The sequence below is a fragment of the Mobula hypostoma genome, chromosome 8 (genome assembly GCF_963921235.1).
Source record: "Mobula hypostoma chromosome 8, sMobHyp1.1, whole genome shotgun sequence".
Classification (NCBI taxonomy): Eukaryota; Metazoa; Chordata; class Chondrichthyes; order Myliobatiformes; family Myliobatidae; genus Mobula; species Mobula hypostoma.
This window is the reverse complement of record NC_086104.1, coordinates 82,068,157-82,212,335: the sequence shown is the minus strand read 5'-3', so window position 1 is coordinate 82,212,335 and position 144,179 is coordinate 82,068,157. Positions and strand designations below refer to the sequence as shown.

Below are 144,179 nucleotides of genomic sequence, written 5' to 3'. Positions count from 1 at the left end.
AGTGTTCTCCTATACAAACTTCTGTCATCTGCTTTGCTTATTCCCTAATAGGAGATCAAATATTGCACAATCTCTCACTGGGGCTTCTTTGACAAACTCTATCCCAATTAGTTCTTTAAACAGTATGGGAGTCCCAGTAAATATGTGGAAAGTTAAAGTCATCTACTATAACAACCTTATGTTTCTTGCAACAGTCTGCTATCTCTCTACAAATTTGTTCCTCTGAATCCTGTGGACTGTTGGGTGCTCTATGATATAGCCTCATTAACATTGTCATACCTTTTTTATTCTTCAATTCCACCCATAAAGCCTCACTAGATGAGTTCTCTAGTCTACCCCGACTGAGCACTGCGGTGACATTTTCCATGACTAATAAAACCACCCCTCTTCCTTTAATCCCTCCCACACTGTTACATCTAAAACAACAGAACCACGGAATATTGAGCAGCCAGTCCTGTCCCTCCTGCAACCAAGTCTCACCAGTGGCTACAATATGATAACTCCATGTGTTGATCAATGCTTTGAGCTCATCTGCATTTCCCACAATACTTCTTGCATGGAAATATACGCTGCTCAGAAGATTTTTTTTGCACCCTGCTCTATCTTTTGAATCCTATCTTTGTCTGAGGTCTTAACATCTGTCTCCACACTCTCTCCATAATCTGTTCTGGCACTCTGGTTCCTACTCCCCTACAACTCTTTGTTTAAACCCTAGGATATTAGTTCTCCTATGCTCCAGGGAATAAAGTGTTAACTGAATCAACCATTCTCTGGAACCCAGGTCCTTAATTTCTGGAGTTTATGGAGGTAATTTTAAGCTGGTATCCAGACACAAGTTTAATATGGCTTAGCTACAGTTTGTAGCTTGGGCTAGTTTGAGCCTGTTATAGACTTTCACTGCCTGGTACCAACCCTGTGGAGTCATCCTTCACCTCTCCGCTACATGATCATTCCCCTTATCTCCACTACACTTCAGAGCCATGAATCACTGGAATTCACTACTCCCCTATATCCCTCCCTTTTATTCCAGGTTATTAATTGTATTTAACTTCCCCAGCTGTCCTGAGTGGGAGTTGAACTAAGCTCGAGATTGTTAATGCCATCTCCTTAGAAACCACATCATATGATGCCATCAATCCACCAGTATACTTCAGCTGGATTTACTGTGATTCCTTTTGCTACCATTCCTAACCAGCAACCAGTTCACCACACCCTGCCTATACCTGGAGCTTTTCTCTGAGTGTATAGTTGTACGGGGAGCATTAAATGTTCAAGCCACTTCGAAGAGCCTTTGCATAAAAAGTATGTTGATTGCTTAAATGTAGCATTTTCTTGCTGTCATTTGAGAATAAAGAAAGATTTTGAGAGCTTTATACTTCATTTTCAACAACAACCTTGTATTCAGCCGACGTTCTTGTTATGAGTAATAACCTGAAAGGAGCCTTATCAAACTGAGGTGGTCTCTAAGCCACATGAGATATTATTGTGAATGAAAGAGATAGAATTTCTGTCGGGAGCAAAGCAAGGCAGACAGGTTTAAGGTTGTTGTGAATGGTAGCATTTACTCTCGAGAGCTTTTTCATTCAGGACTGGGGTAGATATTTAGACTACTGGAGAATTATGTGTTGTGAGGATCAGGTAGGAAAGTGAGATTGAGGCCTGCAATTAGATTAACCATGATTTTATTGAATTGGAGGGGTAGGCTGGAAGAGTTGTGCAGCCTGCACCAGCTCCTGTTCCTAGTCATCTTATCTCAGAGTTTAGCACTTTAGCAATGGATACTGCAATAGTTAACATTATAGGGCACTCAAGTGGCCAGAATTGGTAAGCCGTTCAAAGATTTTGTATAGTTGGGCAGCAGATTACAAAGGTAAAAAGAGGGGGCAAGGCAATGGAGGAAAATGAACACAAGGATAGAAACATTGTAACGCCATAGCTAAGGGGTCCAATGACAGATAATGACTACAGAACAGCAAGGTCATTTATCTCAGAAAAATAACCAGTTACTTAACCTGTCAGCAGAATTTCCATGATTCCCTATTTCCTTGCAACATTAATAATGGCTATTTTGGCATATCAAATGTACGCCAACCCACTGAGCAATTTTATTTTGTCTGTAAACTATTCTTCCATCATATTCCTTGCAACTCCTTCACAATTTTGCCCGTCTTTCTTCATAGTAAGGATAGAGGGGGATAAGACAAGGACTAGACAAGAGGAGGGGGATGACAGGAGGAAGGCAGTGGGCAATATCCAAAAATCCTTGGGCTAGTACCCCAACGCTAAAGACTCTGCCTGCAAAGGATACGTGCAGAATAGTTATCCATCTCTTGTTGCTTATCTCCACTTGTGCCATTATCCCCAAAATCTAATTGGCTACGAGAGTGTTCCTGTTTTCTCCTGTCAGATTCAAGATTTAAGATTATTTAATATCATTTCAAGCAGACAAAAGGAAAGTGAAATGACTGTTACTTCAGATCCAATGCAGCACAAAAAAACACAATAAGATAAAGAACACAATAACAAAAATAGACAATAAATATTGATAGTTTATGTACATAGATTGATTTTCCATAAAGTGATTCAAGGCATGGGAGTGTCTGTACATATGATTGACAGGAAATGATAAAGTAGTGGTGGTAGGGGGTGTGGAGGGGTGTGTTAGTAGGTGGAGGAGTTAATCAGCCTTACTGCTTGAGGAAAGTAACTGTTTTTGAGTTTGGTTGTCCTGGCACAGATGTTACGTAGCCTTCTCCCTGATGGGAGTGGGACAATAAGGCCACCATTTTGGTAACCAACATATGCCTCCACCAAATCACCTCTGTCCCATCAGTGGGCTGGACAATTGAGCCTGTTGACTCTGTTTCTCTCTCCATAAACACTGTTAGATCTACTAAGAATTTCTGGCATTTTCTGTTTTTATTCTCGCTGCCCTGTCAGGTCAGAGATGACATGCCCCTGATCATGTTAATTTGACTGTTCACTTCTCCTTTAGACATGCTTTTTTTCCAGTGGAAATGAATTACTGGTGGACTGTTATCATCTTGATAAGCAGAGATGAAAGTGAAAGGACTAATGTTGAAAGGACTAGATAGGGTGGACATGGAGAGAATGTTTTCTATATTGAGGGTATCCACTACTAGAGAGCACAGCCTCAAAATTGAGGGACTACCTTTAAGAATGGAGATAAGGAGGAATTTTTTTAGCCAGAGAGTGGTGAATCTATGGAATCCTCTGCTACAGATTGTAATGGAGGCCAAGTCTGTGGGCATATTTCAGGTGGAAGTTGATCGTTTCCTGATCGGTCAGGGCATCAAGGGATATGGCGAGAAGGCAGGTGTATGGGGTTGAGTGGGATCCAAGATCAACCATGATGGAATGGCAGAGCAGACTGGATGGGCTGAATGACCTAATTCTGCTCCTATGTCTTATGGTCTTATGGTGAAAATAAAAGACTTTTAAGATTATAATGTGTAGGTTTTGTGCAAGTTATCACACAAGCACACAATGAATGATTAGGGAAAAAAAATGAAATGGTGTGTTTCAGTTCTTGAAGAATATACTTATAGATTCAGTAAAATTAATATATAATGAAATTTTGCCCATGCAAAATTATTGTACATATGCTTAATGAATTTGAACAAAACATATTGTTTGAAAAGATATGTAATTCAGCTTGATTGCTAATACAGAGTATTATAGTTTGGAAACAGACCATGTGGCCCAATTCCTCCATGCCAACCATGTTTCCTAGCAACAAATACAAAATGCTGCAGGAACTCAGCAGGTCAGGCAGCATCCACGGAGAGAATAAACAGTTGACGTTTTGGACCTAATCATGAGTCTCAAATAAGTAAAAAAATAATTCTGAAAATTTACTGCCTTTGATGTTATTATTCATCTTGAATAAATATCTTGTGTTGAACTATTAATTCTAGAACATTTTTTACCATTATCTGCTCAAATTTGTGAACAGCTTACGAAATTTTCAAAAAAACCTCTTGATAAAGAATAAATAAATGCTTATGTTAACTTTTTAACAGTATTATAGAAATGTTTCACTGTTTAACATTCTACCGTATTTAATGTTAATGCCTTTCTTACGCTTCCCTCTCAGAAAAAAATTCTTTATACAATGAGACACATATCTATAAATACTTAAAAACTAAGTTTGATATGTTAGATATTTTGTAACTTCAATGTTTCTGAAATGAAAGATTTTGCAGTTGAGATTAAATTTTCATTCCAAAGTACTAGACTGTTGATAAATATTTAAAATTTTTTTTAATAAAACTTCTGTATCTCTGAAAGTATGAATAAAAAATTCTATTTCCTCAAAAAAATTCCAAAAAGTCTTTGAAGGCAGAAGAATTTTCACAAATTATTGGCTTAATGCATGAGATTTTGAGATATCACTGGAGGTCTTGTACTTTGTCAAGTTTCCCACTGACTACCAGCAAACTCCTCCGGTCTCCCCCCACAGTCCAAAAACGTACCGGGGAGATTAACTGGTCATTGTAAATTGTCCTGTGTTTAGGGTAGGGTTAATCAGGTTTGTTGGGGATTGCCTGGCAAAGTGGATCGAAGGGCCAGATAAATAATAAAAAATAAAATCTGATGATTATTGTGTGTTCCAAATACTTCCTTCCAAATTTAATTAATATGAATACATTTTGGAAGTGGAACTTGATGAAATACTTGAGCAAGAGTTTGTTTTGGTTTTATGCCATCTCGCTAGCCAGCTCCGTAATCCCTTGTGACCCCAGTATGGAAACTGAAAATAAACTTGTAAAGGGCAGTGGAGTATCGTAGTTAGACATGGAGTGGACAGAGTACATACAACAGGACAGCTCAGGAAGAGGCCCCTCATCCCACAACACTGGTCCAGACCATGGTGTCAATTTAAACTGTACATCAGCCTGTACGTATTTTATAGCCCGTTCCGTTCATGTGCCTGCCCAAATGCTTCTAAAATACTGCTGTTGTATCGCTTCTAACACCTCCCCAGGCAGTGTGTTTCAGCCACCCATCACTCTCGAAGTAAAACACTTGCCTCATACTGTAAACTTTCATTAAACTTTCCCTCTCTCATCCTGAAGCTATCATTGTTCCTCTCCATGCCCACCAGCACACCAGGCAGCAACCTTGCTGCCTCTTTAGCATTTGTCTGCTGAATTGCTGCTGGACACGCAACCTAGCATGGATGGAAAGCACACGAGGAGCTGGCTGGATTTGAACCCAGAACCACTGGTGCCCGGTGCCGTTGCCACTACACCAGCTGGCTATCCAAAAGCTATGCCTTCTATCATTTGATAATTCAATCCTGGGAAAAAGAATCTGACATCTACCCTGCCAATGACTCTTATATACTACTGTCAGTCTGTCCCTCCAGAGAAAACGACCTGAGTTCGTCCTACCTCCCCTTCTAGTTAATACTCTCTAACCCAGGCAACATTCTGGTGAACCTCGTCTGCACCCTCTCCAAAGCTTCCATATCCTCCTGTAATCGCACGAACAGAATGGCACGCAATATTTCAAATGTGGCCTACTTAAAGTTTTATATGGTTGCAACATGACTTCCTGCCTTGGCTGTGTACTGTGTACTGTATACTGTGTACCCCCTTAATCACCCTATCTACTTGTGTTGTCACTTTCAGTGAGCTATGGGGTTGTACCCCATGATCCCTCTGTACATCAATACTCCTAAGGACCTTGCTTGTTTTTATTTATTGAAAAAAACTATGAATCAGGTTGAATGGCCTCATTATGTTCCAGCATCTTACAATAAAAAAGCCTGTCTTGCTTTGGACCAGCATGGACTTGATGGGCTGAATGGCCTCCTTCAATGTAATTAGACTCTTCATGATACTGCATCTGTGGTAGGATGCTGATCAAATGGTGGTTAGAAACATAGAAACATAGAAAATAGGTGCAGGAGTAGGCCATTTGGCCCTTCGAGCCTGCACCGCCATTTATTATGATCATGGCTGATCATCCAACTCAGAACCCCGCCCCAGCCTTCCCTCCATACCCCCTGACCCCCGTAGCCACAAGGGCCATATCTAACTCCCTCTTAAATATAGTCAATGAACTGGCCTCAACAGTTTCCTGTGGCAGAGAATTCCACAGATTCACCACTCTCTGTGTGAAGAAGTTTTTCCTAATCTCGGTCCTAAAAGGCTTCCCCTCTATCCTCAAACTGTGACCCCTCGTTCTGGACTTCCCCAACATCGGGAACAATCTTCCTGCATCTAGCCTGTCCAATCCCTTTAGGATCTTATACGTTTCAATCAGATCCCCCCTCAATCTTCTAAATTCCAACGAGTACAAGCCCAATTAATCCAGTCTTTCTTCATATGAAAGTCCTGCCATCCCAGGAATCAATCTGGTGAACCTTCTTTGTACTTCCTCTATGGCAAAGATGTCTTTCCTCAGATTAGGGGACCAAAACTGCACACAATACTCCAGGTGTGGTCTCACCAAGGCCTTGTACAACTGCAGTAGTACCTCCCTGCTCCTGTACTCGAATCCTCTCGCTATAAATGCCAGCATACCATTCGCCTTTTTCACCGCCTGCTGTACCTGCATGCCCACTTTCAATGACTGGTGTATAATGACACCCAGGTCTCGTTGCACCTCCCCTTTTCCTAATCGGCCACCATTCAGATAATAATCTGTTTTCCTATTTTTGCCACCAAAGTGGATAACTTCACATTTATCCACATTAAATTGCATCTGCATGAATTTGCCCACTCACCCAACCTATCCAAGTCACCCTGCATCCTCTTAGCATCCTCCTCACTGCTAACACTGCCACCCAGCTTCGTGTCATCCGCAAACTTGGAGATGCTGCATTTAATTCCCTCATCCAAGTCATTAATATATATTGTAAACAACTGGGGTCCAGCACTGAGCCTTGCGGTACCCCACTAGTCACCGCCTGCCATTCTGAAAAGGTCTCGTTTATTCCCACTCTTTGCTTCCTGTCTGCTAACCAATTCTCCACTCACACCAATACCTTACCCCCAATACCGTGTGCTTTAAGTTTGCACACTAATCTCCTGTGTGGGACCTTGTCAAAAGCCTTTTGAAAATCCAAATATACCACATCCACTGGTTCTCCCCTATCCACTCTACTAGTTACATCCTCAAAAAATTCTATGAGATTCGTCAGACATGATTTTCCTTTCACAAATCCATGCTGACTTTGTCCGATCATTTCACCGCTTTCCAAATGTGCTGTTATCACATCCTTGATAACTGACTCCAGCAGTTTCCCCACCACTGACGTTAGGCTAACTGGTCTATAATTCCCCGGTTTATCTCTCCCTCCTTTTTTAAAAAGTGGGGTTACATTAGCCACCCTCCAATCCTCAGGAACTAGTCCAGAATCTAACGAGTTTTGAAAAATTATCACTAATGCATCCACTATTTCTTGGGCTACTTCTTTAAGCACTCTAGGATGCAGACCATCTGGCCCTGGGGATTAATCTGCCTTCAATCCCTTCAATTTACCTAACACCACTTCCCTACTAACATGTATTTCGCTCAGTTCCTCCATCTCACTGGACCCTCTGTCCCTTACTATTTCTGGAAGATTATTTATGTCCTCCTTAGTGAAGACAGAACCAAAGTAATTATTCAATTGGTCTGCCATGTCCTTGCTCCCCATAATCAATTCACCTGTTTCTGTCTGCAGGGGACCTACATTTGTCTTTACCAGTCTTTTCCTTTTTACATATCTATAAAAGCTTTTACAGTCCGTTTTTATGTTCCCTGCCAGTTTCCTCTCATAATCTTTTTTCCCCTTCCTAATTAAGCCCTTTGTCCTCCTCTGCTGAACTCTGAATTTCTCCCAGTCCTCAGGTGAGCCACTTTCTCTGGCTAATTTGTATGCTACTTCTTTGGAATTGATACTATCCCTAATTTCTCTAGTCAGCCACGGGTGCACTACCTTCCTTGATTTATTCTTTTGCCAAACTGGGACGAACAATTGTTGTAGTTCATCCATGCAACCTTTAAATGCTTGGTCTCAATGGGCCAAAGACCTAATTTTGCTCTTATGTTTTATGGTTTATATTCAGACTTCCAGATTGGTTAGGGACTTGTGGAACAGATTTAAGTTGGCTGCTGCTTAGAACATCCCACAGATGCAAAAGCCATCTCTGCGAATATTACATCAAGCATCCTCTTCATTTATTAGCATCTTCTTCCTGAGGTTTAACATTGAGATAAAGCCTGATGGAACAATCTGCCTTGCTATTGTGCTTTCTAATGATATACAGAATATTCTACGCTGATAATAAGAATTCAAAACTTTCCTAGCAATGAGGAAACCATCTCTTGGCCTTACTTTGAGAATCCTCAGTGACCAGTATAGTTCAGCAAATAAAAACAAGATGAACAAATTATTTGCAAAGGACTCTTCAGGCCAACATACTCAATCAAATGAATCCTTTTTTTTAGGGGTGGCGGTGTCTAATGGAAACTCTATCCCCTTTTATTACTAATAGAATTAATTCTCATATCACCACTAGCAAATATTTTGAATAGGAAACTCAAGATGCTTAGGGTTTGAAGTGTACATCACTGCTGTGTTCCACAAAAATGTTCTCAAATGTACTTTCATTCTTGTTAGGAGATTAGTGAAAAGTTTCTTAAATTCTCTACTTCTGATAAACCCAGGGAGTTGTGGACAACCGTGAGTTTGGAATGCAATTTAAATGTAGATAACTATAAACAACACATAGATAAAGTTCCTCTAGGTATTTCCAGCAATTGATATTCCTTGTGAGCAGAGCAGGACTGTTTCTTCAATGTACAGTTAAAGATTTTCAGATCCCTAATCAGGATTAATAGGCCATGAAATTTGTTAACTTTGCGGCAGCAGTACAATGCAATACTTGATTAATGGAGGGAAAATGAATTATAGTAAGTATATATATGTATTTTAAATAGTAACGTTAAATAAGTAGTGCAAAAACAGAAAAAAGTAAAAAAAAAGTAATGAGGTAGTGTTCATGGGTTCAGTGCCCATTTAGAAATCAGACGGCAGACGGGAGGAAGCTATTCCTGAATCACCGGGTGTGTGCCTTCAGGCTTCTGTACCCCTTTCCCGAAGGTAGCAATGAGAAGGGGGCACGTCCTGGGTGATGGGTGTCCTTAATAATGGATGCCACCTTCCTGAAACACCACTCTATGAAGATGTCTTGTACACTACGGAGGCTGGTACCCATGATGAAGCTGACTAACTTTACAAGTTTCTGCAATTTACTTTGAATTTTTGCAGTAGCCACCGCCCCCCCGCCCCCCGCCCCCCGCCTCCCCCCCTCACCCCATACCAGTCAGTGATGCAGCCAGTCAGAATGCTCTTCACGGTACATTTGTAGAGGTTTTCGAGTATTATAGTAGACAAACCAAACCTATTCAAACTCCTAATGAAATATAGCCTCCGTCTTGCCTTCTTTATAGCTGCATCAATATGTTGTGACCAGGTTAGGTCCTCAGAGATCTTGACACCCAGGAACTTGAAATTGCTCACTCTCTCCACTTCTGATCCCTCTTTGAGGATTGGTTTGTGTTCCCTCATTCTATCCTTTCTGAATTTGCAATGTTTGATTTCATAGGCAGAACTGTCTCTTAAACCATTCCCATTCACATCTTGCTTTGTGCTTGAAAACATATGTTGACTCCTAGTTCAACATATGCGCAAATTCAACAAACAGCTGAGACACAGGCCCGTCAGGCCATTGTGTCCATATTAACCATCAAAAACCTGTTAATGACAATCCTACCAAATGGAAAAAAAATCATTCTTCAGAAAAGCACTGTGCTTTCATCTGTTTACATTCTAAATCCATAAACCTTGCCACCATTCTATGTCTCACCTTATTTCCATAAAATCTAGCTCTTTGACCAAACTTCTGATCAATCTCTTAATAGTTCCTTCTATAACTTGTTCCCAAATTATGCTTGATTACATTTCACTGAGGTGCTTTTGAATACTAGATTGCATGAAGGAGGATGAATGAAATGCAGGTTGTTTATATAATCCCCTCTGGTGTGGGTTGAGAAACTGGCAGCTATAAAAACAACTTACACCTGAATGCAACCTCACGGGCTTCTTGGGTTTTCATGTCAATACCTTGAGATTCTCCTTTGAACCAATTTTCTTTTTGGTGGTTCTTCCTGAGTACGTATGTAAAACACAAGATTTTCTGATGTCCTGAGCACAAGATTTTCTAATGTCCCTGCAGCTCTTTGTAATTTTGTTGTTAAAATATGGAATGCAAGTCTGTGCATTGCACTTTGGAATTCTAATAATGTCATTAGAATCACAATCAGGTTAAGTAACGTTGACATATGTCATGACATCTGATGCTTTGCAGCAGCAATACAGTGCAAAACAAAAAAAAACTATGTTATAAAATAACTAAAAAGTGCAAAAGATGCATAAGGAGTGTTCATGGATTCATGGACCATTCATAAATCTGATGGCAAAGGGAAGAAGTGATGAGATAAATAAATAGCCAGAGACTGTGGCCACTAGAGAGAGCACTGATTTAAGATAATGGCAAAACCAATTAGTGGTGGTTTGGGAAACTAAATTAAACTTTACACAAAAGGATAGAGGAATCTTAAAGCTGCATCCAGAACTCAGTTGTTAAATCATAGAGGCATAGAACAAACAGCTCAGAAAATCTCTTTGGCCCATTGTGTCTATGTTAACTCACAAATACCTATCTATAGTACTCTCACTGAATGATTTACTTTAAAAAATAACGAGTGCTTGGAAAAGGAGAAATATAAGTTATGGTGAGCAGGAGGACATGAAAAAATTTGAAGGATTGTGACAAAAAAGATGCTTTATGGAATCATAAAACATGTATCTGTGCTGTGACAGTTCTTCAACTATTGATGGTTCCAGGACTTTTTTGTTCCTTGCCAGAGTAAATCAGATTAAAATTTAAATCTCTTTCAACTGACGCTGCTCAGTATGCTTCAGAACTTCTCCAGTCTCTGTGTGGTTTGCCTTGGTAATCTTGTTAGCTTTACAAATGTCAGGCCCGAAAAAGTCTTTACTCCACAGTGCTGTTGGTTTTAATATTTGATAAACATAAATGTTTGCAGATGCAAACTTTGCTTGAGGGCTGCTGTGAGAACACTGCAATAATGCATGGTAATAAAAGTGGGTTTATAAGATACTGAACAAACTCATACACAAAAATCATTAGCAGTCTTTGAAGACTTACTTAGTTGATTTTGCCATGTAATAAATGAAGTGGGATCTGTTGTTTCACATTGATAAAAATGGACTAAATGTGTCCCTTAGCTGTGCACATTTTACAATATGAACTCTTATATAAGATTGCATTGTGCTTGTTTATTCAGCACTATGCAAGGAACTTGCTATTAGTGAATATTACAGTACCTGATCATATAGGCTGTGAAATTAGATTGGGCATGTGCATTCAGAATCCATCCTTCCATATCTGTCAAGAGTCGACCAAAATGATGTTCAACTGGCAAAATTTTCACAACTCTTAAGTGGTCCCTTCATTTATCTAATATGTAATCAACCTTTTCAGTTGATTGGGATTTCCCTATTAACATTCTGTTCAAAGCCCCACATCACTTTATGAATCCATTAAGAATAACTGGCATATATATTTTTATTCAGCCACTTAAGCCCTTTCCTATTAATTATACTGATTTTCTTTTATTTCTGTACAGCTCTGGAATGCAACTGCATTGGAGTGTCAGACTGCTGAGTTTGAGTTAGAGTGTCATCTGACACATTGACATGTTGAGAGAACGCCCTGTGAAGACATTGCAGGTAACTTTGACAAACTCTCTAATTCAGCACAGAAAGAAAACCAATGATGCTATTGACCCAAAATGAAAAATGTACATGAAGTGACAATTCTCCTTCACTGATGCTGGTGATAAGCAAAAGCTAGTTGGCAGGGACTACAAGGATATTACTCACTTATTCAAATACAGTTGTTAGTGCATATGACAGGGAAATACTCAACGGAATATGGTATGTGTTATGATGCATAGAAATAAAGCAAATCAAAAGAAATTCAGAGTGTTGCAGGTAGAGTGTTTTTGGTTAAGGTTTGTACCTGAAACAGTCAGAATCAGAATCAGAATTGAGTTTAATATCACTGACGTGTGTCATGAAATGTGTTGCCTTGTGGCAGCAGAATAGCGCAATTCATTAAAAAAACTATAAATTACAACACTAATCTATATTTACAAATTGAATTGAATAAGTAGTGTAAAACAGAGTAAAAATAGTGAGTTAGTGTTTATGGGTTGAGTCATTGTATGCTCAGAAATATGATGGCAGAGGGGAAGAAGCTGTTCATAAAACATTGAGTGTGTGTCTTCAGGCTCCTGTACCTCCTCTCTGATGCTAGTAATAAGAAGAGGGCATGTCCTGGGTGACAGAGGTCCTTAGTGATGGATGCCACCTTTTTGAGGTATCGCCATTTGAAGATGTCCTCGATGCTGGGGAGGCGTGTGCTCATGATGGAGCTGATGTGCTTGCAACCCTCTGCAGCTTTTTCCGATCCTGTGCATAGGCTCCTCCATGCCAGACAGTCATGCAACCTGTCAGAATGCTCTCCACATTTGTAGAAATTTGCTAGAGTCTTTGGTGGCATGTTGCATTATTCACAAGTTTGTGAGAATATGAAAGCATACTTTGAAATACTGCAGTGATGGTTGCTGTGGCCCCTTTTGATTGAATTGGTTCTTCTGAAGCTTTCATGGCTTTAATTACAAAATCTAAGCACGTACGAGGGTGGGGTTAAGAGCTGCAAATGAACAGAGGCATATCGTCAGTAAAACTGCAGTTATGCTTCTCTATAGCAGGTCTCCTATTAAAGGTCACTGTAGGGTGAATTTCAACTGCATTTCTGCCGATTGTCAAACGTACTTCCATGGCTATTGGACTGAAGGAATATGGAGAAAAGGGGTTAGCTCTCCAGCTGTAAACCAGTTTTTTCAGTGAATTAAAATCAAAGATCAAAGTTCAAAATGAATTTATTATCAAAGTGTACCTTTGTCACCATATTCTACCTGGAGATTTGTTTACTTGCAGAAAATAAAGAAATACAAGAGAATTTATGAAAAAATTTAAGTAACAAATAAGACCATAAGACATAGGAGCAGAATTAGGCAACTTGGCCCGTCGAGTCTGCTCCACCATTCAATCATGGCTGATCCTTTTTTCTATCTCCTCCTCAACCCCAGTTCCCGGCCTTCTCCCCGTAACCTTTGATGCCATGTCCAATCAAGAACCTATCAATCTCTGCCTTAAATGCACCCAACGACCTGGCCTCCACAGCTGCATGTGGCAACAAATTCTACAAATTCACCACCCTTTGGCAATAGAAATTTATCCACATCCCTGCTTTGAAAGGGTGCCCTTCTATCCTAAGGTTATGCTTTGTCCTAGACTCTCCTACATGGGAAATATCCTTACCACATCTACTCTGTCTAGGCCTTTCAACATTCAAAGGGTTTCAATGAGATACTGACAAAAAACCATTGAGCAAAAGAAGGCAAATCATGCAAATAAAAAAATAATACTGAGTTGAGAGTCCTTACTCATGAGTCTATAGGATATGGAGTCATTTCAGCGGAGGTGAGTGAAGTTATCCACGCTGGTTCAGGAGCTTGATGTTTGTAATGTAATATCTGTTTCTAAAGGTGCCTAAGAAGAATATTGTAACTGGCCACAATGACTAATCATCCAGTTGCACTGTGACGAAGTGCTTTGAGAGGTTAGTGATGAAACATATCACCTGTTGCCTGAAAAATGACTTGGATCTACTTCAATTACCTACCAGCCCAACAGGTCCACAGCAGATGCCATTTCATCGGCTCTTCACTCAATCCTGGAACATCTGGACAGCAAAGATGCATAAATTACAGTTGCAGATGTTAGATAACTATATTTTCATAGAACTAGGTTAAGTAAAATGACCTGCTCTTATTGGCTATTCCAGTTTGGCTTTTGATTAATCAAGATTTTTAAATTTGTGAATGGACTTAGAGGGACATAATGAGACAATAATGTAACCTGATGCGGAATGTGGGAAGAGTTCCTGTTTCTCTTTCCCAATTAGTGCTACTAAAAAGGCAGTTACCTACCCCCAAACCTCTCTTCAGCTTGGAAACCCACACGCCCACAGTAAAGCCTGCAAAGCAAGCTAAAGCAATGTAGGGTTTGATTTCAATATTTAAGAGATGTTAAGGTAAGTGCATGGATGGGAGGAGTATGTAGGGCTATAGCCCAGTTGCAGGGCAATGGGTCTCGGCAAAATAATCTTTTAGATGGGCCAAATAGCCTGTTTCTGTGCTTTAGTGCTCTATGACTCTACGGAGCTAACTAACAGTCTTGTTCAACTTAAGCTACCTTAGCTGGTGAGTGTTTCAATAATTTTCAGTTTTTATTAATGTAGTTGTTGTTTTTCTCATATTCAGATTCCCAGCTGTCTCCTCCAAAGAAATTGGCTGCACAACTCCTGTCCCACATCCCTCGGAAGTATACAACAGGAACTCTGCAGATGCTGGAAATTCAAGCAACACACATAAAAGTTGCTGGTGAACGCAGCAGGCCAGGTAGCATCTCTAGGAAGAGGTGCAGTCGACGTTTCAGGCCGAGACCCTTCGTCAGGACTAACTGAAGGAAGAGTGAGTAAAGGATTTGAAAGTTGGAGGGGGAGGGGTAGATCCAAAATGATAGGAAAAGACAGGAGGGAGAGGGATAGAGCCGAGAGCTGGACAGGTGATAGGCAAAAGGGATACGAGAGGATCATGGGACAGGAGGTCCGGGAAGAAAGACAAGGGGGGGGGGACCCAGAGGATGGGCAAGGGGTATATTCAGAGGGACAGAGGGAGACAAAGGAGAGTGAGAGAAAGAATGTGTGTATAAAAATAAGTAACAGATGGGGTACAAGGGGGAGGTGGGGCATTAGCGGAAGTTAGAGAAGTCAATGTTCATGCCATCAGGTTGGAGGCTACCCAGACGGAATATAAGGTGTTGTTCCTCCAACCTGAGTGTGGCTTCATCTTTACAGTAGAGGAGGCCGTGGATAGACATGTCAGAATGGGAATAGGATGTGGAATTAAAATGTGTGGCCACTGGGAGATCCTGCTTTCTCTGACGGACAGTGCGTAGGTGTTCAACAAAGCGATCTCCCAGTCTGCGTCGGGTCTCGCCAATATATAAAAGGCCACATCGGGAGCACCGGACGCAGTATATCACCCCAGACGACTCACAGGTGAAGTGTCGCCTCATCTGGAAGGACTGTTTGGGGCCCTGAATGGTGGTAAGGGAGGAAGTGTAAGGGCATGTGTAGCACTTGTTCCGCTTACACGGATAAGTGCCAGGAGGGAGATCAATGGGGAGGGATGGGGGGGACGAATGGACAAGGGAGTCGCATAGGGAGCGATCCCTGCGGAATGCAGAGAGAAGCAGGGAGGGAAAGATGTGCTTAGTGGTGGGATCCCGTTGGAGGTGGCGGAAGTTACGGAGCATAATATGTTGGACCCGGAGGCTGGTGGGGTGGTAGGTGAGGACCAGGGGAACCCTATTCCTAGTGGGGTGGCGGGAGGACGGAGTGAGAGCAGATGTATGTGAAATGGGGGAGATGCGTTTAAGAGCAGAGTTGATAGTGGAGGAAGGGAAGCCCCTTTCTTTAAAAAAGGAAGACATCTCCCTTGTCCTAGAATGAAAAGCCTCATCCTGAGAACAGATGCGGCAGAGACGGAGGAATTGCGAGAAGAGGATGACGTTTTTGCAAGAGACAGGGTGAGAAGAGGAATAGTCCAGATAGCTGTGAGAGTCAGTAGGCTTATAGTAGACATCAGTGGATAAGCAGTCTCCAGAGACGGAGACAGAAAGATCTAGAAAGGGGAGGAAGGTGTCGGAAATGGACCAGGTAAACTTGAGGGCAGGGTGAAAGTTGGAGGCAAAGTTAATAAAGTCAATGAGCTCTGCATGCGTGCAGGAAGCAGCGCCAATGCAGTCGTCGATGTAGCGAAGGAAAAGTGGGGGACAGATACCAGAATGGGCACGGAACATAGATTGTTCCACAAAGCCAACAAAAAGGCAGGCATAGCTAGGACCCACACGGGTGCCCATAGCTACACCTTTAGTTTGGAGGAAGTGGGAGGAGCCAAAGGAGAAATTATTAAGAGTAAGGACTAATTCCGCTAGACGGAGCGGAGTGGTGGTAGAGGGGAAATGATTAGGTCTGGAATCCAAAAAGAAGCGTAGAGCTATGAGACCTTCCTGATGGGGGATGGAAGTATATAGGGACTGGACATCCATGGTGAAAATAAAGCGGTGGGGGCCAGGGAACTTAAAATCATCGAAAAGTTTAAGAGTGTGAGAAGTGTCAGGAACATAGGTAGGAAGGGATTGAACAAGGGGGGATAAAACTGTGTTGAGGTATGCAGAAATGAGTTCGGTGGGGCAGGAGCAAGCTGAGACAATAGGTCGGCCAGGACAGGCAGGTTTGTGGATCTTGGGTAGGAGGTAGAAATGGGAAGTGCGAGGTGTGTGAACTATAAGGTTGGTAGCAGTGGATGGGAGATCCCCTGAGCGGATAAAGTCAGTGATGGTGTGGGAGACAATGGCCTGGTGCTCCTTAGTGGGGTCACAATCGAGGGGTAAATAAGAGGAGGTATCCGCGAGTTGTCGCTGTGCCTCGGCAAGGTAGAGGTCAGTAGGCCACACTTCACCTGTGAGTCGGCTGGGGTGATATACTGCGTCCGGTGCTCCCAATGTGGCCTTTTATATATTGGCGAGACCCGACGCAGACTGGGAGACCGCTTTGCTGAACACCTACACTCTGTCCGCCAGAGAAAGCAGGATCTCCCAGTGGCCACACATTTTAATTCCACATCACATTCCCATTCTGACATGTCTATCTACGGCCTCCTCTACTGTAGAGATGAAGCCACACTCAGGTTGGAGGAACAACATCTTATATTCCGTCTGGGTAGCCTCCAACCTGATGGCATGAACATCGACTTTTCTAACTTCCGCTAATGCCCCACCTCCCCCTCGTACCCCATCTGTTACTTATTTTTATACACACATTCTTTCTCTCACTCTCCTTTCTCTCCCTCTGTCCCTCTGACTATACTCCTTGCCCATCCTCTGGGTTCCCCCCCCTTGTCTTTCTCCCCGGACCTCCTGTCCCATGATCCTCTCGTATCCCCTTTGCCAATCACCTGTCCAGCTCTCGGCTCTATCCCTCCCCCTCCTGTCTTCTCCTATCATTTTGGATCTCCCCCTCCCCCTCCCACTTTCAAATCCTTCAGTTAGTCCTGACGAAGGGTCTCGGCCTGAAACGTCGACTGCACCTCTTCCTAGAGATGCTGCCTGGCCTGCTGCGTTCACCAGCAACTTTTATGTGCGTTCCTCGGAAGTATAGGTGGATTTGAGCTTCTTCCCAGCAAGGATATTTTACCATCCTCATTCCTCCATTACGTACTGCTGCAAGTGCTCACCAATGTTGGACTTCTTCCCAGTTCATCAGCTTGTGGGCAAGACCAAAACCACCTGGAATAACAAATGAATGTCATTCGTAAATTGCAAAGTCAGGAGAACATCTTTTTCCCAAAATGTGTTAAAACATGGAATTCACCAACAGAAAAAAATTAGCTGAGGTGAATAGCATCATTGTGGGATGTTAAATAAATACACGGCAAAGAAAAGAATAGAAGAATATGTTCATAGAACTAGATGAAGTCAAATGGAAACACCTTGTGTGAGCTATAATTACAGACATAGATTATGGGATCAAATTCCTTATTTCAGTGCTGCAATGAGAACATAACAAATAGAAACAGGAATCGGCTATTCAGTCCCCCAAGAGTGCACCCCCATTCAATAAACCACGGCTGATCTCTATTTCAGTGCTTCTTTCCTGAACCTACCTCATAATCTTTGATTTAAAAAATCCGAGGAAGGGGGTTAATTATAACTTGCAAAGGCAGAGGTTAATTAGGGAGAACCAGCATGGCTTTGTCAAGAGCAGTTATTGTCAGATGAATTCTTAGAAGAGGTAACGACATGAATCGGCGTGGGCAGTGCAACAGATGGGTGGCATAGTGGCGTGGTGGTTAGTCGACTTCTTCACAGTGCCAGCGATTGTGGACTGGGGTTCAATTCCTGCTGCTGCCTTTAAGGAGTTCTCCCTATGGCCACATGGATTCCATCCAAGTGTGCCAGTTTCCTCCCACTTTCCAAAGTTATACAGAGTTGTGGGCATGTCAGAATCATGGTGATACCTGTGGGTTACCCATCACAACCCACACTCTTTTGATTTGATGCAAATGATGAATTTTACTATATGTTTTGATGTACATGTGACAAATAAATAAAGCTAAGGCTCACAAACAAGAGGAAAATCTGCAGATGCTGGAAATCCAAGCAGCAGACACAAAATGCTGGAGGAACTCAGCAGGCCAGGCAGAATCTATGGAAAAGAGTACAGTCGACGTTTCGGGCAGAGACCCTTCAGCAGGACTAAGGCTACATGGATTTTAGTAAAACCTTTGACAAGGTCTCACTTGGGAGGCTGGTTCAAAAATTATAGGATCCAGGCAAACTGGATCCCAAGATGGCTTGACAGCAGGGATGAAAAATGCTGGTCGAGGGTTGTTTTTGCAAATGGATGCCTTTTACTAATGGTATCCAACAATGATTGGTGGTGGAACCATTGTTGTTTGTAATATACATGTATGACATGGATATCGATGTGGGAGACAAGATCTGCAATTTGGTACAGTGGTAGACACAAAGGTCGATGGAGTTGTTGAGAGTGTGGAAGGCAGTCTTCAGCTGCAGAGAGATATTGATGTTTAAGTGAAATGGATTGAACACAAGCAGAGTTTCTTCCAGACACGTGAGATGGTGCAACTTGTGATCATTAATGAGACAAAGACATACACCATGAATGGTAAAGCTTTAGTGAATATTGAGAAACAAAGGGATCTTGAAGTACGTCCATGGATCCTTGAAAGTGGCAATGCAAGTATACAACATTGTTAGCAAAGCCTACTGGACTTCATCAGTTGGGACACTGGATAGGGAAGTTACTCTCAATAAAACTTCCGTCACACTTCAGCTGTGTGCAGTTCTGTTCCCTACTCACCAAGGTATAGGAATCAGATCAGAAATAGATTTATTATAACTGACTTATAGGTCAATGAAATTTGTGATTTTGCTGCAACAGTGAAGTGCAAATATATATAAAATTTTTTAAAGTACAAAAAAAAATAATCAGGTCATGTTCATGGGTTCGTACACCATTCAGAAATCTAATGAGGGGGAGGAAAAGCTAATACCCATGGAAATTCTTATGAAGCATGGCTGCACAGAATTGGACCAGCCGCCTCACAGCGTCAGAGATCAGAGTTTGATCCTGACCTTAGACGTCGTCGACATGGGGTTTGTGTGTTCTTCCTGCCACCCTAAGTGGGCTCATCTCCTCTTGCCATATAATTACATGTCCCTTCCCCCATATAAGTGGGTGGCCAGAAGAATCAAGGTAAGTTAATCAGCATGTGTAAGAGAATAGGTTATAGGAAATAGTGGAGGAAAGAGTCTGATGGGAGTGTGCTGAGAGCCAGCAGAGACTCAGTGAGCCTTCTTCTCTGGTATAGGAAATAGAAGGAAAATACAAAGCCACCATTTTGTTTTTAAAGACACAGCTTATTAACAGGCATCCCTTTGGAAATAAAATCCACCTTCCAACTGATGTGCTTAAATCTGAACCTCTCCTGCAAGCTCTCCATTGCAGGTAAAATCTTCCAGTAGTTCACAATGAAAGCACACAACTTCCTTCTCATGGATGCTTGGGATGGATAATGAATGCTCACGGTTCAAAAATAAAATTGAAAATGCTCGCTCCTGATTATAATGGGGCTTTGGATGACACCATAGGGGTGAAAAGAAGTGCTGTAATTGGAAATCTTATAAGCATCTATGAAGTTGTGTGTATTAAAATTACTTTCTCGAAACACCTGGGGTGTTCTGATTTACTGCTCTCATTGTCCATGAGATTAAATCAGGACCAAATACTGAAAGCTTTGTGTTGTCTAACAGGAGTACTAATATAATCACATTACAGTAAGTTACATGAATTGTTTAATATCATTCATATATCTGGGTCTTATTAAGTTCCATCTCTTTGTAATCAGCACTTTTAACCAGACAATGGTCCTGAAAGTCTTCTGTAACTTGTTGTTATTGATTTGGATAGACTGGTTTGTGAAAGAAACCATTCCTCCCTGAAAGTGTGGCAGACAGCTACATACCCTGCAGTGAAAGCAATTGAATTCTGTGCTGTGAAGGGAATCTTCTTAGGCATCAATGAAATGAGCCTGATATGAATCTTAATGACACTTACTTTGCGTTACAGGGGAGACAACTAAATATATAATTTAATTTGCTGCCACATAAGCCTGAAGGTTAAATGATTTATTACATAAATTGAGGAAAAGATTGGCTTTAACTTCATTACACTGTACCCTGAATCTAGGATGACCTGAGATGAGCAGACTAATCTGGAATTAAGAAACAGATTTTGCATTTTCAGAGAATATAGTCAGATTTATTAAATTCACTAATCAAGTCAGGACTGGCTGAAGCCAATTAATAAAATCCCTCTCATTAGACAACTTGAAACATTTTGTTTTTACTTCACTTGGTGCTCAGCATGAACACTGGGTTCAATCAATATGTCAAAAGGGCAAAACCAATAGAAAAACAACAGAGTAAATTAAAAATAATGATCTGGATGTGCCTGTAGAGATTAATCAGCATCTGGGAAAGGGGAAAATGGCCAGTGCTGAATCTTGGACCTTTGCCTTGCCAGGTATGGTCACTTCTGAAACTTTATTTTCCCCTCTTTCCAAATAGAAATGACCAGCGCTTCTTCAATCTGTTTCTTTTTTCAGTTTTTTATGGTTTACAAGGGCTGTTTCCTTAAGTTTTTTGCTTTGAACTGTGGAAGTACGTCATTACTCCCATCATTCCTGACATTTTGTGTATTGACATGACACAAACAGTTCTAATTAGTTTGGGCAGGCAGCATAATTCCTGGCCAATGTTCTTATTTATTCTTATAGTGATAACAGTAGTAGCCAGTTTTTTAAAATTCTTATTTAGTCTTGAATGAACCTCTGGTTGGTATTGTTTGTTATTTGTGAATGCTTGATTGTATGCAAATTAGCCACTGTGTTTCCTATATTCAAAGTATGTATACACAGTACAACTCTGAGGTTCATCCTCACACAGGCAGCTGTGGAACAAAGACACAATGAAACTCATTCAAGAAAACATCAATGGCTAACAGTGACTTCTATGGAATGATCTGAAAATTTGAAAGATAGTGTAAATTCAGGCCTTATTCCTTTCCTTATGCACTATTTTTGTGTGCCTCCAGCTATTTTGGAACATCTTCATACTCCACCATTTGCATGGATTGATTGCATTGGAGGAAGGCATTTTCAGTCACAAAGATAAATTCAGCTGGTTGAGTGATATACAAGGTATGGCACTCTCTGTAGGATTATATAGTATTTATTAATTTGTTACATATATATTATATAGTATGGCTCTCTGTAGGATTATATAGTATGTATTAATTTGTTACATATATATATATGGTATGGCTCTCTGTAGGATTATACAGTATATATAAATTTGGCAGGCCATAAATTTTCATCCTGAAGCACATCTGCATTAATGTTACATAAAGAGGAGCCTGTCATAGCCGATTGTCTTTTAGGATGTTAAGTTATAGAGGAATTGAAGCATTTATAAAAATTGTGCCTTTTTCCGTTATGTAAGACACCATTAAGGGGACTAGAAGTTAGATCAATAACCCTCTTGGCTGGTAGTCTTTCTGTTGTCAAGAGACACCAGAGAAGAATTTAGATTTTACAAAATAAAGTGCAAAGCTGTTTGAAAAAATCTGTACTTCTTAAAACAGAAGTGGAAATCTCTCAACAATTCATTCTATAATAACTAATCCTGCACGACACTGTAAAGTTTTTTTCTAACTAACTGATTTTCTGCATTCTCAAATTCATAGAAAATTTCAAAACTAGGATAGATTTTTGTAAACTTAAGATTCGAAGGGTTTTAGAGCAAATGTCATTGATGAATCAGCTAAGGCATAATTGACTGGTGGAAAAGGTCCTGTTCTTCTGTTTATATATTGCTACGTAAAGTTATCATAGTTGCAGCAAAATGTCATTTGCAGGATGAAATTAATGAACATTCAAAGACCATTTTACCTGTTTAATGCAGCAGCAAAATTCACCTTCTTCAAACTTTCTCCTCTCCCAAGAACATTCTCCAAATGCATGTAAGATAATTTACACAAATATGAAAAGATTGCATTGTAATACTGGAATGGGAGTCAACCATTCAGCCAATGGCCTTGAATATATTCCAACCTCCCAAATTCAGGCCCCTCTTATTTACAGATCCTTGATTGAATCCCTCTGATCAGCTTTCTGCCTTTATGTTGATACCCTGACAACTCTAACCGAAGTTTCTAAAAAGCTTCTGTGAAGTTGTGATAAAGTTAATTTATTTCCCCTCAAATTCCTGTATATGGACTTTGATGTGGATATACACACTATCCTCATCTGGATGAGATTACACTCAGCTGCTATTCTGTTGACCATTTCAAATCAACACTAACTTTTCAAATAAACTCTTCTTGGGCTTCCAACCAGGTACAGGCATGAATTTTAACCAATGTTTTGATGATAAACTCCGCCATCTTCTTCAGGGATGATGCCTAGGCACATCTAGTCCAGTGGTGTATAGTTCCCTGTCATCTGTCCTACCTGACTTATTAGTCCTCAACCAATTAGGTTTCGGCTGTCCCACCTTGTTTACAATTGTATTCTAGTTCTTACTTAGAGTGAGACTATCATCTTATTTCAATGGCTTCCTTCACAAGGCAGCCCCAAAAGCCACTTGCACAGCGCAGTAGTTTTGTGCCAATGAAGTCAATCCTGTGACCATTGCATATGCAATGTTCTGCAACCACTGATCTCGCTGGGTAACCCAAATGGATACACCTCTTATGCTTCTTGATGCAGCTTTCCACCATGCACCCCATCTGGCTAATACATGCTGCTCTGCATTCACAGGAAACCCTGTAAATGCTAGTCATCTTTGAGCCACGTAGTGGGGATTTGAGCTTGCTTATGGGTTTGTGGATAGTGTTAATCTGGTATTTCTTCAGGATCCTGGCAATCCTCCCAGAAACTGTGGAAAAATTGGGAAGACATGCAGTAATAGCAGGTTCTTCCTTGTTGTTAGGGTTCCTGGTTTTTCCATCTGCCCATTTAAAGGCCTAATTAATTTTTTTTTTTTGCCTTGTAGCCATTCTGAAGCCATTTTTCTTCTACATTAACTTTCGTTCTGCCCTGCATTTTCTTGAGCCACGCCGCCCTTAATTTCCTGGTTTTGTAATGGCAGAGCACTTCTGTTACTTATTTCTGAAATACATCTTCCTAAACGCATTTTAATTACCACACATTTAAAAGGTCATGTCTTTTTTAATCTTGAAAGGATGTTGTCAGGACTTGAGAAACTGAGTTACAGAGAAAGGTTGAATAAGTTATGACTTTATTCCCTGGAGCATAGAAGAATGAGGGGAGATTTGATAGAACACAAGAACATAAGAAATAGGAACAGGAGTAGGCCATCCAGCCCATCGAGCCTGCCCCGCCATTCATTAAGATCATGGCTGATCTGTCCTTAAACCTCCATTTACCTGCCTTTTTCCCATAACCCTTAATTCCCCTACTATGTAAAAATCTAACTGAATCTTAAATATATTTAATGAAGCCTCAACTGCTTCCCTGGGCAGAGAGGTCCACAGATTCACTACTCTCTGGGAAAAACAGTTTCTCCTCATCTCTGTCCTAAATCTTCTCTGCTGAATCTTGAGGCAATGTCCCCTAGTTCTAGTCTCACCTACCAATGGAAACAACTTTCCTACTTCTATCTTATCTACCCCTTTCAAAATTTTGTGTGTTTCTATAAGATGCCCTCTCATTCTTCTGAATCACAGAGAGTAGTCCCAGGCAACTCAAAGGTATACAAAATTATCATGGGTATAGGTAGAGTGAATGCAAATAGGCTTTTTCAACTGAGGATAGAGGACGAAAAAAAACCAGAGGACATGGGTTAAGGGTGAAGGGGGAAAAGTTTAAAGGGAACATTAGGTGGGGGCTTCTTCACACAGAGTGGTGGGAGCGTGGAATGAGCTGCCAGATGAAGTGGTATATGTGGGCTCACTTTTAAGATTTAAGAAAAAGTTGGACAGGTACATGGATGAGAGATGTATGGAGGGATATGGTCCAGGCAGAAAAATGGTTCAGCACAGCAAGGGCCAAAAGGCCTGTTTCTGTGCTGTAATGTCCTTGTCACATGAGAGGTGCTGGAAACAGAGCCAAATGCAAGACACAGACACTGCAGTACAAGGAACAGGACTTGACTGGAGTAGGGATGTGACAGGATTCAGACCAGGAGCAGGGACAAGAATGCAGACTAGGGCTAGGGAAAGTGGGACCAGGAGTAGAAACCATGGACTAGGAGACAAGGCTTGGACTCCGAGCCAGAGACTGGACAAGGACCCAGAACGTGGGTCTTGCCTCAGGCTCGGACCCCAGAAGCAGGCAAGGACATGACTTGGCTGCCGGCTGGGGTCTTGGTTCTTGGGACTTGGCTGTGGGATCCTCCAGGCTTGGGTTCTTGGGGCTTGGCTGCGGGATCCTCCAGGCTTGGGTTCTTGGGGCTTGGCTGCGGAATCCTCCAGGCTTGGGTTCTTGGGGCTTGGCTGAGGGATCCTCCAGGCTTGGGTTCTTGGGGCTTGGCTGCGGGATCCTCCAGGCTTAGGTTCTTGGGGCTTGGCTACAGGATCATCATCTTGAAATACGGAGGCTGGAGCCCATGGAGGCGAGGGCAAGACTAGACTTGACCCGCCCCGCCCACAGGGCAACAGCAAAATAGCCTGACTTACCCCACAGAGGCAAGGACAAGACAAGACATGACCCCCCACAGGGCAACAGCAAGACAGCCTGACTTACCCCACAGAGGCAAGGACAAGACAAGACATGACCCCCCACAGGGCAACAGCAAGACAGCCTGACTTACCCTACAGAGGCAAGGGCAAGAAGAGACAAACACCAAAGAACAACAGACAGTTCCATCTCTGCTCCAGGGTAGCTCCAAGCAACCTCAGCTAGCCTGGGAAACAGTCAGATCCATACCACAAAGACTACTCCAACAGTGGCAACAAGGCTTCATGAAGCAGTGGTCCTCCAACCAGGCCTAGAGATCACAAATGGTTTCATCAGCAGCTTGCTCCAGGGGGGACTGACAAGACAAACCAGCAGCCCACACTCAATCCCAAGGCTACTTATATTGCAAGCCCAAAGATGGGAATCAGGCGCCTTTGATTTAGTCAAACAAGGGACAGCTGGAAGAGCCGAAGTACTGAGTCCATGGACCACACTGTGAACCGGAATGCGGACTTCACGGACCAGACCATGACAGTCCTATGGTTCTATGGTTCTATAGAGTCAAACGGAACAGAAACGGCCCCTTCATCTAACCAAGTCAATGCTGTCCATCAAGCACCAGATACACTATTCTCATTGCCGACCTACGCTGTAGGGACAATTTACAATGGCTATTTAGTCCACCAACATGCATGTATTTGGGATGTGGGAGGAAACTAGAGCACCTGGAGAAAACCCAGGAAGAATATACAAACTCCACACAGATAGCACTAGGGGTCAGTGTTGAACTAGGCCACAGAAGCTGTGAGGTAGCACCTATAGTAATATGACACTTACTTAAGGATCTCCAATTTTTAAATTATTTTTTAAAATTAATTCCAAAGCATGGATGTCACTTACAGGAATGACATTTATTCATCACCTTTATGTGCTCCAGGTGATTTTTACCCGTCTATTTAAGAGTCCGTTTGAAGTCACATGACAGAAACATGACATGGAGAAGATGTCTTCCACAGAAGAATCAGTAGTTTCAAGATCATCATGACAGAAAAGAGCTTCATCAAACTTCTGGATATACTTTATCATTTAAAGGCAAATTCCCAAGCTGCCATGGTTGGTTATAATGGCCCGATCTCTGTCACATTGAGCATCAGGATCTTCCTTGCCTCACAGTAGGTAATTCAGACATTATTTTGTTGAATATCAGTCAAACCGTATGACACTTAATCCTGTGCTAAGAATGTTTTGATCCAGACCTCAAGTGCTGGCTGTGTAGTGCTTACAAATTTTCCCTGCAACTGTGTGGATTTTCTTTGGGTCCTCTTTTCCCTCCTATTGTCCAAAACGTGCAAGCTGATAGGCTAAAACTGATAATAGTTGGATATGCCATGTGTTGTGGTATGCAAGAACCTAGGAGGTTTTGGAACTGTGTGGAGCATAAAGTGGGTTAGGGTATGCTTTGTGTGAAAATGTGTGTTTGATAGGAAGTCATTCCTGCCTGTGGACATCAAACTTTACAACTCCTCCCCTGGAGGGTCAGACACCCTGAGCCAATAGGCTGGTCGTGGACTTATTTCCTGGCATAATTTACATATTACTATTTAATTATTTATGGTTTTATTACTATTTAGTTATTTATGGTGCAACTGTAACAAAAACCAATTTCCCCCAGGATCAATAAAGTATGACTATGACTATGACTATTGATGGACATGACAAATGTAGTGAGCCAAAGGACTTGTTTCTGTGCTTTGTCACTATCACTGTATTTCTAGGGCCTACACATTACCACAAGGCATGCACAACATACCATCAATTTGATACGTTCAACTTAGTGGCCACTTTATTAGCTACACCTGTACACCTACTCATTAATACAAATACCTAACCAACCAATCATCTGACAGCAACTCAATGCATAAAGGCAGACATGGTCATGAGGTTCACTTGTTGTTCAAACTTAACATTAGAATGGGGGAAGAAATGAGATCTAAATGACTTTGACTGTGGAATGATCATTAGTGCCAGATGGAGTGGTTTGAGTATCTCAGAAACTGCTGATCCCCTGGAATTTTCATGCACAACAGTCTCTAGCGTTTATAGGGAATGGTGCAAAAAACAAAAAAAAACATCTACTGAGCAGCAGTTCTGTGGGTGGAAGATGGCCAGATTGGTTCAAGCTGACAGGAAGGCAGTAGTAACTAAAATAACCATATGATAATGGCAGTGATGTACAGAACAGTATCTCTGAATGCACAACATGTTGTGTCCTGAAGTGGATCAGCTATAGCAGCAGAAGATGATGAACATACTGTCCACTCAGTGGCCACTTTATTAAGTACAAGGGGTACTTAATAAAGTGGTCAGTGAGTGTATTTGTCATACCTATATACATAATTAAGATGAATGCAGAAGAGATAAACTAGGGTGTTGCCAAGAATTTGAGGATGATAGTTATAAGCAAAATTGCAAACTGGGTTTATTCTCACTGGAACATAGAAGACTAATGAATTGAATTGAATTTAATTGAATTTATTTCGTACATCCTTCACATACATGAGGAGTAAAAATCTTTACATTATGTCTCTGTAATAAGTTATAATAAATAGAGGAGTCAATGTAACACAAATCAGCGTGAGTTAATCAGTCCAATGGCCTGGCGGAAGAAGCTGTCCTGGAGCCTTTTGGTCCTGGCTTTTATGCTGTGGTACTGTTGCCCGGATGGTAGCAGCTGGAATATACTCGGGTCCCCAGTGATCCCACGGGACCTTTTTCACACCTGTCTTTAAATATGTCCTGAATCATGGGAAGTTCATAACTACAGATGCTCTGGGCTGTCCGCACCACTCCCTGCAGAATCCTACGATTAAGGGAGGTGCAGTTCCCATACCAGGCAGTGATGCAGCCAGTCCGGATGCTCTCAATTGTGCCCCTATGGAAAGTCCTTAGAATTTGGGGGCCTATACCAAACTTCCTCAACCGTCTGAGGTGAAAGAGGAGCTGTTGTGCCTTTTTCACCACACAGCTGGTATGTACAGACCACATGAGGTCCTTGCTGATGTGGATGCCGAGGAACTTAAAGCTGTTTACCCTCTCAACTCCAGATCCATTGATGTCAATAGGGGTTAGCCTGTCTCCATTCCTCCTGGAATCCACAACGTTGAGGGAGAGATTGTTTTCTTGGCACCACTGTGTCAGAGAGACGACTTCTTCTCTGTAGGTCACCTTGTTATTGTTTGAGATTAGGCCAATCAATGTAGTGTCATCAGAAAATTTAATTAGCAAATTAGAGCTATGGGTGGCAATACAGTCATGGGTATACAGGGAGTAAAGGACAGGACTTAGTACACAGCCCTGAGGGGCTCCTGTGTTGAGAGTCAGAGGTGTGGAGGTATGGGAGCCCAAATGAATGCTTTTATAGAAGTTTATAAGATTATTTGGGCTATAGATCTGATAAATAGTAAGAATCTTTTTTCCCGAAGACAGAGAAGGCTACAGTAGAATGAATGGGTACAGGTTGAACGTCAGAGGGAAGAAATTTGAAGGAAATATGAGGGTAATAAATATCTGGAATAAGCTGCCAGAAATGTGGTGAAGGCAGATACAGTGAAAATATTTAAAAGGTAAATCTTGACAAATATTTTGATAGGAAAAACAGAGACAGATATTGGCCTAATGCAAGCAAATTGGATTAGCCTAGAAATGCATCATGGTATCATCAGAATGGGAAAGAAATGTAATGTAAGTGACTTTGGCCATGGAATGATTGTTGGTAGTTGACTTGAGTATCTTAGAAACTGCTGATCTCCTGGGATTTTCACACACAACAGTCTCTAGAGTTTACAGAGAGTGGTGTGAGAAACAAAAAGACATCCAGTGTGTGGCAGATCTTTTGCTGAAAATGCCTTGTTAATGAAATTGGTTAGAGGAGAATGTCCAGATTGGTTCAAGCTGACAGGAAGGCAATAGTAGCTCAAATAACCATGCATTACAACAGTGGTATGCTGAGGAACGTCTCTGAACTCACAACATATCAAACCTTGAAGTGGATGGGCTACAGCAGCAGAAGACCACACTGGGTTCCACTGCTCCTGTACCTAATAAAGTGCCCACTGAGTGTGTTGTATCAAACATCAAATTGCAACTTCTGAGTCTATTGACATTTAATAAAAACTCTTCCTTCTGAAATGTACCACTTTCTCCACAGATTTATTAATTCTATGTTCCCTTTGGTCACATTTTACAGACAAGATAAAATGAATTTGAATTCTGATCCTCCAATGTTCTAATCCTCTAATGGCTGAGAAGAAAGTGTTTTTAAATCTCGGTTCAAATAAAGTAAACAACAGTACTGGAATAACACACACAAAATGATGGAACTCAGCAGGTCAGGCAGCATCTATGGAAATGAATAAACAATCAATGTTTTGGGTCAAGACTCTTCATCAGGATGGGAAGGAAAGGGGGAAGAAGTCAGCATAAGAAGGTGCGGGAAGGGAAGGAATGCAACCTAGAAGGTGATAAGTGAGAGCAGGTGGGTGGGGTGCGAAGTAAGAAGCTGGGAGGTGATAGATGGAAAAGGTAAGGATACGGAGAACAAGGAATCTGATAGGAGAGGAGAGTAGACAATGGGAGAAAGGGAAGGAGGAGGCAGCAGGGGAAGATGCTAGGCAGGTGAGGAGAAGAGGTAAGAAGGTCAGAATGGGGAACTGAAGAAGAGGAAAGGGAGTGCGGCAAATTACAGCAAGTTGAAGAAATTGATATTCATACCATCAGGTTGGAGGCTATCCAGATGGAATATCATACAACAGCGTACTCCAACAGTCCTGCAAGACTTATTTTGTGACTAAGGACAATGATGTTGGCTGCAGCTCTTAATTCAAGTGTATTGTATTTGAAAAATCTTCAGTCACTGTTTATAGTTTTCCATAATTAACCACAAATGTTCCTTCTAGAGTTGGATTCCATTTAAATATTACATGATCTCAATTGTATGTATGAATTGAAACATAGCTTAAATTAAGGAAACTTTTAGGCTATTCTCATTAAAAATAAATTGGTAGACTAACTTCTCTTTCATCCTCAGTTCAATTGCATCTGACCAACATAAAGAAACTGACAACATACAAATATAAAAACATAGCGTTAAGCAGATAAAAAAGGCATTTAGTGTCCATCATTAACTTCAACACAGGTCAAAAAGTCGAAGTACTTCCGAGGCTAAACCTTCAAGCAATTCTTGTAAAGGAAACTGGAATTTTTTTAAAAAAATCCAAGAACCAGTTATTTTTTTTTGCTAAGGTCTGATACTTAGGGAAAGTCAATTAATTATATTTCAAAAGTTCAAACTTTGCAGTCAGATTGTTTCTCGGCTTGCTATCTTCTCTTAAAGAATATCTTTTGCTGAAGGGCTTTGATTGCCTGAAGAATTATACCACAACGAGAAATAAACGGGAGAAGATTGGCCTAAGATGGTAACAGAAGGTGTAATATAATTTTTTCAATATGTTCTGGGGCTGATATCGTCGCCCAGTAACTGAAAAGCTGCTACAAAGAATTTATAAATCGAGAACGCCAAGGTGTGATTGAGCTAAACAAACGAGATAAAGCTTCACTCATCCAGTCTACCTACATAATAAAAAAACTAAATAATAAATGGAAGTGAACAATTACGCAGAAATATTTTTCACTGAAGCTTTTATGGAGCTTTGATGATGATAATTCTCGGGTGTGGAGTCTGCCTCCGCCTCCAAAACCAACACAGCGATACATGCGCTGTGCGGTCGCTTTAAATTTGGATCGCTGTTGCTCGTCTCCATCCAGAGACTGCAGAGAAGGGGTCGAAAGCACCCTCATCCAACAAACTCCTCAGCGCGCACGGCTTCGACAAGACTATGCGTTTTTTTCTTCTCCTAGCCTTGATTTTTCTGACTACCGTAGCAGGTAATGTTTGCTTTTGTTTATTTATAACAATTCGCAGTCTTAATCCAGTTTCTCGATTTCAGCACCTTGGATAGCGAATAGGTCCTGGTTGCTAATCCCGTTAGCCTAGCGAGCCTTGCCCCAGTCGGATTGGGCAGGCAGTTAGGTGACATTTTTCCCCCATAGTCTTGATGACATAACAAAAACAACTAGATTTGTGATATCCAAACTAAATACAGCGATATAGACAGTGGAAATGAAAGCAATATGTTAGAATACATTCAGGACAAGTTTCCGTGGGGCTTGTGGTTCTAATGGCATGTTAATTATATTTCACTCTACAAGATTTCCCACACCCTCTTAGTACTTCCATAATTTCTTTCCCTCGGTCGTTTTCTCTCTTCTCAGTTTTGAAGGGATTTCGAAACGAACCGTTATTTCTGCTTCTCTTTCTACGAACGCTGTCCAACCTGTTGAGTACTTCCAATATTTTATGTTTTTATTCCTATCGTTTCTTCCTTATTTTGTTAAAAGTACGTATTGACAACCGCTGTCCAGAGTACCAGTCATTTATTGTCAAGATCAATTCCCGGTATCATGAAAGGAGAGTTGCAACCAGTTCCATTGGCAGGCTACTCTGGACATTAGGTCATGGGACTAGGCATATTGTAAAGATATCGTCAAGAACTCACGCGGATACCCCAATATTTTTTCGTCAGTAACCTCATTATAAAATCAATAATACGCAAAATGTCAAGCAAACCAATAAGGCTCTTTCTAATATTAAATTGAAACCTTTCACTGAAATTGTGCTCCACCAGAGAATGCGGGATGAGTTTTTTTCTCCCAGCATTTCTGTTTTAATTAAGGGTTTTGGGTGAGCTGGTACGGAAGAGGAGATGCGACCAGTATGGATCAAGCATGATCATATCGACTAATGGGACAGGCCCGAGGGCCGAGTGGCCTAGTCTAGCTCCTGTTTTCTTGTGTTCTTGTATTGTGTTCTATCGACCCCGTCCAGACTGTCACCGTTTTATAGACTTCTTATGAAACATCCCTCGCCCTTTTCTTGAAGTAAACAGTCCCAACCTCTTCAACCTTCACAATTTCTTCATCCTAGGAAGTGTTTATGGCATGTTTCTTTGGCGTCCATACCTTTATAAATTGAAAACAAGGTCAGAATCTCACCTGCAATGTAGATGAAAGAAAACTCGATTGTTTCTGGGTTTCCAGTCTGTTTTCCCGCGTGACACCTTTTTTTTTGTTCCAGGATCAGTCATTGTGTTTATTTTTGTTTGTTTTTGGCAGTGGTCAGAGCGCTGCCAGCGGAAAGGGCCGTACAGAAAGATGAGCTGGTAAGGTGCATGAATGTGTCTCCAAAACAGAATCTTAATTATCTCTTTCCGACACTCGGGCAAAGAACGAGTGCTGACCATGTCCGACATTTCTCGTTTAGGTAACGCGGTGTATAATCGAAGCAATTTCCAGCGCTCTTTCGAAGCAAAACGCTTCTCCAGTGACCTCAGAATGCAAGGAAATCCTAAGAAGTAAGAGAATATATTTTTTAAGTCAATACTATCAACCGCCCCGATATCTTGACGGTGATGCAATAGAATCAAAATCAGAATCAGAATTCGGTTTAATATCACCAGCAAATGTCGTGAACTATGTTGTTTTGCGTCAGCAGTACATTGCAGTGCATCATTTTAAAGAACGATAATTAGAATAAGAAATATGTGTGTGTATATATGTACATATATAAAGTAAATTAAATAAGTAGTGCAATAAGAGAGCAAAAGTAATGAAGTTGTCAACATAGGTTCACTGCCTATTCGAGAAATCTGAGGGCAGAGGGGAAGAAGCTGTTCCTGAAACGTTGAGTGTGTGTTTTCAGGTTTCTGTACCTCCTTCATGACGGTAGCAATGAGAAGTGGGCATGTCCTGGGTGATGGAGGTCTATCATAATGGATGTCAGATTTGAGGCATCGCCTTTGAAAGTGTCCTCGATGCTGGGGAGGCTTGTGCTCATGATGGACCTGTCAGAGTTTACAGCTGCTTGCAGCTTTCCCCGGTCCTGTGCAGTGAACCCTCCATACTTGCCCGTGATGCTACCAGCTCTTCACAGTACTCCTGCAGAAATTTGCACCAGTCTTTGGTGACATACGAAATCTCCTCAAACTCCGACTGAAATAGAGCTGCCGATGAGTCTTTATAATTAATTCAATATGCTGAAGCCGGGATAGCTCGTCAGAACCCACCCCTTCCACTGCTGCTCCCTCGATGAAGACTGGTGTGTGTTCCATAGACTTCCCTTTCTTGAAGTCCACATCAGTTCCTTGGTCTTACTGCCGTTGAGTGTAAGGTTGTTGTTGCGGTATCAGTCAACCAGCTGACCTATCCCGCTCCAGTTGCTTGACTGGGGTTCCCGAGAAGGGCTGTGCTGAAACCCTTGTGGAGGTAGAAGCCTGGATTTTGAGCTCCAGGTCTTTCAAACACTTTCTTTAAGTGTTCACCAGGGTAGTTTTGTTTTATGGGGATTCTCTCCCCACCCCTCCCCCGCATCACCCTCTCCCACCCCTGCCCGTCCCATGTACCCGTATTACAAAGTTCAAAGTGAAAACGCTGTCTTTCTTTCTCGCATTTAGACCGGGTAAGAGTAAGAGCCGTGTAAATGTACTGATTTTTTTTTTGCACCCGGGCTTTCCGAAGCCACCAGAACTGGCGTTGAAGCGAAGTCACTGTTGCAATATGGAATGTACAGGGTTCGAGTTACCACATCTAGATCTTAAAGCAGCAACGCAATAATAAGCAAACGATGTTAGTTAAGGAATCAGTGACAAGGAAATCAAGCACAATACAGAAACCCGAAGAAAAGTAACATAAGATGACTTCAACTCTTCCGCACTGAAAAATATAATGGAGCGCCCAGTCTCAGGTCTTGCGTTCATTTCTGGTCGCCACGTTATAGGGAACATGAGTGCATTGGAGAGGGTCCAGATAGAATTAACCAGAATAGTTCCTCAGATTAGGAACTACACCCAGAGGCCACTTTATTCAGTAACACTCTACACCTGCTTGTTAATGCAAATACCTAATCAGCAAATCATCTGGCAACAAATCAATACATAAAGGTATGCAGACATAGTCAAGAGATTCAATTGTTAATCAAACCAAACATCGGAATTGGGAGGAAATTTGATCTAAATGACTTTGACCATGGAATGATTGTTGGTGTCAGATGGGGTGGTTTGAGTATCTCAGAAACTGCTGACCTCCTGGGATTTTCACAGGCAACATTCTCTGGAGTTTACAGAGAATGATGCAAATAAACAAAAATGCATCCAGAGAGTGGCTGTTCTATTGGCAAAAATGCCTTGTTAATGAGAGAGGTCAGGGGAGAATGGCCAGACTGGTTCAAGCTGACAGAAAGGCGACAGTGACTCAAATAACCATATGTTACAATAGTGGTGTGCAGAAGAGCATCTCTGAATGGTCAACACAGTGAACCTTGAAGTGGGTAGACTACAGCATCAGATGACAACGAACACATGCTCAGTAATCACTTTATTAGGTATAGAAGGTACCTAATAACGTGATCACTGAGTTTATTATAAAAAAGGGTTGGAGAGGTTCAGACTGCTTCTGCCCAATGAAGAAAAGGCTGAGGGGCCATTTGGTAGAAGTCTATGAAAAGATGAGGGTCTATCAATGGGGAGATGACAACACAGAACACTAGAAAATAGGAGTAGGTGTAGCCCACCAGGCCCACAAGCCTGCCCATGATTCAAAAAGATCCTGGACAATCTATGCAGGCCTCAACTCCCTCGTTCCCCGAACTCTCAGTTACTTTCAGATATTCATCAATCTCCTCTTTAAATGTATCTAATGCTCTGGCTAGACCACCTGCTGTAACAGAGAATTCCACAGGTTCAACACGCTCTGAGAGAGGATATATTTACACATCTAAATTTTAAAGGACTTGCCCCTTATTTTACAGCTATATTCTCTTCTTCATTGCTGTCCCGCCAGTGTGGGAGATTGGGGCTTTCAGTGGAAGATGATAAAACACACAGCAGAGGAAAAGGCTGTTGTTAATGAATGCTGGCATTAACCACAATTCCAATCTAACTATTCAATTCTTTCTTCATATGGTCCTTATCCCTCTTTTCCCTGCCTGTTTATATACCTGTCTTTAAGCTTCTTAAATGATGGTGTTGTTCCTATTTCTACCTCCTCCCCTGGTAACATGTAACAGGCATCTACCACACTGTGTGCAAAACTTATCTTGCATGTCTCCTTTAAACTTACCCACGCTCAATTTAAACTTGTTCCTGGTATTGTAAACTTGTATTGGACATCTCCATCCTGGGGGCTGGGGGGTAGTGAGGGATGGTAAAGGAAGACTCTGAATTTCTACCTATCTATGCCTCTCATAACCTGAAAATACTTCTATCAAATCACTTCTTAGTCTTTGGCATTCCAGAGAGAATAATCCAAGTTTGTCCAGCATCTTCTTAAAGTTAATGGTCTTCAATCTATTCAATATCCTGCTGAACCTTTTCTGTACTGAAGAGTGGAGGCTGAGGTATAACATAAAGGAGAAGAGAACTAAGAATAATGTGAGGAAAAAAACATGTTTGTAACTATGCAGTTGGAACCAGCAGCTTTCACTATGCCCTTGAAGAAGGAACTGGATAAATGTACGATGAAGAAAATTTTGCAAGCCTGCAAAGAAAGGGACAGTGAATGGAACTAGAGATTTGCTCTGACAGAGAGGTAGTACACACTAAATGGACTGAACCTGAATCATTTCACTCTGTGTTGTAATATTTGGCTCAATTATCTGTTCCATCATTGTGACTCACCTTATCTCTAATATTTGATACAACAAACCTTTCTCCTACCTGCTCATCCACAAAATCATCAGTAAGTGTTACACTAACAATGCTAAACATAAAATACTCTGCAGACGCTGGGGTCAAAGCAACACTGACAACACGCTGGAGGAACTCAGCAGGTCGGGCAGCATCCGTGGAAACAATCAGTCAATGTTTCGGGCCAGAACACTTCGTCAGGACGAAGGGTTCCAGCCCGAAACGTTGACTGATCATTTCTACGGATGCCGCCTGACCTGCTGAGTTCCTCCAGTGTGTTGTGAGTGTTACACTAACAATACTGTTTTCTTCTGTTAGTATCCAATTGTCTGTGATTATTTATATGATGCTGCCCATTAATCTGTTGCATATATGGAGTCTGATGTGGCTAAATCAAGCCTGCAATGGATAATAATTGGTATCACCACTGCAAAGCCAGCTTTACATGCATGGAATCACATGGTCAAAATATCGCTGATATTCTATGCATGTCTGTAATGCACTGATTGTCTTTAACAGAATCAGAATTAGTCTTATTATCACTGTACTAAATAATGTAAAATTTATTGTTTGTTGTATTAGTTGTAGTACTATTACACTTTGTTCTCAAGACACAAGAATAAATGTTCAGTTTGCCTTCTTCTAATAACGGTTATTTAAAGCTTTTTTTGTTGCATCCTGTTCCAGGTGAGAAGCCTGAAACAACAGAAAAGAACTTTGAAGGAAGAAATAATTATTATGAAGATGACAAACACACTGAGGACTCTGGAAATCCTCATAATGAAGACAAAGGAAACCAGAGGGCTGTTGAGGAGTACCAGAGGACACGTTATGAGGAAGATAAACAAAGTGAAGATGAGAGAGAGGAAAAGCGACATTACAAGCAAGACCATAGCGAAGAAAATATTGAAGTGAATAACAGTGAGGAAGATAGTAGAAGTATAGAAGATTTCTATCCAGTAAAAAACATGTATCATGTCGGAAGCCGTGAAGATCATCATTCTACTCAACAACATGAAGAAAGAAGACATGTAGATAACAGAAATGAGCAAGATAGTGAAAGAAGATACAGGAAACACAGCGAGGAAGATACTACTCATGAGAAAAAAGGCCCAGAAAAAGCGCACAGTACTGAGAGTACAATCAATATGTCTCATCATAAGCGACATGACTTTAGAAGTGAAGAAGTGTCTTCTAAGGAGGATAAGCAATTTGGCATTCATGGACATTCAAATGAAAGAAGATTTGGACATATTGACACAGGTGCAAAGGGATTCAATGAAGATCTCAATAATGAAGATAACAGGGATGGTCAATACGAGCACAAGAAATATGACTCTGAGGATTTGGAAGAGAAAAATAGTGAAGAAGGTGAGAAATTACATAATGATCCCATACACTACCAAGTGGGAAAGAACTATGGCCATTCAGATGAGGATAGGAATGTCCACAATAATAAGGAGGACTTAGATATGTCTGATGAATCTAGTGAAGATCTAGAACCTATCAAAAATATTCATAATTACCTTAAGAGAAATAAAAACCAGGTGGAGTTTGAGGATAAAACTAACAGGCACTTGATGAGTAGCTCAGAGGAATCAAAGGAGGAAAAACATCTCAACAAAAAGACAAAGAGTGAAGAAAAAAAGTATAGTGAAGAAGAAGAAAAGAGACATCATACTGACTACAAGAGACACCACAGTGGAGAGGAAGAACAGAAGTATGAGAAGAGATATTACAGTGAGGAAAAACCACACAACAGTGAAGAAAAAATAAATAATCCTAATGATAATAAGCAAGGAGAAGAAAGCACAGAAGAAAGATACCCAAGCAATGGAAAAGATAAAGAGGAAGAAGGAAATACAGTCCAACAGTTTTGGTGGAAGAAAAGGCATAGTTTGGTTGATAGAAATTCTGGTAGTGAAGAGGAAATCGAGCACAGTGAGCATAGTCACTTATATTCGGAATACGAAGGACATGATGACAAGAAGCAGAGAACAATTTATGATAAAAGACACAAGGAGGGAGACCAAGGCCAGAATGAGGAAAGTATTGAAGAACACCACATAAAGCAAAACCTTGACAATGATTTCGAAAACAAAAGGTTGTCTGACAGAATGGACATGCTGGCACACTATCTGAAATCTAGGAAGTCATCCATGGAAAACCCAAAACACTATGATTCTGAGAATGAGAAGGGAAAGCAACATCATAATGAGGGAAAGAAGAAAATGAACCACAGAGTACTAACTGAAGAAGAGGTAGGCCTAATAATATTTTAAATGAACCTTAATAAAGGTATTACCTCAGTTACATTTCTTGGTTTTAGGAACACATACCTAACGTTTGAGGAAATAACTGATAGGCAAAATGACCAGTTTTCCATTGTTATTCTAAGACAATCTGATGAACTCTAAAATGATACATCATTACATAAATAAAGCAATGGTCATTTATAAAACATCATAATCCACAGTTATGTCATAACCTTTTTTATCCATTTAGTAAAACAAAAACAAAACCTTATTTATCCATTTAGTAAAATAGGTAGAAGCCCCAGAAGGTCAATGACGGTTAGCAAGAGGAGGGTATGATTGAGAATAGGGTTGAGGAGGGCCAGAAATGATTGCTTGGTGCATGTGGCTAGGAAGTAAATCTAGTTCCATAGTCACGAAAGGCATTTTCAAGCATGTCTTTCTGGTATCCACTTCCAGTGGTCCCTCTGAAGATCACTGGTTGGTCTAAATCTATGTTGTCTATCACAAATGAAGCCAGCTCTGTTTTCAGAAAGTATCTTGGAGCTAGTCTTAAGTATCACATTTGCATACTTAACAACTCCTTCATCCATGGGTCCTGGATGCTTATTCTTTCTATTTTTCTGACAACTTGCCAAGGCCAAGAGTAGTTTGCTTCCTCTCCAGTTTTGTATATTCTGACATGCACAATGAAGCCAATGTGGGAAGACTCTGCCACAAGTGGGACAGGAGATGTTTAATGGGACAAGTGGCTGGGCAGTATGGCCAGTGGTACTCTTTTAACATTAATGTCATTGGGTTTCCACGTGGCTCCTAATGAAGAAACAGCAGCTTCTCAATGCTTTCTCCATTTCTGAGTGGTCATAGCCAGCCATTCCCAAGGGCCAATGTGGATATCACATTTTTCATAGAAGCTTCAAGAAAATCTTTGAATCATTTCCTCTAACCTGCTGTTAAGTCAAGCTGAGTTTATTATTATGTGGACAGGTATGGTGAGGTCTGGATAAAATGAAAAACTTCTTCCCATCAGCATACGGGTACGTACAGTAAATTCAGACAGCATACAGAATACAACTTGTAAATAAGTCATACATCAATTGTGGAGATTGGACTGAAATTGAATTGATCATTGAATTGACTTCTTTTGTCACATCCTTCACATACATGAGGAGTAAAACTCTTCATGTTACATCTCCATTTAAATATGCAATATGCAATTACAGTAATTTATAATAATTTACTACAAATAGACAGTCAATGTAACATAGAAATACACTCAAATCAGCGTGAGTTAATCTGTCTGATGGCCTGGTGGAAGAAGCTGTCCCAGAGCCTGTTGGTCCTGGCTTTTATGCTGCAGTACCTTTTCCTGGATTGTAGCATCTGGAATAGATTGTGGTTGGGGTGCTCTCAATTGTGCCCCTATAGAAAGTCCTTAGGATTTGGGGGCCCATACCAAACTTCTTCAATCGTCTGAGGTGAAAGAGGCACTGTTGTGGCTTTTTCACCACACAGCTGTTAAGTACAGACCACATGAGGTCCTCGGTGATGTGATGCTGAGGAACATGAAGCTGTTTATCCTCTTAACCGCAGATCCATTGATGTCAATAGGGGTTAGCCTGTCTCCATTCCTCCTGTAATTCACAACCAGCTCCTTTGTTTTTGCGACATTGAGGGAGAGGTTGTTTTCTTGATACCACTGTATCAGAGAGATGACTTCTTCCTTGTAGGCCACCTCATTATTGTTTGAGATTAGGCCAATCAATGTGGTGTCGTTGACAAATTTAATTAGCAGATTAGAGCTGTGGGTGGTGACACAGTCGTGAGTCTACAATGAGTAAAAGAGGGGACTTAGTACACAGCCCTAAGGGGCTTACCTTACCACTCTTACCACCCGCTGACGATCTGACAGGAAGTCCAGGATCCAGCTGCGCAAGGCAGGGTCAGGACCGGGGTCTCTGAGCTTCCTGTCAAGCCTGGATGGAATTATGGTGTTGAATGCTGAACTGTAGTCCAAGAACAGCATTCTCACATAAGCATCTTTCTTCTCTAGATGTGTAGGGATGGCTATTGTGTTGCCTGTCGATCGGTTGGCAAATTGTGGGGGGTTCAGTTTGGGTGGCAGCATGCTGCAGATGTAATCCTTGACCAGCCTCTCAAAGCATTTGCTTATTATTGAGGTGAGTGCAGCAGGATGCCAGTTGTTCAGACATGTTACCTTGGTCTTTTTTGGTACAGGGACAATGGTGGATAATTTGAAGTAGGAGGGCACTCTACACTGGGAGAGAGAGAGATTGAAAATGTCTGTAAACACACCTGCCAGTTGTGCTGTGCACATCCTGAGTACTCGCCCTGGGATGCCATAAGGCCCCGCAGCCTTGCGACTGTCCATTCATTGGAAACATCTGCGTACCTCAGACTCAGAGATGACCAGGTTGCAGGTTGTAGCGGTGGCTTTCCTCAGAGGCTCAGAGTTAGCAACATCGAACTAAGCAGTAAAGGAATTGAGTTCATCTGAGAGAGAGTACGCAATGTTGGCAGCACAACAATGTTTGGCTTTGAAGTCTGCAATGGTATGTAACCCTTGCCACAAGTCACGTGTGCTATTCGTTGTGAATCTTGACTCAGTCTTGTCCCTGTATTGTTTCGCAGCCTTGATAGCTTTGCGTAGATCATAGTTGTTTTTCTTGAGCTCCTGCTGATTGTCGGCAGCATAAGCTCTGTGTCACACGGTAAGTTATGCTCGCATGGAACTACTGATCCAGGGGTTCTGGTACTGGTTCATTAATCGTGGAGCTTGGACTAAAATGTCTTTGAAGGGTCTAATGTTGGACATGTCCATTAGACAGCTTGCTGAACAGAGCTGACTTAATGCAATTGGATCATCTGTAGTTGGGAAAATGCTTGAAGCTATCATTAAAGAAGAAATAGCGAGGCATCTGGAAAGAAATGGATCCATCAGGCAGACACAGCATAGATTCAGCAAAGTTAGGTCCGGTTTGACAAGCTTACTGGAGATCCTTGAGGATATACCAAGCGCAGTGGATAAAAGGGAACAGATGAACATTATTTACTTGGATTTCCAGAAGGCGTTTGATAAGGTGCCACATGAAAGACTTCTCCATAAGATAAGGATGCATAGAGTTGGGGGTGATGTATTAGCATGGACAGAGGATTGGTTAGCCAATAGAAAGCAGAGAATTGGTGTTTCTCTGGTTGGCAATCAGTGTTGAGTGGTGTGCCGCTGGTGTCGGTGCTGGGCCCACAACTGTTCACGATATACATTAACGACCTGGAAGAGGTGACCGAGTCTAATGTATCTAAGCTTACTGATGACTCTAAATTGAGTAGAAAAGCAAGTTGTGCAGAGGAAAAGGAGAGTCTGCAAAGGGATATAGATAGGTTAATTGAGTGGGCTATGGTCTGGCAGATGGAGTACAATGTTGGTAAATATGAGGTCATCCACTTTGGAAGGAAAAATGGGAGATCAGATTATTATTTAAATGTTAAAAGATAGCATGCTACTGTGTAGAAGGATTTGGGAGTGTTTGTGCATGAATCGCAGAAGATTTTGGTTTGCATGAGCAGCAGGGAATCAAGAATCAAAGGTGGCCTTCATTGCTAGAGGGATTGAATGTAAGAGCAGGGAGATTATGCTGCAATTACTGGGTACTGGTGGGGACACACCTGGAGTACCACGTGCAGTTCTGGTCTCCATACTTGAGGAAGGATATACTGGCTTTGGAGCCGGTGCAGAGGAGGTTCACCAGGTTGATTCCAGAGATAAGGGGGTTAGACTATGAGGAGAGATTAAGTTGCCTGAGACTGTACTCACTGGAATTCAGAAGAATGAGAAATCTTACAGAAATATATAAATTTATGAAAGGGATAGATAAGATAGAGGCAGGAAAGTTGTTTCTACTGGTAGGTGAGACTAGAACTCGGGGACATAGCCTCAAGATTCAGGGGAGTAAATTTAGGACAGAGCTGAGGAGGAACTTCCTTTCCCAAAGAGTGGTGAATCTGGGGAATCCTCTGCCCAATGAAACAATGGAGGCTATCTCAACAAATATGTTTAAGACAAGGTTGGATAGATTTTTGTATAGTAGGGGAATTAAGGGTTATGGGGAAAAGGCAGGTAGGTAGAGATGAGCCCATGGTCAGATCAACCATGATCTTTTGAATGGTGGCGCAGGCTCAATGGGCCAGATGGCCTATTCATGCTCCTATTTCTTATGTTCTTATGTTCAATGCTGGAGATATTGACCTGGGAGAGGATGCTCATATTTATTTGCTTATCCTACTAATTAAGTAGTTTGAATGTGCAGAGACAGCATTGGTGGCATTTCACCAGTACTTTGAGATATGTCCTCAGAAGCATACAGGTGCGGCTAGTAGCACATAGCACTGGTGCTGGATTTGAGGTCTTGATCTTTGAACACTGTTTTCTCAGACTGCCAAAGACTGTGCTGGCATATTGGAGCAGTGTTGAATTTCATCATCTATGTCTAGGTGGAGAGGTGGACATCAAGAAATGGAATATGATCTTTTTCCTAGGATCAATTGTGGACCTTTATTGTTGTGGGCTCATACTGAACCTACTTCTTATGGATATGTTGGATTGTACTTTCGGGTGAAGAAGGAGCACACTTGCTTTGTCATCATATGAGACCATTTGGCATCTAGTTTCTGGCTGTAAGATGCTGGAGCACCTGATAATGACTGCAGTGGCATTATTTAATAGGACGAACCAAGCAAAGTATAGTTAGTGGAAATCCCTTGGGTGGAAAAGGTCTGGAAGATGGAAGTCAACTTCATCAACGTCTAGGAAGCCTGAAAAACAAATTGGCAGCAGTTGGCTACCCTCCATCTATTCCACCATGATGCAAACTATGAACCACTACAGACCCAACCCCAATGCAGAGAGGTATCACAGAAGTTTGTGTTATTGGAATCTGCTTCAACCCCTTCCTCAATTTTTGTATAAGTTGCTTCACTTAATTTATAGGATGAGTATAAAAACTATTTTTTCTGTTTCCTGAACCAAGATCATTAAGTTATAGTATTCAGATGAAGCTTGCTCTAAACCGCTAAGCTCTAAATCATTGTGGATTTCTTCACAGAGCTGTTTGAGAGGGTAAGTGTTATACTAAACAGCTGGGAGAACAAAGGCTCTTTACAAATCCTATTCCTTCAGACAATGACTGTGGTCAAGGTGACTCATTTCCCTACTTTTGTGAGCCACCTTTCAGCAAAGGCAGCCTTTGATGTTGGATTTCAAAGACAAAATTCAAAGTTCAATGTAAATTCTATTATCAAAGTACATATATGTCACCATAAACAATGCTGAGATTCATTTTCTTATGGGCATACTCAACAAATCTATAGATTGGTAATTATAACAGGATCAGTACAAGATCGACCAGAGTGCAGAAGACAACAAACTGTGTAAATGCAAATATAAATAAATAAGCAATAAATATCAAGAACATAAGATGAAGAGTGCTTGAAAGTGAATCCATTGGTTGTGGGAACTTTCAATGTGGGGCAAGTGACTTTGCATGAAGTTATCCCCTGTTGTTCAAGAGCTTGATGGTTAAGGGGTAGTAACTGTTCCTGAACCTGATGGGGTGAGTCCTGAGGCTCTTCTACCTTGTTCCTGATGGCAGCACCAAAAGGAGAGAATGTCCTGGGTGGTAAGAATCTGATGATGGATCCTGCTTTCCTACAACGTTTCATGTAGATGTGCCCAATGGTTGGGAGGACTTTACCCCTGATTGCCTGGGCTGAATCCATACTTTTCATAGGATTTTCTGTTCAAGGGCATTGGTGCTTCCATACTAGGCTGTGATGCAGCCATTCAATATACTCTCCATTACACATCTATAGAAGTTTGTTGAAGTTTTGATTCCTTTCATCAATTCATGAGAAACCATGGCATAAGATTGCTGGAGAAGCAGAAAGGAAATATCCAGGATGTATCCGAAGACCACGCACAAATAGTGGAGAGAGGGCACAATATCTCAAACCCAGCCATCGACCTCAGCACACTCAGTTTACTCCCTCTGTGGCAGAGTTTCCAGATTCTGCAGAGATCTCCTTTGTCACTTTGAAAGTCACAGAACTGGAGTGGAAGCAAACACAGGAACATTACAACCCCTGTATGTACTTGAGTGGAGATCCATTGTGCCATCTTGTAAGGCTCCAAGTTCATCAGCTATTTCTTAATATGCACCTTAGTATATTTATTTAAATATTTAAAAATACTTACAAGTGTAAGTCAGCTTTTGATGAGGATTAGCAGATAAATTCAAATGGAGCAAATACCCTTCTTACTGCCTGTTATACTGCTGACGTTTAGGGCAGCAATAAAGGTCCCCCATCTCTGTCGGTGTTCACAGCTTCCTTTATTGTGTCAGTTGCTCAGTTTTCACTACTGTCAGTCATACAAGTTCTGGGTGCAGACTCAGAACTTGATTCCTGAATCCTGATTCCAGCCAACTTAGCTCTCAATAAGGTTATCCTCTTGGACTTACAGATAAAATCTCTCTTGATAGAAACTAGAATGGGATTTTTGTGCAATTGTTGCCAGTTCTCATTGTTTTGTTGCACAGATATGATTATTCATTAATTTTAGGAATGGACTAAATTTATTTTGTCATACCTGGATCATTCCAAACAAGAGATTAAAAATATTTGAGATATTTGTGGTGCTAGTAAATAGAATGCTTATTAGTTCAGAAATGTAAGGTTTTTTTTGTTCTTGTTAATCCATATCAGCGTTACTGCCCATTCCAGTCCCTTGATATGGTGATACTGGTGCTTCACCTTCTTAAACCATTAAAGTCCCAGTGATACAGGTACATCGATAGTAAGCAAGTAGTTAGTAAACTTTTCCAGTTGGGAGACTTAGATTCCTGTTCCATGCTGCCATCTTGTGCCCAAGACATGAAATGATATTGTGAAATTTTAAAAAGCAATAGAGCATTTGAAAATATGTTGATGCAGCAAACATTAAATATAATATTGAAAAGATTGAAAATGAAGAAAATTCATAATACATAGGAAACATGCTGGAGCTTTAGTAAGATAGTGTTTTGTAAGATTACAAGTAATGCAGTAATTTAAACACATAAAATGAAATATACATTCAGTTCATTTATTTTATTGCTGATGCTTATAATCCTCTCCATTATCTCCATCTGAACAAATATTAATATCTTTACTTCCACTGTCCAAGGATTTCTTGAAGGTTTTCTCAGAATTGCAACTGAAAGAAATAAAAGGTTACTTTGCTTTTAAGAGACTTTTGGATAGGCACATGGAGCTTAGAAAAATAGAGGGCTATGGGGGTAAGTCTAGTAATTTCTAAGGTAGGGACATGTTCGGAACAACTTTGTGGGCTGAAGGGCCTGTATTGTGCTGTAGGTTTTCTATGTTTCTATACTGAGCTGAAATAGTAAGATATCTGTTTTCAAGTTGTCCTTGATCCACCAGTTGCTGCTGAAACTGTGGAACATAGAGGGGAAGATGACAGCAAAATCTGATCTAATCCAGATCAATCGTTCTCAAATTACTGACCATAAACTGCTGATTTATGATGGGGGAATGGTTAGGTTTTTTTCACTAATATTCCAGAGATGTTAACATAGAAACATAGAAAATAGGTGCAGGAGTAGGCCATTCGGCCCTTCGAGCCTGCACCGCCATTTATTATGATCATGGCTGATCATGCAACTCAGAACCCTGCACCAGCCTTTCCTCCATACCCCCGATCCCCGTAGCCACAAAGGCCACATCTAACTCCCTCTTAAATATAGCCAATGAACTGGCCTCAACTGTTTCCTGTGGCAGAGAATTCCACAGATTCACCACTCTCTGTGTGAAGAAGTTTTTCCTAATTTCGGTCCTAAAAGGCTTCCCCTTTATCCTCAAACTGTGACCCCTCGTTCTGGACTTCCCCAACATCGGGAACAATCTTCCTGCATCTAGCCTGTCCAATCCCTTTAGGATTTTATACGTTTCAATCAGATCCCCCCTCAATCTTCTAAATTCCAACGAGTACAAGCCCAGTTCATCCAGTCTTTCTTCATATGAAAGTCCTGCCATCCCAGGAATCAATCTGGTGAACCTTCTTTGTACTCCCTCTATGACAAGGATGTCTTTCCTCAGATTAGGGGACCAAAACTGCACACAATACTCCAGGTGTTGTCTCACCAAGGCCTTGTACAACTGCAGTAGTACCTCCCTGCTCCTGTACTCGAATCCTCTCGCTATAAATGCCAGCATACCATTCGCCTTTTTCACCGCCTGCTGTACCTGCATGCCCACTTTCAATGACTGGTGTATAATGACACCCAGGTCTCATTGCACCTCCCCTTTTCCTAATCGGCCACCATTCAGATAATAATCTGTTTTCCTATTTTTGCCACCAAAGTGGATAACTTCACATTTATCCACATTAAATTGCACCTGCCATGAACTTGCCCACTCACCTAACCTATCCAAGTCACCCTGCATCCTCTTAGCATCCTCCTCACAGATAACACTGCCGCCCAGCTTCGTGTCATCCGCAAACTTGGAGATGCTGCATTTAATTCCCTCATCCAAGTCATTAATATATATTGTAAACAACTGGGGTCCCAGCACTGAGCCTTGCGGTACCCCACTAGTCACCGCCTGCCATTCTGAAAAGGTCCCGTTTATTCCCACTCTTTGCTTCCTGTCTGCTAACCAATTCTCCACCCACACCAATACCTTACCCCCAATACCATGTGCTTTAAGTTTGCAAACTAATCTCCTGTGTGGGACCTTGTCAAAAGCCTTTTGAAAATCCAAATATACCACATCCACTGGTTCTCCCCTATCCACTCTACTAGTTACATCCTCAAAAAATTCTATGAGATTCGTCAGACATGATTTTCCTTTCACAAATCCATGCTGACTTTGTCCGATCATTTCACCGCTTTCCAAATGTGCTGTTATCACATCTTTGATAACTGACTCCAGCAGTTTCCCCACCACCGACGTTAGGCTAACTGGTCTATAATTCCCCGGTTTCTCTCTCCCTCCTTTTTTAAAAAGTGGGGTTACATTAGCCACCCTCCAATCCTCAGGAACTAGTCCAGAATCTAACAAGTTTTGAAAAATTATCACTAATGCATCCACTATTTCTTGGGCTACTTCCTTAAGCACTCTGGGATGCAGACCATCTGGCCCTGGGGATTTATCTGCCTTTAATCCCTTCAATTTACCCAACACCACTTCCCTACTAACATGTATTTCGCTCAGTTCCTCCATCTCACTGGACCCTCTGTCCCCTACTATTTCTGGAAGATTATTTATGTCCTCCTTAGTGAAGACAGAACCAAAGTAATGATTCAATTGGTCTGCCATGTCCTTGCTCCCCATAATCAATTCACCTGTTTCTGTCTATAGGGGACCTACATTTGTCTTTACCAGTCTTTTCCTTTTTACATATCTATAAAAGCTTTTACAGTCAGTTTTTATGTTCCTGGCCAGTTTTCTCTCATAATCTTTTTTCCCCTTCCTAATTAAGCCCTTTGTCCTCCTCTGCTGAACTCTGAATTTCTCCCAGTCCTCAGGTGAGCCACTTTTTCTGGCTAATTTGTATGCTTCTTCTTTGGAATTGATACTATCCCTAATTTCTCTCGTCAGCCACGGGTGCACTACCTTCCTTGATTTATTCTTTTGCCAAACTGGGATGAACAATTGTTGTAGTTCATCCATTGTATATCCACCGTCAATCCTTTAAGTGTCATTTGCCAGTCTATCTTAGCTAATTCACGTCTCATACCTTCAAAGTTACCCCTCTTTAAGTTCAGAACCTTTGTTTCTGAATTAACTATGTCACTCTCCATCTTAATGAAGAATTCCACCACATTATGGTCACTCTTACCCAAGGGGCCTCTCACTACAAGATTGCTAATTAACCCTTCCTCATTGCTCAAAACCCAGTCTAGAATAGCCTGCTCTCTAGTTGGTTCCTCGACATGTTGGTTCAAAAAACCATCCCGCATACATTCCAAGAAATCCTCTTCCTCAGCACCTTTACCAATTTGGTTAAGTAATAAGTTAAAAGAAAGTGATATAATTTCAAGAATAACTATATTTTTTATGTAAGCTGGTAATAAAGTGCTGCCACTAGAAAACTAGCATTAGGCATTTGGGGATTATATGGTGCCTTGCAGAAGTATTCAGCCCCCACAATTATTTTCACATTTTAACGTCTCATAGTCTAAATATAAAATATATTGAAGTAGGATTTTTTTTCAGCTCATGAACTAAACATTGCGCATCATGTCAAATCAAAAGAACAATTTGAAAACCTGTCAACAATTCATTAAAAATTAAAAACCAAAATTGAGGCTGAAAAAGTTTTCACCCTCTTTGTAATTACTTTCCTCAGGTGCAATACTGTATATTACTTTACAACTCAACCCAATTTGTTGTAGAAAATTTGAGGATCTCCTGTTTTCAATGAATTAATAACAATAAATACCACCCCTCTCTGTGAGGTCCAATAGTATGGTAAATTTTCAACAGAGCAAACCAAACTGAAGACAAAAGGACATTCAAATCAAATCAGGGAAATGATAATGGAGAAGCACATACCTAGAGAAGGGCATAAGACCTTCTCAAAGGCACTGAATATACCTCTATTGTGAAAAAGTGGAAAAAATATGAAACCAGTGCTACTCTGCTTAGGTCAGACTACCCTTCTAAACTTAGTCTCCAGAGAAGAATGGCACTTGTAAGAGAAAGCTACTATGACACAGTCACCCTGAGTGAGCTGCAGAAGTCAGTGTCTGCAACTGGAGATGAAGTTCAAGGCTCCATGCAACACACATAAAAATTGCTGGTGAACGCAGCAGGCCAGGCAGCACCTACAGGAAGAGGTGCAGTCGACGTTTCGGGCCAAGACCCTTCGTCAGGATTGCTCCATGATCTCTGAGGCCTTTCACAAGAAGGGTATTCATGGAAGAGTGGTAAGGAAGAAGTTCTGCCTAAAAAAAAGCATATCCTTGCCTGTAAAGGCTTTGCAAAGCGTCACTTAGAAGATGTGGAAGAAGGCCTTGTGGTCAATGAGACTGAAGTCAAACTTTTCGGCGTCAACACTAATCAGAATGTGTGGCGTTATTCTAAACCTGCACTGCAGCCAGGAAACACCATCCCTACTGTAAAGTGTGATGGAGGTAGCATCAGGCTATGGAGATGTTTTTTTAGCAGCAGGGACTGGAAATCTGCTCAAGATTGATGGGAAGATGAATGCTGCTAAATATAGAGACATCCTGGATAAATACCTGCTTGCTTCTGCCAGAAAGCTTAAACTAGGGAAGAAGTTTGTCCTTCAGCAGGACAGTGACCCAAAGCACACCACCACAGCAACCATGTAGTAGGTTCAAAGGGAAAAAAGAACTGATGTACCCGAGTGGCCCAGTCAGAGTCCTGACCTTAACGCTCCGGCAAGACCTTGAGATTGCTGTCTGCCACTGACCCCCAACTAGCCAGGTGCAGCTTGAGCAATTCTGCAAGTCTTGCTCCATCATATTGCACAAAGCTAACGGAGATTTATTCAAAAAGAATACTAGCTGTAATAGCTGCAAGAGAGGGTTTAACCAAGTACACATCAAAGGGGGATGAATACTTTTGAACTGCTGACATTTCAGTTTTTAAATTTTTTGTTTTTCATGCTTTACAATTTTACTTTTACTATGCTTTACTGTGAAAAAAAGGAGCATGTGATTCTCAAACAAAAATTCTCTGTTAAATTGATCAAAATCCCTGGTTGTAATACTCAATTATGTGAACAAAGGGTTGGGGGCTGAATTCTTTTGCAAGGCACTGTATTCAACATAACTTCGTATTTTTGAATTCCTGCAGAATAAATGTTTTAAAACCATCCTTATTTTCCTAATCCAAACACCAGATTTTCAGTAGATTGTTGGCATTTTAGCCACATCCTTTATTGATACATGTATTTTGTTAAATATTATTAAATATATATCCAGTACTGTGCAAAAGTCTTAGGTACATATATATAGCTAGGGTGCCTGAGACTTTTGCACAATACTGTATTTGTCAATGTGGAGTGGAAAATGAGTTTGTAAATCTGGTGGGAGCAAAGGATGTTGGGAATGGCGAGGATGGAGCTCTGCGGGACAGTGTGCGGCAGGTGGCAGAGAAGGAGTGGCAGGGATGGGGTTGGGGGCGGGGGGCTGTTGCAGACACACCCAGTCCTGAGATACCAGGCAAGGTCATTTGATTTCAAACAATTGATTCATTGATCATTGCAGAATGTCTCTCTGGTGCCTCCTGCTCCCTCTCCTCTCCCTTCCCCTTTTCCCAACCATGACTCCCCTGTCCTTGCCCCCTTCCCACTCTCAGTCCACAATAGAGACCCATATCAGAATCAGGTTTATCATTACTCACATACTATCTGTCATAAAATTAGTTTTTTTTGGGCGGCAGTACAGTGCAATACATAAAACTACTACAAAATTGTGCAAAGGTCTTAAGCAGCCTTGCTATTATATATGTGTGCCTAAGACTTCTGCACCGTAATGTATATAATTATATGTGCCCACCTTTACATACCGAGTTTGGTCATACTATATCTGATCGACCCATTTTCAAACCCCACCTGAAGCATTGTAAAAAGGTCTGGGCATTTCATGCCTGAGAAAGCACATCAATACCTTAGTGAGGTGAGAGTCTTGGAACAGACTCAGATTGAACTGAGAAACTGGATTTCATCTCCTTAAACCAAGAAAAACAGTTTGATAAAAGTGTTCAAAGCTATGATGATTTTCTGAATGCAAGTAGAAACATAGGTAATAACAGAAACAATGGTGGAGCAGTGGATGTGGTGTATATAGTTTTAGTAAGGTCTATGGCATGCTAAGGTTCCCCATGGTAGGCTCATTCAAAAGGTTAGGAGGCATGGGATCTGAGAAAACCTGGCTGTGTGGATTCAGAATTGGTTTGCCCATGAGGATAGTTGTAGATAGAGGGTATTCTGTAGGCATTTGTTCTGGAAACTCCACTCTTTGTGATTTTTTTTATAAATGATTTGTATGAAGAAGTGCAAAGGTGGGTTCGTAAGTTTGCAGATGACATAAAGGTTGGTGGAGTTGTGGAGAATGTAAGAAGTTGTCGTAAGTTCCAATAGGAAATTGACAGGATGCAGAGGTGGGCTGAGAAGTGGTAGCAGGAGTTCAGCCCGGAAAAGTGTGAAGTGATTCACCTTGGAAGGTTGAATTTGAAGGCAGAATACAATGTTAATAGTAGGATTTTTAGCCATGTGGAGGAAGAGAGGGAGCTTGGGGTCCACATCCACAGATCCCTCAAAGTTGCTGCAACTGTTGATAGAATTGTTTAAAATGTGTACGTTGTGTTAGCCTTCATTAGTTGGGGGATTGAGTTCAAGAGCTATAAAGTTATGCTGCAGCTCTATAAAGCCTTGGTTAGACCATGCTTGGACTATTGCATTCAGTCCTGTCTCCTGTTATAGGATGAATATGGATGTTTTAGAGTGTGCAGAGATTTACCAGGATGCTGCCTGGATTGGAGACCATGTCGTATGAAGATAGGTTGAGCAAGCTGGAGCTTTTCTCTTGGGAGCAAAGGACGATGAGAGGTGAATTAACAGAGGTGTACAAGATGATAAGAGACGTATTGTATATCAGGTGGACAGCCAGAAACTTTTTTTCAGGAAAGAAGCACTAGTATGAGGTGTCATAATTTTAAGGTGATTGGAGGAAAGTATAGAGGAATGTCAGAGGTAAATGTTTTACACAGTGAGTGGTGGGTGCATAGTATGTTCTATCAGGATTGGTGGTAGAAGCAGATACGTTAGGGACATTTAAGAGACTCTGAGATAGGCACATGGATAATAGAAAAAATGGGGTTATAAGTCATGTGGGAGGGCAGGGCTAGATTGATTTTAGAGTAGGTTAAAAGGCTGACATAATATTTTGGGCCGAAGGACCTGTACTGTGCTATAATGTTCTTTGTTCTATAAATGAGACCTGGAGTATACTATCTGACTGGGCAGTGGAAGTACACTCAAGAAGAACTTCAAGAATGAAATGGGTAAGTGACTGAAAGTGGAAAACACTGGGTGGAATGTGATTCATAAGGTAGTTTATTTTCAGGGAGTTGGCAAAGCCACAATGGCCCAAACGGCATCCATACGAACTGTTGCTTGACAATTCCACAGGTACCGAAATAAGATGGAATGTTTCTCACATTCAATCAATTAACTAGGACATGAATGAATTCATTATCTGAAATTATAATTAAATTATAATGAAATCAGGGTTTTGCCTGTACCCATTTAAGTTATAAAAAATAATGTATATTAGCTTTTTTTAAATCTTTTCTCTATTGATCTTACACAGGCTTTTGTTCACACTGAGCATATTGGTAATTGAACAACCTGTCTCAAAAGTACACTGATGAAGTTAGAATGTCATACTACTTGTACCACAGTGGGTAAACTTTTTGTTAAATAAGTCAGGAAGAGGCTAATCATACTAATTACTAAATGCTTTCCATTGTCTCCAAAGCAGAAGGAACTTGAAAATCTGGCAGCAATGGACTTGGAATTGGAGAAAATAGCAGAGAAGATGAATGGCCATCAAAGAAATTAATAGAATGTTGCTAGCAGTGTCAATTACTTATCAAGACACCTCATGCTATATTGAACTTGTTTTTCAAAAAAAACTAAAAAAAAATTAATTCTATATAATACGTACAAAAAAATCAGCGAAGAGGCTACTTGTAAAGTATTGATCATCTTTTGCTGTCCATTTGTGTCATATGTTAAACTGTCGGATATATATTTCTATTGTGTATTCCTATATTTCTAATCACACAGATATAAAGGCATGAAAAACTGGATAACAACATTTTGGTCATGTTGGAATTACTTTCTCATAATAGTCATGAGAAAATTATAATTTAATTTTCATATTCTGATTTCATGTTTTATTGTACTAGTTCAGCTTGCAATTTGGATGAAATAAAAATCACGGCGTGTTCAGACCAAATCCCTGTGTCCCCTCTACTTTAAACAGTTATGTAAGTAAAAATGGAGTATTTATAACTGGTCAACTCAGCATCAAAGTTACTTGATCTTCAAAGCCCATGCAGCATGTGTGAGATGATATACAATATTTGTGCAGACATATACAAAAGATAGGGAAACAGTAGGCTAGATATTTTATCTAATTTATGGTCACTTCAAAGGAGAAAATAATAATAGTGCAAAAAATAAAGTTCTAGAGAAACACAGCAGGTCAAGCAGCACTGTAGAAGAAAAAGGATGGCTGATATTTTGGAATTGACATCAGAAATATCATGTAAGGCCCCTTACTAATTCATTAATCTCAGAGAATTGACTACTACTGACCAGAATTGGAAGTGAAAGCTTTTTGCCAATTTCTTTCAAGGATTCATTTTCTTTACTTGGTCAAGTTATACCATAGTTTTCATGCCCACAGATTATTTTCATGCACAAATATTTAAAGCAGCCCCGATCATTGCCAAAACTTGCACCAGACTTTCTTTGATCTGGGTGAAAGAATATTTCTTAAAATGTCTCCATTGTTCTTGATGGTATCTCCTTACACTGAATTTTATAAAAACATTTTGTAGGATTTTTAGAGCATAAGACATAGGAACAGAAATAGGCCACTCAGCCCATCAAGTCTGCTCCACCATCATGGCCGATTTATTATCCCTCTCAATCCCATTCTCCTGCTTCTCCCTGTAACCACTGATGTCCTGACTATAATCAAGAACCTATCAACCTTCACTTTAAGTATACCCAAAGACTTGGCCTCCACAGCCATCCACCGCAATGAATTCCACAGATTCACCACCCTCTGGCTGAAGAAATTCTATCTCATCTCTGTTCTAAATGGCCATCCCTCTGTTCTGAGGCTGTGTCCTCTGGTGTAGACTCATCCACTATAGGAAACATCCTCTCCACGTCCACTCTGTCGAAGCCTTTCAATATTCGATAGGTTTCAATGAGATATCCCCTTATTCTTTTAAACTCCAGCTAGCATAGGCCCACAGCCAACAAACACTTCTCATACTTTCATTTCCAGAAGCATTCTCATAAACCTCCTCTGGGCCCTCTTCAATGCCAGCATATCTTTTCTAAGTTAAGGGGCCCAAAACAGCACACAATACTCCAATACTCTAAGTGCAGTCTGACCAATGCCTCATCCTTGCTCTTATGAATGCTCTTATCCTCTCCAAATGAATGCTATCTTTACATTTGCCTTTCCTACCACCGACTCAAGTTAACCTTTAGGAAATCCTGCTGAAGGTCTCCCAAATCCCTTTGCACCTCTGATTGTGGAATTTTATTCCCATTTAGAACTTCTATCAAAGTGCATGACCATAAATTTCCCTATACTTTATTACATCTGCCACTTCTTTGCCCATTCTCTCAATCTGTCCAAGTCCTGCAGAGTCCCTGCTTCTTTTGTATCATCTGCAGTCTTGGTCAAAAAGCCATCAATTATGTCATCCAAACCATCAGCATGCAGCATTATGCGAAAAGAAGTGGTCTCAACACTGACACCTATGACAAACAACAGGAATTCTGCAGATGCTGGAAATTCAAGCAACACACATAAAAGTTGGTGGTGAACGCAGCAGGCCAGGCAGCGTCTCTAGGAAGAGGTGCAGTCGACGTTTCAGGCCGAAGCCCTTCGTCAGGACTAACTGAAGGAAGAGTGAGTAAGGGATTTGAAAGTTGGAGGGGGAGGGGGAGATCCAAAATGATAGGAGAAGACAGGAGAGGGAGGGATGGAGCCAAGAGCTGGACAGGTGATAGGCAAAAGGGATATGAGAGGATCATGAGACAGGAGGTCCGGGAAGAAAGACAAAGCGGGGGGGGGAACCCAGAGGATGGGCAAGGGGTATATTCAGAAGGACAGAGGGAGAAAAAGGAGAGTGAGAGAAAGAATGTGTGTATAAAAATAAGTCCCCACCTCCCCCTCGTACCCCATCTGTTACTTATTTTTATACACACATTCTTTCTCTCACTCTCCTTTTTCTCCCTCTGTCCCTCTGAATATACCCCTTGCCCATCCTCTGGGTCCCCCCCACCTCCTTGTCTTTCTTCCCGGACCTCCTGACCCATGATCCTCTTGTATCCCTTTTGCCTATCACCTGTCCAGCTCTTGGCTCCATCCCTCCCCCTCCTGTCTTCTCCTATCATTTTGGATCTCCCCATCCCCCTCCAACTTTCAAATCCCTTACTCACTCTTCCTTCAGTTAGTCCTGACGAAGGGTCTCGGCCTGAAACGTCGACTGCACCTCTTCCTACAGATGCTGCCTGGCCTGCTGCGTTCACCAGCAACTTTTATGTGTGTTACTGACACCTATGAATTACTATTAATCTCCAACAGTCTCTTTGCCTCCTGCTAGTCAATCTTCTATCCATGCTAGTATCTTTCCTGTAATACCATGGGCTCCTATCTTGTTAAGCAGCCTCACGTACAGCACGTCAAAGACCTTCTGAAAATCCAAGCAAACATCAGCTGATTCTCCTTTGAGAATTCTTTGAGGAAATAACAGGCAGATTTGTCAGCCAGGATTTCCCGTCAATGACACAATATTGACTTTGGCCTATTTTACCATGTGCCTCCAAGTTCCTCAAAACCTCACTCTTAATAATGGACACTAACATCTTCCAAACCATTAAAGTCAGGCTATCTGGCCTATAATTTCCTTTCTTCTGCCTTGCTCCCTTCTTAAAGAATGGTATGACTTATGCATTTTCCAGCCTTCCTGAACCTACTAATGCTTCCACAATCTCTTCAACTACCTCTTTCAGAGCCATAGAGTGTAGTCGACCTGGCCCAGATGACACACCTATTTTCAGACCTTTCAACTTCCCAAGCACCTTCTCCATATTAATAGTAACAACACTCACTTAACCATATAAACATATAACAATTACAGCACAGAAACAGGCCATCTCGGCCGTTCTAGTCCATGCTGAACTCTTACTCTCACCTAGTCCCACTGACCCACACTCAGCCCATAATGCTCCATTCCTTTCCTGTCCATATAGCTATCCAATTTAACTTTAAATGACAACATCGAACCTGCCTCAACCACTTTTGCTGTAAGCTCATTCCACACAGCTACCACTCTCTGAGTAAATAAGTTCCCCCTCATGTTACCCCTAAACTTTTGCCCTTTAACTCTCAAATCATGTCCTCTTGTTTGAATCTCCCCTACTCTCAATGGAAAGAGCCTATCCACGTCAACTCTATCTATCCCCCTCATAATTTTAAATACCTCTATCAAATCCCCCCTCAACCTTCTACACTCCAAAGAATAAACACCCAACTTGTCAACCTTTCTCTGTAACTTAGGTGATGAAACCCAGGTAACATTCTAGTAAATGTTCTCTGTACTCTCTCTATTTTTTTGACATCTTTCCTATAATTCGGTGACCAGAACTGTACTCAATACTCCAAATTTGGCCTTACCAATGCCTTGTACAAGTTCAACATTACCTCCCAACTCTTGTACTCAATGCTCTGATTTATAAAGGCCAGCATACCAAAAGCTTTCTTCACCACCCTATCCACATGAGATTCCACCTACAGGGAACTATGCACCATTATTCCTAGATCCCTCTGTTCTACTGAATTCTTCAATGCCCTACCATTTACCACTTATGTCCTATTTTGATTAATCCTACCAAAGTATAGCACCTCACATTTATCAGCATTAAACTCCATCTGCCATCTTTCAGCCCACTCTTCTAACTGGCCTAAGTCCCTCTGAAAGCTTTGAAAACCTACTTCATTATCCACAACTCCACCTATCTTAGTATCTTCTGCATACTTACTAATCCAATTTACCACCCCATCATCCAGATCATTAATGTATATGACAAACAACATTGGACCCAGTACAGATCCCTGAGGCACACCACTAGACACTGGCCTCCAATCCGATAAACAGTTATCCACCACTACTCTCTGGTGTCTCCCATCCAGCCACTGCTGAATCCATTTTACTACTTCTATGTTAATACCTACCGATTGAACCTTTCTAACCTTCCGTGTGGAACCTTGTCAAAGGCCTTACTGAAGTCCATATAGACAAAATCCAGCACTTTACTTTCGTCAACTTTCCTAGTAACCTCTTCAAAAAATTCAATAATTTTTGTCAAACATGACCTTCCACGCACAAATCCATGTTGACTGTTCCTAATCATATCCTGTCTATCCAGATAATTATATATACCATCTCTAAGTATACTTTCCATCAATTTACCCACTACTGACGACAAACTCACAGGCTGATAATTGCTAGGTTTACTCTTAGAACCCTTTTTTAAAACAGTGCAACAACACAAGCAATACACCAACCCTCTGGCACCATCCTCGCTTTCTTTAATATAATTTTTATTGAGTTTTCAAAGTAATTACATAAAAAGATAATGTCTACCCTCCCCCCTCCCCTTAACCCTTCCCCCCGATATATACCCCTACCTGAAAAAAAAAGAAAGAAATAAAAAGAGAAAGAAAGAAGAACTGCCTGGATATTGGAAGGTTTCCACATGCTCCATGGGATTCAAAATAAATTTAGTATATTTATTTATTACTTTCCCCAAGGGACCAACATCTTTATCATCAGAGCAACTAAATATGCCATCCTATCTTTTGTAAATAAGAGTGCCAAATATTCAAAAATGTATCATATTTATCTGTTAAATTATAAGTAATTTTTCAAGTGGAATACAACTAGACATTTCATTGTTGCAACGATTCATACTTAAATACGAATCCCATTTCCAAGTAACTGCTATAGCCTTCTTGGCTACTGCCAATGCAATTTTTATGAATTCCTTCTGATATTTATTCAGTTTAAGTTTCGGTTTTATCCCTTCAATATCACCTAATAGGAATAATACAGGGTTATGTGGAAGTTGAGTTCCAGTAATTTGTTCCAATAAGACTCTTAAATTTATCCAAAAAGGTTGAATTTTAGAACAAGACCAAGTAAAATGTAAGAAAGTACCAATTTCTTGATTGCACCTAAAGCATTGATCAGATAAGTTTGAATTTAATCTATTTATTTTTTGTGGTGTAATATATAATTGGTGTAAATAATTATATTGTACTAATCTAAGTTGAACATTTATTATATTTGTCATACTGTCAAGACACAGTCTTGACCAATTTGTTTCATCAATATTAATATTCAGAGCCGTTTCCCATTTTTGTTTCGACTTGAGGATTCCTTGTTTAATTGTCTGTTTTTGAATCAAATTATAAATACAAGAAATAAATTTTTTAATTTTTCCTTTTTGAATTCAAATTTCAATTTCATTGGGTTTTGGCAAAAACATTGTTTGTCCCAGTTTGCCTTTAAAGTAAGCCCTTAATTGAAGGTTAACAAAAGAAAGTGTTATTTGATATTTTATATTTATTCTTTAATTGTTCAAATGACATCAATATACCTCATTCATAACAGTCTCCTATAGATCTAATCCCTTCTTGGTACCAATTATATAGAAGTTGATTATCCATTGTAAAAGGAATAAGTCTGTTTTGGAACAAAAGTCTCCTTGCTAACAAAGATTTCTTTATTTCATTATCAACATTTATCTTATTCCATAGATCAATCAAATGTTTTAATATAGGAGATTCTTTCTTTTCCCGTATCCATTTAGATTCCCATTTATATATAAAATCTTCAGGTCTATTTTCTCCTATCTTACCTAATTCTATTTTAATCCATGCTGGTTTTTGATCATCAAAGAAAGATGCTATAAATCTAAGTTGATTTGCTTTATAATAATTCTTAAAGTTTGGAAGTTGTAACCCTCTTAACTCAAATTTACACGTCAATTTTTCCAATGATATTCTTGACAGCTTACCTCTCCAAAGAAATTTTCTCACACATTTATTTAACTCTTGAAAAAATTTCTGTGGCAATTGCATTGGTGATGTTTGAAACAAATACTGTATTCTAGGAAATATATTCATTTTTACAACATTGACTCTACCCACTAATGTTATTGGTAGTATCATCCATTTGTCAAAATCTTCTTGAATTTTTTTCAATAGTGACAAATAATTAAATTTATATAAATTTTTTACATCATTATCAAGTCTTATACCTAAATACTTTATACCATTTACCGGCCATCTAAATTGGGTTGCTAATCGACATTGGCTATAGTCTCCTTTAGTAAGAGGTAAAATTTCACTTTTATCCCAATTTATTTTATACCCTGATACTTTCCCATATTCATCCAATCTAGAAGATAATTTATGTAACAAATGCTGTGGGTTTGTTAAATAAATCAAAACATCATCAGCAAATAGGTTAATTTTATATTCCTCCTGATTAACTCTAAAACCCTTAATATCTGGATCAATGCTAATTAGTTCTGCTAATGGCTCTATCGCCAGTACAAGTGAAGCAGGTGATAATGGACAACCTTGTCTAGTTGACTTTTTTAACTGGAATGGTGTTGAAATTTGACTATTAGTCACTACTTTAGCATTAGGGTTAGTATTTAAAGTTTTAATCCAGTTTATAAAAGGTGATCCTAACCCATATTTTTCTAATACTTTAAATAAGAAATCCGATTCCAATCTATCAAGTGCTTTTTCTGCATCCAAGGCTACTACTATACTCATCTCCTCCCTTTTTTGTGCCAAATGAATTATACTGAGTAGCCGAGGTACATTATCTGCCAATTGTCTATTTTTAATAAATCCTGTTTGATCCATATGTATTAATTTTGGTAAATATTTAGATAATCTATTCGATAAAATTTTTGCTATTATTTTATAATCCATGTTCAACAAAGAAATAGGCCTATATGATGCTGGTTTTAAAGGATCTCTATCTTTTTTTGGCAATACTATTACAATCGCTGTTGAAAAAGATTCTGGGAGTTTATGTATTTTTTCCGCTTGGCGTATTAACTCCATAAAAGGAGGAAATAGTAAATCTTTAAACTTTTTATAAAATTCAGGTGGAAAACCATCCTCTCCTGGAGATTTATTACTTTGGAGTGATCCTAAAGCTTCTTCAACCTCTTGTAATTTAAAAGGCGTATCTAATCCCTTCTGTTCTTTCAAATTCAATTTTGGAAGAGTTACTTGTGATAAAAACCTTTCTATCTCATTAACATCATTGTGTGATTCAGATTGATATAATTCAGAATAGAAACTTTTGAAGGTTTCATTAATTTCTAAAGGTTTATAAGTAATTTTATTTGCACTTGTTCTAATTGCATTTATCGTTTTGGAAGCTTGTTCTGTTTTCAACTGCTAAGCAAGAATTTTGTGTGTTCTCTCACCTAACTGATAATACCTTTGCTTAGTTCTCATGATTGCTTTTTCCATTCTATATGTCTGAAGCGTACTATATTGTAACTTCTTATTGACAAGTTGTCTTCATTTTTCTTCTGTCATATGTCTTTGAGATTCTTTTTAATTTTGTAATCTCTTTTTCCAATTGATCTAGTTCTGCCATATATTCTTTCTTAATTTTAGTCATATAACTTATTATCTGACCCCTCAAATATGCTTTCATCGCATCCCATAGTATAAATTTATCATCCACTGAATGAGAGTTTGTATCCAAAAAAAATTGGATCTGTTTTTTCATAAAATCACAAAAATCTTTATGTTTTAATAATGTTGAATTAAATCTCCATCTATAAGTCACTTCTTCCTTATCAGTCATTATTATTGTCATTAATAAAGGAGAATGATCTGACAATATTCTTGCTTTATATTCCATATTTTTCACTGTGTTGAATATTGATTGATAATAGGAAAAAATCTATCCTTAAGTAAGTTTTGTGTCTATTAGAATATTCTTCTCCATATATCAATCAAATTTAAATCTTTCATCAATGATAAAGTTAGTTTTACTACCTTCGATTTTGTGACAGCCTTAGTTCATCTGTCTAAGACTGGGTCTAGGCAAAAATTAAAATCTCCTCCTATTAATATTTTTTCATGTGCATCAGCCAAATTCAAAAAAGCTTCTTGTATGAATTTTGCATCATTTTCGTTTGGTGCATAAATATTCATGAGAGTCCATAATTCAGAAAAAAGTTGACAGTGTATAATCACATATCTCCCCGCAGAATCGGTTATTACATTTTGTATTCTAATTGGTAATGTTTTATTAATCAAAATTGCTACTCCCCTCACTTTTGAATTAAATGAAGCTGCAACAACACTACCCACCCAATCTCTCTTCAATTTCTGATGTTCTGTTTCTGTTAAATGTGTTTCCTGTAAGAAGGCTAAATCTACCTTCATTTTCTTAATATGTGTCAAGATTCTTTTTCTTTTCACCGGTCCATTAACCTCATTAACATTAAAACTCAAAAAATTCAATAAATTAATCATTATTCTTAACAAAGTTACTCCAATCTAAAACATTACTTAACATCTCAACTCTCATAGTTCCTTGGGGAATCTCTTTAAACTTCACCATGTTGCTATGTGTTTCCCTCCCAATCATCCAGGCAAAAAGAAAGAAATAAAAGATAGATACAATACAAAAAGAAAAACAACAAAATACCCCCATACTAATGTTGTGAATGAAAAAAAGCACAACACTACCCCCATCCATTTTGCGGGTCGTGGCTATAGCCACGCTTGCACACATGAATTCCGTAGCGATTGGTCAGTATTTCTTCCAGCTCCCCAGTAACAAAAAAATTGTATATATATAGAAAAGTTAATGTCACTATTCCCAATTAATATTCTTCAAACTTTAACCTTCCTTCCCCTCTGTCATATAATTAATAATATATTTATATATTCTTTCACCTTTAAAAATCCACCAAGTCTATTCCTTGACAAAATCTTCATCTTTAATCCATCTCGCTTCCCTGGGTTTGTTCTTGTATCTTCAAAGAATCTCGCACAAGCTCCTCCACTTTCTGGTAGTCATCAAAAAAAATCTTTTTTCTCCAGCAGCCAAAAAAATCTTCAAGGTTGCAGGATAGCACAGTATAAATTGATAACCGTGATCCCAAAGGACTTTTTTCACTGGATTAAATTTCTTCCTTCTCTTCAAAAGTTCATAACTTATGTCAGAGTAGAAAAAATTTTCTTCCCTTCTATCATCAATGGTCCTTTTCTATTCTTGGCACCTTGAGCAGCCATCCGTAGAATCCCTTCTTTGTCTTGAAATCTTAAATACTTTATTAAAATTGATCGTGGATATTGGTCATCTTGTGGTTTTGGTCTTAGAGCTCTATGTGCCTGTTCAATTTCAATTGATCGGTCTTCCTCTTTCATTTGCAAAGTTTCCAGGATCCATCTTTGAAAAAATTCTATTGGATTGTCTCCCTCTATATCTTCTTTAAGACCAACAATTTTAATATTATTTTGTCTACGAAAATTTTCCAGCACCTCCACTTTTTCCAACAGTCGATTTCTTTCCATTTTCCAGACAAGCATATCATTTTCTGTTTTTTCCACTCTGTTGTTAATATGTTCCATTGTTCTTTCCAACTTTTGAAGTTTCTTATCCATTTTTCCTGTCTTCTCATAGCTTTATCATAGCTCAGCTTCATGTTTCTAATCTTTATTTTTACTCCTTTTAATTCAGTCATTACTTGCAATAAAGCCTTTTTTATGTCTCCATCATATCCTTTACTTTTAGTCTCTTCCAGTTCTTCCTCCTCTTCTTCATCTGTGTTCTCTGCGGAATCTGATTCTGACTCTGAGTCACTTTCGCTTGTAGTGGCCGTCGGTTCTTGTAGTTTAAGTAGTATCGCTTTGCGCATGCCAACTTCTTTACACATGCGCAATTCCAGCATCTTCTTCCCAGGGACCACTACCACCGCCATTGCTCCCTGTTCTTCTACGCCAGAGATAAAATGCATCTCCTCCGAAGGAGATCCAACCTGAGTCTGAGGATCCATCGGTGCAGTAGGCCTTTTTTCCTTCCCGTCTCGCGGCGACTTCGCAACGGCAGACTTCTTCTGTTGCGATTTACGAGGCATATCATAAAATAGTCTTGAGGACTTTATAAGTAGTTTTCGGAAAGTATTTATTAACTTTGCTTTGTTTAAACTGTACTTTGCTGATTTTTTACGGGAGAGCTGGATTCATACGTCTCAATCCCACGTCATCACGTGACGTCCCCCTACCATCCCCGTTTCTAATGACATTTGAAATATTTCTGTCAGAGCCCCTGCTATTTCCACACTAACTTTCCTCAAGATCCTAGGGAATATCTTGTCAGGACCCGGAGACTTATCCACTTTTATATTCCTTAAAAGCCCCAGTACTTTACTTCCTCTTCTTTAATCATCATAGTTTCCATAACTACCCTACTTGTTTCCCTTACCTTACACAATTCAATATCCTTCTCTTTACTGAATACCGAAGAAAAGAAATTGTTTAAAATCTCCCCCATCTCTTTTGGCTCCGCACATAGCCCTCCACTCTGATTCTCTACGGGACCAATTTTATCCCTCACTATCCTTTTGCTATTAATATAACTGTAGAAATCCTTTGGGTTTATTTTCACCTTATTTGCCAAAGCAAACTCGTATCTTCTTTTAGCTTTTCTGATTTCTTTCTTAAGATTCTTTTTACATTCTTTATATTCCTCAAGCACCTCATTTACTCCAAGCCCTCATTTATTTCTGCCCCCAACACACTCCAATTGATGCAATATTGTGAAGACTGGTGCAAAATACTTATTAGGTTAGTCTGCCATTTCTTTATCCCCTATTGCTACCTTTCCAGCGGTCCAATGTCCACTCATGCTTTTCCTTTACCCTTTATATATCTGAAAAAGACTTTTGGTATCCTGTTTGACATTTTTGGATAGCTTACCTTCATGTCATCTTTTTTAGTTGCCTTGTTATTTTTTAAAGCTTCTCAATTCACTAATTTTTGCTATATTATATGCCCTCTCATTTACTTTTATGCTGTCTTTGACTTCCCTTGCCAGCCATGGTGGCCTCATCCTCCCTTTAGAATACATCATCTTTGGATGTATCTATCCTCTGCCTTCCAAATTGACCACAGAAACTCCAGCCATTATTGGTCTGCTGTCATCCCTGTTAAGTGTCCCTTACTAATCAACTTTAGCCAGCTCCTCTCTCATGCGCCTCTGTAATTTCCTTTACTCCACTGTAATGTTGATACATCTGACTTTAATCTTCTCCCTCTCAAACTGCAGAGTGAATCTGTCATATTATATTCACAACCTCCTAAGGGTTCCCTTTGGCAGTCTGCTTGGCTCTTTTCTGAAAGCAGGGACAAATTATAATTATTTAGCATTTTAGCAACAAATAGTTTACAATAAAGGCATGCCAAGATCATTTGGCAGTGCCTAGAAGATATGCAAAACTGCTTTAGTTTGCTTTGAATCACTAGTTTAGAACTTTGCCAGTTGCAGCAACGACACCCCCAACGTAGGAATGGCACAAGGACTGGAAAAGAAAAACACCATCCTCCTCCAATGTTATGTATATTTGCTACTTGGGTACAGATCTAATCACAAAGCTATTGAAAAGGCAAGAGAGGTCTGGAGAATCAACACTTAATTTACGTCCACCCATAGCTTTAGGAAGTACTGCAATGTAGTATTGTTGATATTCGTGACCATGACCAAATTAAAATCTCAAAGTTCTGAAAGATGTGTCGCACTTTGACCATAAATTCTGTTTTATATACATGTGTGTATCATCTTTTAACTTTTACATTGCCCCTTGCCCACTCTATAACTCCAAAAATTTGTTTAACTTTCTATAAATGCACCCTGGGAATTGTGTGCTTTTCTGCCACTCAGGCAACCCTCCTCATAACACTACTAAGTTAACAACAGCAATCATAAATATGAGTTCACAGCTATTCAACCATCTTGTTTATGCTTTGTGCTCAAAAAGGATTTCTCTTCCTGACACACGTACTTTCACTGTTACTAGATAAGCAAAACATGACAAACATTACATAACATTACACAACAATACAAGGAATATGGCAGAAATGGTTTAATCATTTTAAATATTATAAGAATGTACATGCAAACAGAATGTTGGGAGTGAAAACTGTGAAGGCTCATCTAACACTGTGAATTATGATCTTAAGATAGTTAGAATCATCTAGATGAAATGAAAGAGTCAAAACCAAAAGGAACATTAAACAGGAACATTAACATTTGCACGATAACAAAAAGTCACAATTTTAAAATAGATCAAAACATTCTCAAAGACTTTCAAATGTATATAAATGATTTTTTGTAGCAAATTAAATGACAATTTATTGCGATTTAAAATGAGTACATTTAAATATGGAAGTACTTCTATTACAATTTGGGAACTTGGTTTATAACCCAGAAAGCAAAATAATAAGTCTTCCATGCATGCTAACTTTTATAATACAAGTTGCTTTCTGAACACACATGCAGCTGTTGATTTTAAAGCATTTAAAAAAGGATTAAAGAATAAAATAGTTTTCAAAGTAACAAGATTTGCAAAGAGGAAGCATTATATGAGTTTTTTTATCCTTGTATTTTGTCAAAGCAATTGGACATATCAGAAAGACACATAGAATAACTTTTAAAATGCAGCCAAATTTGATTAAATCTGAAGTAATTCCATTTGTTGATTAAAAGGATGGGACCATGTGGTTAAATTACTCTTGAAAACATTTATAAAATGTATAAATAAATCCACTAAAAAAAATACTGAGTAAAAAAACATTTAGTGCAGTAAATTAGCTTCCACAACTTGATTTACAGATATATTAAAATCCACAGTACCAGAGGTTTGGGTTCAATCATGACCTCAATATTGACTGCAGAGTTATTAACACATTCTTCGTGTGACTCCATGCACTCCAATTTCATCTTACATCCCAAAGCTGCACATCAATTGGCTGCTGAAATTGTCCCTGATAATGTAGCTCAGTGGAAAATGAGTGGAATAAAAAAAAGACTAAGACAAATGAGTTGTTGATGGCAGCATGGACAATGGACCAAAGGGCCTGTTGCAAGTTATCTCTCTAGAATTCTAGAAATCTAGAATAAATAGGACTTTTATTTTCTATAGTTGGAGGCCCAACAGCACAAGACAAATGGAATAATCAATTAGCATTGTCTGCATAAGAGTTCTACAACCTGCTCTTGAACTAAACTTCAGCGTGTGCTCATTTTCCAAAATACTTTCTTTCGTCTTTTAATCTACACAAAAATAAGGATTTTACAATGATATACATTTATATATTTTACTGCACTGACTGCACCTTTTGAACTTTCTTTCCAAAAAGCACACATTCCATTTTACATTTCTCTTTCAAAACCCAGGGCTTGAACTTCTCACGATGTTCCAGTATTGAGCAGCTTCAGGATAATCACTAATGCTTGAAGGGACGATGGACAGCTAACTTAAACATTCTTCTACCTTTTGTCTTTTTGCTAGAGGTTCTTCAAACTTCTGTGGCTCAGGAATACTGGCAACAGATTTGCCTCTATCCATAGCAACAGTGATACCAGTCAGGATATAACCACCACCTCCACTCATTGTCAATTTTGGATGAGTTCGGTTAGGCAAAACCTGAAAAATTTGGACAAATAATTTGTACACTGTTATAAATAGCTAGGATTAGAAAGTTATTCAGTGTAGTTTCTATAAAGTGACACATTTCAAATAACTGTTCACAAAAGTGGTAATTGCTTGGTCAATTTGTGAACAGGTGTCAATGGCCCAGAATTTACAGTCAGTGTTAAGTCAGCCATTCTGAAACTCATGAGGATCTTCAGGACAAGACTTAGTCATAATTTGAGAATGTATAGAGAAGTCATTCATGACATAAATGGTATCACTGGAGTGCCAGTGAGGGTAGGGTGGGAGAAGGTGGAGGATGAAGTCTGAACGCAGTAGGAAGAAAGATAAGATTTGCACGCAAAACGGATGAAAAAAAGTGACACTAAGTCATACTTCTTTGCCTTAGCTAGGAGCATAAAAGCTGCTAAAAGTTTGCAATGTTCTCAAGATACATTTCAAAAACATAAAATGGATTAAGAACAGATCAAACTATTAAAAGGGTTTGAAATCAGAAAGATTAGAATTAAAGTTTTAAAATCAATCAAAATATTTAAAAGCCATTTCACTAAACTTGGGTCTCTATATCAACCTAGCATAGGTTATTTGAGATGATTACCCACTAGATTTGAGGAGGTGGAAACTAGGGTGAGAAACAACTGCGTTTGACTGAAGGAAGGACGCAGTTAGCTAAAGGGGTTGAGGCAGACAGAATAGGTGGAAAGGGAGCAAGCAGAGACAGACATTTATGGAGGTAATCCATGACATTAATCCAAAAAAATATTCCAGTAATGAGAAAAGATTCCATGGTTCCATGGGAGGGTTGAGTAAACAGGATTCGTTTTGTTGATTAAGTCAAAGGAGAAAACAATTAGCCAAATATTGGCAGTAGAATCTTAGACTGAAATAAATTCAGATTCCAGTATAAAAGGACAAACAAAATAAACCATGAAGGAAAAGTTTCAAGGAAAACAAGAACAAACAACAACAATTTAAGTGTTGAAAAAGGAAGACAAATCTCCAAGGTGACATCAGCACCTGAAGAAGGTTGTGAAAAGATCACATTAAATATATCTTACATTCATCTTTATGGTACAAACAATGCATTCCAGGTTAGTTCGCCACTGTAAATTCCCCCTAGTCTGTAAGGGAGTGGAACTCAAAAGCCTCAGGACCCTACACCACCAGGTTCAAGAACAGTAACTATCCCTCAATCAATAGGCTCTTGAACAAAAGGGGATAACTAATTACTTGCCAATCATCTAAATATTCCTGCAACTGATGATATCACTTTAATGATTCTTATCTGATTATAAGACCATAAGTAGGCCATTCAGCCCATCAAGTCCGCTTCGCCATTCAATCATGGGCTGATTCAATTCTTCCAGTCATCCCCACTCCCCTGCCTTCTCTCCATACCGTTTGATGTCCTGGCTAATCAAGAAGCTATGTATCTCTGCCTTAAATGCATCCAATGACTTGGCTTCCACAGCCGATTATGGCAGCAAATTCCAGATTTACCACCCTCTGACTATAACCATATAACAATTACAGCACAGAAACAGGCCATCTCAGCCCTTCTAGTCCATGCCAAACTCTTACTCTCACCTAGTCCCGCCGACCTGCACTCAGCCCGTAACCCTCCATTCCTTTCCTGTCCATATAGCTATCCAATTTAACTTTAAATGACAACATCAAACCTGCCTCAACCACTTCTGCTGGAAGCTCGTTCCACACAGCTGCCACTTTCTGAGTAAAGAAGTTCCCCCTCACATTACCCCTAAACTTTTGCCCTTTAACTCTCAACTCATTTCCTCTTGTTTGAATCTCCCCACTCTCAATGGAAAAAGCCTATCCACATCAACTCTATCTATCCCCTTCATAATTTTAAATACCTCTATCAAGTCCCCCCACAACCTTCTACGCGCCAAAGAATAAAGACCCAACTTGTTCAACCTTTCTCTGTAGCTTAGGTGATGAAACCCAGGTAACATTCTAGTAAATCTTCTCTGTACTCTCTCTATTTTGTTGACATCTTTCCTATAATTCAGTGACCAGAACTGTACACAATACTACAAATTTGGCCTTACCAATGCCTTATACAATTTTAACATTACATCCCAACTCCTGTACTCAATGCTCTGATTTATAAAGGCCAGCATACCAAAAGCTTTCTTCACCACCCTATCCACATGAGATTCCACCTTCAGGGAACTATACACCATTATTCCCAGATCCCTCTGTTCTACTGCATTCTTCAATGCCCTACCATTGACCATGTATGTCCTATTTGATTAGTCCTACCAAAATGTAGCACCTCACATTTATCAGCATTAAACTCCATCCGCCATCTTTCAGCTCACTCTTCTAACTGGCCTAAATCCCTCTGCAAGCTTTGAAAACCTACTTCATTATCCACAACTCCACCTATCTTAGTATCATCTGTATACTTACTAATCCAATTTACCACCCCATCATCCAGATCATTAATGTACATGACAAATAACATTGGACCCAGTACAGATCCCTGAGGCACACCACTAGTCTCCAGCCTCCAATCTGACAAACAGTTATCCACCACTACTCTCTGGTGTCTCCCATCCAGCCACTGCTGAATCCATTTTACTACTTCAATATTAATACCTAACGATTGAACCTTCCTAACTAACCTTCTGTGTGGAACCTTGTCAAAGGCCTTACTGAAGTCCATATAGACAACATCCACCGCTTTACCCTCGTCAACTTTCCCAGTAACTGCTTCAAAAAGTTCAATAAGATTTGTCAAACATGACCTTTCACGCATAAATCCAGGTTGACTGTTCGTAAGTCAGACCCTGTCTATCCAGATACTTATATATACCATCTTTAAGAATACTTTCCAACAATTTACCCACCACTGACGACAAACTCACAGGCTGATAATTGCCAGGTTTATTCTTAGAACCCTTTTTAAACAAGGGAACAACATGAGCAATACGTCAATCCTCCAGCACCATCCCCGTTTCTAATGACATTTGAAATATTCCTGTCAGAGCCCCTGCTATTTCCAAACTTCCCTCAAGGTCCTAGGGAATATCCTGTCAGGACCCGGAGACTTATCCACTTCTATATTCCTTAAAAGTGCCAGTACTTGCTCTTCTTTAATCTTCATAGTTTCCATAACTTCCTTATCTATTTCCCTTATCTTACACAATTCAATATCCTTCTCCTTAGTGAATACGAAAGAAAAAAAATTGTTTAGAATCTCCCCCATCTCTTTTGGCTCCACACATAGCTGTCCACTTTGATTCTCTAAGGGACCAATTTTATCCCTCACTATCCTTTTGCTATTAATATAATTGTAGAAACCCTTTGGATTTATTTTCACTTTACTTGCCAAAGCAACCTCGTATCTTCTTTTAGCTTTTCTAATTTCTTTCTATTCCATGCTGCCTATATTATTGTAGATAGCTCTCTTTTTCCGAACCAAGTTTCCAATATCCCTTGAAAACCATGGCTCTCTCAAACTTTTAACCTTTCCTTTCACCCTAACAGGAACACAAAGATTCTGTACCCTCAAAATTTCACCTTTAAATGACCTCCAATTCTCTATTACATCCTTCCCATAAAACAAACTGTCCCAACCCACTCCTTCTAAATCCTTTCGCATCTCCTTAAAGTTAGACTTTCTCCAATCAAAAATCTCAACCCTGGGTCCAGACCTATCCTTCTCCATAACTATATTGAAACTAATGGCATTGTGATCACCGGACCCGAAGTGCTCCCCAACGCAAACCTCCGTCACCTAACCTAACTCATTCCCTAACAGGAGATCCAACACTGTCCCTTCTCTGAGCAACATACATCAAAGTTGCTGGTGAACGCAGCAGGCCAAGCAGCATCTATAGGAAGAGGCGCAGTCGACGTTTCAGGGTCCTGACGAAGGGTCTCGGCCTGAAACGTCGACTGCGCCTCTTCCTATAGATGCTGCTTGGCCTGCTGCGTTCACCAGCAACTTTGATGTATGTTGCTTGAATTTCCAGCATCTGCAGAATTCCTGTTGTTTGCTGTCCCTTCTCTAGTTGGTACCTCTATGTATTGCTGCAAAAAACTATCCTGCACACATTTTACAAACTCCAAACCATCCAGCCCTTTTACAGTATGGGCTTCCCAGTCTATGTGTGGAAAATTAAAATCTCCCACAATCACAACCTTGTGTTTACTACAAATATCTGCTATCTTCTTACAAATTTGCTCCTCTAATTCTTGCTCCCCATTTGGTGGTCTATAATACACCCCTATAAGTGTTACTACACCTTTCCCATTCCTCATTTCCACCCAAATAGCCTCCCTAGACGAGCCCTCTAACCTATCCTGCCAGAGCACCACTGTAATATTTTCTCTGACAAGCAATGCAACACCTCCCCCTCTTGACCCTCCGATTCTATCACACCTGAAGCAATGAAATCCAGGAATATTTAGTTGCCAATCAACACCCCTCCTGCAACCATGTTTCACTAATAGCTACAACATCATACTTCCAGATATCAATCCATGCTCTAAGCTCATCCACCTTTCTTACAATGCTCCTAGCATTAAAATAAATGCATTTAAGAAATTTTTCACCTCTTTCTCTCTGTTTATTACTAACCGTGCAAACAACTTTACTGGCACTTATCCGTGTAAGCGGAACAAGTGCTACACATGCCCTTACACTTCCTCCCTTACCAACATTCAGGGCCCCAAACAGTCCTTCCAGGTGAGGCATCACTTCACCTGTGAGTCGACTGGGGTGATATACTGCGTCCGGTGCTCCCGATGTGGCCTTTTATATATTGGTGAGACCCGACGCAGACTGGGAGACCGCTTTGCTGAACATCTACGCTCTGTCCGCCAGAGAAAGCAGGATCTCCCAGTGGCCACACATTTTAATTCCACATCCCATTCCCATTCTGACATGTCTATCCATGGCCTCCTCTACTGTAAAGATGAAGCCACACTCAGGTTGGAGGAACAACACCTTATATTCCGTCTGGGTAGCCTCCAACCTGATGGCATGAACATCGACTTCTCTAACTTCCGCTAGGCCCCACCTCCCCCTCGTACCCCATCTGTTACTCATTTTTATGCACACATTCTTTCTCTCACTCTCCTTTTTCTCCCTCTGTCCCTCTGAATATACCTCTTGCCCATCCTCTGGGTCACCCCCCCCCTTGTCTTTCTTCCCAGACCTCCTGTCCCATGATCCTCTCGTATCCCCTTTTGCCTATCACCTGTCCAGCTCTCGGCTCTATCCCTCCCCCTCCTGTCTTCTCCTATCATTTTGCATCTCCCCCTCCCCCTCCAGCTTTCAAATCCCTTACTCACTCTTCCTTCAGTTAGTCCTGACGAAGGGTCTCGGCCTGAAACGTCGACTGTGCCTCTTCCTATAGATGCTGCTTGGCCTGCTGCGTTCACCAGCAACTTTGATGTGTGTTGCTTGAAACAACTTTACTATCTCCTTTTTCTTCCTTCTCCCCTACATCTGTTCCTACACTCTGGTTCTCCTCTCCCCCTTGTATCTAGTTTAAATCCACTGGAGCCTCTCTAGCAAACCTACCTGCAAGAATATTTGTCTCCCTCCAGTTCAGAGGTAAACCGTCCCGCTGGAACAGGTCTCACCTTCTGTGGAAAACTGTCCAATTATCTATAAATCTGAAGCCCTCCCTCCTGCACCATGTCTTCAGCCACGTGTTGATCTGCGCTATCGTACTATTTCTAAACCCGCCTGCACATGGCACTGGTAGCAATACTGAGATTGCTATCCTGGAGGTCCTGTCCTTTAACTTGGCGCCTAACTCCCTAAACTCACCTTTCAGGACCTCCTCACTCTTCCTACCTACGTCATTAGTACCTACATGGACCACGACATCCCACTGCTCTGCTTATTCTGTCTATTCCCCTTCCCTCTCCTGACAGTCACCCAGCTACCTGTCTTCTGACTCTTAGGGGTGACTATCTCCCTGTAACTCCTGTCTATTTCTGCCTCTGCCTCCTGAATGATCTGAAGTTCATCCAGCTCCAGCTCCAGTTCCCTAACTCAGTTTGTCAGGAGCTGCAGCTGGATTCACCTTTCACAGGTGTAGTCATCAGGGAAAACTGTGCTCGCCCTGACTTCCCACATACTGCAAACGGAGCACTCAACTGCCCGCTCTGTTAATCTGCTCACTTTTAAACACTCCCGCTGCCTCATGGTCCGACTTACACGCGCTTGCGCAGTCGTGCCCCGTTCAACTGCCGAAGAAATCACCGACCTTCACAATCTGCTCACTTTTAAACACTCCCGCTGCCTCACATGTCCTTCAATTCTGTAGTTGTGCCCTTTTGTCCTAAACTCCCCTACCATGGGAAATAACTTTGCCATATTTAATCTGTTCAGGCCTTTTAACATTTGGAATGTTTCTATGAGATCCCCCACTCATTCTCCTGAACTCCAGAGAATACATCCCAAGAAACGCCAGATGTTCCTCATATGGTAACCCTTTGATTACTGGAATCATTCTTGTGAATCTTCTCTGAACCCTCTCCAATGTCAGTATATCCTTTCTATAATAAGGAGCCCAAAACTGCACACAATACTCCAAATGTGGTCTCACGAGTGCCTTATAGCGCCTCATGTTCTCATTATTTATTGCAACTTGTTTATATTTGCATTTACAGAGTTTGCTGTTTTCTGCACTGTAGTTGATCTTTCATTGATCCTGTTATAGCTCCTAGTCTATAGATTTGCTGAGTATGCCCGAAGGAAAATAAATCTCAGGATTGTATATGGGTGACATATATGTACTTTGATAATAAAATTTACTTTGAACCTTGAAGAAGATTTAATAAAAATTTAAGATACCATAAATGTGTTTCTGAAATTCCAGTGGGGAGATTGCACATTTAAACTCCAAGAATTAAAATTTACCTGATAACCTCTCAGCCATGTTTCAGATAGTCGTAAGTTAATAACTCCACCTCTTTCTCGCAGATCTGCATAGCATGTGAGCAATGGCTAGACAGGGTAAGAAAATAATCAATGAATTAAGCTAGGCTCTCAAATATGCAATCAAACTAATTATGTATCAAATATCTAGTTTTTACCTCTTTGTATTGGCAGTAGATGACAAATGGTCTGGATGGTGCCACAAATTCCAGAAGAGAAAGTAGTAAGGGACTAGGATACAGTCGACTTGCAATAATTAACCTAAAACATCAAAATTTAATAAACAGTAAGAATTTTCATTTAAATGAGGTTAGCTAATTACTATAATTGTTCTATATGAAAGCAAAGTGGGCACACAGCATTTCTATATAGCTGCCAATACCAGTAAACTGCATTTGAATGATGCATTTCCAAAGTAAAATGTCCCAAACGAGTTCACAAAACTATAATTGTATCAGTACAAACTTGGTTAAAAATAATTTTAATGATAGAACTGAAGTGAAAGCATAGATTTAGGAAAGAGATACCAAAAGACATTACAGTACATTCAAACATGACAAGCTATATCAGAAGAGATTGCTGCAAACAAGCAATTATGCATATCTATAAATAATTTACAAATAGATGGGTATTCATAAAATATCTGACATCATAGATTTTATGGAAGGGAGCAGTCTGGGGTCATAGTTTCATTTTCAAATGAATAAAATTTACTTAAAAAGACTACACATGTTGGAGAGAGGACTTTAATGGATATCAGCTGGCAATAATTCACATCATCTGGGGCATCACATACAGAGGTGGAGGGAAAAAAAGGAGAGTTAAAGGGAAAAGAGTATGTGTAGAGTCTAACACATGTAGGTTTGGTTCTGTGTCAGTTGTACCGGTGGTGGTCAGAGGAGATGGGGCTACAAAATAGCAAGAGTTGCTAAAAGTTTCAGGAAATTAACTGCCCCGGTGATGATTCAATGAGTTCCTTTCCTTGGCTCATCTCCCTTGATTATGAACATGACTACGATATATTCACCTTAAAAATACAGATCAAATACACACCAAATCTGTTATGACATTCAACAACAGAATGTAAGTGTTTTAAAAAAACAGACCCATCTGCATTTCTCTCCTGAAGCACAGCAGCAGCAGCCTGTAGCTTTTTAAGTCGATCTTCTTGCTTGCTGTTCCTTTCTTCGACCTGCCAAGAGATGTTTAGACTTGTGTAAAAAAAAGTTAATATAAATTTGCTCTGAAAAGCCTTTACAACGCTTTTCAAGAACAAGATCTACCTAAAGATCACATTCTTTATTTTTTTATATTAAAATTAATCTCATCCTACAGGAAGTAAATCAACAATACTGCTATCAACTAATAGCCAGAATCAGGTAGGAAAAGCATGGCCCTATATGGAAGTAAGGAACTATAAAAAAGGGAAAGATCAAGCTCTTTCCAGTCTTCTCCCCACCAAATTTTTTCAGCAGAAAAGCAGGTGAGCTTTAAAAAACAGTTGCCAACAGTTGCCCAGGATGTGTTTCAGTTGGGACATTCAAAGAGGGACTATTCAGAATTTTCTGGGTATACCTTTAAGTAATTGACTGAGACACTGCCATTAGACAGCTGAAGTACATACCCCAATTCCTTCACTAGACCAAACTTACAAAACAGTTAAGAGCAGAGCTAAGTAAAGTGTTAATTACGTTAAAACATAATTTCAGCTATAAAATGCAAACCAATTATCCTTATTGTGAAAATGGAAAATACTGAACATTATTTTATTGGCCTTCATATTTGCTCAAGTTAGTGGGGACGGGCACCATTTTCTGCTCTCAGCATCAATCAACCAAATTGACTATCTTCAGATAAAAAGTCAGTCTGAAGAAGTAGTTATCCCTCACACACAATAAATGTTTTCATTACTGAGCCCCACAAATCAGAAGCATTCTCCATCGATATCTTACTGAAACAAATCTTACATTGGATTTCCTAGCTGTATTTGTGTCTTTATCTTCTGTGCAAAAAGCAACATCCTCAGCTTTCCCAGCTTGGTTGTTATCCATCACAGTTTTGGCACAAGGCACCTCATCACCCCGATGTGTGCTCAGTGGACTCCTATTACCTTCTCCCAACATAACTTTGGTTTGATTCTGTAATGTTTCATTTTCTGCTAAAGATCTTCCAGAAAGAAGACTGTTCAATTTGTTTATAGGAAAATCATAAAGGTGATCATAAAATGATTTTGGAAATCCAAAGTTCTCCATTGCTGCTCTAACAGGCATGCTACCTGGATACATGTGGACAACAGAGCCATAACCTGCAGAGAAAAATTAAATAGTTTAAGTTAAATAAGAAATTGAATGTTAATTTCAGATACATTTGTAATTTGGTTTGGGGCTATCTTGTAGATTAATAAATTAAGATTTCAAGAATTATTATGCTCATACTTATATAAATTGTGTTAGTAAAGAGAAAGAATATCAAAATATATAGCCTTCATTTTTGGTGATTTCACAAACCCCACAAATTTATCAGCAATCAGCTGGAGGGCTGCAAAAATGGGATACAAAGAGATTGTCGGGAGTGACGGTGAAACATCAAGAATTAGAGTAGACTTTCTGGATAATCCTGAACAGTGCTTGATCAAGCAGAGAATGAGGATGCATTTGGAACAGTATCTTGGAGCAAAATATTTAGGTGGAATATAGATGGATAAAGGACACCTACACTGGGACTTAAGTTATATAAAAAATGGCCTGGTTAATTACTAATCTCATTGCAAAGAATCCTCAGAGGAAAATTTATTACATAAATATAGGAATTTTGTTTTCAGTGAATGTAATTCAATTCTCTACTAGAATTTTGTATTTAAACAAAGTAAATCACTTGGGCCTGATGGGCAATTTGGTTAAGATTGACTGGGAAATAAGACACGGCTTTCCAGCAGATAGACAATAGCAAATATGTATATACGTATTTTAATTCTCAACAACCATATATTCCATTTTGAGAACCTATGGAGTTTAGAAAAAACAATAAACTGAAATAAGAGGCTAAAAGTTGCCAAGAGTTGCTTGCATGCTGGAGTTTATGTAATCTGGAACAGATGACTAAAACACCAATAGAAAAGGTAACATACAAGTGTAAATTGTTAAGAATAGTTGAACAACTATGTGAAAAGTCAGAATAGCAAATGTAAACTTTTTTCCAGTTTCAGCTTGGGAGGCCGTGAATAATAGGTGGTTGTATGGACTACTGCTTAGGTCTATGCACAATCAATATCAGTGATTTATTTGATGGTATCACAATTAATGGAGCTAAGTTTACTGATGATACAAAACTGAGTAGTAAATTATGAGGTGGCTACGCAGAAGCTTTGAGGGGATGCAGAAAGACTAGGTGGCAAGGACAGGTGGATGGAATATAATGTTCAAAAGTGTCATCCATTTTGATAGAAAAATAAAGGGGAATTTCTTAAAACATTGAAAGATTTAAAGATGCGGGCATCACAGAATCAGACCCTTCAGCCCACCATGACCATGCCAGCAAAGTAGAATAAAGTGAGGTACAATGTTGCCTGAGTACCAGAATATAGGTCACTAGAACAAGTATCTATTTTAATCCCTTTTACTAACACTTGGTTCATAGCTTTCTATACCTTGCCAATTCAAGAGAATGTCTAGATACTTCTTAGAATTGTGTTGACCATTCACTCAAGGAGCACCTACCAGATTTTAATTACCCTCTGGATAAAAAGTTCTTCCTAACATTCCCTTTAAATATCTGACTGCTTATGCAAAAGCAATCCCCTGTAAGACTGACACTTCCACCATGAAGAAAAGCTTCTTAATTTGGAGATTACCTATGCTCCTCATGATTTTGCAAACTTCTATTAGGTCTTACTTCAGACTCCTGCCTCTTTTTACAGCCACTAATGAGCAAGAAGTACAGAAGCTTGAAGTCCTATTCTACCAAGTTCAAGAAAAACTACTTCCCTTCAACCATTTGGTTCTAGAACCTATTATTACAACCCTAATCATGGCAGTTTCACTAAGCATCAGGTGTTTGATATTTTCCTTGAACAAGTTCCATGGTGTTTCTTTGTTTCATGACTGTCTGCAGAAAGATGAATCTCAGAGTTGTATTCTGTATACATACTTTGATAATAAAAGTACTTTGAATCTTTGAAATACTATGAATACTTTGATCACTTTGCATTAAAATGAAATTTTTCTTACAAAATTTGTGCATAATTTCTGTTCAGTATGTTTCTGCTTATATAATTCTGTGTCTGTGTATACATGTACTTGTGCATATGACAATAAAAGCAACTTTGTTTTCCAAGGAAAACAAACCCAGCTTATCCATTCACTTCTTAGAACTGAAACACTCTGACTTGTGCAACATCCTGGTGGATCTCCACTACACTCTCCACAGTGCAATTACCTTACCCCTTATAACAACACATTGCAGAATTTCCTCATTCCCCTCCCCAAATCTTTCCACTGCAATTTCCTTCTTCTCTGTATTCAATAAAGATGTCACCTGCGTTTTTACTTACAGCTTGAGAAACAATGTGGACAATGACTTTTGGCTGTTTATCTTCCTTTCAATTGCCCTGCAACCTTTCTGGGACAACCGTGAACTTGGTACCAAGGAGAGGCAAAATACAATCTTGGGTTCATGTCTTTGACTGCAGAAGCACCCGTCATTCCTCTCATCACTTGGACTTTTAATCTGTCTCCCTAGTGCAGCCCAGCTACCCAGTCTGTAATCTTGATTCTAGTTGAGATTCCTCAAAGATAAAATAAGCCTATTATTTTCCAACACAGAGCATTGAACGTAGAGTAAGATATACTCTAGAAGTCTCCCTAATTGCCTGCCTGCCTAGCTTCCTTACTTTGTGGAGTCAGTTAGTCGAAAGTCCATGTGATTTGAGACATAGTGTTAGAATTGTGGGCATATTCATAGGATAAAGCATTCAGTGTTTTAGGGCATAAGAAGAAAAAAATGCAAAGGGATGAAAATACTCTAGAGAGCCATAGATGCCAGCCTTGATTAAATTTAAGGTGGAGATTGACAGATTTTTGGATAATAAGAAAATCAAGGGCCATCTTAATGAATGCCAAAGTAGGCTTAAGAGCAGTGCAGATTACCTTTGATTTGATTTCATGTGGGTCAGATTGTGAGGCAGTGATCTGGAGATTGACTGTTAAGCCATTTATGACTGAAAGCAGCATCTATGTAGACAATATCAGGACACCCCAAGGAGTTCCATACCTAATGAAGCATGTTTGAAATGTAATGACTGCTGTAAACATTGGCATCAAGGTGGCTAGTTCATCAACTAAAATCCACCAATGCTATTGTCAACAAATACATCTGTTTTAATGGTGCTGATTAGATTGATGAAAACATGAGTCATATCACTGTGATTCTCCTTCAAAACAGTGCCATGAGTTTACTTACATCAGGGGCTCCCAACACTTTTTATGCCATGACACCTACCATTAACAGAGGGGTCACTGGACTCCAGGTTGGGAACTCCTGGCTTATGTGTACTTGCAAGAGTTGATGATACCTCAATGTAATGCTTCATCTGAAAGGTAATAGCTTAGATAATGTAGTGCTCTCTCAACCATGCATTGGAGTTTCAGCCAAGAATTCTGTGCTCAGCTCTCCAGAGTGCAATATGGACCCATAACTTATTCACTCAGAGATGAAAACACTACTATTTATGCTAAGGGTCACACACGTGATGCAAAGATAGTGGTGTATTTGAAAAGGACACAGATTTTGTAGGAATGGCTGATATTTGCTCAAGAGCATCGAACGGGGAGGTGATAGAGTGGTATTAGATCAAAGATTTAACAACAAAGTTGCAAAGTTAGTTATATGTAACTTGGGAAGCTCTATTCCTTCCAGACTAGAGGGAGTTGAAGTTGGACAAGAGGAGAGTAATGTGCATGGTTATTCAGGATCAATTAAGCCCATGATTTTTTAAAAATCTTTTTCCTTCAGAAATATGTAATATTTATACATAAGTGGGTGCTGATGCTTTTTGCTGAAATAAGTCAGGGAAAGTGGAGGGTTGTTGCTTTGCTGCTGCTTGTGCGGGGGGGAGGGAGAGAGCCATAGGGTTCTAACATTTGTACTGTCATTTTTTGGGGTACTCCTGTGTTCCTGGATGTCTGCGAAAAGCAAGAATTGCAGGTTGTATATTGTATACATTCTCTGATATTAAATGGAACTATTTCAAATTTAATAGATTTCATAACAGATTTGGAATATTTTTCAATACTTCAGATTATGAAAATGGGTTTAGTACTTTAAGCAGGCGGAATAGCCATTAACCACCAATTTTCAAGGGCAGAGGTTTACAAGCCTATCAGGCTAATGTGACAGGGCCTGAGTGTGGAAGTTCCTACCGTGTTTTAGGACCTCAGTGTAAATAATGAATGCTTTGTGCAACAGAGTTCTCAGGGAGTTGGGAGAGGGTTGTTATGGGGGAAGAAGACAATGCAATTTTAAAAGAAATATGTCTGCAACATTTGAGATCCTCACATTAGAAGTCTGCAAATTTAGATTTCTTTTTTACCTCCTAACCTTTCCATTACAGAGCCTAGTACCAGGCCAGCACATGTTTCCACTACAATTACTTTGCAGCCAGCGTGGATATTCCCAAATGCGAGCATCTGTGCCAGGGTGTCATAACGTAAATGGCTGGAAAAGAATGTTTAGTTAATAGTTTTTTTTTAATGGCATTGTCAGACAATTAATCATAATCATTTTGGAAAGTAATGCACTATTAACTCAGTGGTATTCAACACAAATGAGTTCCTTAAGGTTGTTATAACTTGGGGGGGGGGGGGGAGAAATGTGGTGGTTATAGGGACAAGCTCCTGCTACCTATTAAATGCTCCCAATGGTCTGCACCTCAAATAGCCTCTGACAACCAAGTCCAGCTCCTGGCCTTCACATGTGGCTTAGGTATTAAGCCCAGTGGAACTGTTCCTTCTGCCAGGAAAAGGGGCAATGACAGGTTATTGGTGTCTTAAAACCAGTCACTTCACGCAGATGGGGCTGTGGTTGACAGCTCATCTAGGTGAAGGAAAACTCTGATATCAAACCTCCACTGTCTTATGCCTATACCCACTCATAGGGAAGGCTTTGGAACTAAATCCTGAGGGAGAAATCCAGAGCTGAAGTCCTTAATGCAGCCTTATGTCGAGTTCAATGCTGACTGGCAACTTTTGCAAATGCTGCTGGTACCAAACTGTATCGGTCTCTGCTGTTCCTCTGGGTTCATCAGACACATGGAGAAGAGGAGCTTGCTACATGGGCAACAGCTTGCTGTCTATATCATACCGTCCTGGATGGCATATCTCAGCATCTAGGACACAACATCCATGGTCGACTCTGATGACGCAGGCCTCATAAAAGACAAATGACCTAAATTTTCCACTCATTGAAAATACAGAAGGAACCAATACAATAATAGATTAAGTTTAGTAGAATAACTGATTTCTGAGCCAAACAGGTTGCTTTTCTCTTCCTTGTGCCTTCCCCCAAAACAAAAATCACTTTCACAGACATACTAACACAAACCTTCAATCCTAGACTAACGCTAATCTTTCTATGTAAAGTGATTGGAGATAGCACAGCCTGAGTGCACAACAAACCCATTGACAAGCCCTACAATTGATACAGTAATTTCACTACATGTTAATCAAGAAGTCTCCATTAGTCACACCGAGACTTTTATAGCAAGCTATCAAACTGCTTTATTTATGGTGAAACAGCAGTTGTTGAAATAGATCTGAAACAGCAGCAGTGACTGGTCTGGAATATGTTTTAAACATGAATGAGAAAAAAGATCAGCACGATCACTCACCAAATTTTACCTGGTTCACGGGAATGATACATCATTGCCATTATTCTTGCAGTGGGTTTCAAGATAGTTATAAATGCTTCATACCTGTGAACAAGATGTAACTAAGTTCAAAAGTTACTAGGATCTGGGGTTCACCATCTGGGAGACAAATAAAAATTTTGTACAGTCAGTCCCCGAGTTACAAACGTCCGACTTACGAACAACTCGTACTTCAGAATGGAGGAAGGAGAACGCCGTCCACCATTTTAAGTCGGATCATGACGCCGTTCACCATTTTAAGTCGTTGTTGAGTGTGTAACTTTGCATTTGGCTTAAATTTTTCTTAGCAAGATTCACCCTGACCCCCCCACCCCCTTTTTCCAGTCAGCACCGCCCACTTGTCCCATTTAACCTGTCTCAGTACGGGTGGACTTTAGGACCCGGGGGGGGGGGGGGTGCTCAGGTCAGGACCTGCTGCCCGTGGCTGCTGCTGAATCGGCAGTGTTTCTGTTCCGTTGAAGGAAAACGATCACGATTGAAAATAAAGTGAAAATAATAAAGAGATCGGAAAGAGGTGAAATGCCATCGGTCATTGGAAAAGCATTAAGCTATAGTCGGTCAACAACCGGAACAATTTTAAAGGATAAAAGATAAAGTGAGAATAATGGAGCATGTGAAAGGCCCTGCCCCGATGAAAGCTACAATTATTACTAAGCAACGCACTGATTTAATTATTGAAATGCAAATGTTTCTTAAGTGTTTTAAAGGTAAAATATATACTATATACTAAGACAAATATTTGACTAACTGACGCTAAATAATACCGGATGTACCTGTTCCGACCGACTTACGTATAAATCCGACTTAAAGACGGACTCAGGAACGGAACTCATTCGTAACTTGGGGACTGCCTGTATTACAAAAACTGTTAGTTAACTATTAATTACACAAACTATTTGCTTCCACATACAAAGACAAACAAGTTTGCCATACGAGTGTTTAGAAATTTGCTTACATTTTGTATCAATACAACACATTGGTTAACTACATATGCCGTATTCATTGCAGTGTAATGCCACAACCACTGAATCAGGGTTTTACCAAAGGAAAAACTGACCTCAAAACACAATTCCTACTGTTTATTACAATTAACAAAAAAAAGCAATCAAAATACATGAAACTGGTATCACTATCCACCACCCAACCACCCCCTCCACTGATTTATAAATTATACCCACTGAGAAAAGATGAAAATTTGGTGAAAACGGGAAAAATTGTTTCCTCATCCCTCATTCAATGAACAGAAGCTTACTTTTTTTTCTTTTTCTTGATATATTTTTCCTGAGAAAATTCAGTTTTATCTCTAAATGTTGTGCTGTTTTCTATTAATCGTTGAACAATATCCTGCAAAAATAAAAGACTGCTTTGAAGAATAAAGTGTTTTTTGTGAATACTAGTCGTAAACTTAACATTTTGCAATTGCCCATCCTTAATAGTATAAAATATTTCCTACCTGCCCTTTCAAGCCTTGCCCTTTAAGTGCCTCAATATCGTCTCTGCTGAGCCTCTGAGACTTGCCATCATCAATTATGTTTCGGTTATCAATACCAGCTTCATTGAGTTCTGTAGCAAACAAATGTGTCACGTTCCAAAACAAAAGCACTCAAATTCTTTTTACTTTGTGAAGGTGAACAAACATTTAGCTTCACTCATTTGTTTAATTTGATTTTCAAGGTATAAGCATTCTAGTTAATTTAATAACAATTGGGAATTGAGAAGATATCTTGCGCCTGAAGTTGTTTGACAGGGCTGTGCCATGAGTTACATGCACACAAATTCAAAACAGGCCATATGGCACAATAAAGCATCACTTGTCATTCAATAAGGTCATGGCTGATCAAGCTACAACCTCAATTCTGCATTCCTACCTACACCCTACCATTGATTGTGGTTTCCACCATTAATTTCTGCTGCCCTGCAGGGCTAATTGAGCTTGAAGCTTCACCTGCATTGGGTCATTCTGTGAGAAGTGGTGACTAGGCCAATGCAACAGGATCCTAGACTACCAACCACTTCTGTATGCATCGGGTAATCAGAAACGTCCAAATAAAATTGTAAGATTTGTATAATTAAAAATAATTGTTGATGGTTATAGGCCATTATATCAGCAGCAAATTAAATGAAAATATTGCCATCAATTATATAAATATTTACTCAACTTTTCCATGAATAATTGGCATAAAGCCACAGGACCAAATAAAATTTGTTTTATTCATTAAAGGAGCACAGACATCTCTGGCAAAATGTTGATACTTATAGCCTATTCCCAATTGCCATTGAACCAAGGAGACAATTAAGCATCAAACACATTGGTGAGTTTGCAGTCACATATAGGTCAGGCCATGAAAGATGGTAGATTTCCTTCTCTGAAGAACCTAGTCAGTCAGCTTCAAGATCAGGGTTTTTGTGCTACCCAGGATTTGGGATGCAATCTTGCAATAACCAGCACCCTATTTAATCTGACACATCATTACAAAGCTCTTCCACTGCACACGGTGCCAAGTATAGCAGCATGCAAGAAAAAGTTTGTGAACCCTTTGCAAATACCTGGCTTTCTGCATTAATTACTATATGTGGTCTGATTTTCATCTAGGTCACATTAATAGACAAACACATTCTGCCTAAATTAATAACACATGAACAATGGCACTTTTCATGTCTATATTGAACACATTGTTTAATCATTCACAGTCCAAGCTGGAAAAAGTATGTTACCCTTCCATTTAATAACTGGTAGAACCTCCTATAGCAACGAAAACCTCCACTGAAATGTTTCCAGTAGCTGTTGATCAGACTTACACATATGGCAAGGAGGACTTTCAGACCATTCCTCCATGCAAAATTATTTCAATTCACCAATATTTCTGGAATATCTTACATGAACAGCCCTCTTCGGGTCATGCCACAACATCTCAATTGGGTTGAAGGTCTGGACTCTGACTTGGCCATTCCAAAACACGAATTTACTTCTTTTTAATCCATTCTGTTGTTGATTTATTTGTGTTTTGGATCATCGTCTTGTTGCATCATTCAACTTCTATTAAGCTTCAGGTGACAGACAGCTACCCTGACATCCTCCTGTAAGATGTCTTGATACAATTTTGAATTCATTGTTCCCTCAAAAATTGCAAGCTGTCTAGGCCCTGATGCAGCAAAGCAGTCTCAAACCTGATGCTCCTTTCACCACGCTTTGCAGTTGGGATGGAGTTTTGGTGTGGTGTGCAGTGCCCTTTTTCCTCCAAACATAGTGGTGTGCATTTCTGCCAAAAAGTTTAATTTTTGTCACATCTGTCCACAGAACACTGTCCGAGAAGCACTGTGGAACATTCAGGTGATCTCTTGAAAACTTGAGACGTACAGCAATGGTTTTTTTTGAGAGCAGTGGCTTCCTCCATGGTGTTCTTCCATGAACACCATTCTTGTTCAGTGTTGTTCTTATAGTGGACACATGAACAGAGACTTTAGCAAGTTCTAGTTATTTCTATGGGCCTTTTGCTGTTACCCTTGGGTTCTTTTTCACCTCATTCAGCATTGCACGTTGTGCTCTTAGTGTGATCTTTGCAAGTTGCCCACTCATAGGGAGAGTAACAACAGTACTGAATTCCCTCCATTTGTAGACAGTTTCTTTTACTGTAGATTGATGAACACTCAGGTCTTTAAAAATGCTTTTGCAGTCTTTTCCAGCTTCATGCATCTTTACAATTCTTCTTCTAAGATCCTCTGAAAGTTGTTTTGATCGAGGCATAGTGCACATAAAGAGATCTTTCTTGAAAAGAGCAGACTCTGTCAGTAATCTGACTTTTTTTTAAAAAGGGCAAGGCACTTCTACAACCCATACCTCCAATCTCATTTCATTGACTGGAACACCTGACTTTGCATAACTTTTGTAGAAGTCAGTACTCCAGTGGTTCACATACTTTTTTTTTAAACCTAGACTGTGATTGTTTAAAAGGTGTACTAAGTATTGATGAGAAGTACAATTGTTTGTGTGTTACTAGTTTATGTAGAATGTGTTCTTCTGTTATTGTTACAGATGAAAATCTGACCACATATTATGAGTAATTAATGCAGAAAACCAGGTAATTGCAAAGGGTTCACAAACTTTTTCTTGCAACTTATAGTTGTGTACTCCATATTTCTGATTGAACACACAATCTTATGAGCAACACCTTATTGTTGATACTCTTACAAACACCCAGAAAAAATTAAGCATATTTTTCCCCTTCTTCCCCTCTCTTCAAATAAAAGGAACAAATAAATCACATTTAATTTTGTTAGCAAATTCACTCCTCTTCTTTTTCAGTTCCTTAATTGCAAATCAACAGCACCACTGGCACTAAGCTGCAGAAGGTATAACTCATGGATCAAGATCCTAAACAAGAGCTTGTCATTACCTTCAATTTCTTCAGATTCTGCTTTTCGTGGTTGCAGTGCCCCACCAGCAGAAACTTCAAAAGTTGTGCCATATTTACATCCAATTGCATTGTCCAAGTAAAACCACTGCTTCTCAAAGATGATCTTTCTGGAGAGAAAATGTTTGCAGTATATTAAGCTCTGACCTGAAAATTATTTTTTCATCTCAAGTCTCATCACTTTTGAAACTTCAAGAACACATTTCAGCATATCATGAACATTGGTTTGGATCCAAGTAATTTAAATCCCAGAAGTAGTTGTGTAACCTAAGCTGGGGCTTGGAACTCTCCTATACCCACAAGGGTGGGTTAAACATCGGCACACGGTGCACAACGAATATGTGACTGTCACTTCGCACAATCCATAGGAGTGGGTTTTGGGGTTTCTTGTGGGACCATTTTTGTAGCCCTTACCTGGGTATGTTGTGTGATAACCACTGGAAGACGATATTCCCCTGACAGGTCACTTTTGGTGATAATTTGTATGTGGATTTGGAACAGCACAACGGACAAGTTCTACGGCGACTGTTATTTCGTTTTACCAGCATGGTACCTGTGGAATGCTTCGTACTTACCTTTCCTCTATGTTTCACCCTGGATTACAAATATCTCTCTCCTATCATTTACTTCGTGGATTACTGAACTTTCCTACTTTACCATCTCAAGACTCTAAGCCTTGTTTTCCCGAGCTCAACAGGTATATTTACAAACCTATATACACATAACATTGTTAACTTTTGTTTATCTTGGTTAAGTTACTACATTATAAGTAGTTACTAATAAAGATAGTGGTTTTAACATTAAAACCTGACTCAGTGCGACTCTCTTGCTGCCCGTTTGTTTCTAAAATGTTACAGTTCATAATACACAACATTGAGAATACTCATGGTTCTATGGTTCTCGCATGGTTCTATGAATGGAAGATTTATTATCTGACTAGCTACACCATGGTTGGATGAACAGACTTTTTCTTATTAAGATGCAACTACCAGTAAAAATAGGTGGGAATCAACGTAGTACATCTGAATTTTAAAAGACAGCTGAATAGGTAAAAACCTTGTGTCTTCAATCTTACCTACATGTATATGCAGTAGGGAGTAATGTATTAGCACAGATAGAGGAGTCAGAGAGTAATACAACATAGAAACAGGCCCTTCAGCCCAACTCATCATGCTGAGCAAGATCCCTATCTAAACTAGTCCCATTGCCTGCATTTGATTCAGGATTAAATAAAATAAAACTTCCTTACTGGTAATAAGTAGTAAGATACCACAACTTCAGCACTGGACTCTTAGCATCTTAATGAGCGAGATTAGAATGAATAACTTATCCAGATTTGCTTAGGATACAAAGCCAAGTGAGAAAGTAACTTGCAAGAGGAGATAAAGATTCTGCAAAGAGACAGGGATAGGTTCAGTAGGCAAAAGGGTGTAAATGGAAGATTGACTATTCTCTGTCAAGGAAATAAATATTTTAAGTAGCAAGATAAAGGTGAATAAACAATGTTTAGTGTGACTGTTCATTAAAACAGGAAGTTAACCTGCAAGTAGCCGAACACCATGCTCAACAGTCACGAGACTGCACACCCAGATGCGTCAACCTATCTGGGGTCTATCCTGGGCCCAAAATATTGACGTAATTATGAAAAAGGCATGCCGGGGCTATACCTCATTACGAGCTTGAGGAGATTTGGTATGTCACCAAAGACTCTAGCTAATTTCTACAACAGAACAGTGGAGAATGTTCCGACTGGATGCATCACAACACGCTGGAGGAACTCAGCAGGTCGGGCAGCATCCGTGGAAACGATCAGTCAACGTTTCGGGCCGGAATCCTTCGTCAGGATTGTAGAGGGAAGGGGCAGAGGCCCTATAAAGAAGGTGGGGGAGGGTGGGAAGGAGAAGGCTGGTAGGTTCCAGGTGAAAAACCAGCAAGGGGAAAGACAAAGGGGTGGGGGAGGGGAGGCAGGGAGGTGATAGGCAGGAAAGGTGAAGAAGGAATAGGGGAAAACAATGGGTAGTAGAAGGAGGTGGAACCATGAGGGAGGTGATAGGCAGCTGGGGAGGGGGCAGAGTGAAGTAGGGATAGAGGAAGGGAGGGGGAGGGAATTACCGGAAGTTGGAGCATTCTATGTTCATACCAAGGGGTTGGAGACTACCTAGGCGGTATATGAGGTGTTCCTCCTCCAACCTGAGTTTAGCCTCACTACTTAGATGGTATATGAGGTGTTGCTCCTCCAACCTGAGTTCCAGCCCCTTGGTATGAACATAGAATTCTCCAACTTCCGGTAATTCCCACCCCTCCCTTCCTCTATCCCTATTTCACTCTGCCTCCTCCCCCAGCTGCCTATCACCTCCCTCATGGTTCCACCTCCTTCTACTACCCATTGTGTTTTCCGCTATTCCCTCTTCACCTTTCCTGCCTATCACCTCCCTGCTTCCCCTCCCCCACCCCTTTATCTTTCCCCTTACTGGTTTTTCACCGGGAACCTACCAGCCTTCTCCTTCCCACCCTCCCCCACCTTCTTTATAAGGCCTCTGCCCCTTCCCTCTACAGTCCTGACGAAGGGCTCCAGCCCAAAACGTTCACTCATCGTTTCCACAGATGCTGCCCGACCTGCTGAGTTCCTCCAGCGTGTTGTGAGTGTTGCTTTGATCCCAGCATCTGCAGATTATTTTGTGTTTGGATGCATCACAGCCTGGTTTTGAGGCTCCAATGTACAAGATCTAGGATGAGGAAAAAGATCATTCTCGTCCTAGCTACTTGGTGGGGACTTCCTGTATCTTTTAGAATTGACTTTAAAGATCTCTTACTAGTTTTTAAAAAGCAATGGTCTGGGACTAGAGTACATCACAGAACTGTTTACCTTTTATAACTCTGTAAGAGCTCTGGTCTTTTTCCACTCTCTTAAATTTAAACTAACAAAAGATAATTGGCAGGTCCACTATTCTCAATTATGCTCCTAAACTGCAGCTACCTAAAACCATAAGGGATGCAAAATCAGTTTACACTTTTAAACGGCAGTTCAAAGCCTACTTATTTAACTTTCCTTTAAATTAACATATTATTTTATTTGCATGTTTTTTTTTTATTTTCATGCTCACACTCTATACCGTTGTAAAGCACTTTGAACTAAAGGTGCTTTACAAGTTGTTTTTAAGATCAAAAGAAGCTGCAGAGCTCAGCCAGCTCCATCATAGGCACAAAGAAAAAATTCTGTGTGAGAGAACAGGATGCACACGCATATGCGTAGGGTAATCAAAATGCTCACACCCATTATGTCTAAGTCCATGCAACCGAGCCTGGTTTGTAGTTTTTGGTCCTCCTTACAGTCGTTAAGACCTAACTGTCAAGTCCAGGAAGTGGCTGAGAGTTAAACAGCTGCTTCCCACTGACAGAATTTACGCACAGGCATTTTCCAGCTTAGTATCCTAATTAACTGTAACATCTAACTGCTCAAAAGGCAGAAAATGGCACAAGTAATCGTCTTTAACAATGAAGTGAACGTTAAAGTCGTTAATATAAATGACAATAAATCTACAATAGAACTAAAAATGTTCGAGCAGAAGTCACCCCTAAGCCACCATCTACGACCAGGTTGCGAGCACACTGGTACTAAAGCAAGAAATACCTCCTCTTGTACACTTGCACGGCTTTAAAGACCTCATCTCGCTTTAGGACCACATGGTGTCCCTCACAGATCGCGTCGGCACTCGGTGCATCTGCCACGGCTGACGTCGCCACCGTTTCCTCATCGCCTTCCCCCCCACGATTAGGGATATTCAAATTATTTCCATTTTCCAACATTCCTTCCGAATAGACCAACGAACAGGGCTGTGGAACCACACAAAACAACAAAAACAGACACAGCACAGCGAACCGCCTGCGCTCCTCGGTATCAAACCACCCGGCCGGGCTCACCCTCGCTCGCTCGCGCACGCACAAGCAGGAAGCGGAAGTGATGTGCCGCAGCGCGCGGGGCCGGGGAACCGCTTTGAACCGCTCAAATGGTTGAGCGTTAGTCAGCCAGCGATTCTGGTGCTCGGCCGTGCGACCCTCCTACTCGGTCAGCGAAACCGGTTTGAGGTGAAGTGAAGAAGGAAAGGTCTGCAAATGTCAGCCGGGTGGAGAGGCGGCAGGAGCTGGAGGGGAGCCAGAGGGGCTGGTAGAGAAACGTGGAGGGGGAGACCGTGGCGAGGAAGAGGAAATTGGGACAGATCCAGCCGAGGTGATGGAAGTAAGTCCGATGAAAGTCTAAACATGAATGGCAGGAGCTGGAAATCTGAAAACAAAATATATTAAAGACAGAAAATGCTAGAAACGTGCATGAAGTCGTGCAGCATGTATGGAGAGAGAAATATGGTGAACGATTATTCCCAATTAGCCCGTGGGATGCCACCTTCTTTCATCAGTTGTCCTCTGCCCCACCAAGACACTATGTTCACTCGCTGCGAAACCTTGTGCCCACTCAACATTGTTGCATTTGATTTCTTCGTTGGATGTTTGATCGTACCCAGTGAATAGAATTGTAGAATTCAGGAATTTATAGAATTCATATCAATTCATTGTAAGGCTATCCAGTCAATCCCACCTCATTGCTTTTTCTTAATGACTTATTTTTCAACTGAGGATGAAGTCCACATGCATTTTTGTCACAGTACTTTTTGTAGTTAACCATTCGTTTTGAACTTTCCCTAAGTATCAATTCATCTAAACCTTTTCAGTCCCGTTCCTGTTTATTAGCACACCACTTTTTTTTTACATTGTTTTGACTTTTTGAATGGAATTGACTTTATTACTTACATCCTTCACACACGAGTAAAAATATTTACATTAAGTCTGTCTTAATGTGCAATTTATAATAATTTGTAATAAATAGAATGTACAACAGGACAGTAAATATAGCACAGAAATACAATTTTATCAACGTGATTTAATCAGTCTGATGGGCTGGTGGAAAAAGCTGTCCCTGAGCCTGTTAGGATGCGATACTGTTTCCCGGATGGTAGCAGCTAGAATAGTTTGTAGTTGGGGTGACGCGGGTCCCCACCTATCTCTGTAAATGTCCTGAATGCAGTAGTGGGGAGTTCACATCTACAGATGCGCTGGGCTGTCCGCACCACTCTCTGCAGAGTCCTGCGATTGAGGGAAGTACTCTCTGCAGTGATGCAGCCAGTCAGAATGCTCTCAGTTGTGTCCCTGTAGAAAGTCCTTAGGATCTGGGGGCCCGTACCAAACTTCTTCAACCATCTGAGGTGAAAGAGGGGTTGTTGTGCTTTTTTCACTTCACAGCTGGCATGTACAGACCACGTGAGATCCTCGGTGATGTGTATGCCAAGGAACTTAAAGCTGTTCACCCTCTCAACCCCAGATCCATTGATACCTATAGGGGTTAGCCTGTCTCCATTCCTCCTTTAATCCACAACCAGTTCCTGTGTTTTTGCAACATAGAGGGAGAGGTTGTTTTCTTGACACCACTGTGTCAGGGAATGACTTCTTTTCCAGTATTTACAATATAAGATTATAATCTTTGTGCATTACTTTACCTTCCTGAAAACTGCTTGCAAAATTAGCCCTCCCGGTTTCCTTTTGTGTCTTGTACAGTACATCAACCTGGAATCACTTTGATTTCATTTGCTGCTATTCAGTACTAACACTGCTATTTCTTGTGTAGCTGTTCTCAAAGGATCCATTTTAAAATTTTTCTTTGTTGTCATTTTTCTGTTCTAGTATTCACTTCCCCTACTCCCAGGAAGTGAGGAAAAATCTTTGTAATTGTAATATAGGTTATTATCATTGAGTAATGATAACTTATAAGTAATATAATTTTTAATTTTACTTCTATTGTTGGCACAAGTGCATGCTAGGACCTTATTAACTTTGTGACTGAATGCTGCAGATCTGAAATGTACAGAAAACACTAGGTAAATACATTCCAGTTACTGTTTTACATTGATACTTCATCAAACTAGTAGAAGTTGGAGAATGAAAAGTTTTCAAAATTGCTACAAAAAGTTGGAAGGTGGTCATTTGGAAAGGTCTGTAATTGAATAAAGGATGGGGATAGTTACATGACAATCATGGGTTTTATATCAATTTATGATGGCTATGGAACATTTCATAGTTAATATTTCTAATTTGAGAACAATAACTAGTGGTCCATTCAAAAACTTGATGGTGGAGCATGGCAACAGGGTGATGATAGAGTGATAACATAAATGAGGAAAAAAATAGCCATTCCTTCATATTCTCTTCACTTATCTGGGAAAATGGTAGGGGGAAACTGATTAAATTGATTATCATGTAAAGAAAATTAACTTTCATTAAAATGAAATGTGTAAACTTTTCTCTCAGGATTAATGATTTTTGACAATTAGCTCATAACCTCATTTGCACAGAAATACTAAGAGAAGCAGGTACAGCAAGAATTAGAGTGTATCAAAACATTAAATGCAAGTGTAATTCCCACAAGGCAAAGGGTAGTGCATTTTCAAACCCACTCACAAAAAGCTGGAGGATCTTAGTAAATCAGGCAGCTGAGGGGAATACACAGTCAATGTCTCAGGCCAAGACCTTTCATTAGGGCTCTGATCTCAGCCTGAAACATCAGTTGTCTATTCCATAAGATTCTGCCTAACTTGCTGAGTTCCTACAACATTTTGTCTAGTTTGCTCGAAGTTTCCAGCATCTGCAGAATCCCTTGTGTTAGTTAATTTTCAGTTTTACTTTATTGCCATTTGAAAACAGAGTCAAGTAACATTGGAGCATCTGTATCAAACTTGGCAGGAAGTGTCATGCAAAATCCTAGTGTTGCATTTTAAAACTAGTTGATTTATTGAGATTTTTTTGGGGAGGGAGAACGAGTGCTCTCATTAAAAGTTAAGTAGTGTCTTGAAGACCATAAAGGAACTCAATAATTAAATTGAATTGACTTTATTTCTTACATCCTTCACATACATGAGGAGTAAAAATCTTTACGTTACATCTCCGTCTCAGTGTGCAATGTGCAATCATAGTAATTTATAATAAAAAGAACTGTCAATGTAACATTGAAATACACTTAAATCAGCGTGAGTTAATCAATCTGATGGCCTGGTGGAAGAAACTGTCCCGGAGCCTGTTGGTCCTGGCTTTTATGCTGCAATACCGTTTCCCGGATGATAGCAGCTGGAATAGATTGCGGTTGTGGTGACTCGGGTCCCCAATGCTCCTTCAGGACCTTTTCTCACACCTGTCATTGTAAATGTCCTGAATCATGGGAAGTTCACAACTACAGATGTCCGCATCACTGTCTACAGAATCCTGCAATTAAGGGAGGTACAGTTCCCATACCAGGCAGACCTGCAGCCAGTCAGGATTATCTCAATTATGCCCCCGTAGAAAGTTCATTTAAGTTCACTTTTCTTCCTTTGCTCAACTACCATAAGACCTAGGAACAGAATTAGGCCATTTGACCCATCAAGTCTTCTCTGCCATTCGATCATAGCTGATCCTTTTTTTTCCCCTCCTCAGTCTCACTCCCCAGCCTTCTCCCTGTAACCTTTGATGCTGTGTCCAATCAAGAACCTATTAAGCTCTGCCTTAAATGCACCCAATGACCTGGCCTCCATAGCTGTCTGGAGTAATAAATTCCTCAAATTCACCACCATCTGGCTAAAGAAATTTCTATGCATCTCTGTTTTAATTGGACACTGGTCTATCCGAGGTTGTGCCCTCTCGACCTAGACTCCTCCACCATGGGAAACATCCTTTCCACATCTAATCTGTCTAGGCCTTTCAACATTTCAAAGGTTTCAATGAGATCCCTCCCCCCCACACCCCCCCCCATCCTTCTAAATTTCAGAGAGTGCAATCCAGAGCTATCAAACGGTCCTTGTATGATAACCCTTACATTCCCGGAATCATCCTTGTGAACCTCCTGTGAACCCTCTTCATTGCCAGTACATCTTTTCTTAGATGAGCAGCCCAACTACATGTGATGTTTGCACTGAATTGAAAGGAAAAGTATCAAGGAGTGTCTTTATATAACAAAAGCTACAGTTATTTAAGCAACAAGACCTCCAAAAACAGGGACTTTCTACATCTAGATTCGGTAACTAATGGTCTATCAAAGTTTCATAACCCCATCTTGAAAATAAAAAGAAACTGTGTTTCATAAGAACAACAGGTTTCCCCTATCGTTCATTGACAATCTAATTTAGAAGACTCTATCCAGGGGCAAATTAACTTTGTACTATTGAGCCTTTTCCACCAAGGCTTAAAGTTAGTCAAGTTGAGCATATTTCAGAGTACGCAAAGGAGCAAAATATATCACGTTCAGGTGAATTAGACACTTTTTCCCAGAAGAAAAAATGTGCTTAACCCATTCGAATTTGATTTAATTAACTTGCTGCATTTGGAAGCCACTTGTTTACATTTGCTAGCAAATTTCATATACTGTTTACGTTTCAAGACCTTGACCTGAATATCTCTTTGTGCAAGTGGATTCTCAATTTCCTCACTTGCAGATGCCAGTCAGTTCAGATTGGCGACAGCATCTCTACAATTTCCATCTGCGCAGATGCATCTCAAGGCTGTGTGCTTAGCCCTCTGCTCTACTTGCTTTAGACTATGACTGTGTGGCTAAGCTCAGATGCCATATTCAAGATTCCAGACTACACTACTGCTGTAGGCTGAATCAAAGGTGGTGATCAATCAGCATATAGGAGGGAGATAGAAAATCTGGCTGACTGATGCCAGAACAACCTCTTACTCACTGTCAGCAGAACCAAGAGGATGATTATTGACATCAAGAGAAGGAAACCAGAAGTCCACGAGCCAGTCATCATCAGAGGGAAGAGGTGAAGAAGGTCAGCAACTTTAAATTCCTCAGTGCTATTATTTCAGAGGACCTGTAAGTGCAATTACAAGGAAAGCACAGCAGCACCTCTACTTAGGAGTTTCCAGGAAAACAGCATCCATCATTAGGGACCCCACCGTCCAGAACATGCCTTTTCTCACTGCTGCCATCAAAAAAAAGGTACAGGAGCCTCAGGGCTCACTCCTCCAAGTTTGGTAACAGTGAATGACTCATCGTCCATCTGGCTCTTGAGCCAAAGTGGATAACTTTATTTAACTTCACGTGCCCCATCATTGAAATGTTCCCACAACCCATGGACTCACATTCAAGGACTCTTCATCTCATGTTCTCTATATTTATTTCTTATTTATGATGATCATTTCTTTCATTTTGTATTTGCACACTTTGTCTTCTGCATTCTGGTTGAATGCCTAAGTTGAGTGGTCTTTCATTGGTTCTGTTATGGTTATTATGCTACAGTTGTATTGAGAATGGCCACAAGAAAATAAATCTCAGGGTTGGATATGGTGACATATAAGTACTTTAAATTTTGAATGGTAACCAAGACTAAAATCATGTTTAGCCATTTAAGCTGATTTTGTGTTTCCAATATATGTTTGCACAAAGCTAAATATTTTGCAGCATATTTATCCATTATTATCTATGAATAATCCAATTATAGTAATTTGTTCTAAGATTCACAGATTAATTAGTTGAAAATGTTAAAAGTTGTTTTTAATATTGCAAACAATTCTGATAAATGAAAATCCTCATTTATTTTAGGTATTCAACAGCCAAAGCCTCATCCCCGCCTAATTCAAGGAACTTTGAATGAATTTATACCCTATAAGGGTTGGAAGCTTTACTTTTCAGAAGGTAAAACTTTCAAAAGGAATTATATTGAACATAATTGCAATTGTCTGTATGAAAGTTTTAGCATTTTCCTTTAATTTTAACAAATATAGAGAATATTTGTGTATCTGTGATCAGGCACCATGAATTAGTCACAAGTTTGTGTGACGGCCCCTTGAGCTAGCTTTGTCATTCAATGAGATAAGGCTATTCTGGTTGAGTAGCTCAGCCCTTTTCAGTCAACACCATTCAACAGAATTATGACTATTCTAATTGTAACTTTAGCTGCACATTTCTACCTACTCGTGATAATTTTTGGAAATTTCAGTGCTTATATCGGCTCTTACAACCAGTGATAAAGTATCCTGTGAAGAAATTGAACTGACAAATGTTGGTAAAATTGGTGTTGCAAATACCAGGTTATGATTTCCTTCAAGGGAAAAAGCAGGAACCACATACCTGATTTTCCACAAACAGTCCACCAATGTTTTGGGCCTAGATGATTTTGATAACTTACTTTAACTAAATGTTTAACTAGGTAGTTACATCAATATATGGGTGTTATGGATGTAAAAACTGGTGGTCGACAAGGTAAGCACATAAGAAGCTAATAGAGATAGGAACAGAATAATGTCATTCAATTCATCGAGTCTGCTCTTATATTCCAACATGGCTGATTTATTAACCCCATCTCATCCCCATTCTCCTGCCTTCTCCCCATAACCTTTGACACCCATACCAAGAACCAATCAACATCCGCTTTAAATATATCCAGTGATTTGGCCTCCACAGCCAACTGTGGCAGTGAATTCTATCTGGCTGAAGAAGTTCCTCCTCATCTCAATTCTAAAGGGATGGCCTTCTATTCTGTGGCTGTGCCCTCTGGTACTAGACTCCCCCACTGTATGAAATATCCTCTCAACATCCACTCCATCCAGACTTTTCACTATTCAATAGGTTTCAATGAGAGGAACTGGTTGCCACTTTCAAGTTCGCATTTCCTTTCAGCAAAAGAGCTCTGCTCAAATGGTAATCTGCAAATCTTTTATTAAAGTAATGTAAGTGCCTAATTAAAACATAAATGGGAGAAACAATTTAAGAAGAAAATAAACTTTGTACAGTACATGGTGAAATATAAGGACCCTCGGTATCCCTATCAATGTTTGAAGTTGATTGAGTAATTTATTCATTTTATTGTGAAACTTTATTTGAGATTCCCAGTAAGGCTAATATATTTAAATTGTTGCATTCATAAAGCAAATGATATAATTTGATTTTCAACTTTCTTTTAAAGCTTATTCTGCAAGCTCCCCTTTTGTACAAAAGATTAAAGCTTTTGAAAAGTTCTTCACAAATCATATTGATTTGTATGATAAGGTAAAAATACTTTTATGTACTTTTGAGCCTCAGTGTTTTTATAACAAGTACTTGACTTACAAAATGGGTAATAAAGAGGCACTAGTTTAGTGCTTTTAAAGCATTAGTGTTTATTAGAAACTTTCTTGAGTTTATTTTAAAGGTAAGATAATGTAGATTAGCTGTACTTGACAAATACATTGAAACATATAGTGAAATGCATCAGTTGCGTTAATGACCAACACAATCCAAGGACGTACTGAGGCAGCCCACAAGTGTCACCATTCTTCAGGCATCAATATGACATGCCCACAATTTACTAATCCCTAACCCTAACCTGTATGTCGGTTTTTTTTTTAATGTGAGGAAACTGGAACACCTTGATGAAACCCATGCAGTTACAGGGAGAACTTACAAACTCCTTACAGATAACAGTGGGAATTGAACCCCGATCAGTGATCAGCACTAACTGCTACACCCGTGAATTTATATACTGGTCGACCTTCACTATCCCGGCACCATTGGAACCTGAGGAGTGCCGCATTAGTGAAAATACCGAGTTACAGAAAGATCACATTAAGCAATAGCTAACCTTCACTAATCCGGCACCATTGGGACCTGAGGCGTGCCGGATTAGTGAAAATGTCGAATTACGGAAGGATCACATTAAGCATAATCAGTGCCGGATTATCGAAGGAACCGGATTACAAGTAGTTGGATTAGTGAAGGTCGACTTGTATTTGATTGCATTGGAAACGTGTATTACAGAGTCTTATGATATTTGTGTTTTTTTAACATCAGAAGTACACATTCACTTTTTGAGAGACTTCTCAGTCAAGCTTTCCAAAATGCTGCAATAGTCAATGCAAATTATGATATGCAGTACTCTTATACTGCATTAGAGTGTTATTAAAAAGGAAGTAAATTTAATTCACTGTTCAGTATTAATGCAATTAGTAATAGGGGAAGTAAAAAATGAAATTCATTTGAAAATATAAAATATTTCTCTTCTAAGGATGAAATAGAAAGGAAAGGAAGCATCCTGGTTGACTTTAAGGAGCTTGTGAATGATAAGGAGCTAAGTGTTCTCATGCCTGATTTGGCCACTGAATTGAGGGATATGCCAGAAAAATTGTTGGATTGCCTGGGTTTGGCAGTTCATCAGGTAAAGTATCTTCTAACTCTTTGCATAGTCATTTAGTTAATTGTCCATACTGAGCCACAAATGATGTGCATTATTTTACAAGAACAAATGGATACTTTTCTTGGTTAGTTCTTTTGAAACGAAAGGTAAAAGGGCATTCTCTGTTTTACAAAAATTCTACTGTTGTGAAAATCCTATTCTTAAGTCTCAATGTATCTTTTAAAAGTAAACTACTCTATAAATGTAAAGCTACCGTAGGATGAGAACCAGCGTGCCATAACATATATTGGAGAGGTTGTGGAGAAAGATGTTGTTAAGACTTCAGATAAAGTCATGAATCAGAAGATTGAGAATGGCATGGTTAATGTTCTAAACTGTGTATTACTTTTTTTTTGGCGTGTGCCTGCATGCGTGCGAGTCTGCATCTGCGTGTGTGTGCGTGCGCGTCTGTGCGTGTGTGTCTGCTTGTGCGTGCGTGCGTCTGTGATGATCTGTTTTTCATGGCTTTTACAAGGCGCAGAGCAAGAGAGAAACTGTGTGGCGCGCCACTCCTCACACAGATATTTTCACAGTATTTTTCCCTTTATTTTATGAGGTCGAGTTGCGATCTCAATACTCAACCCGGCACGGATGGAAAGTGTACTCGGGAGCGGACCCGACTGGTTTCGAACCTGGGAACCTGCACTCCCGGGTCCGGCACCGATATCATTGCGCCACCAGCCGGCCCAAACTGTGTGTATTTCAATGCAAGAGGTATTGTAGGAAAGGCAAATGACTTCAGGGCATGGATCACCACATAGAATTAATATTTTGTAGCCATTAGTGAGATTTCGTTGCAGGAGGGGCAAGACTAGCAGTCAATATTCCAGTGTTCTGTTGATTTAGATTGACAGAGCGGGAGGGATGGGGGGTGTGGTTACTAGTCAGGGAAAATGTTATGGCAGTGCTCAGTCAGGACAGCTTGAAGTGAGGCTTTATGTGTGGAACTAAGGAATATGAAAGGTATGACCACATTAATTGGTTTATATTATAGACCACCCAACAGTCCTAGGGATTAAGAGGAAGAATTTTACTGCAGACTGTTGCAAGAAACATAAGGTTGTTATAATAGTTGATTTTAACTATCCACAAATCGACAGGGACTCAGATAACGTAAAAGAACTAGATGGGACAGAGTTTGTCAAATCTGAAAAGGGGTCTACTGATTTCCCGGTGTATTTAACAAATAAACTCTTCTTGGGCTTTCAGCCGGGTACAAGTATCAATTTTAACCAACAGTTCAATGATAAACTCTGAAGGTGGCAGAATTTGTCATCGAAATGTTGATTAAAATCAACACCAGTAGGACACTGAGGAGTGTGGTAGAACAAAGGGATCTGGGAATACAGGTCCATAATTCATGGAAAGTGCTGTCACAGGTAGATAGGGTCATAAAGAAAGCTTTTGGCTCATTGGCCTTCATAAACCAAAGTACTGAGTACAGAAAATCGGATGTTATGTTGAAGTTGGATAAGATGTCGATGAGGTCTAATTTGGAGTATTATGTACAGTTTTGGTTACCTACCTACAGGGAAGATGTAAAAAAGGTTGACAGGGTATAGAGGAAATTTACAAGGATATTGCTGGCTCAGCGGACCTGAGTTATAAGGGAAGATTAAATAGTTTAGGACTTTATTCCTTAGAATGTAGAAAATCGATCAGAGATTTACAGATTATGAGGGTATAGATCAGGCAAATGTGAGCAAGCTTTTTCCACTAAGTTTGGAAAGGATTACAACTAGAGGCCATTGATTAAGGGTGAAAGGTGAAAACTTTAATAAGAACATGAGGTGAAACTTCTTCATTCAGAGAATTGTAAGAGTGTTGAACGAGCTGCCAGCGCAAGTGGTACATGCAAGCTCAATTTCAATGTTCAAGAGAAGTTTGGATAGGTACATGGATGGCAGGGGTATTAGATGCTATAGTCCAGATGCAGGTTGATGAGACTAGCAGTTTAAATGGTTTGGTACGGACTAAAAGTACCGAACACTCTGTTTCTGTGCTCTACTTTTCTATGACTCTAACTTTGTATACTACATTAATTCAGGTAATAACTAGAGATCTGGAAAAGCAAGCAGCTCAGTTGGAGCAAGGGTTACCAAGTGAAGAGACTGCAATTGTAAATGTTCCATTCATTCATGTACGGTATGTTGAATCAACAAGAATTTGAACAACAAGAACAACAAGAAATGAAAATATTTTCTTGAAAGTTGTATTTTTGATGACTAGTGAAAAGGTTTCGGTAATACCATGTCTGGCGCAAATACCAGATTCATTGATCAAACTTTCAAGGGTTTTTGTTTAGACTCATTAATAGAAGCACTTTGCCAAACACTTGCTATTATTAACACTAGTTCAGAACATTTCAGATAAGGAAGCTATCTATGACTCAGCTATGTTATCCCAAATAATATTTTTCACAATTTAATGTTCACTGATGCCATTGTACATAGCAATATAACATAAAATTTGAGGTTTGAATATATACTATTCTTGTGATTATGTATGATTTGTTTTAAGTATTAAGCTGTTCACCTAATGTATATTTTATGCTACTATATATATATCTGAATGTGCTGAAAGGAAAGCTAAGTATTACTTTGTTTATTTGTGATGTCTGGTCACCATAGCACCTTCCTACTAGCGTGATATTATGTTCAAATTTTGCATTTGTAATTTTTCCAGAAAATCTGCGTAAAGATGTAGAAAACTAAAATATGTGAAAATATATCTGAAAGATTTTATTTTAATTAAGAAAATATATATATAACTAATGCAATGTTTGTTCGTTTTTAGGGTCTATAACTATGAGCCTTTGACATTGTTAAAAAATTTGCGAGCTAATTCCTATGGAAAGTATATTTCTTTGCGCGGAACTGTTGTCCGTGTCAGCAACGTCAAACCTTTTTGTACTAGAATGGCTTTTTTGTGCAATACATGTGGCGATATTCAAAGTCTACCTCTTCCTGATGGAAAATACACACTCCCAACAAAGGTAATTGGATTATGATTTTGCAGAGAAAAAGTACTGATAAATTGGTGATTAAATGTCTAAACTGATTATAAAAATCTTATTTAGTGTTTGGCACCTGATTGTCGCAGTCGATCATTTACACCGAATAGAAGTTCATCATTAACAGTTACGGTAGACTGGCAATCTATCAAGTAAGTGAACTATTGAGTTTTAGCATTTCTGTTTTAAGTTACTGTACATAGAAACATAGAAAACCTACAGCACAATACAGGCCCTTAGGCCCACAATGGTGTGTCCATGTACTTACTTTAGAAATTACTAGGGTTACCCATAGCCCTCTATTTTTCTAAGCTCCATGTACCTATCCAGGAGTCTCTTAAAAGACCCTACTGTATCCGCCTCCACCACCGTTGCCGGCAGCCCATTCCACGCACTCACCACTCTCTGCGTTTTTAAAAAAAAACTTACCCCTGACATCTCTTCTGTACCTACTTCCAAGCACCTTAAACTGTACCTTCTCGTGTTAGCCATTTCAGCCCTGGGAAAAAGCCTCTCATTATCTTATACACCTCTATCAGGTCACCTCTCATTCTCCGCAGCTCCAAGGAGAAAAGGCCAAGTTCACTCAACCTATTCTCATAAGGCATGCTCCTCAATCCAGGCAATATCCTTGTAAATCTCCTCTGCACCCTTTCAATAGTTTCCACATTCTTCCTGTAGTGAGGTGACCAGAACTGAGCGCAGTACTCCAAATGGGGTCTGACCAGGGTCCTGTATAGCTGCAACATTACGTCTCGGCTCTTAAACTCAATTCCATGGTTGCTGAAGGCCAGTGCACCGTATGCCTTCTTAACCAAAGAGTCAACCTGCACAGTAGCTTTGAGTGGCCTATGGACTCAGATCCCAAGATCCCTCTGATCCTCCACACTGCCAAGAGTCTTATCATTAATACTATATTCTACCATCATACTTGACCTACCAAAATGAATCACCTCACCCTTATCTGGGTTGAACTCCATCTGCCACTTCTCAGCCCAGTTTTGCATCCTATCAATGTCCCGTTGTAACTTCTGACAGCCCTCCACACTATCCACAACACCCCCAACCTTTGTGTCATCACATGAATAAGTATTCAATCAGGGATGACTTGTGATTCAATTTATCCCTTCAATGGAAACAAATTAGAAAAGAAATTGTAATTATTTTAGCTTGATTCTCTTTATTGGGAAGATTGAAAAGAAAAATTGAAATTGAGAAAATTGAAGGACATCTAAAGCCCTGGTTTAATTTTGTTCTCTACATTAAATGAGAAGCATTTCATCATATATCAATGTTAGAGGTAATTGTATTAGCACAGTGGGTTGGTGAGGATGGAGAGCCAGTAGAATTACTTTCTTTTAATCTGTGATGGGGAAGGTATGATTTGGCCAAAGTGAGGAAGGGAGGAGGTAGTTTTGTATTGATAGTAAATTATTGGGTCCTACATAGTGCTTCAGTGAGCGCCTGCGTCTGAAAATTTTCACAAAACAACTTTGTCCTTAATGTCATTCTATCCAGAAAAAAAAACTAATTTTTTCTTCATTCTTTCCTGAATCTGGGTAGCTCACTTATTTTTGCCTGAGCCTGTTACATTTATATTATGTTGAAATAATCAGCAGTATTTTCACTATGTTGTTTCCTTCTTAATGTATATGTTAATGGCAGTGGTGCTTTCTATGTCAAAGAGCTCCAGTTTGTACTTGAAATGTGGTAGAACTGACTTGTTTCCAAGAAGAAAATCTTAAAGTAGAAGTACTAATTTGCTTCTCGTATGCACACGGGGACAAATATTTCAGCCTGGAAAACCTATTTAAAATTTAGGTAAAGTATTGTATTTTATTGTTACACAGACTCCAAGAACTTGCATCAGATGATAAGCGAGAGGCTGGGAGAATTCCTCGAACTATAGAATGTGAACTTGTTCAGGACTTGGTAGACAGTTGTGTTCCGGGTGATATGGTAACTGTCACAGGAATTGTCAAAGTGGCAAATAGTAGTGAAGGTATGACTGACGTTCAAGTACATTGTATATCTTTTTCTTGCTACCAAATTCAGTTATATTTTGAGGTTGCTTATTGCAAAAAAAATCCATCCATTGGTAATGCTTTATGCATAAACTCCTATCCAAAATTGCTGGAGGAATGGTAAAAGTTTGCACCCTATTACAGACAAAACAAACTGGAAAAGTAATATTGATCATTTATTAATACCAATAATTTTCAAAAAAACAGTTGGCAGATTTGTTTACTGAAGATTGTGGGGCGATAGGATATCTTATATTTTTTTAAATCTATCATGTCGTCCTGTCACTCCTGTTGATATTCTCTTGTCCTCCTCAATCATCATACTGTCCAGATGAAGAGTCTCAATCCAGCATTTTTCCCTCCACAGATGCTGCTTCACCAGTTGAGTTCCTCCAGCAGTTTGTTTTTTGCTCCAGTTTTCAGTACCTGCATTCTCTTATGTTTCCATTTTAATATTGATGGTAGGACTAGGGACTGAATAGGATAACAGTCAACATTGATGACCTGAGGGTAGGGTTGCTTCATTATCTTTGTAGTTCTAAAACTGGGCCTATCCAGCCCCAGACTCAGGTCTCACTATTTACCAAATGACCCTCACCACTGTGGAAGGTTTAAAACCTGAAGGTTTTGTTGACAGTCCACCATGTCTGCCATTTTTCTCATTTTCTGAGAAACTGGCTTCTCATCTTGATCACTGTGAGCAATTCCCTGTGTTTGTGCCATTGCTGCATTCAGTGTTTTTTCCCCTGTCAACATATTATGCACTCAAATTATTTAACACTTCTAACTAACTTGTTTTGCCACATTATTTCCTTTGAAACTTTCCTAGCAATCAGAAATGATGTAAGATTGTTTGAAAGAATTTAGTAAAGTATTTTCAATCTGAAGTGTCGTTCTTTAAGGACAGATAGTATTGAATTTTGCAACTGATTCTATTGTACAAGATTCAAATAATCTAGGTTAGTGATGTGTACTAGAATGATAGTTTAGTTAGAAACTAATACTCTACACCACACTCCAAATGCTAACCTAGAATGCCAAAGCAAAGAAAGAATGGTCCAAACTAAGTGCTCCTGAGTCTGGGGTTGAGTGGGATCCAGGATCAGCCATGATGGAATGGCAGAGCAGACTCGATGGGCTGAATGGCCTAATTCTGCTCCTATGTCTTATGGGTTTTACTATCAGAAAACTGATTTGAATGGAGGGTGCTTCAAAGCAGTAAGTCATCCAGTTAATTTTTCAATGCAACCTAAATCACTGAGATATGTTTCAGCTTAAAAAAATGGTGAGTTCATTATGCCAAAGATGTCATTTTTGGCTGCATGTAGATATAATAAAGGAAATTGTGCCCTTAGTGGCAGTTTCTGAATCAAACAAATTATAGGGGCTAAGTAATACTTGGGGTTTCCCACATTTATATTCCAGAAAAGCTGCTTGAAATTGGTAGAATTCTTTACCAGATGCATACAGAAAATCACATCAATGTGGGAGACTGTTCCTAGCCTATGCAATTTTTACTCCATTCATTCTTTTGGTTAACTGTGACTAGGTTCAAGGAAAATATACTCGTCCTCTATATTTTATCTATGCACTCATTATTCTGTTCGATATCTCTTCAGGAAAATCTAAAAACAAAGATGACAAATGCATGTTTCTCTTGTATATTGAGGCCAACTCTATAAGTAATAGTAAAGGACGGAGGATCATGAGTTCTGAAGAAGTTTCTGGTGATTCATCTTCCATGGAGTTTACACTTAAAGATCTTTATGCAATTCAAGAGATTCAAGCTGAAGAAAATCTTCTCAAGTTATTTGTTAAGTAGGTTGATTCTTACATCTTTAATTGCCTTTCAGAATAATTGCACAATTTTAAAGATATACATTTATATTTTGTTTTGCAGTTCATTATGTCCTGCCATATATGGTCATGAGGTGAGTGTGTCAGTATAGTTTTTAAAAAGTCACAACTTTATCCCCTGTTCAAACATATTTAATTCAGCATTTTTAATACAACTTAAACAACAGACAAATAATTATTTCATTATTTGTAGCTTGTCAAAGCAGGATTAGTATTAGCACTCTTTGGTGGCTGCCAAAAATATGTGGATGATAAAAATCGTATTCCTGTTCGAGGTGATCCTCATGTGCTGATAGTTGGTGATCCTGGACTTGGAAAAAGCCAACTCTTACAGGCAAGTATTAAAGTACAGGTATCTCCTTTAGAAGCAAAACTTGACCATTATCAAACTTGCATAAATAATTTCCTTAAAACAAAATATCTTCAACATTTTTTATTCTTGAGTTATGGACTAAGGCACAGCAGCTGGAGAGTCAGCTGCCAACTGATACTGGTTCCATATCAATATCAAATATCTTTAGAGGCTGAATGTATTTTTAAGATGAGGATGTCTAACTGACTTTTCTCAAACTGATATCTTACAACTAAAAATTTCAGCCGGAATGGATGTCAGCAAATGAGAGCAGGACCACGATAGTATCTTTTTTTTTTGCTGAATGTGTTTCTTGTTCTTTAATCCCACCACTGAATTCTACATTGCTGTGTCTGCTAATACTATTGCACTGTGGAAAACCTAAGTTTTCATGCTGTTCAATTTAGTTTGTTTTCATTGGACCATTGGATAAAGTTCAGTATATAAATGAGACATGCTGATTCCAAAGCAGGTTATAATGGGCAAACTAAGTGCACTGTTAGGAAAAAAGATTCCTGGATTTTTTTTGTCTCTGCATTATCAACCTCACTTATGAAACAAAGCACATTTAAGCAATTTGATACCCATTATGATTTGTGCCACAAGAGATTCTGATGAACGGTCTTTTTTTCTTTTTTTTAATACTTTATTTTAAAAATTTTCAAAAAAAAAGTAATCAACAAGAACGTACCAGCTCAGACATGTATAAAAATGAAATAAACAAAAAAAAAGACATAACATTAGAGGGATGCCTATTGTGCAAAGTGCTCAAAAATACTAAACATTAAATCTCAAATGAGGGCCGTGAGAAATCAGCTGGCGAGAAATTGCTCATCCGCCCCCGGCCTCTTCCAGGTAGGCAAGAAATGGATCCCAGATAGCTGAAAATTTTTAATTGAATTGGTTCTCAAGAACCTAAGTTTCTCCATCTGTATGACTGAGACCATATCAGCCATCCATCTGCGAAAGGAAGGGGGAGAAGGTGATTTCCATTCCCTCAAGATAAGTCTTTTGGCAACAATCATCCCTGGCATCAGAGACTGTTGTATGGCTGCGGGGAAACAAATAGTAGATTGCGAGCAGCCAAATATAGCGAGACCAGCTTTCAAGGGGAATGATCTTTTATAGGCCTTTGAGTACCAGTCAAATATTTTGGACCAAAATCCAGTCAGTAATGGGCAAAACCAAAAGGTGTGTGACAACGTGGCTTCCATCCCTTGGCATCTATCACACATTGGCGAGGCAGGAGGGTAAATCCTGTGCAATCTAGAGTAATGGAGACGGTGGACAACTTTAAACTGGATCAGTTGGTGTCTGCTGTTAACAGAGCAAGCCTGTATCATAGACAAACACTTCTACCAGGCAGCTTCAGATAATTCAATGCCCAACTCCTCTCTCCGGGCGTCTCTAATCTTCGCAGTAAACGCTACAGTGCAATTATCAAACAAACGTACGAACTTAGAAACGAGATGCCTGGAGTCAGGAGGGTTCTTTAAAATATCAAAAAACATATGTTTCCCTGGAAGGATTTCAAAATTACAAATCTTAGATTGAGTGTAGTGTCTAATTTGTAAGTAATGAAAAAAGTGCAAATGAGGCAGCTCAAATTTCTCTTTCAGCAGACTAAATGTTGCAAACCGTCCCTCTATGTACAGGTCTTCAATAGAATTCACTCCATAGATCTGCAAGACCTGCTGAATTCCTCCAGCACTTTTTATGTATTGCATATGAATTGCGCCCTTTATTATAGATAAAATATTGATGAAGTAACTTCATATATGTTGATTCCTCATGCAGTAGTATTTCAGAATAATTTAATGGTCTTTTTTCATTGGTGAAATACACAGCTGTGCCTGGTAAATGGCTGAAAATGGTTAAATAGATATGTTATAATTTGAATGCCATTCTTGTAGGTTATATCATTAAAATCAAGGACCTGTTGTAGATGTTAAAAAATAAATCTGTATTTATATACCTTAAATTTATTTTGTTCTGTTTAGTCAGATGTTCCCTGTAGGATAGTTGAGCATTTTATGTGATTTATTTAGTTGAGAGTGGCCACATGGCCAAGTGGTTAAAGCATTGGACTAGCGACCTGAAGGTCGTGAGTTCGAGCCCAGCCGAGGAAACGTGTTGTGTCCTTGAGCAAGGCACTTAATCGCACATTGCTCTGCGACGACGCTGGTCCCAAGCTGTATGGGTCCTAATGCCGTTCCCTTGGACAACATCGGTGTCGTGGAGAGGGGAGACTTGCAGCATGGGCAACTGCTGTTCTTCCATACAACCTTGCCCAGGCCTGCGCCCTGGAGAGTGAAAACTTTCCAGGCGTAGATCCATGGTCTCGCAAGACTAACGGATGCCTTTAAAAAATTTAGTTGAGAATACTTTTTAAAAATAGTGTACTGTGAAATATTAAAAGCTTAATAAATACTAAGATTTAATACCTGTGAGCAAGTTTGCTCTCTTGATTTTACTGACTATTGACTGCGTAACTGTGGTGTTAATTTAGCACTGTATGCTAAGCTACAGTTTCTACTTGAATACCTACTCTAATTTTATTCTTAGGCAGTATGCAATATTGCCCCACGGGGAGTATATGTCTGTGGCAACACCACCACCACTTCAGGCCTTACTGTCACTTTGTCTCGGGACAGTGGATCAGGAGATTTTGCATTAGAAGCAGGGGCTCTTGTACTTGGCGATCAAGGTAATTCACAAATTAGATATTGATAATATTGTAAAACTTGGGTATTACAATACAACTGCAAGTTCATTGAATGTATTTCTCATCCCAGTACATAGTTGAGTGTTTAAGAATTGTAAAATTAATTTAGTCTAATTCATCAGCTAGTGAGATGCTGTCTGTTAATAATTGCCAGTTATTTAAATGGAACAGGAAACTAGGTGCAATGTGCTAAGAACAGTAGATTATATTTTGGAAACAAATAGAATTCTTGGTAGTATTTCAAATACAAGAAAATCTGCAGATGCTGGAAATCCGAGCAACAGACAAAAAATGCTGGAGGAACTCAGCAGTCCAGGCAGCATTTATGGAAAAGAGTAAACAGTTAATATTTTGGGCTGGGGAGAAAGATGAGAAGTCAGAGCAAGAAGCTGAGGGGAGCGGAGGAAGAAGTACAGGGTGGTAGATGATGAGTGAAACCGAGAGGGGGAGAGGAGTGAAGTAAAGAGCTGGAAAGTTGATTGGTGAAAGCGATGAAGGGCTGGAGAAGGAGGAATCTGATAGGAGAGGGTAGAAGACTATGGAAGAAAGAGAAGGAGGAAGAGCACCAGTGGGAGGTGATGGGCAGGTTAGAAGATAAGATGAGAAAATGAAATGGGAATGGGGGAATGGTGAAGAGGGCGGGGGGAGCATTTACTGGAAGTTTGAGAAATTGATGTTCATGCCATCAGGTTGGAGGCTACCCAGATGGAATACAAGGTGTTGTTTCTCCAACCTGAGTGTAGCCTCATCACGGCGGCAGAGGAAGCCATGGACTGACTTGCTGAGGAATGCCGACTCGGCCAGTTCCATCGTGGGTGCAACGCTCCACAGCATGGAGGATGTCTTCAAAGGACAGTTCCTGAAGAAGGCAGCATCCATCATCAAGGACCCTCACCCTCCGGGACATATATTCATTACACCCGTCAGGAAGGTAGCATAGGAACTGGAGAGCCACACTCAGCATTTTAGAACAGCCTTTTCTCCTTCACCATCAGATTTCTGAACAGTCCATTAGCCCATGACACGACCTTACTATTTCTCTTTTGCACTATAAATTTATTGTAACTTGAAGTAATTTTTTTTCTTCCACTCCACTATTGGCACAAAACAACAAATTTCACAACATACTGTATGAACGTTAGAATAAACCTGATCCTGATTTTGTTCTATGTAATAACATTCCAAAGCTGTGTTGTTGCTTTTTCATTCCCTGCCCCATCCCATAGTCACAAAGTAAATACAACCAAGAAACACACACAAAACGCTGGAGGAACTCAGCAGGCCAGGTGGCACCTATGAAAAAGAGTAAACAACTGATGCTTTGGGCCGAGACTCTTCATCAGGACTGGAAAAAGATGAGAAGTCAGAGCAAGAATGAGGGGTGAGGGAAGGAAGAAGTGGAAGGTGGTATGTGATAAGTGAAACTGAGAGGGAGTGAGGGGTGAAGGGCAGACATGCGAACTGTACACAGCACCAGAGATCTAGGTGCTTGAAGGTGTGAGACAGCAGCTCCACCTGCTGAGTTACTGCACTACCTTTCCAGTGTTGTTTTTCTTTGGATTTTCTCCTAGACTTCACTGTTTCTCCACTGCCAATGCCCTCAGATTTTTACTGCCAACTTCCTGGCACCCAACCTCTTTTCCTTTCCTATGGACTGTCGCTTGACCCCAACAGCTCTACAATCCTTTCACCCCCCCACCCGCGCTACCTTCACTTTATGCTGAGACAGCAGTCCTAAAGAGAAACTTTTGTTTCAACTTCCTGATTTAGAGGAATCTCTATTGCACATGACATCATCACAAATAAAGGGCTATTCCAACTGAATGCCCTTGTATTGAATTAACATGTTGCTTAGGATTCACTACAATTTCAATGCCAGTACTCAAAAACAAAAATGCTCTTAACATGTGCGACAAATGTGGCTGGAAGTTAACATATTAAATTTCTGATGCATAATTGCACACAGTAATGCAGAAAAGTATCATATAAGAGTAGGCAAAAGAAAAAAAATCACAATTCCTTCTGAAGATCCCATTCAGTGGAACTCCTTCCCCAGCTCTTTGGTGGGTACCATACTGCTCAACTTGTTCACCTGCTCAATATGCCTGCCTCCTGAAGGTGGCAGGTTGAAAATCTGGCTGAGAAGCCACAACAACAGTCTCTCATTCAGTGTTAGCAAGGCCAAGGAGTTAATTATTGTCTATGGGATGAGAAAACTGAAGTTCCATAAGTCAGTCCTCATTGAAGGATCAGAGGTGGACAAGGTCAGAAACTTTCAATTCCTCAGTGTTAACACTTCAGAGGATCTGTCCTGGGTTCTATATGTAAGTGTCATTACAAAGAAGGCATTGCAATACCTGTACTTTCTCAGAAGTTTGTGAAGATTTGGTATGTCATCTAAAACTTCTATAGATGTGTGGTGGAGAGTGTACTGACTGGTTACTTCACGGCTGAGTATGGAAACACTGATGCCCTTGAACAGAAAAGCCAACAAAAAGTAGTGGATAAGGCCCAGTTTATCATGGGTAAAGCCCTCCCCATCATTGAGCACATCTTACGTGGACCACTGTTGCAAGAAAGCAGCATCCAACATCAAAGACCCCACCATCCAGGGCATGAACTTCTCGATGCTGCCTTTAGGAAGGAGGCACAGGAGCCTCAAGGCCCACACCGCTAAGTTGAGGAACGGTTATCACTCCTCAACCATCAGGCTTTTGAACCCGAGGGGATAACTTCAGTTAATTTCACTTACTCCATCACTGAACTGTTCCCACAATCTATAGACTCTTTTTCAAGGACTCTTCATCTCATGTTATTCAAATTTATTGCTTATTTATTTATTATTACAGGTTGAGTATCCCTTATCCAAAATTCCAAATTCAAAAATTTTTTGAGTGGCTGACATAGCTTCACAAATGAAAAATTCCACAAGGTGCTAGGAAGGTTCCCATGTGATGCACAAGTCTCTACACCACAAACATTTCTGAGAAGTGACCGCACATACGTAATGAACAGAAATTAATAAAAAAAGGAAAAATACTGCATAAAGTGAAAAATGAAATTGATCGTGCATTGAAAGAATGAATTCATCAGCATCAGACTAAACATATGAGGCTTAATGGTATGCTGATCATGAAACAAGCAAACTGAAAATTGAAGGCAATTGTGAGTATTCAGCATGCTGGTTGCAGAAATTAAGAAAAGGCAAGGCATCAAATTTAAAATATTAAAAATTTTTAAAGATAAAGCATCTGCTGATGACGAAGCAGCAGAGAAATTTATTGATATGTTTGTGAAGAGCATTACTGATGAAAATCTAACTTCAGATCAAGTATGTAATACTGATTGTTTTTATACCTTACATAAAACCTAAAAAAAGGTAAAATACAAATGCAGTGTACTGTAACTTGTTAATCAAAACACAGCATCACAAGTGGAGACTGAAAGCCTGCCGTTGTTTGTTGTTGAACAGCTGATTCAGGTATTCTTCCAATGCTGCTGTGCTGCTTTTGTTACCCTGTGGACAATATATTTTTATTATATTAATAATATGAAATAATTTTTACTGTTAGGTACATATGTGTGATGAACAAGTGTAAGACAGTGACTGCTACCAGTAACACATAAAGTCAGAGTTGGAAATTATGCCAACCCCAAGCTATATATTTCATTATATATTCCAAAATCCAACAATATCCAAACACTGAACCACTTCCGGCGCCAAGCATTAGGGCTACTCAACCTGCACTATTGTTTTTTTCTCTTTTTGTATTTGCACATCGGTGTTTGTCTTAGTGGGTGCAGTCTTTTATTGATTTTATTGGTTTTCTTTGTATTTACTATGAATGCTTGCAAGAAAATGAATCTCAGGGTTCTGTATGGTGACATATGTAGTTTGATAATAAATTTACACTTTGATCTTTGAGATGAGCTTGGTGAAGAAGCTGACAAAAGTGTATGGGATACTTTTATTTTGGGGCAGAGAATACAAAATAAAGAAATCACATTTGCAAGTAACTATTTGTCCCTCTGTGCACAGCCACTGCCTTTTACTCTAAGGATGAATGCTGACCTCAAGTTCTGTTTGTGTGGTGTTTGACAATTCCTCTGTGACTGCATGGGTTTATTCTGGTTGCTTAATTTTCCACCTTCGTCCCAAAGTTGCATTGTCAGTACGTTAATTGGCGACTGTAAATTCCCACCACTGTGTAAGTGATTGGTATAGTGTATTGGAAATGGGGAGAATAAAAAAGAAATCATATAGAACGATTATGAAAGGGAGCATAAGCTTGGTCGGCTGAAGGACTGTTTCTGTGCTTGTTGACTTTAATTTGGTGAAAAGTTCTGTGTTTCAACAAGACATTGGAAAGACTACAGAATGAATTTATCTGGGATAAAGTTTATAAGTAAAGATTGAAGGAATGGTGAGATTATTTTCCTAAAGGCAGGAAAGGGTGAGGAGAAAACAGCCATTCAAATTGGAGAATCCATTTCTGGTTTTGCTATTTCATCATTGTTGGATATTTCTGCACCTTTCATCCTCCTAATAAAGGTGGCAAAATAAAGGGAAAATTAAGAAACTATTCCATGAATTAAGATCTGTAAAATAGAACTTCCACCCTCTCCCCTCTTCCCTCACCTTCATAGCTTTCCCATTGCCTCTCTTGTGTTCCTTACCCTCTTCCCAGTATTGCATGGTTCAACGCCATCTCCTATTGGATTCTTTCTTCTTCAGCTCTTCACCTCTTCCCATCCATCGCCTCAGTTTTTCACATCATACATTCCATCCACTCACACACATTCCCACTCACTTGGTCTCATCTATCACCAGGCAGCTGGTATTCCTCCTCCTTCCCTTGCCTTATTCTGGCTTCTACCACCCCCCCAAACTTTCTTTCTAGTGCTGATGAAGGATCTCATCCCAAAATGTCGACTGTTTATTCCCATCCGTAGTTGCTGCTGCCTGCAATATTGATTTCCTCCAGCATTATCCGTATGTTGCTCAAGATTTCCAGCACCTCCAGACCTTCTTGTGTCTGTATTACTGTAGGGTTATCAGTTTGCCAGAAGCTACAAGTATTATTCAATCATTTTGGTATAATTAAAATTTCTTCTGTTAGGTTATTTTACTAAATTTTCTCTGTCACATTTCAGGGATTTGCTGTATTGATGAATTTGATAAAATGGGAAACCAACATCAGGCCTTACTGGAAGCCATGGAGCAACAAAGTATTAGTCTAGCTAAAGCTGGAATTGTTTGCAATTTACCAGCCAGAACTTCAATCCTTGCAGCTGCAAATCCAGTAGGAGGTCACTACAGTAAAGCTAAAACAGTGTCTGAGAATTTGAAGTAAGTTCTGCTTATGTGTCGGGCAGCCCTTCCATCATTCCATAATATATAATACTGTATATGTAATCTATATCATTTTGTCTTGTATAATAGTTCGATTTCTCCTTACAAATTTCTTATCATTTTTCCTTAAGCCTTATTAATTAGACAGAGGGAACTAAATTTAGGGTCTTGAAGTTTCAAATAGTAAAATTTTGTTGTATTTTTGAGGAAAAATTGCTTCCTGAGGATAACTATATGATTTTTTTTGTGTAGAGTAATACTAAGCATGGCAGTCAGTGTGAATCATATACTGCATTTTTGGTAAGAAATTATAGACAAATAACAACGGTGTTTCATATCTACAGTACATTTTTATATTTAATATTGCAGAATGGGAAGTGCCCTTCTTTCAAGGTTTGATTTGGTATTTATTCTGCTTGATACTCCAAATGAAGATCACGACAACCTTATTTCGGAACATGTGATGGCCTTGCATGCTGGGAAGAATGCAGTCTTCAGCGGTGCCACAATATCACGTCAAAGCACACAAGATTTAAATGGTTCATTTCTTGAAAATGCATCAGATAGACCTTTATCTGACAGATTAAAGGTAGGACACATGCAGAAATAATGAAACTATTAATATTTATTGATATCTAATTATATAATAATTATGATTAAGGCAGCACCTAACCAGCATAGGAATTAAAGTATTAAATTCTTAACAGCCAATAACCCAAACCTGAAATTGTTTTATAGTCGTCATACAGATGAGGTTAAACTGCTATGGAATTGCTAAAATTTCAAAATTTAGAATCAAAAAATTTCTGGGATAATGTACATTATATTGGGTGAGGATGTATCCTTTCACTGTTGGTGTCTGGATATAAATTTTATCAAGTTTAGAGTGTGGAGGCACAACAAAATCTTTTCATAATTAGTACATTTGTACCTTTCACCAGGTATGTGGATAAGATATATAAGATTCATAGTTGAGCTTCATAATGTATTTCGAAGAACGATGTTTAGGTTGATAACGGATAACGGACAGAATAAAGGATGATTTTTCTGCACTTATACGTAATTCATAGTTTTTAATGTCTGCTGTAGCTATGTGCCAAGAAGGCAGTACTGTTCCATGAGACCTGGACAATTGTCACTTAGTAAGAAATGGGAAACAATGTGGATTTAGAAATTAAGAATCCAGGTAATTGAGTACTGGCCCATAAAACTAAAATCTCATATTAATCTATTTTTGTGACTTTTATGATTGTCTAAGCTCCACTGAAGTAGCATTCTGTATTTGAAACAAGTATCTTTTTGGATCATTTAATACACATGTCTGTAAATTAATTTCCTGTCAGCAGCAATAAATGTGCAATAATGTAGCATTAGTGCATTTTACTGTCCCAACAGAATTGAATTTCAGAAACTGAATAATCCTCTGAGTCTACTTAAGCATATACACTCAGTGGCCACTTCTAGGTGCATGTCTACACCTGCTCATTAATGCAGATATCTAATCAGCCAATCATGTGACAGCAACTCAATGTATAAAAGATACGTTCAAGAGGTTCAGTTGTTGTTCAGACCCAAACATCAGAATAGGAAAGAAGTATGATCTAAGTGACTTTGTCCATGGAATGATTGTTGGTGCCAGATGGGGCGGTTTGAGTATCTCAAAAACTGCTGGTCTGCTGGGACTTTCACACACAACAGCCCTTAGAGATTGCAGAGAATGATGCGAAAAACAAAAAAAAAATCCACTGAGTTGCAGTTCTATGGGTGAAAATGTCTTGTTAATGAGAGAATTCAGAGGAGAATGGCCAGACTGGTTCAGGCTGACAGGAAGGCAACAGTAGCTCAGTTAACCACATGTTACAACAGTGGTGTGCAGAGGAGCATCTCTGAAAGCACAGCATATCAAATCTTGAAGTGGGTGGGCTAAGAATACAAACTTAGTGGCTACTTTATTAGGTACATCCTGTTGACTGGGGGTGTCATTTTCCATAATTAATTGTAAACATCTAATGTCTATTACCTTCACAGTATAACATTCTGTTTGTGTTTGAAAGGTTTCCTCTGGAGAAAATTTTGATCCTATACCTCATCAGTTACTAAGAAAATATGTAGGATATGCGCGTCATTATGTTTGTCCAAAGTTATCAGCTGAAGCAGCTCAAGTACTGCAAGAGTTTTACCTAGAGTTGAGAAGACAAAATCAAGGCCCAGATAGTACTCCAATTACCACAAGACAGCTGGAGTCTCTTATAAGGCTCACAGAGGTAAATATGCATGTCTTTTCAAAAGCTAAAACATTCTTTGGTGCCTGGAAGGATGAGTTCAGTGGGAAGTTTTCAATGGGCCAACAGATTTTTTTTTCCCCTTAAGAGTGCCTGAAACTACAAATTCTCTTGTGTATGTGTTGTACAAGACTTGCTTCTTACCAGTAGACAAAACCATACACTCCTTGCTTTTAGACTAAGGGCTGTGAAGAAGAGGCATGATCAAGGTAAGTGGGGACCCTCAAAATTGTAGAGGGTGGGTGTCATATTTAGTTATGTGGGATAATGGATCAAGCAGTTGGGTTTTGGGGGGGGGGGAGGTCATTAATCAAGAGTCATTCTGAGCGTTATATTTTTAATTTTAAGAGTAAACCCAACCGAAAGCTGTTTTTCAGCACCAGATTCTCTGACAGATCCTCTTTTTACTTATGCCAAAGCATGTCTCTCATTATCTGGGCAAAGTTGTTTCTTCAGATGTAGCCCATGTATACACGTGCAATTGAAATTCATAGAGGTTTCCTACTTCTATAAGAAGTTAAGATACAGGAGCAGAATTAGGCTATTTGGCCCATCAAGTAGGCTCTACCATTCTATAATGTCTGATCTGTTATCCTTCGCAACCCCATTATCTGGCCTTTTCCTTGTAACCTTTGACTCCCTTACCAACCAAGAACCTATCAACCTCTGCTTTAAATATGCCCAATGACTTGTCCTTCAAAGCAGTCTGTAGCAGTAAAATTGATAGATTCGCAACCCTCTGGTTCAAGAAATTCCTCCTCATCTCTTCTAAAAGGATGTCTTTCTATTCTGCGGCTGTGTTCACTGCTGTTAGACTCCTCTGTAAAGAAAACATCCTCTGCACGTCCACTCTAGACTTTTCAATATTCAATAGGTTTCAATAAAATCACCCTGCCCCCATTCTTCTAAACTCTAGCGAGTACAGGCCCGGAGCTAACAAATGCACTTTGTATGTTAAATCTTACATTCCCAGGAACATTCTCATGAAATTTCTCTGGGCCCTCACCAATGCGAGCACATCTTTTCTTAGATAAGGGGCCTAAACTGCTCATAATATTCCAAATGCAGTCTGTCCAATGCCTTATAAAGCCTCAGCATTACATCCTTGCTCTTGTATTCTAATCCTCTCAAAATACATGCTAACGTTGCATTTACCTTCTTTACCACTGACTTAACCTTTAAGTTAACCTTTAGGGAATCCTGCATGAGGACTTCCAAGTCCCTTTACAGCTCTGATTTCTGAGTTTGCTTCCTATTTAGGAAATAATATATACCTTTGTTCCTTCAACCAAAGTGCATGACTATACACTTCCCTACACTGTTCTCTGTCTGCCACTTCTTTGTCTATTCTCCTAATCTTAGTCCTTCTGCAGACTCCATGCTTTCTCAACAATACCTGCTCTTCCATTTATCTTTTATCGTCCTGAAACTTGGCCATAATTCCATCAATTCTGTCATCCAAATCATTGTCATATAATGTAAAAGAAGCTGTCCCAGTACAACACCTGTGGAAAACCACTTGTCACTTGCATCCAACCAGAAAAGGCCTTCTTTATTCCCACTCTTTGCTTCCCACAGTCAGCTACTAACGGACTCCAACATCTTTCCAACCCTAAAGTGAGGGTTATTGGCTTATAATTTCCTGTTTTTTTTCCCCTCCTTCCTTAAAGAGTGGATAGCTTGTGATAGCTTTTCAGGTGTCAAATGCACAAAAGACTTGAGAGGAAAATTGTGGGCTTTGCAATTCATGGAGTAAGTTCTTAATTTTAATCAAGTGCGTGTAATGTTCTTGGTGCATCTGGTGATGCTTATTTTACATTTGACGTAAAGAAACAAAGTTTATAATTATGTCAGAGTCTTCCATTTTCCTTGTTCTACATTTTGATCTTGTAACAGGTCATGTTTTTGAGTCTTATTCAAAGTATAAAGTTGTGACTTATATGAGTAAATTCTGCCTTTTGGATTGGAGGTTTTTCTAAAGAGGTCATAGCTGATAAGAGCCGCAGATATGGTGTGAGGAAGGAGGATTTAGATTTTGGATATACATCCCCATGTTTGCGTGGGGTCTGGGTCAACAGCTAGGGTCAAAATGGGAAATTAGATGGTCAGGTGATTATGTACTTGCTGATCCAGAAACAATGCTGCAAAGTCACTTCACTCATGGACTCACCCTTCCCCGGTTTCAGCTGCCAGAGTTGAAGCCTGGAATTCTCAGTCATCCAGTTTTTTAAAAATATTTAAAATAAAGTTACTACTAAATGCCTGCCTGCCCCAGGTAGAGATCAACAAGAACCTCGACACCCTCCCCACAGTAGATGAAGTCAGGAAGGCAGTGAAGCAACTCTCCTGTGGCAAAGCGCCAGGACCCGATGCAATCCTTGCTGAGGTATACAAAGCAGGAGGCCCTGTCTTGATGCAAAAGCTGACTGTACTCTTCCAGTCCATGTGGAAAAAGGGACAGGTCCTGCAACAGCTGAAAGATGCCAGCATAGTCCACATCTACAAGAGGAAAGGCAACCGCCAGTCTTGCGACAACCACCGAGGCATCTCCCTCTTGTCCATTGCGGGGAAGATTCTGGCCCGCGTCCTGCTCAACCGCCTTCTCCAACATCTTGAGCAAGGTCTGCTCCCAGAAAGCCAGTGCGGCTTCCGTGCTGAACATGGGACCGCAGACATGATTTTTGCTGCGCGCCAACTCCAGGAAAAATGCCAGGAGCAACACAGTGACCTCTTCATGACCTTTATCGATCTAACCAAGGCTTTTGATACGGTCAGCAGAGAAGGCTTGTGGAAGATCATGGAGAAGTTTGGCTGCCCCAGCAAGTTCATCACACTCGTCCGGCAGTTCCACAACGGTATGATGGTGAAAGTTCTGGATGATGGCGACGAGTCGGAGGCCTTCCCAGTGACAAATGACGTCAAACAAGGCTGCGTTCTTGCCCCGACTCTGTTCAGTATGGTATTCTCTGCCATGCTGACAGATGCCTTCCGTAACTACGAAGAAGGAATCCACGTCAGGTACAGAACTGACGGCAGGTTGTTCAACCTTAGGCGCCTGCAGGCAGTTACAAAGGTGCAAGAGACTGTCATCAGAGACTTCTTGTTTGCTGATGACTGCGCACTCAACACCAGCACAGAGCAGGAGATGCAGCGTGAAATGGACTGCTTCTCACAAGCCTGCGACAACTTCGGTCTCACTATCAGCACCAAAAAGACCGAAGTTATGTACCAGCCTGCCCCAGGAAAGCCATACCAGGAGCCGCGCATCACGGTGAAGGGCCAGAACCTCCAGCCAGTCAACAACTTCACCTACCTGGGCAGCATACTCTCTCGCGCAGTGAACATAGTCGCTGAGGTCAACAACAGGATTGCCAAAGCCATCGCCGCCTTTGGGAGACTCCGTGAGAACATCTGGGAGTGGAGAGCTGAAGGTCTACTGTGCAGTGGTCCTTACCACCCTCCTTTACACCAGCGAGACCTGGACTGTCTACAGCAGACACGCCAAACAGCTCAACCACTTTCACCTGAGCTGTCTCCGCAGACTCCTCCACATTAGGTGGCAGGACAAAGTCCCCGACACAGAAATCGTGGAACGAGCTGGGCTCTGCAATGTCTACACCCTCCTGCTGAAAGCCCAAGCCAGGTGGGCTGGACATGTGGTCAGAATGCCAGACAGCCTATTGCCTAAGTAGCTGCTGTACGGAGAAGTGTGTCAGGGCAAGCGCTCAGTCGGGGGGGCGGAAGAAACGTTACAAAGACTGCCTCAAAGCGTCCCTCAAAGGCCTGGGTGTCGACATCACCACGTGGGAGACGCTTGCCCTCGACTGTCCAGCTTGGCGCAGCAAGATCACCACAGGAGCCCGTGCAGCTGAAGTCAGGCGCATCATCGAGGCGCAACGAAAGCATGCTGTGCGCAAGGCCCGAGCAGCATCCACTGCCACAACAGCGCCCACCCACTTGTGTCCCACATGTGGGCGAGCTTTCAGGGCCCGGATTGGCCTCATCAGTCACCTCCGGACCCACAGCCACCAATCTCCCATTTGACTTTTAAGCCACGGTCATCTTCGACTTAGAAGGACGAACAACAACAACAACAAATGACCAATATGCAGATTTATTTCCTTTTACAAGTTTTATGTATTCATATTTTAGAGATGAATATGAGATTATTTGGTGCTATTTAAGATTCACCAGCCTCTGGAGCTACAAGTTGTTAAATTCTAGTCCTCCCAAATTTTAATTTCTGGCATCGTGTCTCATAGCATTTCTTTACCTTGCTAAAGTTTCCTAACAACTGCTTATGAATTTGAAAAAAATTACGTTTATTTCAGCACTATCATGAAGGCATAAGTTACTGAATTTTTCTCCTGGACTTATTTGTATGTTTTTTGTTGTATGCACAAGCATGTAAAACTTACAGCAGTATTGCAGGCATATATGGAGATTCAAAGTACACAGAAAGCATAAATTAGTCATGAATTATGGACAATTATGAACAGTGAAGAAAAATACCATGCAAAACAATTAGAAACAAGAGATAGTCCATTGTATTCTGTTGCTGAGGTAGAATTAGGGTTATGCAGGTCAGTTCAAGAAAGTGATAAATGTAGGAAAGTAGATGTCCCTGAACCTAAGATGTAGTGGCAAAACTGGCAGTCCAGAGTGCAGGTTGGGAGGGTAAATCTAATAGGTAAGGTCCCATTGAGACTCCTTCCAGTACACCATTATTAACAATGTTTTCAACTGAATTGATGCAGTTTTCTGGCTCATTGTTCTTAAATCTCAATCTGAACCTCATCTTCCATGGTCTCATTAAAAGTGTTTTGCTGGTTATTTTAATCTTGATCCTTAATATTCTTTTCGTGAAGTGCTTCGTGATTAAATTAGTGATATCCTCTCCCGAAATATTTGGAACAGGCTGAGTTTTCTGTCATCAATAGTGTTATCTTAAGCATAGCTGTACCACATTCTATGTAGGGAATACATTGTTGTTTAGTTCGGTTTGATATGTATAGATATTAGAAAATAAATCTTGGTTTATATTTTTGTTTCAAAGGCAAGAGCAAGATTAGAACTTCGAGAAACTGCATCAAAATGTGATGCAGAGGATGTTGTGGATATCATGAAACACAGGTAATCTTTCAAATAAGAATATAAGAAATAGGAGCAGGAGTAGGCCATCTGGCCCATCGAGCCGGCTCCACCATTGAATAAGTTTATGGCTGACCTAACCATGGACTCATCAGCTGCCTGCCTTTTCCCCATAACCCTTAATTCCCCTACTTGGCAAAAATCTATTCAATCTTTTGTTAAATATATTTACTGAGGTACTTCCAATAAACTTGAAAATATCCTGTAAACATCAAAGTTCAGGACTGACGAAGGGTCTCACCTGAAACGTCGACTGTACCTCCTCCAAGAGATGCTGTCTGGCCTGCTACGTTCACGAGCAACTTTGATGTGTGTTGCTTGAATTTCCAGCATCTGCAGAATTCCTCGTGTTTGCAAATATCCTGTAAATGTTGTTTTACAGGATAAGTAGAAATTAAAGAGCAAAATATACAAGGCTACATTATGAAACTTAAGTTATGAAGATAGGCTAATTCAGTTTTTCCTCATAATTGTATTTAATGTTGGCAGTGAATAAAAAAAAACTTTATATTCAGGAAATGTGAAATAAAAACAGAAAATCCTGAAAGCACCCAGTAAGTCAGGTGGGATCAGTTGTGAGAGAAACAGAATGAACATTTTAATTCCATGACTGATTTGATGAATCTAGAAGATTCTTGTTAGAATTAGTACTGTTTAGTTGAATGCTATTAGGTGACTTATTTCAAAGATTTTTATAAAAATTTAAGATTGCAAGAAAGCATCGGAGAAGTAAAGTAGAAAGTTATCGTGCTTTAGAACTGACAAAGGTTTTCCTGATTCTGGGATTTGACATGGTATGAATTGACCTGATTTTTACTATGTTATTAGTTTGGAGAGTGGCAAGAAGCTTCTGAAAATGTTGTAAAGCCCCATTTAAGAGTGTAATAGGATTAACTGAGTAATAAATATAAATTGATAGTTTGTTGGAGTACTTTGAATGGTGGCACAGATCATTAAGAAATTGGAATTTCCTAATCAGATAAGACTGTATATTAAGAAATGTATAAAAGTCAGCACTAGTATTCTAGATTCTATACTAAACAAATTTAAAAGTCCTGCAGTCATGCCTTGCTTCGCATTGCAGCCAATTAAATTTACTTAATCTTTTTTGGCAGTCATACCTTATCAATAAAGTTATACACTAAAATTCTTAAATGACAACTTCCATTAACTCACTTCTGCCATGTTGATTTTTGTTTGGGCAGTTCCACATTGCATGTTTTATAATTCATTTTATCACATTAATGTATTTCTTTTGTTGCAGTAAATCATTTTCATTGTTTTCACAGCTTATTAGATACTTTCTCTGATGAGTTTGGAAGATTAGATTTTCAGCGCTCACAGCACGGATCTGGTATGAGCAAACGATCCCAGGCAAAACGATTTGTGGCTGTTTTGAACAGAATAGCAGAACAGACTTGTAGAACTATTTTTGAATTTCACCAACTCAAAGAAATAGCAAGAGAAATACAAATACAGGTAAATCTTTCTTGTAATTTAAAAATATGGTGCTTGGCATGTGAATTTAGATACCCTAAGCTTATAAGTGCATAAATGATATTTGTTTTTTTTATATTTGTTGTGTCCTTTAGTTATTTTCCCTTCATGTCTTCCCTATTCTTTTACATTCCATACCCACCTCATCTTGATTCAACATTTCACTTTCTGACTGCTCTCTCAGCCCACCTTTGGTGGAACTTGGAAGTTATTTTGGTTCTTCTTAGAAACTGTTGCCTCAAATCATTTTTCTCCTCAAACCTCTTGCAAGCCTATCTTTTTCACCTAACCTTGGTGAGTTCTTCTGAATCTCAATATCCTCATTTTTTAAATTCTTATGTTTCCTTATTGTATTTCTCTGCAAAAAGCCTTGGGATACCTTGTATGTTTAAGGTGCTTTGCTGATCTTGCGGTGTTAGTAACCACAGATCAAGATTAAAATCCACTATATTGTCTTAAATTATGCAGGTATCTGACTTTGAAGGATTTGTCCACTCTTTGAATGACCAGGGCTACTTGTTAAAAAAGGGTGCAAGGCTTTATCAACTCCAAACTATGTAATTGCAGGCTAATCAGTAGTCTACCTTGCTGACTAAGGATTCCCCGACAGTAAGTACCTTTGTTGAATTGTTTTAACCTTGTCAAAACAAAACAAAGGCAAAAGAAGCTGAAATTATATAATCAGGAATTCATAAACACAAGGGATTCTGCAGATGCTGCAAATCCAGAGTAATGCACACAAAATGTTGGAGGAACTCAGCAGGTCAGGCAGCATCTATGGAGAGGTACAAATTCCTCCATGAGTCCTGATGAAAGGTCTCAGCCCAGACTGTTGACTCTTTTCATCTCCATAGATGCTGTCTGACCTGCTGAGTCCCTCCAGAAGTTAGTGTGTTCTACTTCCATCAAGTCTGTCTTTTAAGTTAGAAATCATGTACATGTTGCATGGGAGAGAGAAGAATTAGAAATCTACAAATAATCAACGTAATATCACAAAGAGAAGTTTGAGTTTGTAAACAGAGACTTTTGTCAAAGGGGTGATAAAGAACAGGTGGAATTAGGCCATATGCAGACATTTACTTGCCATTTTTAAATTGTATTATTTTGTCTTTGTGTTTGCAATTATAAATACCTGTTTAAATTGATAATGGAAATTTCTGATTTAAGTATGTCAGACTATCCTGTCATTTGTGGCACTAATCTAAGAATTTCTACCATAAACATCTTGACCAAAGTATATGTAATAAACTATTACTTTGAAATCAATTGTGGGACAGAAAAGAAGTGTGTGGATTAGTTTAATGCCTGTTCGATGTTGCCTGTCTCAAATTCAAAAAGCAAACTTTCATGTCAGTTAACTTTATTTCTTCAATTGAGTTTTATTTGTGCTTGTCCACAAGTAGGGGTCCACTGTGGAAATGTGGGTTGTACATGATTTGAGGCATTTGGAGTGGTTTCTACCCAGACGTTTTCAGCATATATGAAAAGTGAAGGAAGACAAAAAAAAAATCAGAAAATATTTTTCCTGTTTTAGGAACATTGCAAATGTCACTGAATTATGACATTTTGTCACTTTGCATATTTATTGAATGGAAATGCATATCTAATTACTGCAGAAATGTTACTTTAATAATTAGTAGTATGAGTTATTCTTTATTCAAACAGCTTTTAGTTGATTCAAAAATACTGTGACTGATTATCATTTTTAAAAATGTACTGGATAAAACATCTGTGAGTATTATAGAACTGTATCTTGAGAGTGTAATAAATACTGAAATTATATTTTATTTAAGTCTAGAAATACATTTAATGTCCACACCTTTACATTGTTCGGAGTAATAAATTTATTTAGACTTTCATGTTTTTATTTTCTTGAAAACATGATCTGAGTTTTCAGTGGAATACAAAAATTAATTCAGAAGTGGAATACAGATATTTTAGGTTTCAAAGTTCAAAGTAAGTTTATTATCCAAGTAGATACAAGTCATTGTATACAACCCTGAGATTCATTTTCTTGCAGATGTACTCTGTAAATCCAATAATTGCAATAGAATAAATGAAAGAGCACACCCAACAGGATGGACAACCAGTGTGCAAAAAATAACAAACTCTGCAAATACAAAGGAAAAAGGAAAATAAATATCGAGAGCATGAGATATCGAGCCCATAGTTTGTGGGAACGGTTCCGTGATTGGGAAGTAAAGTTATCGCTTCTGGTTCAAGAGCCCTATGAATGAGACATAATAACTGTTCCTGAAGCTGGTGATGTAAATTGGGATGCTCCTGTACCTTCCTGATGGCAGCAGCGAGAAGAGAGCATGAACTGGGTGGTGGAGAGGGCTTTACCCATGATGAACTGGGCCATATCCTCTACTTTTTGTAGGATTTTACGTTCAAAGGGAGTGGTGTTTCCATACCACGCTGTGATGCAGCCAGTCAATATGCCCGCCACTTCACAACTATAGATGTGAAGATATAATCTGGAAAAGCAAACGGATTTTTTTTCCAATTTACAATTCATACTGTATAAAAGATTTAATTCAATGATGTTAATACTTGGAGTTGGTAACTTTGAGACCCTTAAAATTAAACCTGCTCTTATTCATTTTGAACTTACAAATGGTCTGTAATCATTTCATTAAGTTTGGGGATGATCTGACCTACATGATTATTTACATTTATTTGGTTTATTTACATTTATTAGAGAATAAAAATGCTGTTCTGTCTCCATAACTAGAGAAAAACAGCATTGATTGGTGTATTCATGATCTAGGCCTGGAAAATTATTGTTTTATTTGGAGTTCACACAACTTTCTGTCTCACACTGACAGTGTTTTTGAAAGTTACAAAAGGACAAGGTATTGCTGAGTTTCCCTAGCATCAGATAAGGTAATGCTACTATACAGTAGCATTAGGACAAGGGCTGTTTTCATGAGAAACAGCTGCTTCTTCTGGGCTGGGCACAATGTTCCCTCTAAGGTAGGTAGGTAGGTAGGTGTGTGTGTGTGTGTGTGTGTGTGTGTGTGTGTGTGTGTGTGTGTGTGTGTGTGTGTGTGTGTGTGTGTGTGTGTACACACACACATCTTTTGCTGCTACCTCGTTGGCATGTTCAGTATATTTCACAATGGTACACAATCACATTTCCTTTTCCGGTTTCTGATGTGGACGGTGTTGACAACGTGGAGTGATGATTTGTCTGCAGATTTTAGAACTGGCTTACTTATACTGTTTTTATTGAACTTATTGATTCACTATGTCGAATTCCAAAGAAACAACTGACATGAAGCGCAAAAGAATTGCTAGTTCATTTAAAGCAGAATGGCTTAATGAAACACCAAAAGCTCATAAGGTCAGGAATGGGCAGCTGTGAGAAATATTGATGTACAATACAGAAACTGGTGTTGCCTGTGAATTGTTGCGATGCAAAAGTTGCTGGAGAATTTGCAAATGGGAAGAAGTAGATTGATAATTGGAAACTTGACTTTTTAAAGCATCGTTTAACAAGCAAATCACATATGGACTCTGTGTCTAAACTCTGGTGAGAAAATCCCTCATGACCTGCTGCAAGCCTACCACATATGCTTTGTAAGAGGGCAAATGAACGAGAGCAAAAACGATCAAAGCTAGCCATTAAAATGAACACCTCTAAATATAAAATTCAAAGCACACATGCTGTCGTCACTGGAGAAAAAATTGCACAGCACAAGATTTTTTGCACACACCTGTCATTACAAGTTAGAGGGAACATTGGCCATGAGTGTCATTGTGAGCACTGGCAATGAATGAATCCAGGTGCTGAGGAACAGCAGATTCTGTCACGGTGAGTGCTGGCAAAGACTGAGCCCAGGTATGGAGCAACACCAGACTCCCACATAGAGACAAAAACAAGAGGTGATTATATAGAATCAAGCATCATCAAGCAACATCATGAGACAAATCATTCTCAACACATGGGCTCCAAAAACAATGCTAAATGTGAGTCCATAATCATAGAAAGCAGAAAACCTGTGCCAGTAACAATTAACTGGACAAGATTAAACAGAAAGCACAAGGACTTTAATGACTGGCATTAAGACAACAATTTGTAAAAATAGGTGCTCAAGACACCGAGAGCCAAAGCTCTGGCACACCATAAGGCCCACAGGGCTCATGACAATGAAATGACTGAACCCCCTGCCACCACCTCATCACTTATGAAGAGCTAGAAGCATTATACTGCTTACTTTTAAACATGTCATAAATGCACTCTGTTAAATGTCACTCTGGATTTAATTGTAATATTACCTTGTATTGTGTGAGTCTTATATATTCAAGGTATACTCAGTGCCTATAAAAAGTATTCACCCCCTCCCCCTTGTTTTAGAACATTGAATCACAGTGAATTTAATTAGGCTTTTTTGACACTGATCAACAGAAAAAGACTCTCATGTCAAAGTGAAAAAGATCTCTACAAAGTGATCTAAATTAATTACAATGAGGAACATTATTTCGTTTAGTGGTATAGACAATAATGGCAATAAACTTCAACTCGAGAATATCCTATAGCTGGTCTTAGACATTCTGGACTCTAGCACCTGGGAGGCAACACGCCATATTGTCCTTTTTTGCAGCAGTAGCAGCAGCAGAACCTCCCATCTAACCTCTTAACTATCAAGTCTCCCATCACTATTGCTCTGACTGATTTTACCCTTTCTTACTGAGAATTAGAGCCAGCCATTGTGCCACTGCCTAGCAACTCCCACACCAGCGCCCCCCCCCCCAGTAGTATCCAAAGGGGTATACTGTTGCTGAGGGTAATGGCCATGTGAAACTTGGTACTGTCACTCCTACCCTCTTCCCAGTGGTCATCCATCTACTATCTGAAGCCTGCACTGTGGGTGTGACCATCTCAAGTAAAAGTTTCATTATTGAGGTTTCCACCCTCCAAGATGGTCTTGAGTACATTCAGCTCTAACTCCATTTTCTTGACCTACTCAGCCAGGAGCTGTTGTTGGGTGCATTTCCAGCAGATGTAGTCATCAGGAAGACTGTTCGGTACCCTGAAATCCCACATCTTCCAGGAGGAGCATTCCACTGTTTTAACTACCATCCTCCCTACATTGAATTAAGGTCTAAGGATAGATACAGTGGCATGCAAATGCTTCGGCACTCCTGGTCAAAATTTCTGTTACCGTGAATAGTTAAGTGAGTAGAAGATGAACTGATCTCCGAAAGTCATAAAGTTAAAGATGAAACATTCTTTTCAACATTTTAAGCAAGATTGGTGTAATATTTTTGTTTTGTACAATTTTAGAGTGGAAAAAGGAAAGGAGCACCATGCAAAAGTTTGGGGACCCCAGGAGAATTGAGCTCTCAGATAACTTTTACCAAGGTCTCAAACCTTGATTAGCTTGTTAGGGCTATGGCTTGTTCACAGTCATCATTAGGAAAGGCCAGGTGATGCAAATTTCAAAGCTTTATAAATACCCTGACTCCTCAAACTTTATCCCAACCATCTGCAGCCATGAGCTCCTCTAAGCAGCTGTCTAGCACTCTGAAAATTACAATAAATGATGCCCACAAAGCAGGAGAAGGCTATAAGAAGACAGCAAAGTGTTTTCAGGTAGCTGCTTCCTCAGTTCGTAATGTAATTGAGAAATGGCAGTTAATAGGAATGGTGGAGGTCAAGTTGAGGTCTGGAAACCCAAGAAAACTTTCCGAGAGAACTGCTCATAGGATTGCTAGAAAGGCAAATCAAAACCCCTGTTTGACTGCAAAAGACCTTCAGGAATATTTAGCAGACTCTGGAGTGGTGGTGCACTGTTGTACTGTGCAGCGACACCTGCACAAATATGACCTTCATGGAAGTCATCAGGAGAAAACCTTTCCTGCATCCTCACCACAAAATTCAGCATCAGAAGTTTGCAAAGGAACATCTAAACAAGCCTGATGCATTTTGGAAACAAGTCCTGTGGACTGATGAAGTTAAAATAGAACTTTCTGGCCGCAATGAACAAAGGTATGTTTGGAGGAAAAAGGGTGTAAAGTTTCACGAAAAGAACACCTTTCCAACTGTTAAGCACTGGGGTAGATTGATCATGCTTTGGGCTTGTGTTGCAGCCAGTGGCATGGGGAACATACCATTGGTAGAGGGAAGAATGAATTCAATTAAATACCAGCAAATTCTGGAAGCAAACATCACACTGTCTGTAAAGAAGCTGAAGATGAAAAGAGGATGGCTTCTACAACAGGATAATGATCCTAAACACACCTCAAAATCCACAATGGACTACCTCGAGGAGCAAGGTGAAGGTTTTGCCATGGCCCTCACAGTCCCCCGACATAAACATCATTGAAAATCCGTGGATAGACCTCAAAAGAGTAGTGCATGCAAGACGGCCTAACAATCTCACAGAACTAGAAGCCTTTTGCAAGATAGAATAGGCAAAAATCCCCCAAACAAAATTGAAAGAATCTTAGCTAGCTACAGAAAGCGTTTACAAGCTGAAATACTTGCCAAAGAGGGTGTTATTAAGTACTGACCATGCAGGGTGCCCAAACTTTTGCTTCAGGCCCATTTCTTTTTTTGTTATTTTGAAACTGTAAAAGATGGAAATAAAAAAGTAATCTTGCTTAAAATATTAAAGAAATGTGTCATCTTTAACTTTATGCCTTTTGGAAATCAGGTCATCTTTTGCTCGCTTAGCTATTCACAGTAATAGAGATTTTGACCGGGGTGCCCAAACTTTTGCATGCCACTGTATATAAAACTATTGTTATGTAGTGGTGTACTACATAACCACACGGAGTCGGTGAGTTGGAGTTGCGATAAAAGAGATTTATTCAAACTTCACGGCCTGCTTTTAAAGCCTTCCTGTTCCTGCCCTCCCTGGGCGGGACTGCTGTGGGGAATGCATATTCCCAGACCCTTTCCGCACGCGGGATTTTCCCCCTGCTGGTGAAGATGGCCTGGTGCCCTTTTTGGGGCTGGCCGCTCTGCCTGCGCGCGCTGTTTCGTGAGCCGGTTCGTGTGTGCTAGAAAGTGGGTAGCCACAGTTACATATAATGAAAAATCCTACCTGTTCTTACCCACTAATTTCGTGTGCCTCCTTCTCTTCTCACCAAAGCATCTGGGGCCAAAGCCACAGTTCTCCACGCTCACACTGCCCACTCCCACAATGGCCACTCTGCTTAAGCCTCACTTCATTTTATTGACTCAAATAAATCTCACTCCCCTGAGACTAGTTTTTAATTGGGTCCCACTCTACTCAGATCCTGCTCTCTTACTCATTATTTCTCATTCACCAATTAGTAAGGCTGATCAACACCTCCACCCACTAACCCATCCACCACCATTACTTTATCATTTCTTTCTTCTCAGTCACCTTATGTGCCTGATGTTACTTTATGGATGTACAATCAATCTATATTCATAAGCTATTTTATATATTTATTGTGGTTTTTACTATTTTTGTGTTCTTTGTGGGGGTTTTTGTGTTGCATTGGATCCGGAGTAACAATTATTCCATTCTCCTTTTTACTTGTATATTGGAAATGCTCATTAAACAATCTTGAAATGTTTGGTTAAGATGTGCAACAGAGACCAAACAGAAAGCCAGTGGTAGCTTTTGTTACATTGAAAAAGAATTGGTCAACTAATAACATTCCTAGATCAAAAATAATTTCATCACATAAAGAATATTTTGATTTTAACATTAATTTAGTAGTGTAGTGTACACTTAAATGAAATTAAAGCAGCAGGTCAACTCGCTCCCAAGAAGAAAAAAATGTTAATCCTTATTTAATTTGTATAAGCATTCTATATGTCTTTGGCACATGGATAATATCATCTGTACAAAGATCAATTTCACATTCAGTTATAAAAACAAATATGGACGGCTGAGTTGTGACTTCTGTCCTGGTTAATGAAATGTGGTAAATCTCTTCAGCATTTGCCCTATTAACCGAATGACATACTGGAAAATATCACTAACAATACAGGAACTGTCTTGGCGATTGGTCTGTCAAAGGCAGGGAAGTGAGCTGGAAGGACTATCCAGTTTGGACAATCAATTTCCAACATTGCCTTAATAACACGTGGCATATTTTATTGGGTGTAGGGGTGAGGTATTCAGAGGAAACATCAAAGCCCTCATAACAATTATTATGAAGCGTTGAGCATTAATAATATGCAATATAAGGCACATCTTGGGAAGTTGTCATGGCCAGTCTAAACAAAATGTAAACATTAACCCAATTGAGTGGATCTTCATTTCTTGATGAACCAAGTTTTCTAGTGAGTGTAGCCTCTGCTAACATACAATCCCTTAGACAATGACACTGCAGTAGTGATAGTTCTGGTAAAACTACAGCCTTGGTTTAAACACACTGTATGGCTTGTCAACTCTAAACAGTATACTACTCTCCATCGGGTTTCAAAATCAGAGTCAGATCACCTTTGTAAGGCACCTTGAGCTCATGCCAATGTGCATCATTTCAGGACTATTTCAGTCTATATCCAAGTTAAAGATGTTTGTTCAACTTGTCACCACTGGATTACTTTGGCGAGCATCAGGAACCAAGCGTGGACGTAAAATATTTCCATTGTTTTCTTATCAGACTGATAAGGATCTCAGGATATTTTTAGAATTAACGTTCACATTAAAGAACACAAGGAGCCTTTCATCTTTATTCTGTGAACAAACACAGTAACTATTCCCAGAATGTTCAGGTTACAATTTCCTTCCCCACATGAAAAATGCGGACCACGGGGAAACAACAACAAAGTTCAAAGTAAATTTATTATTAAAGTACATATATATCAAAATATACAACCCTGAGATTCATTTTCTTGTGGGCATACTCAATAGGAGGCAGCCGTCGACCCCAGGGGATCATGTATTTGCATCTCTGGTGGACAGTGTCCTCTCCAGGGTGGGAAGACTTGGAAGAACTGGCTGTTTCCCATGCAGCAGGTTCCCCCTCTTCACGTCACTGATGTAGTCCAAGGGAAGGGCATGTGCCGATACAGCTCGGCACCAGTGTCACAGAGGTTGCCAGAGTGAAGTTATAAACAACATCAAACTGCCTAAGGGACCCCAGCTCCAGATTTCTTCCTCAGGGTTTACTCCTGAAGCCTTTCCTATGGGTGGGTATCGCCGCAAGGCAGCAGAGGTTTAAAATCAGTGTCTTCCTTCTCCCAGGTGAGCTGCCATCCAAGGCTGACGAGCCCCACCTGCCCAAAGCAACTGGTTTAGAGGCACCAGTGGTCCCCCTTTGCCCCTTCTCTTGTCAGTAGAAACAGTTCTGCTGGGCCTAGTAGATCAGCCACACGAGAAGGCCAAGAGTTGGACTTGGTGTCAGAAGCTGTTGGAATCACATGTCTTTTGGAGCACTTTATAGATAGTGGGAGCTTATCCCTATACCCCTGGCTATTGACAACCTTAGCATATTCAATAAATCTATAGAATAATAACCATTACAAATCAATGGAAGACTGCCTAACTTGGGGATTCAACCAGTGTGCAAAAGACAACAAACTGCAAATACAAAAAGAGGGAAATAATAATAATATAGATAAAAAATAAATATTGAGAACATAAGATGAAGAGACCTTGAAAGTGACTCCATAGGTTGTGGGAACATATCAGTGATGAGGCAAGTGAAGTTATCCTCTCTGATTCAAGAAACTGATGGTTGAGGGGTAATAACTTACTGAACCTGGTGTTGTGAGTCCTGACATTCCTGTACCTTCTTGCTGATGGCAGCAGTGAGAAGAGATCATGTCCTGGGTAGTGGGGATCCCTGACGATGGATGCTGCTTTCCTGTGACAATGCTCCGTGCATATGATCTCAACAGTACACAGATGAGTCCTTGAATATGATGCAGTCCACTGACTTGAAGCAATCCCATAGCTGCTCCTCTGCCGCCTGTGACCACCTCTTAATTGTCCAAGTCTCTTTAATTTTGGAGGTCTGCAAATGCACCTACATGCACACATCAGTTTCACATAATTATACTTAATTTCTCACAGTAACTTTCAATGCTGTGTCAGTTCAGGCTCTATAGCATGTTAATGTTTGACACTAATTCGAATGGTTGAAGAGTGAAAAAAAGAAGATTGGTGAGACTTAACTCTAATCTCTGCTAAGGAACAGTGCCCAAAGCTATTATGACTTCGTTCACTACTACTACACATGATCAACCACTTGGAATGCAAGGGAGGAGGAAATCGTTTTTCCAAGACTCTTGCCTTAATCTTATTGGGCCACTGTTGTAAGGTATTCTTAGAAACAGGATTTGTGAGTATTTGAAGAAGCATAATATGATTAGGGATAGTCAACATAGGTTTGTGAGGGGCAGGTTGTGCTTCATGAGTCTGATAAAGTTCTCTGAGGTAGTGACAATCCACGTTGATGAAGGTAGAGCAGTGAATGTGGTGTATAGAAGAACATATTAGACTCATTTAGACAGTCAAGAGATCCAGGAAAACTCGGCTGCATGAATTCAGAACTGGCTTGCCCAACAGAAGGCGGGAGGGTGGTAGCAGATGCATCATACTCTGCCTGGGGAGGTGTTCTGCAGGGATCTGTTCTGAGACTACTGCTTTTTGTGATTTTTAATAAATGACTTTGTTCCTTAAGGTTGTTAGAGCCAGGGGTGGTAACGGGGATAAGCTCCCAGTGCCTATTAAATGCTCCCAATGGCGTGCACCTCAAATAGCCTCTGACAACCAAGTCCAGCTCCCGGCCTTCATGCATGGCTTAGCTATTAAGCCTGGTGGAACTGTTTCTACTGACTGGCGCCTTAAAACCAGTCACTTCAGGCAGGTGGGGCTCATCAGCCATGGTAGGCAGCTCAGTGAAGAGAAAGAAAACTCTGATTTCAAACCTCCACTGCCTTGCGGCTATACCTACTCATGGGGGAAGCTTCGGGAGTTAAAGCCCGAGGGAAAAATCCAGAGCTGGAGTCTCTAAGACAGTCCTACATTGAGTTCAATGCTGATTGGCAACTCTTTCAAAGCTGCTGGTACCAAACTGTATCAGTCTCTACTGTTACTTTGGGTTCATCAGTTGCATGGAGAGAGGGAGCTTGCTATACAGGCAACAGCTTGCTCTCCATTTTGTACTGGCCAGGCTTGCATATCTAGACAGCTAGATATTTGAGAAAGATGGTTGAAAAAGTGGAAGGGTGGGTTAGCATGCAAGTTTGGAGATGACACAAGGGTAGGTGGGGTTGTGAATAGCATAGAAGTTTGTAGAATTATGGAGACCTACAGTTTAGAAACAGGTCCTTCGTACCTTCTAGACTGTGCCAAACTATTATGCCTAGTCTGACTGAGGTGCATCTGGACCCCAGCACTCCATTCCCCTCCAGTCTATGTACTTATTCAAATTTCTATTAAATGTTGAAATCAAACGCACATTCACCACTTCTGCCAGCAGCACATTGCACACTCTCACTGGCCTCTAGTGAAGAAATTCCCCCTTTAACATTTCACCTTTTCCCTTAACCCATGACCTCTGGTTGTGGTCTCATGCAAAAAATCTGCTTGCATTTACCCTTAACTTTTTGCAGCCAGCAGGTCACCCTGAACAAGTGAAATCTTTTCTATTGGTGCAGATTGTCCCTTGCAGAGGCCAACTTGCACTCCACCTCTGCCGAATCACCCGTAACTGTTGCTCTTGTCTTGGAGGTACCTGGCTCCACTTTCTTGGAATTTTCCCCTGTTTTTCTTGGAATTTTCTCCAGCTCTTGCTTGGGGCTGTCAGCCTGGGAGCCAGGTAGAGTCTGAGTCTTGCAGGAGGATGTGGTTGGATAGTGCATCTGCTTCACATTTTGTGCAGCCACTTTCAGTGCCCCTTGGACGACACTGCTTGCCATGGTGTCTGCTCATGAAAGTATTTCCTCTGTTGCTGTCTCTGGTGTCTTGAAGGTGCCTGGTTCCTCTTTCTCTGAGCTTTTCCTTGTGACAATCTCCAGCTCTTGCTTGGAGCTGTCAGCTTGTGTGCCAGGCAGAGCTTGCGTCCAGCAGGAGGACACGGCTGGATGGTCCAACTGCTTCACATTTTGAATGGCCTCTCTCAGCGCCTCATAGATGACACTGCTTGCCAAAGCGTCAGCCCATGGAAGTATTCCCTCTGCTGTTGTTTCGGATGTTTGTATCAGCTGGGCAAACTCCAAAATGTTAAAGTGCCCAGAAGGTAGAGGAGCTTCAAATATTGTCAGATGTGTATCTACTTTTTGTATTGAGTTTATTTCTGCTTTCAGCCCCTGCATATATTTTCTCTCCTTGTCTACCCTCTTGGACATCTTCTTTCTGCCACATATCAGTTTCTTGAAAGGCACACAGATTGCTCAGTAGCAGCCTCTGTGTCTGCTGGCCGAGGTTTGGGTTCATCCCTGTGCTCTCTCGGCTCAGACATCGACCTGCACCTGGGTGACACAAGTTGCCTGAAGGATTCCCAATTTGAAATGACCACATTGGGAACCTTGTCTTCCCCTTCCCCAGGGCTCCTGACATTATTCAATGAGCTTTCCTTTCGCCCCATATCAGGGCCTAGGGAGGTGCTGGCCTTCGTGTCCACCGCATGATTTTGCGGCTGACTACCTCCTTCTGAAATTTGGATGTTTTTGTTTGAGTGCTGATGGTCTGAATCAGATTGTTTCCTCACTCTTTTCTTCGAGGATCCCACACATATTAATGGTAAACAGGCTATTGAGGTGTTTGCCTTCTTTGGGTCCTTGGCATACACTGGGTAAGGAGTTCTTCTGAACTATACGAGTGCTGAGAGCATCCCCCCAACACTTGTTTTTAACTGAATAATTCTCATTAAAGTTAGAGTAATAAAAAGCATCAATAATTTAGCATATCAGATGTTTACCAACAAATTTGAAGTTCTATTTCTTCTGTCTCCAGAGAATTTGAAGATGACACTTGGCATCTCAATCTTCCTGAACTTCTGAAATTTGGTCACTTTTTGGAACAGATTGCTGGAAGAAGAGAAGGATAAAGTTGGATATTGGCATCTGGCTAAGTGACAGAGACAGAAAAGATTCCTGTATCTGAGACATAGAGCACTACATCACAGAGGTCCTTTGGCCCATCTAGTCTGTGCTGAACTGTTATTTTGTCTAGACCCATCAATCCATCTCCGGGCCATAGTACTCGATCCTGGATCGATGATTTTGGGGACAGAGAAGGGAGTTAGGGGTCAGGTTAAGATTTAGGGGCAGGGATGTGGGAGAATTAGAGGACGAGCTGGCCAGTGACATGATTGGTTGTGAGGAGTGGTACCAGCTGGTGAGGCTGGAAAATAAAATATGGTTGGCCTAATTGTCACTGCACAATAGAACATTGAGGTGTTCTCATCATTGACCACGGACTGATCCTGTGAAAGGCATGGAGCAAGCTCAGGTGCCATGTCTATATTTGTGAACTCTCTGCTACCTTTGGTGCTGCACTGTAGCTTGAGTCCTGGCCTTGGAGAGAACGAGGGAGAAAGGCTGATGGGAAAGGTGTCATCATGGTCTCTAATGATGGAAAAAGCAGCAGATGGCAGGGCAAGTTCACAAAAGATTTTAAAAATATTTTAAACTCTCTTTTTTGACAGCTTCAAAAATAGCATCTTCATATAAATCATTTCCATTAAGATACCTCTTTCAAAACTGCTGAAAGTAATGTTTGAGATTAAAATTGCTGCCAACTGTCTGATGCTATCTTCGACATCACTTCATGGATTTCTCAATGAGTAGGAGTTACTGTATCTCGGTGTCTGTGGTTACAAACAGGAGATCCTGACTGATAAATTGATCACTTAAATCATAGACGTCATGCAAATAACTCTAAAATTTTAAAGGAATAAAAAATAATGATTATTCATGAGCAGTTATTTGTGATTCTGACACTGTGATTCCTTGTTTGGTTTCTTGCTGATTTTGTTCTATTCATTCTTGGAAAGTGCTGTCTGCTGGCAAGGTGAGCACTTACTGATCACCTTTGGGCTGCCTTAAACAGCTGCAGTTCACATAGTGAAGTAACCTACTCTACATATATTATGTAGCAAGTTTTGGAACTGTGACTCCCAATGATGATACAACAGTCTAGTAAGTTTCTACGAAGGAGGTCACGACTCTGGGGTATCTCTGAGATCGTGGTACTGCCAGTCACTCACTCACTCCTGTCTTCCCGGGTGCTGAAGTCTGCAGGTAGTAATTTGCTACTGATGAAACAGTGACACTTTGCTGCTGTGGTTCTGTATATGGTGCAGAGTGATGCCATATAATGCACACCGACCCCAGAGAGGAAGGGAGAATATTGGAGGTGAAATTAGTTTATTGTCATATACAGTTGAAGTCAGAAGTTTACATACACCTTAGCCAAATACATTTAAACTCAGTTTTTCACAATTCCTGACGTTTAATCCTAGAAAACCATAGAAACCATAGAAACTACAGCACAGAAACAGGCCTTTTGGCCCTTCTTGGCTGTGCCGAACCATTTTCTGCCTAGTCCCACTGACCTGCACACGGACCATATCCCTCCATACACCTCCCACCCATGTATCTGTCCAATTTATTCTTAAATGTTAAAAAAGAACCCGCATTTACCACCTCATCTGGCAGCTCATTCCATACTCCCACCACTCTCTGTGTGAAGAAGCCCCCGCTAATGTTCCCTTTAAACTTTTCCCCCCTCACCCTTAACCCATGTCCTCTGGTTTTTTTCTCCCCTTGCCTCAGTGGAAAAAGCCTGCTTGCATTCACTCTATCTATACCCATCATAATTTTATATACTTCTATCACATTTCCCCTCATTCTTCTACGCTCCAGGGAATAAAGTCCGAACCTATTCAACCTTTCTCTGTAACTGAGTTTCTCAAGTCCTGGCAAACATCCTTGTAAACCTTCTCTGCACTCTTTCAACCTTATTTATATCCTTCCTGTAATTTGGTGACCAAAACTGAACACAATACTCCAGATTCGGCCTCACCAATGCCTCATACAACCTCGTCATAACATTCCAGCTCTTATACTTAATACTTTGATTAATAAAGGCCAATGTACCAAAAGCTCTCTTTACGACCCTATCTACTTGTGACGCCACTTTTAGGGAATTTAGTATCTGTATTCCCAGATCCTTCTGTTCTACTGCACTCCTCAGTGCCTTACCATTAACCCTGTATATTGTACCTTGGTTTGTCCTTCCAACGTGCAATACCTCACACTTGTCTGTATTAATCTCCATCTGCCATTTTTCAGCCCATTTTTTCAGCTGGTCCAAGTCCCTCTGCAGGCTCTGAAAACCTTCCTCATTGTCTACTACACCTCCAATCTTTGTATCATCAGCAAACTTGCTGATCCAATTTACCAGATTATCATCCAGATCATTGACATAGATGACAAATAACAATGGACCCAGCACTGATCCCTGTGGCACACCACTAGTCACAGGCCTCCACTCAGAGAAGCAATTCTCTACCACCACTCTTTGGCTTCTTCCATTGAGCCAATGTCTAATCCAATTTACTACCTCTCCATGTATATCTAGCAACTGAATTTTTCTAACCAACCTCCCATGCGGGACCTTGTCAAAGGCCTTACTGAAATCCATGTAGACAATATCCACTGCCTTCCCTTCATCCACTTTCCTGGTAACCTCCTTGAAAAACTCCAATAGATTGGTCAAACATGACCTACCAGGCACAAAGCTATGTTGACTCTCCCTAATAAATCCCTGTCTATCCAAATGCTTGTAGATTCTGTCTCTTAGTACTCCCTCCAATAACTTACCTACTACCGACGTTAAACTCACCGGCCTGTAATTTCCTGGATTACTTTTCGATCCTTTTTTAAACAACGGAACAACATGAGCCACTCTCCAATCCTCCGGCACCTCACCCGTAGACAGTGACATTTTAAATAATTCTGCCAGGGCCCCCGCAATTTCAACACTAGTCTCCTTCAAGGTCCGAGGGAACACTCTGTCAGGTCCCGGGGATTTATCCACTTTAATTTTCCTCAAGACAGCAAGCACGTCCTCCTTTTCAATCTGTACAGTTTCCATGATCTCACTACTTGATTCCCTGAATTCCATAGACTTCATGCCAGTAAATACAGACGCAAAAAACCTATTTAAGATCTCCCCCATTTCCTTTGGTTTCGCACATAGCCGACCACTCTGATCTTCAAGAGGACCAATTTTATCCCTTACAATCCTTTTGCTCTTAATATACCTGTAAAAGCTCTTTGGATTATCCTTCACTTTGACTGCCAAGGCAACCTCATGTCTTCTTTTAGCCCTCCTGATTACTTTCTTAAGTATTTTCTTGCACTTCTTATACTCCTCAAGCACCTGATTTACTCCCTGTTTCCTATACATTTCATACAACTCCCTCTTCTTCTTTATCAGAGTTGCAATATCCCTGAGAATCAAGGTTCCTTATTCCTATTCAATTTGCCTTTAATCCTGACAGGAACATACAAACTCTGCACTCTCAAAATTTCCCCTTTGAAGGCTTCCCATCTACCAATCACATCTTTGCCAGAGAACAACCTGTCCCAATCCACGCTTTTTAGATCCTTTCTCATTTCTTCAAATTTGGCCTCCTTCCAGTTCAGAACCTCAACCCTAGGACCAGATCTATCCTTGTCCATGATCAAATTGAAACTAATGGTGTTATGATCACCGGAACCAAAGTGCTCCCCTACACAGACATCCGTCACTTGTCCTAACTCGTTTCCTAACAGGAGATCCAATATTGCATCCCTTCTAGTTGGTCCCTCTATATATTGATTTAGAAAACTTTCCTGAACACATTTTACAAACTCTAAACCATCTAGACCCCTAACAGTATGGGAGTCCCAATCAATGTATGGAAAATTAAAATCCCCTACCGCCACAACTTTATGTTTCCTGCAGTTGCCTGCTATGTCTCTGCTGATTTGCTCTCCCAAGTCTCGTTGACTATTGGGTGGTCTGTAATACAATCACACTAATGTGGCCATACCTTTCCTGTTTCTCAGCTCCACCCGTAAGGACTCAGTAGACAAGCCCTCTAATCTGTCCTGCCTGAGCACTGCTGTAATATTTTCCCTAACAAGCAATGCTACTCCCCCACCTTTCATTCCTCTGCCTCGATCACATCTGAAACATTGGAACCCTGGAATATTAAGCTGCCAGTCCTGCCCCTCCTGTAGCCAAGTTTCACTAATTGATATTGTGACGAGAATACACATAGATTAAGATGTTAGCTGTCCTGTGCTGGCACCAGTGGGATCAGCAGTTGGTCTGCCACCTGTCTTCAGGAGAGAGAGAGAGATAAGGAAAACAATGGAGCAGCATTTGGAGACGTTAATGAAGGGACGGGAGAGAGTAACGGAAGGAGAGCTGTCAAGATCGGCTCCCCCTTTGAACCCTGAACTGTTTGAAGTGATAGACAAGCGATACCCCAGCAGGGGATAAAAAGGGACAGGTTCGCTAAGGCAGGACACACACGACACCCCGAGGTAACGAGACCCTGGAAGCGGTGCGTCTCCCACAAGTCGGTGGGAAGTTTTGGACGGCTGGTCGCGGATCAAGCCATAGACGCACAGGGTGGAAAGGCACGATCGACGGGAACCTGGTGTGTGTCCACCCTTGCCTGGGTGCCAGGTTCACCGCAGAGAAACGATCGTATCTGGAAATGGAGGGGGTCACAGTCGGTGACCTCAGATGACATCACAAAGGGCTCGCCCAAAAGCTGACTGCGAAGGTCTGTCTGGAAGCCGTTTGAATATTCATTCGTTTTGCTCTCTCTCTCCTTCCCCCCACTGTCCATCTCCCACGGCAGTGATTACTGCAAACTGAACTGAACTAAATTGAACTGAACTTTGCGTCACTTTGAAACTGGTCATTTACCCCTAGACAACGATAGAGCGATTGATCCTGTTACCTTAATTCTGTGTACATGTGTGTGTTTATCATTGCTGAACTGTTGCATTTATTATCCTTTTGATTAGAGTACTGTGTTGCTTGATTCTTTAATAAAACTTCCTTAGTTCTAGTAATCCAGACTCCAACTGAGTGATCCATTTCTGCTGGTTTGGCAACCCAGTTACGGGGTACGTAACAATATAATGTCATAATTCCACGTGTCAATCCACGCCCTCAACTCATCCGCCTGCCCCGCAATATTCCTAGCATTGAAATATATACACCTCAGAAGATTTTTACCACCACTCACAACCTTTCTATCAGCGGATTTGCTTGAACTTTTAACATCATTTATTTTCACCCCAGCCACACTGTCAGCTCTGGCACTCTGGTTCCCATCCCCCTGCAAATCTAGATTAAAGCCTCCCCAATAGCACTAACAAACCTCCCTGAAAGGATATTAGTCCCCCTGTAGTTCAAGTGTAACCCGTCTCTCTTGTACAGGTCCCACCTGCCCCAGAAGAGGTCCCAATGATCCTGAAATCTGAAACCCTGCCCCCCTACACCAGTTCCTCAGCCACTTGTTCATCCTGCAGAGCATCCTATTCCTACCCTCACTGGCACCTAGCACAGGTAGCAATCCTGAGATTACCACCCTTGAGGTCCTGCTTTTCAACTTCCTACCAAGCTCTCTATACTCACTCTCCAGGACCTCCTCACTCTTCCTTGCTATGTCATTGGTACCGATGTGCACCACGACATCTGGCTGGTCACCCTCCCACTTCAGAATGTCATGCAAGCGATCAGGGACATCCTTGACCCTGGCATCCGGGAGGCAACAAACCATCCTGGATTCTCTGTCACGACCACAGAACCTCCTATCTGCACCTCTAACTATCGAATCCCCTATAACTACCGCTCTCCTCTTTTTCCACCCTCCCTTCTGCACTGCAGAGCCAGAGCCAGTGCTAGAGATCCGGCTACTGCAGCTTGTCCCAGGTAAGTCATTCCCCCCAACAGTATCCAATGCGGTATACTTGTTGAGGGGAATGGCCACAGTGGAACCCTGCTCTGCCTGCCCTTTCCTCTTCCCTCGCCTGACAGCAACCCAATTTCCTGTCCTCTGCTCCTTTGGCGTAACTACCTCCCTGTAGCTACTATCTATAATTGCCTCACTCTCCCGAATGATCCGCAGGTCATCCAGCTCCTGCTCCAGTTCCCTAACGCGGTTTGTCAGGAGCTGCAGCTGGATGCACCTCTTGCAGGTGTCGTTGTCAGGGACACCAGAGGGCTCCCTGACTTCCCACATCCTGCAAGAGGAGCATTCCAACATCCTGCCTGGCATTCTCTCTACGCTAGACAATCTGAACAAAAAACTTACCAGAACCTACCCTGGCCTCTGCCTGTTCTTGCTGAAGCCTGTTTGAGCCAAAGCCGTCCCACTCTGACTCAGTCCGCTCCGACGATGGCCGCTACAACGATGGCCGCTGTATATGGAGGTCTGCTTTTTAAATTTTGGCGCGCTACGTCACGCGCCTGCGCAGTGCAGACCCTTCTCCCCGAGCAGTGTTTAAAAAAAAATGACTTTTCTAGCCGATTTCTTCACTCCCTTCTTCTCAGCTGCTTGCTTCGACTGAAACAAGAACCGTTGAAAATTTCTCTTTTTAAACCTTGGCGAACCTTCCCTGACGAAGGGTCTCGGCCTGAAACGTCGACTGTACCGCTTCCTAGAGATGCTGCCTGGCCTGCTGCGTTCACCAGCAACTTTGATGTGTATTCCCTGTCTTAGGTCAGTTAGGATCACTACTTTATTTTAAGAATGTGAAATGTCAGAATATTAGTAGAGAGAATGATTTATTTCAGCTTTTATTTCTTTCATCACTTTCCCAGTGGGTCAGAAGTTTACATACACTTTGTTAGTATTTGGTAGTATTGCCTTTAAATTGTTTAACTTGGGTCAAACATTTTGGGTAGCCTTCCACAAGCTTCTCACAGTAAGTTGCTGGAATTTTGTTCCATTCCTCCAGACAGAACTGGTGTAACTGAGTCAGGTTTGTAGGCCTCCTTGGTCACACACGCTTTTTCAGTTCCACCCACAAATTTTCAATCGGATTGAGGTCAGAAAATGATGTCAAGTCTGATTCATCCTTGGGAGCAATTTCCGAATGCCTGAAGGTACCACGTTCATCTGTACGAACAATAGTACACAAGTATAAACACCATGGGACCACGCAGCCGTCATATCGCTCAGGAAGGAGACGCATTCTGTCTCCTAGAGATGAACATACTTTGGTGCGAAATGTGCAAATCAATCCCAGAACAGCAGCAAAGGACCTTGTGAAGATGCTGGAGGAAACAGGCAGACAAGTATCTATATCCACAGTAAAACGAGTCCTATATCGACATAACCTGAAAGGTTGCTCAGTAAGGAAGAAGCCACTGCTCCATAAAAAAGCCAGACTACAGTTTGCAAGTGCACATGGGGACACAGATCTTACATTTTGGAGAAATGTCCTCTGGTCTGATGAAACAAAAATTGAACTGTTTGGCCATAATGACCATCATTATGTTTGGTGGAAAAAGGGTGAGGCTTGCAAGCCGAAGAACACTATCCCAACCATGAAGCGTGGGGATGGCAGCATCATGTTGTGGAGGTGCTTTGCTGCAGGAGGGACTGGTGCACTTCACAAAATAGATGGCATCATGTGGAAGGAAAATTATGTGGATATATTGAAGCAACATCTCAAGACATCAGCCAGAAAGTTAAATCTCGGTCGCAAATATCTTGTTCTGGATGCTGTTGAAGGGGATGACCTGACAGGGGACGCCCACAGTGACCGGGTCTATGGCACTGATGTGCAGGAGAGAAGGAGGGAGAAGAGGAATGCGGTAGTCATAGGGGATTCCATAGTCAGGGGAACGGACAGGAGATTCTGTGAGCCTGATAGAGATACCCGCATGGTGTGTTGCCTCCCAGGTGCCAGGGTACGGGATGTCTCAGATCGGGTCCTGAATATTCTGAAGGGGGAGGGTAAGCAGCCAGTTGTCTTGGTATGCGTTGGTACCAATGACATAGATAGGACAAAGGAGGAGGTCCTGAAGAGAGATTTCTGGGAGTTAGGAAGGAAGCTGAGAAGCAGGACCTCCATGGTAGTAATCTCCGGATTGCTACCTGTGCCACGTGCTAGCAAGGGCAAGAATAGTAGGATCAGGCAGATGAATGCGTGGCTGAGAGACTGGTGCAGGGGGCAGGGCTTCAGATTCTTGGATAATTGGGATCTCTTCTGGTGGAAGTATGACCTGTTCAAAAAGGACAGGTTACACCTGAACCCGAAGGGAACCAATATCCTGGTGGGAAAGTTTAATAGAGCTGTTAGGGAGGGTTTAAACTAATTTGGCAGGGGAATGGGAACTGGAATGACAGAGCGGAGGAAGGGAATAACAGAAATAAATCTAAGCTAGTGAGCAGTAAAGATGTCAGGAAAGACAGGCAGGTGACAGGGCAAATTTGTAGCCATTGGGATGAGTTGCAGTGCAATAAAGTTGCAGTGAAATCAAAGCGAAAAGTACCAAATACTGGTCTTAAGGTTTTATACTTAAATACACGCAGCATAAGAAATAAGGTGGATGATCTTGTCGTACAGCTACAGATTGGCAGGTTTGATATTGTGGCCATCACTGAGAGATGGCTAAAGGATGCATGTCTCTGGGAGCTGAACGTCCAAGGATACACGGTGTATCGGAAGGATAGGAAGGTAGGCAGA

The 144,179-nt window shown here is 40.3% G+C and overlaps 3 protein-coding genes across 8 annotated transcripts; 2 read left to right on the top strand and 1 right to left on the bottom strand.

Moving 5' to 3' along the window:
- The first annotated feature begins 30,934 nt into the window (after window positions 1-30,934).
- chgb (chromogranin B) lies at window positions 30,935-53,263 on the top strand. 2 transcript variants are annotated; one of them, XM_063056214.1, is made up of 5 exons: window positions 30,935-31,032; window positions 32,320-32,366; window positions 32,468-32,558; window positions 36,573-38,146; window positions 52,735-53,263. In XM_063056214.1, the coding sequence occupies exons 1-5, from the start codon at window positions 30,984-30,986 to the stop codon at window positions 52,813-52,815; spliced, it is 1,842 nt and encodes a 613-aa protein (XP_062912284.1). In that variant the 5' UTR covers window positions 30,935-30,983; the 3' UTR covers window positions 52,816-53,263. The 2 variants fall into 2 exon arrangements, with proteins under 2 accessions (XP_062912284.1, XP_062912283.1); XM_063056213.1 differs by having other exon boundaries at window positions 52,732-53,263.
- Window positions 42,804-90,053, bottom strand: trmt6 (tRNA methyltransferase 6 non-catalytic subunit). 3 transcript variants are annotated; one of them, XM_063056216.1, is made up of 11 exons: window positions 89,669-90,053; window positions 86,020-86,147; window positions 83,079-83,188; window positions 82,878-82,969; window positions 81,587-81,670; window positions 80,291-80,415; window positions 75,672-76,009; window positions 74,811-74,896; window positions 73,863-73,965; window positions 73,687-73,773; window positions 42,804-42,973 (listed from the first exon to the last, which is right to left on the bottom strand). In XM_063056216.1, the coding sequence occupies exons 1-11, from the start codon at window positions 89,842-89,844 to the stop codon at window positions 42,965-42,967; spliced, it is 1,338 nt and encodes a 445-aa protein (XP_062912286.1). In that variant the 5' UTR covers window positions 89,845-90,053; the 3' UTR covers window positions 42,804-42,964. The 3 variants fall into 3 exon arrangements, with proteins under 3 accessions (XP_062912286.1, XP_062912285.1, XP_062912287.1); XM_063056215.1 differs by lacking the exon at window positions 42,804-42,973 and adding an exon at window positions 45,326-45,410; XM_063056217.1 differs by lacking the exon at window positions 42,804-42,973 and adding an exon at window positions 65,201-66,770.
- Window positions 90,028-125,111, top strand: mcm8 (minichromosome maintenance 8 homologous recombination repair factor). 3 transcript variants are annotated; one of them, XM_063056210.1, is made up of 19 exons: window positions 90,028-90,274; window positions 95,660-95,752; window positions 97,023-97,105; window positions 98,100-98,249; window positions 100,315-100,412; window positions 101,064-101,262; window positions 101,347-101,432; window positions 103,131-103,282; window positions 104,924-105,122; window positions 105,205-105,235; window positions 105,355-105,499; window positions 108,083-108,220; window positions 113,393-113,588; window positions 113,961-114,180; window positions 115,646-115,855; window positions 120,930-121,006; window positions 122,314-122,503; window positions 122,990-123,130; window positions 124,542-125,111. In XM_063056210.1, exons 1-18 carry the CDS (start codon window positions 90,151-90,153, stop codon window positions 123,080-123,082), a joined length of 2,484 nt encoding a protein of 827 aa, XP_062912280.1. In that variant the 5' UTR covers window positions 90,028-90,150; the 3' UTR covers window positions 123,083-123,130; window positions 124,542-125,111. The 3 variants fall into 3 exon arrangements, with proteins under 3 accessions (XP_062912280.1, XP_062912281.1, XP_062912282.1); XM_063056211.1 differs by lacking the exon at window positions 124,542-125,111 and adding an exon at window positions 123,925-124,516; XM_063056212.1 differs by lacking the exon at window positions 124,542-125,111 and adding an exon at window positions 123,922-124,516.
- The last annotated feature ends 19,068 nt before the right edge of the window (window positions 125,112-144,179 follow it).

Bases quoted from the DNA above. Each gene is read 5' to 3' on its own strand.
- chgb (XM_063056213.1), top strand. From the start codon at position 30,984: ATGCGTTTTTTTCTTCTCCTAGCCTTGATTTTTCTGACTACCGTAGCA. The intron at 32,559-36,572 runs GTAAGAGAATAT...ATCCTGTTCCAG, and splicing joins ATGCAAGGAAATCCTAAGAA to GTGAGAAGCCTGAAACAACA. The intron at 38,147-52,731 runs GTAGGCCTAATA...TTGTCTCCAAAG, and splicing joins GAGTACTAACTGAAGAAGAG to CAGAAGGAACTTGAAAATCT.
- trmt6 (XM_063056217.1), bottom strand. From the start codon at position 89,844: ATGTTGGAAAATGGAAATAATTTGAATATCCCTAATCGTGGGGGGGAA. The intron at 82,970-83,078 runs GTAGGAAATATT...TTATTTTTGCAG, and splicing joins GGCAAGGCTTGAAAGGGCAG to GATATTGTTCAACGATTAAT. The intron at 73,966-74,810 runs GTCTGTTTTTTT...TTGATGTTTTAG, and splicing joins CAGGAGAGAAATGCAGATGG to GTTAATTATTGCAAGTCGAC.
- mcm8 (XM_063056210.1), top strand. From the start codon at position 90,151: ATGTCAGCCGGGTGGAGAGGCGGCAGGAGCTGGAGGGGAGCCAGAGGG. The intron at 100,413-101,063 runs GTATGTTGAATC...GTTCGTTTTTAG, and splicing joins GTTCCATTCATTCATGTACG to GGTCTATAACTATGAGCCTT. The intron at 122,504-122,989 runs GTAAATCTTTCT...TAAATTATGCAG, and splicing joins CAAGAGAAATACAAATACAG to GTATCTGACTTTGAAGGATT.